General features: G+C 36.4%; 7 protein-coding genes, 1 long non-coding RNA gene and 3 pseudogenes across 8 annotated transcripts in view; all 11 read right to left on the bottom strand.

The window, feature by feature from the left end:
- Positions 1 to 5,865: 5,865 nt before the first annotated feature.
- On the bottom strand, positions 5,866 to 8,001 carry LOC126693524 (UPF0481 protein At3g47200-like). Its single transcript, XM_050389503.1, has one exon. It carries the CDS (start codon positions 7,903 to 7,905, stop codon positions 6,343 to 6,345), a length of 1,563 nt encoding a protein of 520 aa, XP_050245460.1. The 5' UTR covers positions 7,906 to 8,001; the 3' UTR covers positions 5,866 to 6,342.
- A 21,598-nt stretch (positions 8,002 to 29,599) lies between these two features.
- On the bottom strand, positions 29,600 to 31,666 carry LOC126690925 (putative UPF0481 protein At3g02645). Its single transcript, XM_050386031.1, has one exon. The coding sequence runs from the start codon at positions 31,618 to 31,620 to the stop codon at positions 29,956 to 29,958; it is 1,665 nt and encodes a 554-aa protein (XP_050241988.1). The 5' UTR covers positions 31,621 to 31,666; the 3' UTR covers positions 29,600 to 29,955.
- A 2,684-nt stretch (positions 31,667 to 34,350) lies between these two features.
- LOC126693523 (UPF0481 protein At3g47200-like) lies at positions 34,351 to 36,406 on the bottom strand. Its single transcript, XM_050389502.1, has one exon. It carries the CDS (start codon positions 36,279 to 36,281, stop codon positions 34,818 to 34,820), a length of 1,464 nt encoding a protein of 487 aa, XP_050245459.1. The 5' UTR covers positions 36,282 to 36,406; the 3' UTR covers positions 34,351 to 34,817.
- A 15,086-nt stretch (positions 36,407 to 51,492) lies between these two features.
- LOC126691443 (UPF0481 protein At3g47200-like) lies at positions 51,493 to 52,986 on the bottom strand (annotated as a pseudogene).
- Positions 52,987 to 58,564: 5,578 nt separating this feature from the next.
- On the bottom strand, positions 58,565 to 60,583 carry LOC126693521 (UPF0481 protein At3g47200-like). Its single transcript, XM_050389501.1, has one exon. It carries the CDS (start codon positions 60,437 to 60,439, stop codon positions 58,985 to 58,987), a length of 1,455 nt encoding a protein of 484 aa, XP_050245458.1. The 5' UTR covers positions 60,440 to 60,583; the 3' UTR covers positions 58,565 to 58,984.
- Positions 60,584 to 68,048: 7,465 nt separating this feature from the next.
- Positions 68,049 to 68,834, bottom strand: LOC126691442 (uncharacterized). Its single transcript, XM_050386490.1, has one exon. The coding sequence runs from the start codon at positions 68,832 to 68,834 to the stop codon at positions 68,049 to 68,051; it is 786 nt and encodes a 261-aa protein (XP_050242447.1).
- Positions 68,835 to 76,437: 7,603 nt separating this feature from the next.
- Positions 76,438 to 79,559, bottom strand: LOC126691441 (uncharacterized). The gene is made up of 5 exons (XM_050386489.1): positions 79,134 to 79,559; positions 78,523 to 79,028; positions 77,953 to 78,093; positions 77,331 to 77,896; positions 76,438 to 77,120 (listed from the first exon to the last, which is right to left on the bottom strand). Exons 1-5 carry the CDS (start codon positions 79,557 to 79,559, stop codon positions 76,438 to 76,440), a joined length of 2,322 nt encoding a protein of 773 aa, XP_050242446.1.
- A 13,106-nt stretch (positions 79,560 to 92,665) lies between these two features.
- LOC126693520 (uncharacterized) lies at positions 92,666 to 95,839 on the bottom strand. The gene is made up of 2 exons (XR_007645391.1): positions 95,665 to 95,839; positions 92,666 to 95,337 (listed from the first exon to the last, which is right to left on the bottom strand). It is a non-coding gene; the product is annotated as an uncharacterized LOC126693520 (long non-coding RNA).
- A 1,584-nt stretch (positions 95,840 to 97,423) lies between these two features.
- Positions 97,424 to 110,109, bottom strand: LOC126691440 (putative UPF0481 protein At3g02645; annotated as a pseudogene).
- A 1,846-nt stretch (positions 110,110 to 111,955) lies between these two features.
- Positions 111,956 to 115,469, bottom strand: LOC126690924 (UPF0481 protein At3g47200-like; annotated as a pseudogene).
- A 16,047-nt stretch (positions 115,470 to 131,516) lies between these two features.
- LOC126690923 (UPF0481 protein At3g47200-like) overlaps positions 131,517 to 132,696 on the bottom strand; it is a 1,649-nt gene continuing 469 nt past the window's right edge. The window contains exon 1 of the mRNA XM_050386030.1: positions 131,517 to 132,696. This exon is cut by the window's right edge and continues 469 nt beyond it. Within this exon, the coding sequence (XP_050241987.1) occupies positions 131,599 to 132,696 (1,098 nt within the window). The 3' untranslated portion in view covers positions 131,517 to 131,598.

The raw sequence follows: 132,696 nt of genomic DNA, 5'->3' as shown, positions 1-132,696 counted from the left end.
ATAAACAATATGAACTTATTAAGTTGAGGCAATCTTATGAAGTTCTCCATCAAAAGATGAATAAAATACTTAATCAAATTCCAGCCTCTCCAATTCAAAGTCATAGGAGTAGACAAGCAAAGTTTTGCAAGGAATATGATTCCAATGATTGCCATTCAACATCTTTAGATTCTATTTCAGAAACTACCATTGTGAGTCCATCCTCCATGGATTCTTTTGTTTCAAATATATTTATAGATGGTAAAGAGTTCTATAAAGAAGATACTATTGTATATTGGAATTCTCCAGCAATCTTTGACAAGTACCTTGATGAAGATTGTGAATTGTGCATGAGTAGTCAAGTTATGGAAGATGATGATGAGACTTTCTTTGTTCAAATACTAAGGACCATTGACTTTACAGAAGAATATTATTTAGAGGTAAGATTTATTCCTCTAGTCGTAGAAGAATTGGATATAAAGACATAATCTCTTAAGGAGCAAAATCCACATGTTGATTTTCTTGGGATTGACAAATATTTATTTCCTGATGGTAAACTTAATGTTGATTTTTGGTCCATCAATGGAAATTAAGACTCCTTATCCAAAAAAGATGCATGATTTTATTTGGGAAGCTTTTGTGCAATGTGAAGTAATTCAATTCGGTTCGACACTCACAAGGATAAAGCCACAACAAATTTGCGAAGATGGAAATCTTGGATCAATGGGTGAGTATGCTAATTTGTTTGTAGCATTATCTTTATCACACTTTGGCAAAACAAATTACAAATCAAAAATTTTTTCAACAATATTTATCATGAGCAAGAAAAGAATGATCAATAGCATGTTGGTTTCACTTGTATTGTTGAAGATAAAGGGATGGAAAGGAATGATTGGACATCCAAAAGATCGAGAAAGGATTTTGAAGTCGAACTCGAGGGTGAGTTCTTTTTCAAGAAAGGGAGAATGATGCAGGGGCATAGCGGCAACTTATGTGGTAGCCACATAGGCGACATGTGCCACTTTTTTTATTAGTCTAGTTGCCTTTTATTTATCTTTATTATTCAATCAAAGTTAATCATGAGTCTTATTGGTAGTTATTTCAACCTAATAAATCTGATCATAGGGTAATGTCAGTCTAGGGAGTTGTCATCTATATTGGAAGTTGTCATCTTTATTATTTCGCATGCAATGTATTCACCTATAATTATCAATAAGAAATTAGAAGAAGGAAAGAAAGTTTCTATTTAGAAAATCATTTGCAAGTGTCCTTGCTTTGGAGTTGAGTGATTCCTTCTAACAATCAAGTGTGTGATTTGGTTGCGTTGAGTGACATTACGATTAGTAGCATTGAGTGGCATCCACTACCTTTGGTTTAGTGGCATCCCTAAACTATTCATCCTATCATTAGGTTAAATATTTGATTTAGCATATCTAGCGGGTCTTGGCTTGCATCATTCTTAACTGTTGAGTTTTTTTTTTTTTTTTTGGAGTTTTTGATACGTGCGTCTGCTGTTAGGAAAAGACAAAATTATTTTGTTTAAAACTTTTTAATGGACTGGTTGTTTGTTTTGAGTAAAATTGGTTAATTGAATTAATTAATTTATTTTAGCTTTGATATTGGTGATTTTTGTTGTTGTGCTAATTTTTTTAGGTTTGTAAATGTTGTTTTAGATTTATAAATTTTAAAATGGCCTTTAAAATGAGGAAAATGTTAGAGTTATAAACTTTTTTTTACAAATTGTTGATATGGTGAGTGATTATTGATAAAAAAAAAAAAAGTAACGTAAGTGATAGGCCCAGATGCGAACCAGTAATTATTTGTACCTCAACGGTTTATAAAAATGTTGTAGATAAGTTTGTAGTTATAACATTACTCTAAAAAATAATCAATGATATTGTTAGGGGGGAAATGTAATTTTATTATGCTAAAATTAATACATATATACACTAATATTTTTCTTAAAAAAAATTTAGGGGGGCCCATTGCCCCCCATAGTCAATGTATGCCTCCGTCCATGGGGGTACCCCTAGGAATAGTTGATTCTAATTGCCACCGTCTAGATCTTGTCCCTCCTCTTCATACTATTTCTCCTTCTTGTCTTGGTTCTACCATAGACCTTGGGGGTGCTTTCCTTTTCTATTTTTTTTTACCACTTTGCAGTGGCGTAGCTAGGATTTTTAACTTGCGAGGCCGAATTATGTATTCATACTTTAGTCATAACTATTTATCAAATTTAACATATTATGATATTTCTAACTCAAATTAGTATGCAATATTTCTCCAACTTTCTATAAGTACTTACAAAAACAATTATTAGAACAACCTAATATCTCCCATCACACTTTCTTCTAGAAAGAAAAAGAGAAAAATGTAGAACTTTTAAGGGGGGGGGGGGGGAATGGCAATGGTAGAAAAATATCAATTTTGTGAAGAAAAAACAAAGATTAGGAATGAACTTGAAAAGACTAGGAATGCCACCCGAGAAAAAAAAAAAAACCATTATAGCAGTACACAATTGGACACATAAAGACACAATGCATGCACTTTTAATTGGTTTCTTAGAAAATAAAATTAAAATAAAGGGCAACTTGGCAACTTGCACTACAACAAAATGTATTTTCGACAATGAAAATTTTTTGCGCCTGACTTTTTAGCAATGAATATAATTTTCGTCGCCAAAAATTATTGGCTTTTTTTTTTAGAAATGGCGACAAAATTTATATTTTGTTACTAAATGTTAACTTTTGGTGACAAAAAATATTTCCTCACTAAATTTTGTCACCAAAAATATATTTTGTTGTAGTGTTGGGATTTATTAGCTTTTGGTAAATGTGTATTTTGTTGGGTGAAGTCCACATGTGAGAAACTAAATTAGACAAAGTTTCTCTCCAAACTAGTTTGGAGAGAGACCCTTCAAATTTTCTTATATATTTTTACTGGATGTGAATTTTGAAAATATAATTGCTGAACTTCATGTAATTTATGTTTTTAACATACATGTCAAATTTCATTTAAATTGGATGTTATTTACTATTCAATTAATAAACTTATTATTAATGCATAATTTTAGATCATAGAAACTTGAAATTTAAATATTTGATAGATGACATAGTTATTGATCTTTGATTTTCTTATAATTTTGCAATCAAGAAAAATATAATAAGATATCGGTAGAGTTTGAAGGGTTTCTCTTCAAACTTCAAATTAGTTAAGAAGAAAACTTTTTCCAATTAAATTTTAGGACCGTAAAGCAAGGGAAAAGTGAAATCCATAAAAACTAATAGTGGACAGTGGAGTGGATATTAGGGGGGCCAATTGTTACAATTATAGGGACCCAGTTTGTTTTCATATAATAGTATAAAAGAGTTTCAAGAGCTTTGGCGGGGGTGGGGGGGTTAGGGGGGCATGGCTTCCCAAGCCAATACATGCCTCCGCCCCTGCCTCTTTGGTTCTTGCTTCGTTGTCTTAGTAGGTCTACTTCTGGAAGTGTTGTGAGTGTTTCTTCTAATGGAAGATACGTCCTTCTGATGAGCCATGCATTTTGCCAAGATCAAGGAAGCGTGAGTTTGCTTGTAGAGCTAGGAAGGCGACTTTGCAAAGATCCTAGGCTATGAAAGTGACTTCATAGGTCTCAGCCCGCTTGCCCAAGAATGGTATAAGATGCCATTTCGACTAAAGAGTCTTTCCCAAAGTTACCTAATGCTTTGCCGTTTCTTCAAGGTCTCGCCTCGGTTGAATCGTCCACTTTTTCCAGCGTTGGTACTTGGTCAGCCCTTGGTCTCGAGAACTTTGTCATGGTTGGCATCCACTTTGCCTTGGTGAACTGTCCTCCAGGGGCCTGTATATGGTCTCATGGTTTTACAAAAATTCTAGTAAAAAACATATACAACTTTTACCATCCATTTGCAAACTAAGAATACTCGAGAAAAAAGTGTAAGTAACAGGCCGTTAATCACACTTTGTCACATACGTAAGATAATTGTGACAAAAATTATGATTTTTTATGTGAAAATTACTCTTTTTATGTGGTTTTAAAGTTCGTCTTTTATATAATTATTTATTAGCTTTCTCATAGGGATGAAAGCTCATTCGTAACTATTTGCCCTTTTATAGTTTCTTATCTTCACGTTTGTTTTTGCTTAAATTCCATTAGCACCTTTTTGATACGTTAGGTCTTGCTTTTATTGTTTCTCAAAAAAGAAAAAAAAGAAAAAAAAAAAAGGGCCTTGCTTTTATTCTTGGGCCTTTTACCCGTTGCTTTAGGTTTCCTTCTGCTACACCTTTTGGAGCTTTCCTTCTTTTCTCTATTGCCAAGCCCACGGTTCCCAGCCGTGGACCATTCTTGTCCTGGGCTTGTTCTGTTGACCTGCGGGTCCCATATGCTTATTCAAGCCCAAATTCACTTGTCCTGGGCCGATGTTCATGTTCTTTAAACTTTTGGGTGCCTACAACGACTAAATGTGCATGAGCAACGAACTAATTTATTTTGTTTTATTTATTTCCACCATTTACTAAGGCAAGCCTGGTATTTACAATATATACAAACAATACGATTCTAAATATATATATATATAAATTTTAAATATAAAGAGTATTTTTAAAATGATTGAATAAATGTTATTTTATATCTAACAAAATATTACATTGTGTTAATCTTCAAATAAATTAGAATGCTTGTGAATTTATAGAATTTTTTTTTTTTTTTTGTTTGTTTGAGTGGCCTACTATTCACTTTTCTGAGACCTTGCAAAAATGGAAGATTATTTACGCATTAAATACGACCTTCTATTTTTTATTAAATAAACTGGAAATTATATTTTTAGAGTATAATAATCGTTTGAGAGTATAATTAAAATGATTTAAATAATAAATGTCTTTTTACATATCTAAAGCGTAAACATATACATAACAAATATATAAAAATAATAAAAACTACAGGGGAATTGTATTCATAAAAGAGAAATACAATAGAGATATCTAATTCCTAACCAAAAAAATGCAACTGTTATTTTCTTCTAAAAAATATATAGTATTATTTCTAATTCTCCAAATCCAAAATAAAAAATGGAAATTTTCTTTGGAAAAATCTATTTTAATTTGAAAAGTGCATATTTTTAAGTGTCTTGAAAAAACAATATTTGAAACTGTTGTGCTTGGGAAAAAAAAAAAAAAAAAAATAGGCGAGGCTTAAAAAAATTGTAATTTGAAAAAGTGTAATCTTAAAGGCACATACATAATTATACATTTAGTAAATCGAAATTGTATCAAAGAAATTGAGTACAAAACAATAATTAGAAAACATAATTTAACTTTAGAACGTGTAAAAAATGCTTTTTTTAATGTGATAATTGCCCTACTTTAAAAGGGTTAGCCGTTGAGTTACAAGAAATTCGACTCTATGCAACAAAATCACCAACTGCAAACAACAATTAATTATGAACTTTTCTTTTTCCAACGAATTTCTTACAAAAATTGTATTAGGCCAACTCTTGAAATGATGGCATGAAATCACATTAAGCCCTTGGGCTTGGAATGTCAACATGGATAAGTGGTTTACTTGTTTTATGTTATTTGCTAGCCGTATCATAAGAATTCATATATACTTTATTTCTATTTGAATTTTTATTTGAAATAATTCAACATATCTTTTAAGTAATAAGTTTTTTCTATCCATTTCCTTCATTCACTTATGAAAAAAATAAAAAAGTCGTTGAGCTTATGGAGTATATTATTGGGAAACAGAAGTGAAGATAGTCCTCCCTCATTACTCAAACTGCCATGACTTTTGTGCAATGACAAGAATATGGCATAAAGTTGATTCAATTGACAATGGCCAATGCAACTGGCTTGCACTGTAGTAATATTGTTGTAGAAAAGAGGACATATTGGATCTAGTATACATTCATCTTTAAAGTTGATTACATATGATGAACACAAATCACGCACATACTTTCGCAATTATTTTCCTATCCTCACACATTACATCAAATTAGAAAGCACAATCACACTGAACCAAGGTAAAGAAAATAATGAAATGAGGTGGCCTTTGAAGAGGAATGATCCATGTGAAATAAAATTCCAATAATGTTAGTACCGCACTTTCATGCATACATTGCCACAACCATCCTATATGGCAAGTTGTGATTTTCTTTTTGTGAAAGTGTATGGTACTAACAATATTAATAAAATTTTGAAGGCCTTCGAAGCGGAAAGCATAGAAACCATGTATATGATCTAATAAAGTTGGGTAAAAACTAGTTAACACACTCTATTATAGATACTCTCACACGCTTAGACTGCATATAAATCATGACTTGAAGATATAGTTTCCAAACACCACCCAAGTTACCTTATGCATATTTAGGTTAGTGTGGAATTCTTGCAGAAGTTATCGCAGGGTCCAGGGGAAGGATTGACAGCATACTTAGTCTGAATGACGATTAGTACGAGTGCCAACAATGCGCCAACAAAAGCAATGAAAGTCCAGGGGCTGCTGAAATGGTCATGATAGAATTGAGCGATCCAGGTCATCCACTTGTTCCTGTAGTGCTTCTGAATTTTTGATCTGACATCGCTGTATATTTCATTGTTAGGCACCAAGTCAGTGCCAATCTCATTGAAGAGCTGAGTCACTTCTTCGTCGCTGCCAAGGAAGTTGTGGAGTATCCCTGCTTTCCTTAGCATCTTAACATCGTTGGGTTCATCGATCAGTGAATCGAGAAAGGATATGTAAGAGGTGACCCCAAAATCATTTTCGAAATCCATACACATTTCGTAGGCTATCAAGTTCAAGAACTTAGGCCTTGTTGAGTCATCCACAACTAATGGAGGAAGCCAAAGGTACCCCAAACCCAAAAAACGGAGTGTAGTAAAAGATATGTCACTCAAGCAACTACTTTTCTTTTTACTGCGTTCCACATGAATACCTGCTGCTCGAAGCTCCTGCACATTGCGATAGGATTGCCAAGTTTCCATTTCGCCATTCGGTTTCTTTGGCTTGATTTGTCGATGCTTATGCAAGAGACGTGTCCTCAGAAGATCGAGGAGATGGATGGGATCTTCATGTTCATCCACTGATATTGGCCACTGATCGCTTTCTTCTTTCTCAGTTTCTGAAAATTGTTGCCCCTTTCCTTTTAAGCATGCGCAGCAATTTGATGACTGGCCTCTTTGTTTTTTCTCATTTTCTGATTCTTGCGACCAATTCCATGATAACGAACTCAGCCACGCGCAGCTGAGAATTAGTGGCTGATCCTCCGGTTGTGGTACCTTAACGTGCCCATCAATATAAGTTTCAATCGATTTCTTCAACACGAATTCATTCCCACTCCAGTTCATCAACCATTTGAGCAAACAGTAGGGAAGCTGGTTCTCTAGCAAAAACAAATCCTGTTGTGTAAAGGCTACACTGTCGGTTTTTATCTTCAAATCATTGAACTTCTTGTTAGCTGCGCAGTATATGTATTGTAGTGTTGCGCAGCCGTCCACCAACAACAACCAAATGAGATCTTCATCATCATAGTCTTCGATCACTTCCTCCTCGAAGCACTTCTTCAGTTGATTGATATTCTCTTCAATTTTGTTGTAAAATTCACTTATCTTCTCTTCGCTACCGTTAACGAACTCGTATGTCAATGCAAGCTTGTACTTCTCTCCTAGCTTGTACTTCTTATTACGGTGATGGATAGGACCGAGTGATACTGCTCTTGGCTCATAGTGCTTCTGGAAATCCTTGTTATCTCGCAGCAAGAATATAACCTTTTGTATCTTTGGTGTAGGGGATGGTGTCACAATTTTTTTTGCCTCCATTACTGTTTTAATCTTTTCCTCCAGGGTAGTAGCTTCGCTTAAAAAGATGTTCGTATGGGCACCAGTGATGCGGCTGCTTGTTTCACCGGCGTCTCTTCTGGAAATTCCGGCCATGGCAAGTTTGCAGCAAAGAAGGCAATTGAATATTGTAAGTTTGCTTTCCTACCTTGTATTTACGACGGGGAAACTTTAGCTTCAGAAATTTACGACTGTTGCTCTTATTTGAATATAGAAACTTTCATAAAGCAAATATACCATAATGATGAATAACCATAACAAGCTAGGAATGAAATCTACAAGATATGTGTAAAAAATAAAAAATAAAGGACAAAATTTAATTACAAAATTGGTTGGGGCCTTAGGCTACAAGTTTATAACCTTATTTAATATCTTTTTATTGGAAGTGAGTTTTGACAAATCCACTATTAGATTATATTTTTTTCTTATATCCTTCATACTTCAAAATTTTTAGAAAATTAAAAATCAATAGTTATGTCATCAATAAATTGTTTAAATTTCAAGTTTTTGTAATTTAAAATTATGCATAAAATATAAGTTTATAGATTATATAGTAAATAATATCCAATTGATATAAAATTTGACATATATATTAAGAACGTAAAAAACATGCAATTTAATAGTTAGATTTTTAAAATATATAATAATTTTTTTTATTTTATTGAGTAAGATTATAACCTTAGACTACAACTAATTTTATAACTAAACTTTGTCAAAAAATATATTGAAACTTACTTGTCGCTTTCATTAACATAATACACTTTTCTGAATAAAAGATTAATATTACTCTCTTTATGTCTTTATCCATCGTGGAAGATTGATATTGAACATGCGTATGTGGGAAGTTATTGCTTTTGTAATTCTATATATTTACTAATATACCAATTGCAAGTTCGGGATCATCTTTTCCATGAAAAGACAATGCATATGTGTTGAATGATACAGGGAAAAGGCTTGTTCCTTCCTTCTTTATTTACCTAGCTAGTGTACCTTACAATCACTAAACATATCGAGCTTGGAATAAAATCTACAAGATATGTTAAAAAAAAAAAATTTTGAAAAGAAAAGAAAAGTGTACGATGTTAATGAATAAATCATTAATGTGTGTGTTATGTGGGATATAATGTCGGCTAGTGTAAGACATATCTGTGGTCACGGTACCAATATTCCCCATACAAGATCAGGAAGCGTCTGTTATGTCTTACTTATGTCGGAGATAATCCCACGCTATGCAAATAATTAAGGTGCACCATATCCTTTTGATTCCAATTCAGGCCACTTAAAAATTTTAACACACAGGCAGAACTAGAAAATGGTCTCTATCCTTGCTATAAAGCTCTTGGGGAAAAAGAAGGGGGGGGGGGGGGGTGGATTTGAATTTGAAGGGTTAGTTAAATGACTCTCTTAAGTGAGTGATTGGCTTAGAAATTATAGAGACAAATTATATTTTTCTTGTTCTTACAATTGCTAATTTCATTGGTTATTTGTGGTTTTTAAAAATTTCATTGGTTATACTGTAATTTTTTCCATACGTTGAGAGACAATTTCATTATTTATATTAACAATGATTTTTAAAAGAATTTTACTTTGGAAATGCATGATAATAGATGAATTTTATTCCAAGAAAGATACTATTTAGATTAACTTTGATAATTTCTTAATATTTTTGTACATATCTATGTATGGAACTAGACAACTTTTTGTATACTAGCTCATACTTTTTAAAAATAATAAGTTCTCTTATTCTTCTTTTTTTTAAATGTTAATTATATATATGTCAAAGTTGTTAATTTTGTATTTAATGTATTTATAATTATGACTTACTCTATATAACTAGGTCATCATCACCACTGCATATCCTTGGTAAGATGGTTACTTTACAAGTATAAGTGCTTGTGAGGTGTGAGGGGTAAGAGCCGGAGTTCAAGTTTTTAGGAGGGAGTTTCACACACATATACACTTAGATTAAGTTAGAGTAAAACTTTTATCTTGTATTAACAAAAAAAGAAAAAGAAAAAAATGTCATCATCCAAACAAAAATTCTTAGCTCAACTCTTGTATATATTAGGTTTTAATTGGAGAATTCCCTTGACAATATAACTGTCAAATGAAGTTGCAACGCATTCTGTTAGGTTCTAAATGTTTAGAACAATTGGCAAATCGTGAACACAAACTTGTCTAGATATAGATCTTAGAGTCTATAGGTTTTATTAGACAATGCTCAAGGTGATTCAAGTCAAGATTCAAGAACATACAAGCTACAGGAAGAAGATTTCATAATCTGTCTAGTTCGATCGATCGAAAGACAGGCTCGACCGATCGAAAGTCATATCTGCAGAATTTTAATTAAGCCCAAACAGCAGTTCAAGCCCATTTAGGATTAGGATTTCTAATCTACTTCTCCCAGTATATAAAGGAAACCCTAAGCACGTTTTTATAAGGCTTTTCAGAGAGAAAAAAGTGTGCCTCTTTTGTATTTAGGGCTTTGTTCCTAAAAAACTCTCTTATGTTTTCTACCGGTGTTATTCCTAAAAGAATCTCAAGATCTGGTATTGTAGAAGTTGCTGCCTTCTCTTGTCATCAAAGGTGCTGATGATCTAAACCTTCAAGGGTGGTCTTGGAGTCACAAACAGGAGAGTTTGTGTTGCTAAACCTTTGAGTGGGATCTCAAAGTCACGAACGGGGGTGTTTGTGTTTTGCAAAGGCCAAAGAAAGAAGGAGTCCGTGGATTCGGAGCTTGCACGTGGTCGTGTCAGTAAGTTCTACTGGTTGGTAGCAATAAGAAGTCGAGCGTGGGGGATTGTAAGTCTTATTGTATGAACTTCGATTCTTTCCAGTGGATTTGCTTTTTACCTTGAGGATAGCTAGGTCAAATCCTCCCCAGGTTTTTTACCGGTTTGGTTTTCCTGAGTTATCATATCGTTGTGTTATTTATTTTTCCGCTGCTTTGTATGATATGATTTTTTGATTGTGATAACCTAGATTTGGAATTTGGACTAAGTAACAACTTGGCTAATTACCTAGGTTAATCCAATTGTTTAAGGGGTCTAAAAACTAACAAGTGGTATCAGAGCGGGTAGCTCTTTTGTTGTTGATCTTTTGATCTTTGAGTTGATCCTTGACCCCTGTTGTCATGGATAATTTAAAGTGTCTTTCTGATCATGTTTCTGCTCATGCTTCTGTTGATTTTATTGATGCCTGTGAAACTCTTCGTAATGAATTATTGAAATCTATGAAAATTGCTAAGAAATTCAAGGAAGAGTTAAAATTGGCTAATCTTGAAAAAGAGGAATTGATTGTTAGATTAGATGAATCTAATAAAAAGAATGAATTTTTGAGAAATCAAATTTCCTCTCAAGATGAGAAGATGAAAAGCTTGGAACAAGAGTTAATTGAATCTAAAACTAAAATTGAAAATTTGACTTGTACCAAGTCTGCTGTTGATAACAGAAGTATTTCTGTTTCTCTTAAGCCTAAAACTGAGAAAGTTTATATCCCTCCTTTCAAGAGGAATAATAAAGAAAAAAGCTTATTTTGCTAGGTTAGACAAAGGTAAAAGTTCTGATGTTGACGCTGAAGTTTCTATACCTAAGTCTAAACCTACTGTTAGAGAGCATAATAAATCTGTTTTTGTGCCTACCTGTCTCCTTTGTGGTGTAGTTGGTCATATTAGACCAAATTGTTCTTTGTTGAGCCAAAAACCAAAATCTGAGACTAGACTTGTTGTTAGGAATACTGATGTTCCTAAATTTGTTCCTGTTTGTCACTTTTGTAGTGTCTCCGGTCACATTCGTCCTAATTGTCATAAATTGAAATTTAAGCATTCTGTGTTTCAATCTAGGATATGTGATGATATTTCTCCTGCCATAAGTCCATATAAATTGTTTCATATTATTTTGAAAAATTTAAGCTTGTTGGCTTGTGAAAGGAATTTGCAGGATTTTAGTCTTTCTCAGAAGATTGGTGTAATCCCTCATATACACTCTGCTTCACATGGATTTTCACCTACAAAGCCGAAGACTCGTGCTATATGGGTGAGAAAAGATTCTCCAAGGTGAGTGTTGTTAACTTGTCCCTGATTTAATTCCTTCAATTGTTTATGGACATGTTTTGTTTTTGTTTTTGGTTGTTTTGTTTTTTAGATTGGTTTTTATTAAAAAAAAAAAATCCAAAAACATTGAAAAATTTCAAAAAGACAAAAATATTTTATTTTGTGTCTTGTTTTATTTGTTTTGAGGATTACATGAATTATGATATCTCTCTTGATTTAAAACATGCTTGACATTGTGAAGAAACTTGAAAGCTATTTTTGATTTTATGTGAGTATGTACTAGTTTGTACATGTACTCAAGGGTTAATTAAGAAATTGATATTTCTTGTTTGTATACCCTCTATAGCTTAGTTAAGCACTGTCATGCATTGCATTTGCATTGTTCATTTAGCATAATGTGTGCTTTTTGTTTTTGGTCATATAGTTTTAAAACCAAAAAGATTTTTGTGTTTTGTATTTTACATCTTGGATTTATAATCAAGGATTGGCCATATTATCTTTACATAACAAGTTTATGTACCTTGTTTAGTTTTGATGAGCTTATTTATTGCACTTGACTAGTTGAAGCTTTGTAGTGCATGTTGTGTGGGAAAGATGTTTATGGTTTTGATCACTTTGTCTTGATCTTGAAGTCACATGTTTTTTGACTGTCAGACTTGAACCTTTTGAGAAAGGCATAAATAATCATCCCACCACTAATCACTAGCCAATCATGAACACCTTAGTGCATATATAAGATTTTGTGCTCGAGAAAGTGTAGCACATGCACAAAAAGAACATAAGGTGAAGCCTCGGTTTAAATTGCTTAATACTTAAAATCAAAATTGGTGTGTACTATTAGGCTTGATGCCAAAATCACATGACTTAAAATTGGTGTGTATATTATGAGGCATAAATTCAAGAAATTTACATGATTGCAAGCTTATGATCTAGGAGATGTGGGAGTTATATGATGTAATTCTTTAGGTGATAATCTCTTTTAAATTCAATGTGATGAATTTTGTAGATTTTGTGATTGATTGCTATTCACATATCACCTCACATGTCTCTCAAGCTTTTGCTAGTTGCACACATTACACAAGTTACTCTTTGCTAAACTTGGTACATTATATTGTGTGTGATCTTGTTGTGGCCATCCAAGATTAAAAGTTCCTTGATTTTAATGCAAATGTGTTTAATGTTTGCGCTTTGAGGACAAATTGATTGAAAATCTTGATTTTGGAAGATCTGGGTTGAATTGAAGTGTTTTTGAAAAACTTTTCGTCTCATACTCATGCATTTCATTCATGAAATATTTTGCTTTGAGGAGTATGAAATATTGTGCTTTGAGGAGTCTCATACTCATGCATTTCATTCATGAAATATTTTGCATTAAATTGCTCTGTTTTTCAAAAATTTGATTTTTCCATGCATCATTTATGTTTAGGATTCACATGTATTGCATTGATTTTTTGTATCCACCTTGCAGTTTTGCAGTTATATCTCTGATTGTTTTCACAAATAACATGCATACACTTTGCTAAATTGGGTACTCAACTTGATTTAAAATTTGATTGATTAATTTTTGAGTTATGTACCTTTCTAGTATATGCTATTTTTATGTGTGAATTGTAGAAAATTCTTTTCTTAAGAGATATGGTAGATAATCAATGTGCAAATATTTTCTCTACTCATGCAATTGTTTATGGGTCACATAGTGCCATGTTTGCATTTTATTGAAAGAGAGAATATTTTTCTTCATGTATATCCTCAACTTAGTTTTTTTTTAAAACTTGGTTTGTGTCTTTTTATTTATCCCCAGCCCCTTTATTTTTCCCCAAAACTATTTTTCCCAAATCTTGTTTTGTTTTTCCATAGGGGGAGAAATTTTTTTAACCTTTGTGGTTCTCAGGGGGAGTTGTTGTTCTTCATAGGGGGAGTTGTTGCTTTTCATAGGGGAGTTGTCTCTATTTTCTCTTACTCTGTTGTGTATGTTTTCTGTCTACGTTCTGATTAGGTAGACTTTGTCAATACGTGACAAAAAGGGGGAGACATAGATGAACTGTTTGTTTTGTTTAAGGGGAGAATATAAAAAACTTTTTGTTGTATCTAACTTAGGGGGAGAGTTAGTTTATTTTTTTATATTCTATTTCATATTATTGTTTATATGTCTTTCTTTACACACATGCGGTGATGTGTTTGTTGAGTGTTTCAGGAAAGACAGGTGCATTCTGATCAAGACCTTCTACCTCTTCTTGCAACTTCTAGGTTAGGAGTCTTAGATTGGGATATGTGACGTAATTGGGAATTTTATTGTATTGGGTTGTTCTTGTATTTGAGCATTTCATTTTGTATGAAAGTTTTGTCACGAATTGCCAAAGGGGGAGTTTGTTAGGTTCTAAATGTTTAGAACAATTGGCAAATCATGAACACAAACTTGTCTAGACATAGATCTTAGAGTCTATAGGTTTTATTAGACAATGCTCAAGGTGATTCAAGTCAAGATTCAAGAACATACAAGTTGCAGGAAGAAGATTTCATAATCTGTCTGGTTCGATCGATCGAAAGACAGGCTCGACCAATCGAAAGTCATATCTGCAGAATTTTAATTAAGCCCAAACAGCAATTTAAGCCCATTTAGGATTAAGGTTTCTAATCTACTTCTCCCAGTATATAAAGGAAACCCTAAGCACGTTTTTATAAGGTTTTTCAGAGAGAAAAGAGTGTGCCTCTTTTATATTTAGGGTTTTGTTCCTAAAAAGCTCTCTTATGTCTTCTACCGGTGTTATTCCTTGAAGAATCTCAAGATCCGATATTGTAGAAGTTGCTGCCTTCTTTTGTCATCAAAGGTGCTGATGATCTAAACCTTCAAGGGTGGTCTTGGAGTCACAAACAGGAGAGTTTGTGTTGCTAAACCTTTGAGTGGGATCTCAAAGTCACGAACGGGGGTGTTTGTGTTTTGCAAATGCCAAAGAAAGAAGGAGTCCGTGGATTTGGAGCTTGCACATGGACGTGTCAGTAAGTTCTACTGGTTGGTAGCAATAAGAAGTCGAGCGTGGGGGCTTGTAAGTCTTATTGTATGAACTTCGATTCTTTCTAGTGGATTTGCTTTTTACCTTGAGGATAGCTAGGTCAAATCCTTCCCAAGTTTTTTACCAGTTTGGTTTTCCTGGGTTATCATATCGTTGTGTTATTTATTTTTCCACTGCTTTGTATGATATGATTGTTTGATTGTGATAACCTAGATTTGGAATTTGGACTAAGTAACAACTTGGCTAATTACCTAGGTTAATTTAATTGTTTAAGGGGTCTAAAAACTAACACATTCATTTGTATAAGAAGCAACATAAGAGAAGCAGTGTGAGAAGATTTTGATTATCATTCCATCACCATTCCAACGATTGCTATCTCAAAGTTCAGCTGCCTTTTGATCGCAGCTCGTTTGATCGAAAATGGATGTTTAGTTGTCATTTGATCGCTGCTTCTCAATTGATGAAAATATGTGAATTCAAAAGAATTGTGATGTGTATTAATTGAAATCGGTTGCTTAAGACTGTGTCCTACTTACGTAGCATATAAAAGGCACATTTTTATAAACTTCAAGGAGGCTAGAAAGGCCACTGCCATGAACTTAAATAAGTGAACATATAAGCTTATATTTTCCACAACCCTTGGGTTCAGAGAGTAAAAAGTCCGATAAAATGATGATATATTCAAGTAGATTACAATTGAAATCATAGAGCCTAATGTGTCAGTATGGTCAGGGAAATCTGCAAAGGTTCCTGGAGTTGGTCAGAGGTTCTGGTTGTGAACATGAATGTGTCATCCATTAAGGCATTCATATATTAAAGAGTTCAGAAGTTTTGGAGCTATAGAAGATTTTTACAATAAGTTCATCTATATTCCTCCATATGTAGATGTTTTAGGACTAGTGTATCTGTTAGGGTTTTAGACCCCAGTTGCAATAGATACAATTAGATTTCTAACCAATGAATTAAAGTGATTAATTATGCAATTAGATATGAATTAAACAAACATCACACAATCCCAAACTGCATGAACACCAAGAATGATGGCCCAAGAAAACTTTTGAAACTGTGGTTTCAAAGTAAAAAACTTGAGAATGATTTAACCTAAACAATCCTCAAAGCAAAATTTCACTAGTAGAATGGAAGTTTATATAATAGACTTAGCCATAAATCTACTGCTACCTCATGTAGTACTTACTCGGATGACTACACACAATTTCGAATCCACAAACTCTTCTATTGTGAAACTGTTGCACACAAACACTCCTATTTGTGACTTTGAGACTCTACTCAAAGGTTTAGATCATCAACTACAGTTGATTTGATTGCAGCAACTTTTCTCTATAGCCAGATCTGTTGTTTGCACAAGATCTCTAGCTGTAACTTCAAAAGGGTTGGGAAAACTCCAGATCTATGTATAAAACACTAACTTTTGAACTAGTAAAAATGTACTCTAGGTTTGTATTTAAATATCCTTAAGATCCAACAAAACCCTGGATCCAATGGCTAAGAAAGAAAGTGGGAATTCGGATTTGCACGAATCTCGATTGGTCGAGATAAGTGATCCTGTTTTTACACTTATCTTTTCCTATTTTCTTGAGTCTTCAATTATGCAAAACTTCATTTGTTTGTTTCTAAATATTTCTAGACTAAGCACTAGTCAAAAACTAAGTTTTAAGAGTTACAATTTGTTCATGGTTGCCAACTTAAAAATATGGACTTTACAGTATCTTCATCCTCATGACCTAAGACTCATGATACGTAGGAAAGGAAAGATTCTAAGACTTGAAAGACTTCAATTTTTATCCTATTTTGAATTCTCCCAATCTGCATACAGCAGGACAGTTTTTTCATTGTCTCTTTTTAACTGCACTTCATCTTTCATCCTAGGAACATTTGTATGGTACTGGATGTTTTCATGAGTTGCTTTTGCATATTTTAATTTAGTATAATGGCTTTATTTTTAATTTTTGTAAAAAAACAAAACAAAACAAAAAATCAAAATCCAAAAACAGTGCGTATGGGTTATTTACTATCGATTGGTCATAAAAACTAAGACTATTCCTATATATGTATCATTTGTACCCTAACTTTAAATCTTTCTGCATTAGCTTGTTAGATTAGCCAACTTGGTAGCCTTGTGTGAGTGTTGGCGAGCAATCAATCATGTCAACTGCATGATCTTACTAAGAATCAACATGCATGTTACACTACAAAAATAACAAATAGTAAGAGGGAGTTTAGGTTATGTACCTCTTTGGAGGGTAGTGCTTGTCAATCCTTACGGATATAGGATGTGTGAGTTGTGTGTCCAGTTTCTTGTATCGCCTTAGCCACCTCAAAATTTTTGTGTAATAACTAATTCACTAAATTGTTCTACAAACGACTCGCTAGGTTTACTACTTATTGTACATTTCACGAATGTCAGTGTTTTAGTCACTCATTAGGTACATATATAGCGTGCTCAGATTTCTAATGAGCATGAATTTACTAATTCTTGTGAACTTGAAAGTATTTTCCTCAATTTTGGATATTTGGTGCGATTGACAATCCTTGTCAACTTGAAAATATTTTCAGGTTAACGGTAAAATTTTGGTTGATGAGGCATTGAATGGTTTACACTCCTCTTAAGAGGTGTAAAACAATTTACACACCAAAGCTCTCAAACATGAGACCTCCCCTTCCTTTCTTGCAAATTATAACCATCACACTCCTCCTCTTGACTATCATTCTTGTCACTAGTGGCGGCGCCACGTTCAAGCCAGGGTGTTCCCAGGAATACCCTTAAATAAAAAAATAAAAAAAATTATATATCATAATTTAAAATTTTTTTATTTATCTACCCTTAAAAAATAATTAGGAACACCCACAAAAAATTTTGATGCCAATAAAATTAAATTTTGATGGATTATTTCTTCTACTTTCAAGTAAAAAGAAGAAGCTTAAAATAAAATTTTGAACTAAAATCTTAAAAAAAAAAAAAAAAAAAAATTTGTCACAGAGCAAGTCCGCTCAGGAGGGACGGACCCAGGTGGGGGCCTAAAGGGGCCCGGGCCTCCCTGACCTTTAGAAAAAAAAAAAAAAAAATTTAGTAGGAATATATGCATCAAGTCAGATACTCACATACAACTTCGGCCCCCCTCCCCCCCCCCTCTCTCTCCAAAATCTAGTCCCCCATCATCAAAATTTCATCATATCAGCCCAAAGAGATCACAATAGTCAATAACCCATAACAAGAAAAACCTTCAAATAGAACAAAGTTTCGGTCTAAACAAAAAAAAAAAAAAAAAAAATACATAATATAATCATACCACAAATCTAAAATAACAAAACAGAAATCACAAATTCTGAATTTTACCCATTTAAATTTATCTCCCTCAATTTCACTCTCTCAACTCTTATTCTTCCTCCAACAACTGTCGTTTTTTACTTGAATCCTTTATGCTTCTTTAGTTCTTCTTGCCTAGACTGTCATACTATTATGGTTCATATTGTCTGCTATTTGAATAACAAAAATCCTCCTCTATTTTTTTCTTCTTCTTTGGCTTAGATTTCTCCACCAGTTTGCTGAAATCCTCTTCTATTATTTTCTTTCTTCTACTTCGATGTCCCCACCAGCCCACTGTCTCTTTGTTTTCTGAAGAGGTTTTTTACTTTCCCTATATCTACTTTGAAGCTTTTGGTCAAAAATGTCTGACACACATGTGGTTTTCACTATTATTTTGTCCAAGAGTCCATCTACTCTACACGTGGGATTCACTTCTCCACATCTTTCTTTTTCCTACCTTTTATCTATTTTGTTTTTCATATTAATGAGTTGTGATAGAAATCAAAATGTATCTTGTGCAATATATTATCAAGTTAGAGTTCTGTTTGAAATTCGCTTATTTTGTTGAAATTGAAAATTTTTTGTTAAAAGTACTGTAGATAAAGGTATAAGTTAGTTGAAATAGTACAATGTGACCCATGAATAATACCAAAAAGTGTAGGAGGACCTATAAATAGTAGCAAAAATAAGTTAAATAGTAAAATAAGCTGGCAAAATTAAGTCATGCCAAACACACACTACATATATGAATTTATGGCTTAAAAATAGATTATATGAATTTACATTTTTTAAAAGCTCTTAAAAAAAAAGTGGGTTTCTAATTTTAAAAAAAATTTATTTATAAAGTAATAACTCTAAAAGGTACATTAAGATTGATTGGTACTCAAATATATCATTTTTTTTCTTCTTAACTAAACTTAAATGACCCTAGTATGAAATTGACCATTTTGCTTCGAGCCCCCTGTAAGGTTGAATTTAATCAACCATTTTATTGGCTTTATTCCGTGCCAAATTTGCTTGTATTTCAGCATTTAGTAACCCTGTATTTAGGTGGGTTTGTTGTAAGGGTAGTGAGTGAGATAGAGTGTTGATTGCTCAAGAGTGTGCAAGAAAACAGAGACTCGCGGTTGATCTCGCGGGTGATTCGCGGCTGCAAGCCGCCAGATGCAGCACACGTGCCAAGCGTGCCAGAAGGTGAACAGTCATGCTAGCTGGAGCACTACAGGACAAAACAGGACAACTGGCCATACGGTTATCTCGCGACTGGAGCACGCGACTCAGCCAAGTTGCGAGGCCAAGCCGTGAGCCACCCCTATTTTGTAAAACCTAACGTTTCACATTCTCCTCTCATCTCAGTATAAATACCCCTTATACCCACAAATGAAAGAGAGCTTTGAGAGAGAATTTTGAGAGAGAAACCCTAAAGAAAAACAAGATTGATTCACCTACAATCTATACATTAGAGTCTCTTCAAATTCCTCAACTCTCTTCCTCTCCATTGTCAAATCCTTGAGAGGCATTTTACCAAAACCTTGTTCTCACCATATTCAACACTGTGAGAGGGCTGTTTGGTTTTTCTGGGAAGCAGTTAGGAAGGAACCAATCTACATTGGTTGATGCTACGGTCTAGTAGCGGAATCCGGGAAGCTAGAAAAGAAAAAGGTTCGGCGCAACCTCGTTGGAGCAAGAAGCTTGGAGGGCTTAGGTGCACTGGGTAGATTAGGCTTGGAGGGTCTATTGTTGTTCATGTATCCCAACTACATTTTCTAGTGGATTTTTTACCACTTGGAGGGTGGCGGAAAGGTTTTACGACGAGGGTTTTGGTTTCCTCTTCGATAACACATCGCGTGTTGTCTTTGTGTTTGCATCTTCCTTCCCTTTTATCTTTCCCTTTTATTATCTGTTGTGGGTTGCGATTTTAATTTGGCTTAGATTGTTTATCCTATTCTATATTACAGCTTATGTTCATTTTCCGCATACTAGTTGTTTGACATAAAGCTTGAATTGGTTAATTTGTAAATTGGGGGTCTAAACATTCAAGGGTGTTTTTACACATATTTGAACTTTCAATTGGTATCAGAGCGGGTACACTTCTAGTGGTTTCATTACCATTGTGTGATCCTTGACTCCCTTTTGAGATGGATCGGTCTCAATCCCTAAATGCACCTCCATATTTTGATGGTAGTAATTATGCTTTTTGGAAGGTTCGCATGAGAGCTTTTCTGTGTTCTATTGATGAATCTGTTTGGGATGTTGTTGAGATAGGTTGGACCAGGCTTGAGGAAGCCAAATCCACATGGGATAAGGCAGCACTTGCTGCATCCAATGCTAACAGTAAAGCACTCAATGCTATTTTCTGTGGTGTGTCTCCAGATGAATTTCACAGGATCTCTCACATTACCGTTGCTAAAGAAGCATGGGAGATATTGGAGACCACTTATGAAGGCACGAAGAAGGTAAAAGACATCAAGCTGCAGATGCTAACCACTCGGTTTGAGGAGTTAAAAATGAGTGAGGATGAGTCCTTTGACTCTTTCTATAGCAAGCTGAATGAGGTGATTGTAAGCAAGTTCAATTTGGGAGAGAAAACGGAGGACTCTAAAATTGTAAGGAAGATCTTTCGATCATTGCCGAAAAGTTTTCGTGCTAAAGTGACAGCGATTGAAGAGAGCATGGACCTTGATGACATCAAAGTCCAGGAGCTGGTTGGTTCTCTTCAGACCTATGAGATGTCGTTGCTCAATTAACGGAAGAGTAAATCTCTTGCTCTTAAGACCATTAATGAGAAGGTGGAAGATCATGACTTATCAAGAGAAGATGTGGTTGACAAAGATGTTGTATACCTTGTAAAAAATTTCAGAAAATTCTTGAAATTCAAAAATAATGGAAAATTTGGTGATAAAGGAAAATTCCAAAGTTCAGGAAGGGAGAAAAGGGAATTCAAAAAGAAAGATGGAAAAGAATCCCAACCTACACAAGGTGTCACTTGTTTCGAATGTAACGGACATGGACACTTTAAGAAAGAATGTCCGAATTATTTGAAATCGAAAGGCAAAGTGTATGCCACGACATTGAGTGACTCGGATTCATCCGACTCGAAATCTGAAGAAAGTTGTGATGGAGAGGGGAACTATTCAGCTTTTATGACTATTGCCCACGCTGACTCTTCAGACGAATTGAATCTACTTGTACGAGACCTTGGAGAACATAGTGATGAAGAATCAATGGGAATTGTTGAAGAATCAGATGCTGAAGAAGATGAAAACACAGCCAATCTTCAAGAGAATTATAACTCACTCTTGGAGAAGTCGGGTGAGTACACAAGGGTGGCCAAGGCTGCTGTGAGAAAAATAAAAAAGGCAGAGGAGGACTATAAAAGTCTCCTAATCCGATATAGGGAGGCCAAATGTGAGATAGAAACACTGAATGGTGAGCTGTTAGAAGCTTACACAAAAGTGAGATTTCTTGAACAAGAGGTTGTGCAAGCAAATGCTAAAATAGAGAGGGTCACCACCAAGAAGCTAGATGATGTTATTTCATCTCAAAAGAGCTTTTCAGACAAATTCGGATTGGGATATACCGGAGGAAGTAGCTCATCTGGAAATGTCACTAAAGAAATGAAGTTTATAAAGGCCAAAGAATCAGCTGATGTTGGTCCTACTGCTGAGAAGCCCAAGATAGAGGAGAAGAGAAATGTGGGGAACGAACGGTTGTTGAATTCACGTAATCAATCTGTGGGCAGGTCTGAATCTCGAGCCAAGTTATGTGTGTCATCATTGCGGACTTCAAGGGCACACTCGACCAAATTGTCAAAAGCTGAGAGCAAAGAATAGTGCAATTCCTCAAAGGTCACGAGGACCTAGAAATGATAGAAGAAATTGGGCTGATGAACCATCAAAAGATCAAAACGGTGATCCCGGAATGATGAACGTGATGAAGATGATTGGTGCATTCACCAATTGCTTGGAAAGCTTCACACGAAGGTTTGAAAGTCCTAACTCTCGTACCCAATCCTATAAGGATATCACCCCAAACGTAAGTGTCGTGTGGGTGAAAAAGGGTACTCATGCATAAGCATTACAACATGTCCATACATTAATACTTCCTATGCTTTATGACGATGTTTGATTGATTGCTTGTTGTTTATGTTGATGGTTGTTTGCTTGTCTATTTGTGCATACTTTTGATTTTGTTTTTGTTTTTGATCAATCTTTTTCTTCTTGTGTCAAAAATCCAAAAATCACATAAAAATTAGAAAATCAAAAAGTTTGATTGATATTGTTGAGTTTTTGTCTCAAAACTTGTTTTGCCTTGTACCTTTGTGCTAGTGGCTTTGTGCATTTTCGAGCATAGCTTGTTTCTTTGCACTCTTATCACTGTGGGAGAAATCTTGAAATCTATGTGATTGTTGTAAATAGATCTTCAAACTTGTCATGAATGATTAGTGAATGGTTATGATGATCTTGAGACATGCATAGACTTGTGTCTATATATCTTCCCACTCTTTTTTTTTTTTTTTTGCTAAAAAGAGCTCACCAAATGTAAATCTCCAAATGAAAAGAGATATTGAGCTGTAAAAACCTGTCGCACATTCTAGTATTCGACTAGGAAAAAGGGTAAGCGACCTAAAATTAAAGTAAATGTTTATTCAAAAAGTGAAATATCAAATATCACTCTCACAATGAGAGGTGATTGTCTTGAAAATGATCAAAAAGATTAAATGTTATGATTGAAAGTGGAGTCAAATGTAAAGCTCCAAGATATATTATCAAGTTTTATGGGAGGTCATATATACATATTTCTATAATTGAGATGAATCACTTAATCTAGTGCAAATTGTGTATGCCTTGGTTGAATTGATCATTGAAACTTCACATTAGACTAAGGACTATCTCATTGTTGATATCCACACACAACACACAAGTTTATGACCAATAAATGCCATATTCATTTGTGTGATTGTACTTGATGAAATGTGTTTTCACATGCTCAATCTTTGTTAATTCAAACACAAAAAGATTTTTGAGTGTTTTAGGTGTTTTTGGAAAGTATTTTGTTCTCAAAATTTGAAAATTTCAAAAATTCATTTTTGCCCTGTTTTGGTGACTCAATCACGGGTAAGTCAAGTCGCGGGCCTCAATCGCGAGTTCGCGGGTCAATTTTGGCAACTTGTTCGCGAGTGGAAGGTCCAGTCGCGAGGATTACTCAGAGATTTTCGCGTCTCAGCTTGCGACTCCCTCACGGGTAGACCTTCCAGTCACGAAAAACACTTAGAAATTTTTTTCAAAATTCTGTCTATGAGTGTTTTGGCGGCTTGACTTGGCGACTTGTTGGCGACTCATCTCAGTCGCGAAAAACGCGTATTTGGCAAAAATAGGGGCAATTTTTAAATCTTTTTCAGTTTTCCCTCGAACTTTTGTGACTATTCATCTTCTTTCTCAACTGTCTCCTTCCCAAACACTCCGTGTACCCATTTTCAAACTCCATTGTTGCTTCCTTACAACTCAAAAACTTCAAGTAACAGGTATGGGTTTTCTTTCTCGAACTCTATTTTACTTGATTTTGTGTTTTTCCCTCTTGTTCATTCGTATTTGTGTATGTTTTTGAGATTTTTTTTTTTGTTTCGGCAGTTGCTTTTTGTTCATGATTAGCTTGTGGAAGCTATTGATTTAGTTTGAGCTTAATTAAGTTGTTGGTTTTGTTCTTCATCATATGCTTAGCTAGGGTTTGTTAATTGGTTACTCATCTTATCTGATCTTATGTTGATATGTTGATTCATAATGTTCCTATTTTGGATGTGAGGTTTACTGTGCTAAATGTGCCTGTTCCTCTATTGTGTGAATCTGTCTTTTGTTCTTTGAGTCATGTCATTCTCATCATAATGTATGTCTCATTGACATATATCTGTCTTTAGGATGTTTTCAATCTCTGCTGCTTTAATACTACCCTGCATTTTACCTATTGATCTTGTGTATCCGCTTTTAGGCTTGTTCATCCGTGTGGTTGATTTAAGTTGCATAAGGTTTAAGTGTTTAAGTTCATCTGTGTGGTTGCAATTATTTTTGTTAATTACATAGTACTGATTAGTTCTACACATGTATTGTTCTATGTTGTTGTGGCCTCTTCTGATTGTTCACAGATGGCACCTTCATCCCCAAAGAAAAAAACACCTGCAAAGAAGGCAGATAAGAGAATGAAAATGGACCCTAACTTGTTCAGGTCTGTTTCCCACTTTGAGAGATACAAGGACTTCTTCTTAAAAGCAGGAATTATTCAAGAAAGGTTTGTGAATTTGGAGGATTTAAGGGACACTTTTATCCCTAGCTGCTTTGAAGGGAGAGGATGGGATAAGCTTCTGTGTGATCTCCCAGTTGTGTGTGAACCCCTAATTAGGGAGTTTTATTCTAATGTTGTGATAAGGGAGGATGATCTAAGCTGCTGGGTTAGAGGTAAAGAGTTCACTTTGGATGCACATGACATTGATGATGTGTTAGGTCTTGAAGGATTAGAAGATCAGGAGTTTGTCAATTACAAAAATAGGATTGTGTCTATTGAAACTGTTCAACAGAGGATAGGTGGACAGAGAAAAGGGAAATGTCTGAATACCACAGCTTTTCCAGTAGACATGAGGTGTCTCACTATAATCATGATGTTTAACCTATATCCCATCAGGAAGTTGACTACAATCAACTGTGCAAGAGCAATTTTTCTGATGGATCTCAAAGAAAGGATATTCATTGACATCAGTTCCCACATATATGACACTATTGTGGATGAGACTAGAACCACTTCTAGACCTAAACTGATCTTCCCTAGTCTGCTGATGAGGATCTTTAGAAAGAAGGGTGTTCCAATCCCTTGAGACATCAGTCCCATGTCCACACCCTCTGCAATTAACAAGCTAGCCTTCAAAAGGATAAGTGTTCGACTTCTAGGTGAAGAAGATGAAGGTGATGAAGGAGAAGGTGTCCCAATAGAGACTGAGGCAGAGGCAGCAGGGCATGCATCAACCTCAACACCCAGGAGGAGTGGCAAAAGGACTAGAGCATCAACTTCTTCAGATACACCTCCAGATGCATTTCAAGTCATTCTGGAACGACTTGATGGAATCAGAGGGGTCCAGACCGAGCACTCTGAGAGGATGGCAGCCATGCAGGACCAGATTGATATTCTATTTGCAAAACTTGACAGCTTCACCACCCAGTATGGACAGTGACCCTTTGGCCATTCCGGTCAAAAAGGGGGAGACATATAAGTTTGTTTTGTTGAGAAGCAGAAAAGCAGCTCTTAAGGGGGAGTGATATGTTGAGGGGGAGCAGTCCATAATCAGACATTGTTTATCTGTGCTTATGTTTTTGGGTATTTTGTGTTGTTGATACACTGTGGTTTTGGTTTATTTATGTTTCTAACTCATAACTTGAACTTGGTTTACTTTTTTATATATATTGTTAATGTTATTTTGATATTGTGTTTTTGTACCCATGTTGCTTTTGTAAGCTTTTAAGGTTATGTTTATGCATATTTGTAGGTTTTATGGTTTGTACCATGCTTAATGCAGCCTTTTATGCTTTGTTTAAATTTTTATGCTTTGTTTAAATCAGTACTTCTATCTAAATGTCTTGTATTTTGTTTTAAGTACTGTCACTCTTGTGCCCTTGTAGGATTGTTCCTAGATACATATATTTAGTGTATTATGCATTGGTTGAGTGTTATGCATACAAGTAACTTGCTTTGATCTTGTTAACTTGTATGTTCAAGTGTTCATTCCAAGTGTGAATGAGCACTGTGATCACTACCTTGTGGTGATTACTTGGTTGATCAAATCATGATTTGATACTTCACTTCATCTTTGCTTGATCACCTTAAGCCTGTTTCATATGTATTTTATGCTTTTCTGCATACAATGATCATGGTGTATTGTTGTGTTTCAGGAGTTTCATGTTCTTATGATTCAAGTTTCACAGCTTCTAGAGTTAGGTGTGAGTGAGTTTTGCTTAACTGTTCCCAACTCACATGTTAAGTCTAGAGTCTGTTTTAGGGTTTTGTCACGGAATAGCCAAAGGGGGAGATTGTAAGGTTGAATTTAATCAACCATTTTATTGGCTTTATTCCGTGCCAAATTTGCTTGTATTTCAGCATTTAGTAACCTTGTATTTAGGTGGGTTTGTTGTAAGGGTAGTGAGTGAGATAGAGTGTTGATTGCTCAAGAGTGTGCAAGAAAACAAAGACTCGCGGCTGCAAGCCGCCAGACGCAGCACACGTGCCAAGCATGCCAGAAGGTGAACAGTCATGTTAGCTGGAGCACTATAGGACAAAACAGGATAACTGGTCATACGGTTATCTCGCGACTGGAGCTCGCGACTCAGCCAAGTCACGAGGCCAAGCCGCGAGCTACCCCTGTTTTGTAAAACCTGACGTTTCACATTCTCCTCTCACCTCAGTATAAATACCCCTTATACCCACAAATGAAAGAGAGCTTCAAGAGAGAATTTTGAGAGAGAAACCCTAAAGAAAAACAAGATTGATTCACCTACAATCTATACATTAGAGTCTCTTCAAATTCCTCAACTCTCTTCCTCTCCATTGTCAAATCCTTGAGAGGCATTTTACCAAAACCTTATTCTCACCATATTCAACACTGTGAGAGGGCTGTTTGGTTTTCTAGGAAGCAGTTAGGAAGGAACCAATCTACGTTGGTTGATGCTACGGTCTAGTAGCGGAATCCAGGAAGCTAGAAAAGAAAAAGGTTCGACGCAACCTCGTTGGAGCAAGAAGCTTGAAGGGCTTAGGTGCACTGGCTAGTTTAGGCTTGGAGGGTCTATTGCTGTCCATGTATCCCAACTACATTTTCTAGTGGATTGTTTACCGCTTGGAAGGCGGCGGAGAGGTTTTACGCCGAGAGTTCGGTTTCCTCTTCGATAACACATCGCGTGTTGTCTTTGTGTTTGCATCTTCCTTCCCTTTTATCTTTGCCTTTTATTATCTGTTGTGGGTTGTGATTTTAATTTGGCTTAGATTGTTTATCCTATTCTATATTACAGCTTATGTTCATTTTCCGCACACTAGTTGTTTGACATAAAGCTTGAATTGGTTAATTTGTAAATTGGGGGTCTAAACGTTCAAGGGTGTTTTTACACATATTTGAACTTTCACCCCCCTTAAGTTCAAATCCTCGGTCTATCCCTATTAGAAACACCCGAAGAAACATTCCTAGAGACGCCACTACCTATCACCCCTAACCATCGCGGAGCCACCCCCTCCCTTACCCACCCCTGACCCCCCCATCCCAAAGTAGGACACCTCCACCCTCCCACTTTTGCAGTTCCATCACCAAGTGCACCCCTTTTCCCGATCGTTGCCACCGCCACACCCTACCACTATCAACCCAACCCACCTACCCCATTCCACAACCTAAAAAACTTCCATTATTGACCAACTAGAATACAACCTAAATAGATTAGTGAGATCGATCATATATTGTTAGCCTCAAAGTGTTGCGGTGACTCTTTGGTCTCAATCTCTCTCACATTAGAGATGGTTCATCAACCTTAGTTTGTTGAAGCATTGCAACCTCTCTCTCTAGATCTCTCTCTCCTTATATCTTTTAAAAAATTTATTTTGGATTTTTTGGGTTGTAATTTTTTATTATGTATTTGTTTGAGAGCTGAAAAAATGTGGAAAATTAATAGAAAATACGTTTTCTAGAGCATTTTCAGGAATACAACTAAAAACTCGAGAATAATTTATTTTCCAAAAAATGTTTTTAGTTGAAAGTATTGTATAGTTGATAAATATTTTCAAGTGAACCAAATGCAATTGAAAATCATAAATTTGTGACATATTGGATCTAGTATATAACATATACTATATAATAAAAGTTGAGTTTAGAAGTTGTGGTTGTGTGGAATGATTGCATCAAATTACAATTTTTTTTTGGTAAGAACAAACAACTTGTTTTTTCTTATCAACTACTTGTAGTATTTTAAGGGGGGAAAAAAAGACAGCAACGTTCATCTCAACTTCATTTTTTTTTTTTTTAATAACATTTTCAATAGGTTAATTGTTTTTATCAATAATATTTTTCTATATAATTCTATCCTATTTTTTTTTTGTTGAGAAAGAAGCTAACTTATTTTATTAACTTGAAACAATTACATCCAAATCTAAAATCGAAACAATATGCGATGGGACATCTTCCATCCATACTTGAAAATCTGGCATGCGTAATGCATTTTTCGCTAGACTATAAGCACCCCTATTGCCGTTTCTCTTAACATGAGAATACAACAATTGTTCAAAACTATTAGCAACCCTTTTCACATCGTCTACCAGCAGACCTGTTGGAGATAGGCTACACTCTGATAACTTCAAAGTTTTAATCTGATCGAGAGAATCTCCTTCAAGAGTAGCTCTTCGAAAACCTAATTCACGTGCAAATGTCATTGCCTTTAGAGCAGCCAACGCCTCAACCTCATCAGGCTTGTAAGCTTGATGAATTTTTTCTGAACAAGAAGCCAGCACAGCTCCATTAATTCTATCCTATTTGATTTTACGTTTTGTTGATATGTTACTAACAACTTTTTTTTTTTTTTTAATATAAGGCTCTTTTGTTCTTATCCCACCTACGTTTTGGGTTTTGAAATGAACGCAGGCACATTAACATTAACTCAAAATCAATTTTACCTCTAAACAACAAAACCACACTGAAGTGCTAAAATATCTTTAATGATTCCCACTTAGAGCATCTACATCGATATAACTAAAACTTTTAATATTTAACACTTCAAAAAGTTATTTTATCTATTTTAGCACATAATTTCACAATACACTCTGCATTAATGGTCTTATTTTTACCATCATCCAAACACGATTTATTTTTTTTATGTTAATTTCTTTCTTACTTCCTCTCTCTTTCTCTGTACCACCAAACCCGTGATAAAGTAATAATTTTTATTATTATTATAGCAAGAAAGCAAAATATTTTGCCTTTGGCTCCACTAATGTTAGCACTTAAATTGTAGTTCAACCGAGATCTAGACCTTAATCCAATATGGTAAAAATTGAAAAACTGGTGGTTCAACTAGTAAAACCACTCTCAACCCAAACTTGTCTTTCCTCATTCTTAAGTAAGTGCATGCACTGAATGGACTGAAGTGGACTAAATTGAATCAAATGGACTGAATTGAATTGAAATGGACCGAAATAGACCAAAGTGGACTGAATGGACTGAATTAGACTAAAATGAATTGAATGGACCAAATTCGACTGAATGGACTAAAATGACCGAAGTGAATTGAATGAACCAAAATTGATTGAATTGAATTGAAGTGGACCAAAATGAGCCAAATAGATTATATAGACTAGATTGTACCAAAGCCATGCAATGCACTGAACTACTACTAATTCATCTTTAAATTTGATTACATAAACAAAAGAAAAGAAAATAGAAAACCAAACAAACACAAATCACGCACAAACTCTGATTCCTCACACATTTCATCAACTTAGATCGTACAATTACTCCGACTTATTTTGGACTTCCAAGAAATCTTCAACACGAAGGTAAACAAATTAATAAGATGATGAGGCCTTGGGATGACCCATGCGAAATCATGAATAGTAGAATTCCTAAGGCCTTTTTATTTGGAAACAACAGTCTGAAAGGGCATAAAAACCATGTAATTCTCAGCTAGCTAGACACACTTGGAAAGAGAACAGCAAATAAAATTTTACCTTTTGCAAATAAGAACCATAAAAATTTAGTTTCGAGTTAAATTCTTGCAGAAGTTATCACAGGGTCCTGGAGGAGAGTCGACAGCATACCAAGTCTGAATGACAGTTAGAGCAAGTGCCAATAATGCGCCAAAGAAAGCCATGAACGTCCAGGGGCTGCTGAAATAGTCGTGATAGACTTGAGCAAACCAGGTCATCAATTGGCTCTTGTAGTGCTTCTGAATTTGAACTCTGACATCCCTATATATTTCGCTGTTAGGCACCAAATCGGTACCTATCTCATTGAAGACTCTAGCCACTTCTTCATCACTGCCAAGACAATTATAGAGTATTCCTGCTTTCCTTAGCATCTTTACATCGTTGGGCTCATCGATTAGTGAATCGAGGAAGGATATGTAAGAGGTGATCGCAAAGTCATTTTGGAAATCTAGACACATCTCGTAGGCTATCAAGTTCAAGAACTTTGGCCTTGTTGAGTCATCCACAGTTATTGGAGGAAGCCAAAGGAATCCCAAACAACCGAGTGTAGTAAAAGATATGTCTCTCAAGCAACTATTTTCCTTTTTACTACGTTCCACATGAATACCTGCTGCTCGGAGCTCCTGAACATTGCGATAGGATGGCCAAGTTATTTGGCCATTCCCATTTCGTTTCTTATGCTTGACTTGTTGATTCTTATCCAAGAGACGTGTCCTCAGAAGATCGAGAAGATGGATGGCATCTACATCTCCATGCTTCTCCTTTGAGGGACGGCTTTCCTGATCTTTCTCACTTCCTACTTGTTGCGGCTTTGGTCTTTGCGAGTGACACCATGATAACAAACTTAGGAGTGGGCTGCAGAAAATTGATGAGTGATTCTGATTCACCTGTCCCTTTTCCTCCGAGTCAAGACTTTGTTCTTTCTTGTTTTTTGCTTGTTGCGGCTTTGGTTTTTGCGAGAGACACCATGATAACGAACTTAGCCACGCACATCGGACAACTGATGAATGATCCATTGGTAGTGATACTGTAGCATGCCAACTGATGTAAGTGTGAATCGATTTCTGCAACGCAGCTTCTTTCTGACTCCAGCTCATCAACCATTTGAGCAGACGATAAGGAAGCTGATTCTCAAGCAAAAACAAATCTTGTTGTGTAAAGGCTACGCTGTCGGTTTTTATATTCAAATCCTCGAATCTGTCGTTAGCTGCGCAGTATATGTATTGTAGTGTTGCACAGCCGTCCACCAACAACAACCAAATGAGGTCCTCATCATCATAGCTTTTGATCACTTCCTCCTCGAAGCACTCCTTCAGCTCCTTGATCTTCTCTTCAATCTTCTTGAACAAATCGTTTATCTTCTTTTCGCTACCTTCGACGAATTCATATGTCAACACAAGCTTGTACTTCTCTCCTAGCTTGTACTTCTCATTACCATGATGGATAGGACCAAGTGATACTGCTCTTGGCTCATAGTGAATATTGAAATCCTTGTTATCTCGCAGCAAGAATATAACCTTTTGTATCTTTGGTGCAGGGGATAGTGTCACATTTTTTCTTGCCTCCATTACTGTTTTAATCTTTGCCTCCAGGGTAGTGGTTTCGCTTGAAATGCTGTTTGACTCAGTGTCCTCGGTGACGCTGCTGCTTGTTTCACCGGCTTCTCTACTGAAAAGTGCCTCCATGGAAACAACATGCTCCTGTCCGGCCATAGCAATTTGCACCAAAGAAAGCAATTGAATTTGTTAAGTTTGCTGTCCTAACAAGTGCTTACTGTATGTTATACTTGATAGTACGTGGAAACTTTAGCTTGAGAAATTTAGGACTGTTGCTCTTATTTGAATATAGAAACTTTCCTAATTAAAGTAACCATATCTTATGATGAATAAACTTAGCAAGCTTGGAATATAATCTACAAGATGTCTAAAAACTACAAAATAAATTGATACATGGCACACTTTTCTGAATAAACCTTAATATTACTCACTTTATGTCTTTATATAATATGAAAGATTGAAAGTGAAACCTGCGTAATTTCAGGGAAGTCTAGCTTTACTTTTGTAATTCTTTTTTATTTATAATCCTTTACTTTTCTTTTGTAATTCTAGGTTATGCAATTATTGCTATTTACTACTCCCTCCTTCCTAGTTTATTTGTCATCTATTTCATTTTGAGATGTCCCAAAATATTCTCTCGTTTTTAAAATTAGAAGTCACTAATTTACTAATGTTCCTATTATGCCCATACTTTATTTCCAAAACCATTAGAAAAGAAAACCGACAAATATTTAAAAAATCAATATTGATTAAAAAGATAATTAACTAGAATTTGTATTTGAAGTAATCCAAAATTGCTTGAAGCCAATACCCAATAGTTTTTGTATTGTGGTAGTTGTAGATTTTTCAAATTTGATTAAGAGGATAAGTTACAACTTGTGTTGTGTAATTTCAAAAATGCTAATACTAGTAAGGAGCAGATTTTTGTGCCTGTAATTTCAGATTTAATATTCCTATTTTTTGATAAATTTATTTAAGGATAGTTTTGAAAATTTATACATTTTTTAAAGGTGGACATGATAATAAATGATGTTTCCTTAAAAAGTTTAATTTTTGGAATAGGACAAACAAATTGGGACAGAGGAAGTAATATACCAAAGTCATGGATCATCTTTTCCAAGAAAAGAAAAGAAAAATATATAAGTAAATATATATACACACACCTTTGCATAAGAATAATATATCATAATAAACTACTTAGGTAAATAAAATAGGTAGAACTAGAAAATGTTCTTTGGGGCCGAGGTTTTTATTTTATTTTATTAATTCAATAGTTATATACAACATTGAAGGGAGGAAATCCTAACTCTAACTCTCTTATAACTAATAAAGGACAGTAGATTATGCCACTGAGCTACAAAGCTATTGGGTGGGGGCATTTGAAAAGTTTGGTTTATAAAAAAAAGAAGCCCCCTCCCTCCAAAAAAAAAAAAAAAAAAAAAGAAGAAGAAGAAGGTAGTTTAATAGGCCTTTTAATCAAAGAAGAGAGTGATTGGCACAAAGTTATATAGACATTTTTTTCTTGATTTTGTTTCTTCTTGTAAATTTTGTTTTTACATTTGCCAAAGCTTTTAACCATTTGTGGTTTTAAAGATTTCATTGGATCCATCGTAATGTTTTTATGTACTCTTGGAGACAATTTCATCATGGAAAATATTAACGGATGCCCTTAACGCAACAATTATAATTCATTTAAAGAAATTTTTTATGAGAAAAGGAAAAAAAATAAATAAATATTTTGACAACTTTTTTCATTTTTCATAAAAATTATGTCAAAGCATTTTTAAAATGAATTGTTAACCATATTACTCTAAGGGCACCTATTAGCATGACCCTAGACTAACAAATTAAGTTAATTTCACGATTTATTTGTACATGTCTATGAAACTATACAAATTTTGACTAATGTATAAGTGCTATAACTCGGTCTCCCAAACAAAAATATTTGGATTGCCCTTGTATGTATAATTTTCGATTTTAGTTGGTAAATTATGTAACTCTCAAATGAGTCTGTACGTAATGCATTCTTTATGTTTGAGATCATTTTGTACAAGAAGAAGCTTAAGAGAGGTATTGACTTAAGGTTTCTTTTATCGCCTTAGCCACCTCAAATATTTTATGTAACTTACTAACTTGTTGCACCCACGCAAGATTTACTAATTGTTAGGTATGTCATCTACGTCCTTCTTTTACTAATTTTCATGCATTAATTGATTACATTACATCATGCTTCTTCCTCTTTTCTTTCTTTTTTTCAACAGTTGCAGATTTATGACCTCTCATATTCACGCATGTATTATGAACAAAATCTTGAATGGCGGCTTTGGTGCTTTCATACTGGTTCATATTGGCAGTGTGTTCTGCCCTTAAGTAGTTTATATTGTGTGTGTGTGTGTGTGTGAAGTTTGGGGAAACTAGACATTACCTACAGCTCTTGAAATTGTCTTTTTTCACTATTGTGCACACAATCTGTTTGTTAGAATGCCACACACAAGTTCATATTGCATAAATCATTGTGCGCGCTTTGTGTACTCTAGCTTAGGGCATGCACTATGATCATACAAGGTAATTAATGAGCATATTGCATAGCCTTATATGAAAGTGAAGATGTAGCCATCATGGACTTCTTCTATGGACACAGGTTGTCACTTTGAAACACATAACCCTTGTGTCCACTCCTTCTCTTTCCTATTGCTTCTTCTCTACAATCTCAGCAATTTTCTATTTCATTCATAATAGTTTACACTCCCTCAATACTCAAACTGCCCTCCTTGATAGATGGGATGTGATCCCAGGCCTCTTGCACAGTGACAAGAGAATGTAGCAACTAGTTGATACACAGTTTACAAATGCTACTGCAACTGTCCCTTGCATGTAGAAAAGAGAGGACAGAGAAATTTGAGTCTATTTCCACCTTTTCCTTTACAAGATTAAATCATAATATAGGTGACATACTGAATCAAGTATTCATCTCAAACTTAATTACATATACATTTAACGCAATTTGAACACAAAATCCTAGGCATAATTATTTCCATTTCACACACATTACATCAATTGGAACTCACACTCTGACTTATTTCATACATTCACGAATACATCAAGACCAAATTAAACAAATTTATACGATATGTGGCCTTTCGATGATGACCCATGTGAAGACATAACTAATATTGAATTCTTTGAAAACATAACTAGCGTTGAATTCTTATTAAAGTGTTTTTATTTGGCAACCACCGACTGAAAGGCATAGAAACCATGTACTTTAGCTAGCTAGGCACTTGGAAAGAGAAAGCAAATCAATAAAACTTTACCTTTTGCAAGGTTTGTGTTAAATTCTTGCATAAGTCATCTCATGGTCCTGAGTCTCCTGACCGGGAAGACTTGACAGCATACCAAGTCTGAGCGGCAGTTAGACCAAGTCCTAGTAATACACCACAGAAAGCAAGAAACGTCCAAGGACTGCTGAAATGGTCGTGGATGAATTGAGCCATCCATGTTGTACATTTGCAGTCATAGAATCCCTGAATCTGCAACTTAACATTCAGATATAGAAAGGGGTTAGGCACCAAGTCGGTGCCTATCTCATTGAAGAGCTGAGCCACTTCTTCATCACTGCCAAGGAAGTTGTGGAGTATCCGTGCTTTCCTTAGCATCTTAACATCGCTAGCTTCATCGATCAGTGAATCAAGAAAAGATATGTAAGAGGTGATCCCGAAATCATTTTCAAAATCCAGACACATTTCGTAGGCTATCAAGTTCAAGAACTTCGGCCTCGTTGAGTCATCCACAATAATTGGTGGAAGATAAAGGTGCCCAAAACGAAGGATTTGTTTACTAAAATGTATGTTACGCAAGCAACTATTGTCACTACGTTTCAAACGGATACCTGCTGCTTTAAGCTCCTGAATGTTGCGATAGGATTGCCAATCTTGGACTGCTTTTCCCTTCGGAATCATAGAAGATTCCAGTGGTGCTTTACCCAAGAGTTTTGTCCTCAGATGATCGAGAAGATGGACGGGCTCTTCATCAATTGATATGATTTGTTCTTCTAGCTTCTCCTCTGAACAAAATGCATCGCCTCTCTTGCCTTTTGTTTGTTGCTGCTTCAATTGCTGGTCATCTGGTACCATACTGTGGTGTGCAACATAAGTTTCAATTGATTCCCTCAACTCCTTTTCCATCTTACTCAAGCCCATCAACCATTTGAGAAGACGATAAGGAAGTTGGTTCTCCAGCAAGAACAAATCCTGTTGTCCAAATGTAACACTGTCAGTTTTTATGTTCAACTGTTTGAACTGGTCTTTAGTAGCGCAGTATATGTATTGTAGTATTGCACAGCCATCCACGAACAACAGCCAAGCAAGGGCCTCATCATCATATGCCTTGGTCACCTCCTCCTCGAAGCATTCCCTCAGTTCCTTGATGTTATCCTCAATCTTCTTGTATAAATCTTTTATTTCCTTGCCGCTACCATTGACGAATTCACATGTCAACACAAGCTTGTACCCCTCTCCTAGCTGGTACTTTTCTTTACCATGATGGATGGGACCAAGTGATACCACTCTTGGCTCATAGTACTTTTGGAAATTTTTTTCATCTCGCAGCAAGAATATAACCTTCTGTATCTTTGGTGTTGGAGAGTGATTATTTGCTTTTTCTCCTGCCTTCTTTACAGTTTCAAACCTTGCCTCCAGGGTACTAGTTTGTATTGAAATGCTGTGCACTTGGACCTCCTCAGTGGCACCTCTACTTGTTTCACAAGCTTCTCTTGTGACAGCGTTACTCAAACAGGACTCCATGGAAACAGAATGCATAACAAGTTTGCTGCAAAGAAGGCTACTGAATTTCGGAACTTAGCTGTGCTTGTATATTTACAGTCATTTATAGTACGGGGAAACTTAAGCTTGAAAAATTTAGGACTTATGCTCTTAGTCGATTATTTAATTACTTGGGGACTAAATGTACAGAGTGTTATGAAGCAGCTACATTTTATGACTTGATAGGCATCGCAAGTATGGAATATATTCATCTACAAGATATGTGGAAAATATAGAAGAAAGTGAAAGTAGCTGATGGATTTTATTACATGGCACACTTTTTGAATAAAATATGAATTATGACTGGCTTTTTGTTCTTATCCATCAAACAGGAATTAGTTTCAGGGAATTCTTTGTTTTTATACTAGCTTTATGCTATCTGCTAATTGTCGGATCATCTTTGCCCAGAATTTTTTTTTTTTTTAAAAATGATTATTGTCACACAAGAAAAAGTGGGTTCGTTCAGACTTTATTTACATAACAAGTTTGATATGATCCCCTTCGTGATTAATCTAGCATTTCCTTCCGACTTTGTTTACATAACTAAGTTTGATACGATTTCCTTTTTGTGTTTGTGTATATATATAAAGAATACAATTCTTCTATACCATATTTTGTATTCCACTTCATGTTCCATTAATCACAATTTGTTATAATTTTTTTTTTTCCCATTTTAAACTTAGACAATTTTATAAGGAAAATTAAATTAATATATGGTAAGCTGTGATTGGTGGAACACAAAAAATGGTACAAAGGATCTGTATTCCTATATAAACACACACATATATGCAATTTAGATACCTTGCTTGATGTAAAGATGAAACATAAACACTAGGTTATCAAAAAAAAAAAAAAAAAAAAGATTTCAAAGAAAGTTTATCATATCTATTGTAGAGCGTTAAAGTTTATGATTAATAATATCATTGATTAGCATATTAGTGTTCAGAATTTGGTCTTTACGCTATTTAGGAATTTTTAGAATTAGGATCTGGACTCTTGAGCATGTCTTTACGTTATGCTACTCCAGTCCCGAGTTAGTCTATTAAACAACCATACTTTTGTGAAAGAACTACATTTTGACTTTATCCCAACATCAAGCTTGGAATATTTAGATAGAGAGTCATTGAGTACGGGGTGTATATGTATAGCATATAATTTCGGATAGATGCTACTGCTTGTATATCCATAGATGAATGTAAAACCATCCAGTTATAACAAATGAACATGATATTTTAAACTAGAATCATCACACGTGCGTACGACAAAGCTTTTCTTTATTTTTTATTTTGAGTTTAGTAAAATAATATTTAAAAGTGAGATAGAAATAATATCCTAATTTTTATTTGCCTAAAAGTTAGGAACTTTTTTAAAAATAAAAAATTACTTTTTTAACCCATTTGTGTTTTTAAATTTAAAATTACTCAACTAAAAGATAAAGATATTTTAGAGAATTTACGAATTTGTATGAGGATATTTTAGTAGGTAAAATGGTGAATCTCAAATAGGAATCATGTTATTAATAATATAAATTAAATGAGAAAGTTGACATAAATTTTTTTAGCTTAAATTTTATCACAACTAGTGGCTCCTATATATCCTGTCTTCTCCTTATTTTACGCATTCTTTTCTTCTTCTTCTTCTTCTTTTTTTTTTTTTTTTTTTTTTTTGGCAATTATCCAGTTGTTTTATGACTTCCTCCAACTCTTTTCCCTTTTTCAACTTGACTTCTATAGCTTCTTTTTTTATTGTTATTTTTTCTTATATAAGAACTTGACTTCTATAGCTAATGCTCGCTTCCTCATTAATTTGACAAAATAATATGTACATTTTATATTAAATAAATAATTTATTTGGACATTATTTATTCGCAACAGACCCAATTTATGTCAAAATATTTTACGGGAAAATTTGAGAAAATTAATATAAGATTTATATTTGACAGTTTGCGATAGTTTGTAATCAGAGTTTCTTTTTTTCATAGGAAATTAAATTACATCGAACCAAAGATAAGGAAAATATTTCTTTTTAGTCATGTCTTTTTTTTTTTTTTGAGGGGGAACTTTTTAGTCATGTCCACAATGTGTTTCTAATTTTTTTTTTTTTTTTTTTTTTTTTTTAACGTTCCACAAACTGAAATCTCAAAGTTCTCTCTCTCTCAAAAAAATAATAATAATAATAATAAATAACAGAGAATTTTTTTTTTTCAAAAGTCTCAGTTTGGTATGTTGGAATTGTAGCTGCAGGTTTGTCTGTACTCTGTAATATGTTTTTACATTTTTAAATCTAGTGGGTAACACGTAGTTCATGTTTTACTGAACATGGAAGCTAGGAAAATAGACCAGGAATATTCATCATATTATAATTGTACTTGTAGGATTAATTAGCATTTAGCAAGTGAGAAGAGGATAGAGGGTTACCTTTATCGTCTAGCTTAATCATTGGACTAACGGGATTAACAATGTTAATAAATAGACGTGGTTTTTGTTCAGTGCATCAGTGCATTAGACACGATACAATGTAGACTCATGTCTATTTTAAATAAGTGTCCGTATTGTATCTTGTCTAGTCCACTAATGCACCATCTTATGAATGATTTTGGCCTACTTTCTCACATATGTTGGGAAAATATTCAATCATACAATATAAATTAGTCACATTTTAAGTCAAATTAACACCCTATAAATCTAATGCAAAAGTATAGGTTTATTAGGTGATTAGAGTATTTCATATCTTCAACAACAAGCTTCTGATCAGCATGGTCCTGATAACGTTGATCCTCAACAGGGTACAGAGCAACCTCAGCAACATCCACACCAGGCAGCTCCTAATCAACCAGCCCAACCTCACCAATAAACACAATCCTCTGTTCAACCCCGACAACCTCCCAATCCTCATCCTATGGACCCAAACACTCAAGGCTTATCCTATGTTGAGGGGGAACATGCAGCTCTATACTCGGCTATTTATTCCCTATCTCTTGGCCACAATGCTATTCCACCAACATCTACTATTTCTCCTATCTCTTCCAATCCTAACACACCTAGCCCTGACTCTAGCCCAAACACAGTGCTTCATCACTTGAATGCAACACCGGCCCAAACATCACCTTTGCCTTACCAACTTGATTCCAATCAAGGCAACATAACAAACTCTGATATGGGTAGAGGAGAGGAACCTTTTTTGAGTCTCCTACACGAGAGCCCCAATTCCAGTGATACCACAGAGAGTGAATCACTAACTGCTACTATGTTTAACCTGGAAAGTTTGAATGAAGGTCGCCCTGACTGGACACATGGGCATGCAGTTTTAATGGATAGCCAATCTCATCACTCCTCTGATTCTTACATTAACTTCTTGGTCCGGAACACTGATAGAGCAGGATTTAATTTTGAAGATGGTAGCCCAAGTGAAGGACCACAAATTAGAAGGGCTCAATCAGAGGATAATACTGTGCATAAGGCCCATTACAATTATGGGTCACGGCTCATGAGAGCCCAAAGTCTGGATACAGGATTGGAAAATACAGGTCAACATGGACCTCAAAGGCAAAACCCAATTTCAACATCTCCTGTGACCTATAATTCTGATCCAGGACTGACCTCTAACCTTCTGGGCGACGAAAGTACAGGTAATAGCAGAGGATTATCAAGGAAAAGGCTTGGCATGGAGATAGGAAGTGTGGGGAGGAACATTCGTCAAAAATTACCCTGCTGTTGCCTCGACAATGAAGGTAACCCTGCTCTCCTTAAGGGTTATACATGTTGTTTTGTTTGCTTATCCTGTTGATGACCATATTCCTTTTAATCCAAATAGGTGTTGGGAAGCTGGCCCTTCACAGCTTCCCCAGCAGCCATGAGGATTCTAAGTTGGAATTGTAGAGGTTTGGGCAAACCCTCTGCAATTCTGCAAGTTCAAAAAATTGCCCATGATTTTAATCCTGATGTCTTGTTCTTAATGGAAACTCGTCTAGCTAGTAATAAGGGTAAGGATATTTGGAATAGATGTGGTTTTTTTGATGGCTGTGAGGTTCCTAGATTGGGTTTGGGTGGTGGTCTTATTCTTGCTTGGATGCAAAGGAGTTTTCTCAGGGTGGTTTATGAATCCCCTCACCTTATTCATATTGACGTTACAGATAACAAGGGCAAACCTTTATCTATTACTTTTGTTTATGGCCATCATGAACTAGCCAAGAGGAATGAGGTTTGGCAACAATTAAAAACTCTAAAAAATATAGCTCAACCTAGTTGGCTTTGTATTGGAGACTTCAACCAAGTGCTCTCAAGAGAGGAAAAGTTCTCTTTTAACCAAAACCCCATTGCTGGTGCTGAGTTATTTCAGCAAGTGTTGAGTGGTCTTCAGCTTTGTGACTTAATGGCCTTTGGGCAACAATTCACTTGGATGAATAAAAGGGAGGAGGAATATTTTGTTATGGAGAGATTAGATAGAGCTTTTGCCAGTACTGAGTGGATCAATCAATATCATTTATATTATCTAAGGAATCTCCCCATTATCAGGTCTGATCATGGACCTATAATCCTGGATTTTGAACATCAAACACCCTTTAGAAATCAACCTTTTAGATTTGAGTAAATGTGGATCACCCAACCCAGTTGTAGAGATATGGTCAGTAAGGCCTGGGATTGGCAGTCTAGTGGGTCTAGAGCTGCAAAATTGCGGAATAAACTTAACAACATCAAAACTGTAGCCAGAAAATGGAATAGAGAAGTGTTTGGTAGAGTGGAGATTGATATTAAATCAAAGATGGAACAACTTCAGCAATTGCAAGACTCTATTACTTCTCTTGAGGACATTAAAAAGAAGAGGCAGCTGAGGGAAGAGATAGAGGACTTACTTGATAAGGAGGAACTTAAGTGGACTCAAAAAGTTAGGACTAATTGGACCCTCTATGGTGATAGAAACACAAAGTATTTTCAAACTATAGTAAAACAAAGAAGAGCAAAAAACAGAATTCTTCAATTAAAAGATGGGGATGGCAATTTTACTGACAATCTTAATGAGATTGAAAATATTTTTCTCTCTCATTTTAAGTCAAATTATGAAGATTGTAGTTCCAGAAGTGTGGATAACATCCTAGCGGAGCTCCAACCTCTCAACATCCCTACTTTAACAGATGAGCAACACTTTTCACTTAACAAACCAATATCAGACTTTGAAATTGAATGTGCTATGTTTCAATTAGGAGCCCATGAAGCACCAGGTCCCGATGGCATCCCTGCTTTCTTTTTCCATACCTTTTGGGACATTTTGAAAGAGGATGTTACAAGAGCTGTCCAAGCTTTCTTTCACTCAGGTTCCTTATTCAAGCCTCTAAACCACTCTTACATTGTTCTTATCCCCAAAAAACCCTTCCCTGATGAAGTTTCTCACTTCAGGCCTATTAGCCTATGTAATGTGATCTATAAGGTGATATCCAAAGTGATGGTTAATAGGATGAAACCTGTAATGGATAGTTTGATAACTCCATACCAGAATGCTTTTATACAAGGGAGAAACATTTCAGATAATATTCTTTTGGCTCATGAGATAATGGACACCCTAAAGAAAAAGAAAGGAAGGAAATCCTCTTTTGGTGCTCTAAAAATAGACATGTCAAAAACTTATGACAGAATCAACTGGAATTTCTTGAAAGCTGTTCTAATAGCCATGAAGTTTGATCCCAAATGGATTAGATGGATTATGGAATGTGTGTCTTTTGTGTCGTTCACTCTTCTAGTCAATGGGAGTTTAATTTCAACATTTCATCCTACACAGGGCCTTAGGCAAGGAGATCCTTTATCTCCTTATCTCTTTCTTTTGTGTGCTAACATTCTCTCTATTTCTTTGTTACAGGCTGAATACTCTAATAAGATCAAAGGAGTGAAAGTTGGCAGGAGTGGTTTTTCTTTCACTCATCTCTTTTTTGCAGATGACTCTTCTTTTCTTCAAGAATGACAGGAACTCTCTTGGTAATATCCAATCCATCCTAAATTGGTACTGCTCTATCTCAGGCCAAAAAATAAATTTATCCAAATCTGACCTTTTTTTCTCCCCAAACATGGCCAAGGAATGTCAAGTATCCATAGCTAGAAGTTTGAATGTGAACCTTGTCCAACACCTCAGCAAATACCTTGGTATCAATTTTAAGTTGAGAGGAAATCGTATTGCTGATTTTCATTTTCTAATTGACAAGCTTCATTCTAAGCTGCAAGGTTGGAAATCTAGGCTTCTTTCACAAGCTGGCAGAACCACCCTCATCTCTTCTATACTCCAATCTCTTCCTTTATACACATTCTCTTGTTTTAAGGTTCCTGAATCTATTTGCAACAAGATGGATTCTATTGTGAGGTCTTTTTGGTGGGGTCATAAAACTAGAGAGAAAAAACTTCATTTGCTCAATTAGAATAAAATCTGCAAGCCTAAAAGATGGGGGGGGGGTCTCTTGGCATTAAGAAGTTTAGCCCTATGAATCAGGCTTTGTTGGCAAAATAGTATTGGAGGCTTATTAATTGTCCCCAATCCCTCTTAGCTAGAACTTTTAAGGCTAAGTACCATCCTAATGAATCATTGGAAGGCCACACACCTAAAGCACACCATTCTTGGATTTGGAAAAACATTGTTCAGCAAGGTGATCCTATCCTTCAAGAAGGCAGGTGGTTGGTTGGAGATGGTTTTGATATACACCTTACTCATCCTGATTGGTCACCAAACTTAAGAGATAGTTCTTCGTTTCCTTTTTTGCAAACCGGCACAGTAGGAGATCTTATTGATCATAATTCTAGAAGTTGGAAAGTGGATTTAATTAGGAGCTTATACCATCACCCTAAAGCGGTCAACATTTTGCAAATGCCCATTTCCAAAATCAATGATTCTAAGGATAGGCTTATGTGGAAATACTCAAGGGATGGGAATTATAGTACCAAGAGAGCTTATGAGTTGTTAACTGAAGACTCTTTAGAGTCACAACAATTCCAGCAAGAAAGGAAGATATGGACTGCAATTTGGAAAGCCCATGTTCCCTTAAGAATTATCAATTTTGTGTGGAAACTTCTCCATGACAGCCTACCTACTTTGACCACTCTACACAGCAGAGGCATCAATAATGATGTCACTTGTCCCTTATGTAATGCTGAAGAAGAGACTCCTACACATCTATTTCTCCTTTGTAGCTTTTCTAGAGCTTGTTGGTTTGGTTCAGATCTTGGTCTGCATACTTCTGACATCACCAATGTGTCTGTTCAGTCTTGGTTAAAAAACTATATCAGCTCTTACTTAAATAATGAAGATCAAAGCTCGGTCATCCTTCAATCAATGATTACAGTTTTGTGGTTAATTTGGAATCACAGAAACAAAGTGCTTCACCAAGGCTTGACCCCGAATCCCCTAGAAGTTATTCTAACAGCTAAAATTTTATCTTGCAGGTACAGGAAGGCTTATGCAGGCCCATACCAGCCTACTAGAGAGCTTAGAACAGCCAAGTCAGGACATCTCACAGCTGCAGGGCAATATCAGCTCATCATCAAAGTAGCTGAAGCAAGAAGAACAAAGCCACAAAGGAGAGCATACACTTTTGTAGCTATAAATATGCAAGGAGCGAAAGTGTTTTCAGGGGTTAATTGCAGTCTTGCCAACACAACAATAGGAGCTCTACTTGAAGCAATGGTGGAAGCTGGTATCATAGCTAAAAACTATGGATTTCAGCATGTTTTGTTCTTAACTGACAGGGTCAATCTCCATCAAGTTTTCAAATTGAGGAAAAGCACAGATTGGTTGGATAGTAATAGGATAGCTGATCTGAACTTTCTCTCTCAAAATGGTTTATTTTGTAATACTTTGGTTGTCCCTCATGTAGTTGTTAAGGCTGTGTGGTGTTTTGCTAAACAAGCTGTGAACACACCCTTGTATTACAGGTGGTATAATCTTGCTCTATGTAACTTTGTATGAACTCTTCCTTTGTTTGGTATCAAAAAAATATATAATAAAAATTACTTTCTCTACGTTGATTGCATTAATATTAAATAAATGCCCTATCTTTATCTCCCGTGCAATACGTACACCTAACAAAAGAATTATATTGGCACATTAAAAAATAATAGGCCAAAATGTAAAATTTACCCTCTAAGTTTCACTACTTTTTATTTAAGTCGAGTAAGTTTGCATTCTGTCAAATCAGTCCTCTAAGTTTTAATCCTCCTCAATTTAGTCTTCATTTAACATTCCATCAATGTCTACCGTTAACCATATTTAATTTTTATTTAATTATTTATGAAATCAAACAAATTAGACTACTAGCTTTTCTCTTTTTTTTTTTTTTTTTTCCTTTTTTTGGCACTTTTTACTTTAGGATTAAAAGGCTCCACTACTCCCAAATCAACAATGCATCCTTTAACCTTATCCATCAGGTAGTCATTACCCTTCAAAATCTCTAGAATGGAACCATAGCTACAAAAAAAACCAAGGCAAACAACAATTAATAAACGCCAACACTAGATCCTTTAAAACCAATGAAAGCTTAATTTTAAGTTTTAAGAGAGCAATCAACCTACACAAACCAACCGGTATTGCTGAATGTGTGGAAAACTAAGTAGTGTTCTCAACCATCCTCTTCCTTATCTGAAACCTAGGAATCCTAGACCAGGATACTAGCTCGTTTGCCAATGCCACAATTTGTTGCTCAATTCTTTAGCCTAAATCAAACCACAGCAGCTTGCCGACATCAATGACGAAAGAGAAGGCATAAAAGCCCCTAGAATTGTACCAATCCACGTATTCCTTGAGGTGCTTGGTCTTGGAACCAAGCCAAGCCAACAACACCACCGTCACTACTGGCTCTTTGTCGTTCAAGTATGTTCTGAGAATTGAAAAAAGTGGGGATCTTCAGGTGTGGGGATGGAGTGATGGACAACATGGGTGGGGATTAATTTTTGGGTTTAAAAAAAAAAAATTAATTAACATTTTTTTCTTTAATTTAAGAAATAAAAATTAAATATGGTTAACGGTAGACATGGATGGAATGTTAATGGAAACTGAGTTGACGAGAATTGAAAATTAAAAAGGATTGACATGACAAAATGCAAACTTATAGGACTGAAATGACAAAATGCAAATTTATAGGACTGAAATAAAAAGTGATGAAATTTAAAAGGTGAGTTTTGCATTTTGGCCAAAATAATTGTTAGGTTTTAAAAGTTTAGAACAATTGGCAAATCGTGAGTACAAACTTGTCTAGATATAAATCTTAGAGTCTATAGCTATTATTAGACAATGCTCAAGGTGATTTAAATCAAGATTTAAGAACAAGTAAGCTACAGATAGAAGGTTTCAGAATTTGCCTGGTTCGATCGATTGAAAGACAGGCTCGATCGATTGAAATATGTATCTGCAGAATTTTAAGTTTTGCCCAATAGCAATTCAAGCCCAAAAAAGATTAGGGTTTCAGATCTACTTCTTCTAGTACATAAAGGAAACTCTAAGCACGTTTTTGAAAGGTTTTTAAGAGAGAGAAGAGTGTGCCTCCTTTGTATCTAGGGCTTTGAACCCAAAAAGCTTTCTCATATCTTCTACTAGTGTTATTCCTTGAAGAATCTCAAGATCCAGTGTTGTAGAAGTTGCTACCTTCTTTAGTCATCAAAGGTGCTGATGATTTAAACCTTCAAGGGCGGTCTTGGAGTCACAAATAGGAGAGTTTGTGTTTTTTTATCACAGTGTGGGTGCTTGTGTTGCAAAGGTTAAGGAAAGAAGTAGTCCGTGAACTCGAAGCTATCATGGGGTCGTGGTAGTAAGTTCTACGTGTAGTAGCAATAGGATGTTAATAGTCTAAGTCTTATTGTAAATTTCAATTCTTTCTAGTGGATTTGCTTTTTACCTTGAGGATGGCTGGGTTAAATCCTCCTCAGGTTTTTTACCGGTTTTGTTTTCCCGAGTCATCATATCGTTGTGTTATTTATTTTCTGCTATTTTACATGATATGACTTTATTGTTTTAACCTAGATCTGAATAATAAACCTAAGTATTCACTTGGTTAATTAATTAGGTTAAACAATCTAGTTTATAAGGATCTAAAACCTAACAAGTGGATCAAAGCGAGTTAGCTTTTGATTTAAGTTATTATACCTAGCGTTGATCCTTAATCCCTGTTATTATGGATAATTTTAAGTGTTTTACTATTTTTGATTGTGATGTTTTGAATAAAAAGGACACTATTGTTTCAGTTGATCTTTTTGAGGCTTATGAAAGGAATTTGCAGGATTTCAATTTTTCTCAAAAGATTGGTATAATCCCTCAAATACACTTTGCTTCACATGGATTTTCACCTACAAAGCCGATGATTCGTGTTATATGGGTGAGGAAAGACTTGCTGAGGTGAGTGTTGTTTACTTGTCCCTGATTTAATTCTTTCAATTATTTGTGGACATGTTTACTTTAGTTTTTGGTTGTTTTATTCTTAGGTTGTTTTGATTATTCAAAATTCCAAAAACATTGAAAATTTTCAAAAAGACAAAAATATTTTATTTTGTGTCTTGTTTTATTTGTTTTGAGGATTACATGAATTATAATATCTCTCTCTTGATTTTGAACATGCTTGACATTGTGGAGAAACTTGAATAGTATGTGTTATATAAGTGCTAAGCTATTTCTGATTTTGTGTGAGTATGTACTAGTTTGTACATGTACTCAAAGGTTAATTAAAAAATTGATATTTCTTGTTTGTGTACCCTCTATAGCTTAGTTTAGCACTATCATGCATTGTTTTTGCATTTTAATTATTTAGCATAATGTGTGCTTTTAGCTTTGGTCATAAAAATTTTTTGAAACCAAAATGATTTTTATTTCTTTTGTATTACACATCATGGACATGTAATTGAGGTTGGCCTATTATTTTTGCATAACATGCCTAGGTACCTTATTTAGCTTAGATGAGCTTATTTTTTTGCACTTTGCTAGTTTTAGTTATGTAGTGCATGTTTGAGTGAGTTGTTTATAGTTTTTGATTACATGATTTTGATTTTGAAGTCATATACTCTTGGTTGTAAGAACTAAAAAATTCTAAGAGAAAGACATAAATAACCATCTCACCACTATTTACTAGCCAATCGTGAACACCTTAGTACATATTATAAGATTTTGTGTTCGAGAAAGTGTAGCATATGCACAAAAAGAAAATAAGGATAGCCTTAAAAAAAAAAAAAAAAAAAAAAAAAAAAAAAAAAAAAAAAAAAAAAAAAAAAAAAAACGATTGCAAGCTTGTTTTCTAGGAGATGTGGGAGTTATATGATGTAACTCTTTAGGTGATAGTTACTTTCAAATTTATGTGATGAATAATGTAGAAAATATGATTGATTACTATCTACATATCACCCCACATGTATCTCATGCTGTTACTAATTGCACACACTTCACAAGTTATTTTTTGATAAACTTAGTACATGAAATTGTGTGTGAATTTGGTTTGGCCATCCAAGATTATGTTTTCTATAGTGTTTGATGCAAAATATGGTTAAGGGTTGGCAAAAATTGTATTTTTGATGATTAAAAACCTTGTTTTGAAGTTCTGGGTTGAAAACTCATGTTTTTGAAAAATATTTGGAATCATTCTCATGCATTACATGTCATGAAAAATCTTTTGAAAATTGATTCTACAGAAAAATTTATGGTTTTTCAAAAAATTATGTTTTTCTGAGTCTCGATCAATCGTATTTGTTTTTTGATCAATTGAAAATGTTCAGGTTTTATAGCAAAACTCTTTGCTTGATTCGATTGGTACTCAATCGATACTTGACTTATCGAAACTGAAATTTTTTTTGTTTTTAAGTTTTTGACCAATCTGTCTTTCATGCATCATTTGTGTTTAGGATTCACATGCATTGCATTGTTTTCTGTATCTATCTTGCAGTTTTGCAGTCATATCTCTCATTGTTTTCACACACAACATGCACACACTTTGCTAAATTGGATACTCAACTTTATTTAAAAATTGATTAATTAATTTTTGAGTTATGTACTTTTTAGTATATGCTATTTTTATGTATGAATTGCAGAAAATATTTTTCTAAAGAGATATAATGGATAATCAATGTGCAAATATTCTCTTAAACACATTGCATGCATATATTTATAGGTCACATAGTGTCAAGTTTGCATTTATTGAAAGAGAAAATAATTTTTTAAGTGTATCCTCAACTTACGTTTCTTTTAGTTTTTCTCCAAAATTGTTTTTCCCAAAACATGTTTTGTTTTTCCTATTTTTATAGGGGGAGAAAAGTTTTTTTTTTTTAACCTTTGTTGTTCTTAGAGGGAGTTGTTGCTCTTTTTAAGGGTAGTTGCCTCTATTCTCTATTAAACTGGATTCATTTGTTTCCTTGATTATCTATTTTCTCTTATCCTCTGTTGCGTATGTTTTTTGTTTATCTTATGATTGGGTTGTCTTTGTCAATACATGACAAAAAGGGAGAGAAATACATGAAATGTGGGAATCCTATTTGTTTCGTTTAGGGGGAGTTGAAAATGTTTTTGAAAGAGGGAGAAAATAAATTTTTTTAATGTATCTAACTTAGGGGGAGAGTTAATTTACTTTTGTTTTTATATTGTTTTTCATATTGTTTATATGTCTTTCTTTCCACACATGCGATGATGTGTTTTTTGGAGTGTTTTCAGGAAAGACAGGTACATTCCGATCAAGACCTTCTACCTCTTATTGTAAATTCTAGGTTAGGAGTTTTAGATTGAGATTTGTGATGTAATTGGGCATTTTATTGTATTGGGTTGTTCTTGTATTTGAGCATTTCATATTTTATGTGAGTTTTGCCATGAATTGCCAAAGGGGAAGGTTGTTAGGTTCTAAAAGTTTAGAACAATTGGCAAATCGTGAGCACAAACTTATCTAGATATAGATCCCAAAATTTATAGGTATTATTAGACAATGCAACAAGTAAGCTGTAGAAAGAAGATTTCAGAATTTGTTTGGTTCGATTGATCGAAAGACAGGCTCAACAGATCGAAATACATATCTGCAGAATTTTAAGTTCGGCCTAATAGCAATTCAAGCTAAAAAAGGATTAGGGTTTCAGATCTACTTCTTCTACTATATAAAGGAAACTCTAAACATGTTTTTAAAAGGCTTTTAAGAGAAAGAAGAGTGCACCTTCTTTGCATCTAGGGTTTTGTACCCAAAAATCTCTCTCATATCTTCTACCAGTGTTATTCCTTGAAGAATCTCAAGATCCGGTGTTGTAGAAGTTGTTGCCTTCTCTAGTCATCAAATGTACTGATGATCTAAACCTTCAAAGGTGGTCTTGGAGTCACAAACAGGAGAGTTGGTGTTTTTTTATTACAAGTGTGGGTGCTTATGTTGCAAAGGCCAAGGAAAGAAGTAGTCCATGGACTCGGAGCTATCATAGGGTCGTGGTAGTAAGTTCTACGTGTAGTAGCAATAAGATGTTAGTGGTCTAAGTCTTATTGTAAACTTCAAGATCTTTCTAGTGGATTTACTTTTTATCTTAAGGATAATTAAATTAAATCCTCTCCAGGTTTTTTACCGGTTTGGTTTTCCTAAGTCATCATATTGTTGTGTTATTTATTTTCCACTGCTTTACATGATATAACTTTATTGTTTTAATCTCGATCTGAATAATAAACCTAAGTATTCACTTGGTTAATTAATTAGGTTAAACAGTCTAGTTTACAGGAATCTAAAACCTAACAATAATAATAATAAAATCACCACCACAACCATAAGTACATTAAAGAATATATATATATATATATATATATTGGAGGGAAACTCATGGAAATAATTTTATTTTAGGTGAAATTTTATTACCGAGAGTCTGTAAAGTTTAAAATACTCTTTTAATTGAGATTCTATTACTAACCGTGATTGCTTTATTAAAAGTGATCACTTAAGGGTCATGACATTCAACAGGTTAGTATCTCTTGGTGTATTCATAACATTCAATATTCAAATTAATCCCCTCTTCTCATTATAACTATTGAATTACCAAAAAAGTATTAACTCAAATCATAAATAAATTTGTCCTGATTCCGTTGTAACCTTCAACTCCAGGGTTCTATCCCCCGCAATTACCCAACAACAAAAAATATATATATATATATATCATAAATAAATTTTATTTAAAATCTATGTTAATTTCTCTAACACAAGCTTATGCCTATTATGTGACTTATTATTTTAAATCTAAATATCTTCTAAAGCTAAAATCTTTTAAGGGAGTAATGATACCACCAATTTCAGTATGAAAGACTAACAAACTAACATGATAATAAAAGCACATTTCAACAACAAAATAAATAAGTACTTTTTTTAGGCAGAAATAAGTACTTAAATTAGCTTTTATAATTAGTGATATATCATCTATTTTTTAATAGATATGATAAAGTTTGAACTTATAGTGTCCGTACAAGCTAAAATACAAATGATTTTTTTATATAGGCCAGATTTGAACCATTTGAACACAGTTTTCTTATTTGTTGCAAAAGATTTTAAAAGTTAAGCTAATTGAAACCCACTAATTTATGAAATTCATGTAATGAAATTTATAGTAGTTATAGTATTACTCAAACTTTTTAAAACAAATATAAAAGAAAATCTTAGGTTGTCCATTTATGGATTTCAAACTTGATGGTATATATCTCAAATGAAAATTCAAACATTTGCAATATAATTTTTTGTGCCTAGAGAGAAGAGTATCTATTGTGATTTACTTTAATTTCAAAGCTAAATCATAGAATATGGGAATAATTGGGATAAAATTATATATTAAATTTTATTACACATTAATTAATCATTTTTATACCAAAAACAAGAAATCAGGTATATTTACCCCGTACTTATTTTATACTTCCATGCAAACAAAAAATTAAAATAACCAAACTAAGAGCCCGTTTGGATTGAGGGGGGAAAGAGAGGGAGTGAAGGGGAGTAGAGTAGAATAGAGTTAGCTAAAAAATGCTAATTTTGAGCCATTTTTACTCTACTCTATTCTCCCCCCTCTCCCCCTCAATCTAAACAGACCATAAATGAGATAACCAACATTACTATGCATGAAATAAAATCTTAATGGCTAAACGGAATTTCTTCATTTCAAGTAAAACGAGGATCTTGTTTAGAACTTTGGTGCAAAACTCGTGATGTACTTCCATGTGTCTTTTATTAGGAAACAGAGGAAGCATAATAGAATTTAATGTATTTAAGCTAAGGAACAGTGTACCAAGTTTGTACAAAACTGAGAGCAAGTGCCAATAAAGCGCCAAGAAAAGCCAGGATTGTCCAGGGGTTGCTGAAATGGTCGTGAATGGCTTGAGATATCCAGCTCTTCACCTTGTTCTTGTAATACTTCTGAATTCTAGATCTAACATCGCTATATATTTTGTTGTTATGTACCAAATCGGTGCCTATCTCATTGAAGAGTTGAGTCACTTCTTGGTCACTGCCAAGGAGGTTGTAGAGTATCCCAGCTTTCCTTAGCTCCTTAACATCGTTGGCTTCATCAATGAGAGAATCGAGGAATGATATGTATGAGGGGACACCATAATCATTTTTGAAATCTGGACACATCTCGTAGGCTATCAAATTGAAGAACTTGGGCCCAGTTGAGTCATCTACTATAATTGGAGGAAGCCAAAGAAATCCAAAACAAAGCAATGTACTAAAAAAATGTCTCTCACACTCAAGCTACTATATGTACTACGTTTCAAATAGATACCTACTGCTTGAAGCTCCTGAATGTCGCGATATAATTGCCATTTAAGGTCGTTTTGAGTCTCTAGGTCGATTAAATAATCCATTTATCCATCATGATTAGCCAAGAGACGTGTCCTTAGTTTGTCGAGAAGATGGATGTGCATGTGCTCGGGCTCTCTAATATCCAGTGATATTGATTGATCTTGTGAATTCTTCTCTAAGTTACGGGCCTTACGGCTGTCTCGTTGTTGCTGTTCCGATGCTCTGCTGCCAGAGTTTCGTTGATAACCAATTTAGCCAACAAGTTGAATGCTGATCCTTTGGTACCATGACGAACCTTTCAATGAATTTATCAATCGAATCCTCCAGCTGCTTTTTCATCTTGCTCAAGCTCATCAACCATTCCAGGAGAGAATATGGAAGCTGATTCTCCAGCAAAATCAAATCGTGATGTCCAAAGGCTACACTGTCATCTTTTATACTCAAATCTTTGAACTTGTCCATGGTACTAGCGCAGTGTATGAATTGTAGTATTGCACAGCTGTCCACGAACAGAAACCAAGCCAGCGCCTCATCATTGTAGTCCAACGTCACCTCCTCCTCGTAGCAATCCCTCAGTTTCTTGATGTTATCCTGAATCTTCTTGTGTACTTCTTCCATACTCTTCCCACTGTTTTGGATGAACTCAGATGTCAATACAACCTTGTGCTTCTCTCCTAGTTGGTATTTTGGCTTACCATGATGATGGATTGGACCGAGTGATATCACTCGTTCAAAATCCTTGTCATTTTGCAGCAAGAATATAACCTTCTCTATCTTTGGCATTGGAGATTTATTCTTCACATTTTTCCCTGCCTCCGTTACCATTTCAAACCTTTCCGACAAGGTAGTCTGGGTTGAAATGATCTGTATTGGGACCTCCCCAGTGATGCGTCTGCTTGAGTCACCAACTTCTCTTCCGACAGCCTTCCTTGAATGGAGCTCCGTGGAAAAGACATGCTCCATTAAAGCCAGTGCAAGTTTGCACCCAAGAAGGCAATTGAAATTTGTAAGTTTGTTGTCCTAGTATTTGCAGTAATTTATACTGGATAGTACTAGGAAACTCTAACTGGCAAACTTAGGATTGTTACTCTTATTCAAATGGTATGTAAGTTGGGGGACATAATATAGAAACTTTTCGAAAGCAACTATATGACTTTGACAAACATAACAAGCTTGGAATATACAAGACACGTCCAACAGGAAAAATGTATATTTTTTGTGTGACTTTATTTTTAGATTGGATAGGATTTGGAGTAGAACATTAATTAGTTTTTTTTTTTTTTTAATTTATTTTTATTTTTTAATGTATATACTTAATTAACTTTTCACTTCTTTGAATCTGACTTTTTATTTGCTCGTGATCTCAAGATTTAATCCAACATGACATTTGATTATGGTTGAATTTTCAATTATTTATGATGCTATTTAGTTAGTTAGTTATTTTTTTTTAGATGTACTAGCAAAGGAAGTTTTGAATTTTTATTAGTTTTGCTTGTTACTTTATTGATATTTATGTATGGTAATTATTAGAGACCATTATGTACTATGAGACTAGTCTTCATATTGAACAAAGAGGGTATCTAACACCTTTACATCTCATTATTTAACCTCAAAACTTAAATTGATCGAGTAATGTAGATTAATGATTGTTTGAAAAACACTTAAGAGGCAAAGTGATCTATTTGGATTCCCTATATTGAAACTAGGAAATTAGGTCTTTTAATATTTATTTTATAGATTGGAATAATGTTTCTTGTAACATATTTTTTATTTATGTTTTCTCGATTTTTTCCATATTAAGTAAATCAAGTGAGGACTCCATATAAATCTAGAGAGAGAGAGAGATGTTTGAAATGGTTTGGCCATATGCAAAGGAGAAATGTCCATGCAGTAGCGAGGAGGTGTACGACTTGATTGTAGTTGATAGAACAAACAAAAGATAAAGTAATACCTAAAATAATATTAGTAAAAATAGTGAAGGACATGTCAATTCAAGAGGTAATAAAGAGTATTATTTTTGAAAGATAGAATGACATAAAATAATATATGTGGCCAGCCTTGTTTAGTATATTGAAAATGATAAAATTTGGTTCCAAACATACTTGAAGCTATTTTTTCCAACCTATTATATGGCTATTATAAGACTAGTCATACGTATAATTTAAATAAGTCACATGACTCATTAAAAAAGTCATATAATTAAAACTACACATAAATGATCGTTTAATAGACACATAATAGATTGAAATAAGATAGCTCTAAACATGCCTAATTTCAAGGAAGCCTTTACTTTTTTTTTTTTTTTTTTTTTTTTTTTTTGAGAAAACAAGAAGCCTTTACTTTTGTAATTTTTTTATTTATTCTTTTATATTATAATCCTATACTTTTCTTTTGTAATTCTAGGTTATACAATGATTGCTATTATTAATATACCAAGTCGTGGATCATCTTTTCCATGAAAAGACAATATATATATATATATATATATATATATATAAAGAGAGTGGTGGGAGCATTTGAATGGTTTGGTTTACAAAAAAAAAAAAAGAAGCCCCCGTTCATCCCAAAAAAAAAAAAAAAAAGAATAGTTTAATAAACCTTTAAATCAAATAAGAGAGTGATTGCCTTAGAGATTATATAGACTTTTTTTTTCCCTTAATTTTGTTTCTTATTGTAAATTTTGTTTTTACATTTGCTAAAGTTTTTAACCATTTGTGGTTTTAAAGATTTCATTGGAACCACCGTAATGTTTTTTTGCACTCTGGGAGACAATTTGATCATTTATAATAAGTAATAACAATGACAATTTTAAGAATTACACTTTGGAGATGGGTGATGACAGATAAATTTTATTCTAAGAAAGATTATTATTTAGAATAACGAAGATAAATAATTTCACCATAATTTTGTACATGTCTATGAAACTATACAATGTTTGTACTCATATTTAAAAGAAAGATTTTTATTTTTTTATTTTTTAATCTTAAGAAATTGTAATTATATATATGACTTACTATATATATATATATATATATATATGAGTTTTGTTTTGACTGATGTATAAATGCTATAACTGGTTCCCAAATAAAAATTCTTGGATTTGCCCTTGTATGTATAATGTTCGATTTTAGTTGGTAAATTCTAGGACAATGCAACTCTCAAATGAGGTTGTAATGCATTCTGATGTAGAACATAATTTATTATTTAATTATTGTAATTTATTAGTTTTGGTATTTAATTTGTAGTTTTCATTATTTTAGGTTTAGGGCATTTATTTCCTTGTTTTTAGGTGATTTTAATGTTTTTTAGGTCAAATTTGGGTCCTGTTATGATTAGTTATTAATTAGGAGTTATTTTATAATATATTTTCTTGTCTGTCAAGTTTTATGGAGCCTTTAAATAGGCCTCCAAGTCTGCGAACGTATTTTAGATTATTGATATTAATAAAAATTCAAACTTTTGTCTATTATTTCTCTAGTGGATTCCAAAACCCTTTCTCCTTGTGGATTCAAGGATCCTTATGAATTTAAGGAATCCCTCATGGATTCGAGGTTATTTTCCGAAGCAAACGTGTTTTGTTTCTTATTTTCTAAAAGTAGATGTGTTCTGCTTCTTGACATGTTCGCATTCCACATCAGTTGGTATTAAAGCCTTGACTTATCCTGGTTTGATGGCTAACGTATGAGACAGTGGCAATTCCGGTGATAGAAAACTTAGCAAGTATTACATGACATACAGCTAGCACTCACAATATCTTTGCTTGGATGCCGTCGTTGGAGTGTGGAAACAATAAGGATAACTGTCACGGAGACTTAACTCTCAAGCAACCTATTGGTAAACAAATTTCATATAGGCCTTATAAAAGAATTGTAAGTTTTAATGATTATTTTTATAAAGAAGATTTTCTTGATTGGTTACTTGATCTAGATGATTTATTTGACTATGAGAATATTTGTGATGAGAGAAAATTTGAACTTGCTCTATATAAACTTAGAGAGTATACCTTATGTTGGTGGGAATGAATGCAGTTTGATAGACTCATACGAGGTAAAAACAAAATTTGTTCATGGCCAAGGATGAAAAAGATGCTTGCTATTAGGTTTTATCCTTTGGATTGTGATGAACTTTTGTCATATAAGAAACAAGATTATTATTGGCCAAGAAGTTCACACTTAAATTATTTTAAAGAGACATGTATTCCACCATTAAGAGAAGAATTACATGTTGGAGAAAATACTTTTCTTGAAGAATATGTAGAATTCAAAGAAGAAAATATAGAGATTTTTTAGGAAATTAATGAAGGCCTTGTTATAGAAGAGAAACCTAAAATCAAGATTGTGGAGGAGATTAATGAAAACCCTATTATAGAGAAAGATCTTGAGGTCAAGATAGTAGAGACCATTAAAGAAGAAATTATAAAGGACATTGTCAACGATCTTGATGAAATCAAGTTATATGATTGCAATGTTCAAGCCCCTATTATTTTGGTGGGAGACACCGAAACAAAGTTTATTGATTTTATTGGGGTTGATAGATTTTATTCAATTATCAGTTTTAATTTGGTAAATTTCAACAATTGTATGAAGACTAAGGAAAAGAAACTCAAGTTGATTTGTTTATTCCATTGATGAGTTGTAAGTATGGAAAGAACATCAAGGGGCTTAAGCATTCGAAGTATTTGTTTATTTGGAGCGGAAGATTTTAGATTTCAAAGATGAACTTGAAGACGAGTTTGTTTCAAGTGGAGGGGTCTGATGTAGGACACAATTTACTATTTAATTACTGTAATTTATTAATTTTGGTATTTAATTTGTAATTTTTGTTATTTTAGGTTTAAGGCATTTATTTCCTTGTTTTTAGGTGATTTTAATGTTTTTTAGATCAAATTTGAGTCCTGTTACGGTTAAGTATTATTTAGGGGTTATTTTAGAATATATTTTCTTGTCTGTCAAGAAACCTCTCGTGGATTCGATATTATTTTCAGAAACAAACGTATTTTGTTTTTTGTGTTCTGCTTCCTAATGCTTTTACATCCCACATTTGAGATCATTTGTATAAGAAGTAGCTTAAGAGAAGTAGTGTTTTAAGGTTTCTTTTATCGCCCTTAATCACCTCAAATATTTTATGTAACTAGCTCACCGACTTGTTCCACCCACGCACGATTTACTACATATTGTACATTGCAAGAATGTCCTGTTATTGGTCACTAATTTTGTGCATATGTGTTCAGATTCTAATGAGCTTGAATTTACTAACTCTTGTGAACTTGAATTAAGTGATTAAATTTTTTTTTTTCCCAATAAAAAAGAAGTGAGTAATTTTTGTTTAGAGAAGAGGTGTACATGTCTAGTTGCAAGAGTATATGTTGTTGATCATATTATAGTTTGTTGCATCTAGATCACTTAAGAGGGTTTTGAACTCCAGTAGCATCATTTCTGTAATTTTCATTCGCTCTTCAATAGCTTTTCGATTGATCGAACTTGTTTGCCAAAATTTCTAATTTTCCGATCGATTTTTTAATCAATCGAACTTTTCTTCGATTGTGTCTCGAACTCTCGATCGATCGAACTTTTTCATAGGAGTTTTTTTTGGACTTTCAGCTTTCTCGACCGACCCTTAATTGAACTTCAACAGATCGAAATCAATTTCGATTGATGTCCAACTGACCTTCAATCGATCAAAAGTTGGGATTTTAAATATTTTTATTAGTTTTCCCGATCATTTGTGTTCTTTTTCTCAAACAGTTTCTAGACTCGCTCTCGATTCTCTCATACTAAAATTCCAAAATCACTCAATTCATCAAGCCTCCTTATTTTATTGACCTCTCATACTCACGCATGTATTATGAACAAAATCTTGAATGGCGGCCTTGTTGCTTTCATACTGGTTCATATTGGCAGTGTGTTCTGCCCTTCGAGTAGTTTTCACTATTGCACACAAATTGTTTGTTAGAATGCCACACACAAGTTCATATTGCATAAATCATTGTGTGCGCTTCGTGTACTCTAGCTTAGGGCATGCACTATGATCATACAAGGTTATTAATGAGCATATTGCATAGCCTTATATGACATGTACTCATTCCTTTGTTTTGCCTTCGTCATTTTCTTTTAGATTATTCATTATGGCACCTAGAGGATCTCTACCTTTTGATTCTCATCTATTTTGTGATCATTCTAATGCTAGTGAAAGTGAAGATGTAGCCATCAAGGACTTCTTCCATGGTTGTAGGCTGTCACTTCGAAACACATAACCCTTGTGTCCTCTCCTTCTCTTTCCTATTGCTTCTTCTCTACAATCTCTGCAATTTTCTATTTCATTCACAATAGTTAACACTCACCCAATACCCAAACTGCCCTCCTTGATAGATGGGATGAGATCCCAGGCCTCTTGCGCAATGACAAGAGAATGTAGCAACAAGTTGATACAGAGTTCACAAAAGCTACTGCAACTGCCCCATGCATGTAGAAAAGAGAGGACAGAGATATTTGAGTCTATTTCCACCTTTTGCTTTACAAGATTAAATCATAATATAGGCGACGTATTGGATCAAGTATTCATCTCAAACTTAATTACAACATTTAACACAATTTGCCCACAAAATCTTAGGCATAATTATTTCCATTTCACACACAGTACATCGATTTGGAACGCACACTCTGACTTATTTCATACATTCACGAATACATCAAGACCAAATTTAAAAATTTAAAAAAAAAAAAAAATTACACAGTATGTGGCCTTCGGATGATGACCCATGTGAAAACAAAACATAACCAATGTTGAATTCTTTGAAAACATAACTAGCGTTGAATTCTTATTGAAGTGTTTATTTGGCAACCACCGACTGAAAGGCATGGAAACCATGTACTTTAGCTAGCTAGACACTTGGAAAGAGAAAGCAAATCAATAAAACTTTACCTTTTGAAAGGTTTGTGTTAAATTCTTGCGTTAAGTCATCTCATGGTCCTGACCAGGAAGACTTGACAGCATACCAAGTCTGAGCGGCAGTTAGACCAAGTCCTAGTAATACACCACAGAAAGCAAGAAATGTCCAAGGACTGCTGAAATGGTCGTGGATGAATTGAGCCATCCATGTTGTACATTTGCAGTCATAGAATTCCTGAATCTGCAACTTGACATTCAGATATATATAGGGGTTAGGCACCAAGTCGGTGCCTATCTTATTGAAGAGCTGAGCCACTTCTTCATCACTGCCAAGGAGGTTGTGGAGTATCCGTGCTTTCCTTAGCATCTTAACATCGCTGGCTTCATCGATCAGTGAATCAAGAAAAGATATGTAAGACGTGATCCCGAAATCATTTTCAAAATCCAGACACATTTCGTAGGCTATCAAGTTCAAGAACTTCGGCCTCGTTGAGTCATCCACAATAATTGGTGGAAGATAAAGGTGCCCAAAGTGAAGGATTTGTTTACTAAAACGTATGTTACGCAAGCAACTATTGTCACTACGTTTCAAACGGATACCTGCTGCTTTAAGCTCCTGAATGTTGCGATAGGATTGCCAATCTTGGACTGCTTTTCCCTTCAGAATCATAGAAGATTTCAGTGGTGCTTTACCCAAGAGTTTTGTCCTCAGATGATCGAGAAGATGGACGGGCTCTTCATCCATTGATATTATTTGTTCTTTTAGCTTCTCCTCTGAACAAAATGTATTGCCTCTCTTGCCTTTTGTTTGTCGCTGCTTCAATTGCTGGTCATCTGGTACCATACAGTGGTGTGCAACATATGTTTCAATTGATACCCTCAACTCCTTTTCCATCTTACTCAAGCCCATCAACCATTTGAGAAGACGATAAGGAAGTTGGTTCTCCAGCAAGAACAAATCCTGTTGTCCGAATGTAACACTGTCAGTTTTTATGTTCAACCGTTTGAACTGGTCATTAGTAGCGCAGTATATGTATTGTAGTATTGCACAACCATCTACGAACAACAGCCAAGCGAGGGCCTCATCATCATATTTTTTGGTCACCTCCTCCTCGAAGCATTCCCTCAGTTCCTTGATGTTCTCCTCAATCTTGTTGTATAAATCTTTTACCTCCTTGCCGCTACCATTGACGAATTCATATGTCAGCAAAAGCTTGTACTTTTCTCCTAGCTTGTACTTTTCTTTACCATGATGGATGGGACCAAGTGATACCACCCTTGGCTCATAGTACTTCTTAAAATCCTCTTGATCTCGCAGCAAGAATATAACCTTTTGCATCTTTGGAGATGGAGAGTGATTCTTTGCATTTTCTCCTGCCTTCTTTACAGTTTCAAACCTTGCCTCCAGGGTACTAGTTTCTATTGAAATGCTGTGCACTTGGGCCTCGTCAGTGGCACCTTTACTTGTTTCGCAAGCTTTTCTTGTGACAGCGTTACTCAAACAGGACTCCATGGAAACAGAATGCATAACGAGTTTGCTGCAAAGAAGGCAATTGAATTTTGGAACTTAGCTGTGCTTGTATATTTACAGTCATTTATAGTACGGGGAAACTTAAGCTTGAGAAATTTAGGACTTATGCTCTTAGTCGATTATTTAATTACTTGGGGACTAAATGTGCCGAGTGTTATGAAGCAGCTACATTTTATGACTTGATAGGCATCGCAAGTATGGAATATATTCATCTACAAGATATGTGGAAAAAATATAGAAGAAAGTGAAAGTAGCTGATGGATTTTATTACATGGCACACTTTTTGAATAAACTATGAATTATGACTAGCTTTCTGTTCTTATCCATCGAACAGGAATTAGTTTCATGGAATTCTTTGTTTTTTATACTAGCTTTATGCTATCTGCTAATTATCGGATCATCTTTGCCCAAATTTAAAAAAAAAAAAAAAGAAAAAAAAAATGTTAATTGTCACACAAGAAAAAGTGGGCTCCTTCAGACTTTATTACATAACAAGTTTGATATGATCCCCTTCGTGATTAACCTAGCATTTCCTTCCAACTTTATTTACATAACAAGTTTGATACGATTTCCTTCTTGTGTGTGTATATATATAAAGAATACAAATCTTCTGTACCACATTTTGTGTTTCACTTTATGTTTCATTAATCACAACTTGTTATAATTTTATTTTTTTCTCATTTTAAACTTTGCCTATTTTATAAAGAAAATTAAACAAATACATGATAAGTTGTGATTAGTAGAATATAAAAAATGGTACAAAGGATTTGTATTCATATATAAACACACACATGTATGCAATTTAGATACCTTGCTTGATATAAAGATGAAACGAAAACGCTAGGTTATCAAAAAAAAAAAAAAAAAAAAAAAGATTTCAAAGGAAGTTTATCATATCTATTGTATAGCGTTAAGGTTTATGATTAATAATATCATTGATTAGCATTTTAGAGTTAAGAATTTGGTATTTACGCTATTCGGAAATTTTTAGCAATAGGATCTTGACTCTTGAGCATGTCTTTACGTTATGCTTCTCCAGTCCCGAGTTAGTCTATTAAACAACCATACTTTTGTGAAAGAACTATATTTTGACTTTATCCCAACATCAAGCTTGGAATATTTAGATATAGAATCACGGAGTACGGGGTGTATATGTATAGCATATAATTTTGGATAGATGCTATTCCTTGTATATCCATTGATGAATGTAAAACAATCCAGTTATAATAAATGAACATGATATTTTAATTTAGACTTATCACACGGGTTTTATTCCGCTTTGAATGTTCCTCGCATTTGAGGTCAAAGTTCTTGAAGTTCCTGGAAGCTTCAGGGCTTGATTCCAGCAAAGTTTCTGTACTTCTAAGTGCTTCTAAATTTTCTTTGATGCTGCTTGTGCTCTGGATATCTTGGTGTATAGATATGCCTTAGGAAAGTTTCTATTTATAAGAGTTTGAGGATAGGTAAGCGACACAAAGCAAAGTTTGATTGGTGACACGTGTCACAGTCTAATTGGAGGGGCTTTAAGACTTTTTCTCCAAGACACGTGGCATCTTTTGATTGGCTGAAATGTTTTGATTTTCAAGATGACACGTGTCAGCACCCGATTGGACTGCCTGTATCATTGCTTACACATGTTGGGCTGCTTACGTCATTGCTTACATGCGCCGATGTGTGATTGGTTTTTGCATGCATTTTATGTCCCTATTTCAATGACACTTGGCAAATTTTTGTTGGTTTCTAAATAGTGATAGCAAAACCTAGTAGTAGTACGTGGCGCTTTGTAAATATTGGCCGTACATTGTGGACTTTATAGTATGATGCGTCAGCTTGTGATAGGTAGGGAATTTTCCTTCATTATAGTATCTTGTAACATATTTTTTATTTATTTATTTATTTATTTTGTCCATAATAAGTAAATCAGGCGAGGACTCCATATAAATCTAATGATCTTGAGAGAGAGAGAGAGAGAGACCACTCTTGCTAACTAGGGCTCTCTTTCTCTCTCTTTCTTGTTTGCTCTCTATTCTGTCTAGGATTTCAATCAACCATGCGGTGCCTAGCATATATGTGAAACTCATTGGGAGCCCAATATATGCGGTGTCTAGCATCCAATGAACATTAGATGAGGGCATGTTGACTTTGATCTACGTTATTTCACAGCATCAAGGTCAACACACATGGGTTTGCAAAAACCGCTTGAGCTTACACACAAGCTCTATCTTTATGGACTGTGGATGTTATACACAAAATTCTTTAATTATTGAACTACATTTTTTTTTTCCAATTTAGAGTGAGAACTATAATTAAAAAAAAAAAAAAAAAAAGGTATATAGAGTTCTTCTTTTAGCTATAAATGGACAACTTTTCCAAGAAAAAAGGGTATGAGAATTAGTTTATATACTAGTCACTAACCTGTGCTATGCACAGGAACCTACCTATTTGTGAGGTAGACTAAAATAATTTTATAAAAAATTTAAGAAAATACATCATTGCATGATTTGCTCTTATATGACTTCAATTAGTGTTACAATTTGATAAAGAAATCATTGCTTGAACGTGCAATGACTTAGAAATTATTGAAACAAAACAAAATATATATGACTAAACAATAGAGAAATATAAAAGAAAGATGGATTACATTCAAAAAAATAATTTCAATTATTGCAAGCTTTTTTATCTTGTAAAAAAAGGCTAAAAGGAGTTTAGTGGTTCATGTACAAAAATTACTTTTTAAAAAATACATGAAAAACCATAAAATAATTTTTTTTTAATATAATAGAGGAGAAGAAAATAACATAAGAAAAGCTCATACCTCTATTCGGCTTTAAAAAAAAAAAAATATATTGGGGTTTGCTTTGCTTTTAGAGTTCATAATTAACCTCGCAAATTTGGAGATAAATTATCAATGTTTGAATTTGAGTTTAAGTTGAACTTGTTAGAGAGATAAAGTTTCACTCATTGGTAAGTTTGAATTAAACAAAAATAATTATGTTTAAAAAAAACAGATAATAATGAGTTTGAGTTTGAGTTAGACTTGTTAGAGAGATAGAATTTCACTCATTGTTAAGTTTGGACTAAACAAAAATAATTTTATTTAAATTAAATGATAATTTTATTTAAACATTGTGCTGACGTAGAAAATTGTGAGAGTTTCAAAGACTTTGGTTATATATATATATATATATCAATATGATCGTATAAATATGACATTCATGGGACCATCTCTTCCACTTGGGGGCATTATACGATTTCCTTAGTACTCAAATGGAAGAGCCTGTTCATATATCAAGGAATCAATTTTACATACTTTTGTGTAGTTGAAACTTGTTTTATTATTCCGGTTTGATGAAGCAACGCATAAGCACAAACCAAACCATTTTTTTTTTCACCTTTTACTAAAGCAAGCATGGCATGGGATACACAAATTTCAAATTGAACGCACTTTCCCTATATATTAATGTGGGTTATACCTTCATGTTTAAGCAGCAAGATTGGTATCTAGTGTAGCTCACTTTAGTGAAGTTTTGCTATGATAAGAACCTAGAACGTAGTTCGCATCAACATTTTCTATGATAAATTGTCCTTCAAACAAAATATGAACGTATGTGATACACGTGAAAGAGTCTTTATCTGCTCAGTAAGTTTGGTATAAACTGTTGAGATAAAATTGTTTATATTTTTGCATCAAGCCTAGTATCAAACATTACTCTATGCTATGGTTTCATTGTACTAATGTACTTAATTAGTCACGGTTATCTTTTACCAAAAAGATTTAGAAGAATGGTATGTCAATCATGTTACAAGGTGTTCAGTTCGTATAATGTTATATTCTTGGGATCTTAGATTCATGGAATTTCCAATGGATAACACTAGGAATTTTGGCCATGACCATTTATAGCAAAGAGAGAGAAAGAGGAGGGTTCTAGCATGTAAGGCTGGTTGTTTGAGAGGAAATAGGAATTTGATCAGTCTTCTACAATGACTCTATTGATTGCCAGGGGCGGCGCTATGTATGGTTCAGGGTGAACTTGAGAATTTTTATTTTATTTTATTTTATTTTATTTATACCTTAAAAAAATGAATTCTAAATTAAAATGGGTTGTTGACCACCCTAGAAAAAAAAAATTGCCCACCATTAAAAAAAAAAAAAAAAAATTGAACACCTTAAACAAACATTTGAGCCCATTAAAAATAAAATTTGACTTTCTCCAAAATTTTGGTCTATTAAAGATTGAACTAAAAAATTGCGAAAAATGCTATATTCACAATATTTTTACAACAAATCCTGAGTAGTAGGTTGTTACCGGTGAACAAAAAAACAATTCCAGTGATATGTAAACTAAAACCAATAACAATTGCGAACTAAAATTTGTTGTGAAAATTTTGTGGAAATAAAATATCTCAAATATTTTCCAAACAAATAAATTAGCCTTAAAGATCAAATCAAATGTTTGATTGTGATATTTTAAATTATTTTTCAAAAGACGTATTTTTGAATTGCGATTTTTATATATATAAAAATAAATATTTTTCAATAGCTTGTTGGTTAGTGCTTGCTTTAGTCTTTTGCTAAATTTATTGGATTTGTGTGATACATCTTGTACATACGCATATGCACTAATATAATGTTCCAATACTTTACTAAACATGATTAATGTAACAATTTAATGCCCAAGTTGAATATTTTGAATGAACTTATAGTTTACCAATTTTGTAACTATTTAATGCCTAATGTATCTTCTTTCACTTGAATAATCTTCTTTCAAATCTTAAGCTATAAGAAAATGTCTCATATTTTCATCCTAATGATAAGGAGAAAGTAAATAGAGCATATTTATAAAGATGTTCTTGTCAATCTCTTAACCATGATTTCCCTAAAAAAGAAATTAGTGGAGCATTGCATTGATTTAATCTTTATTAGTTTAAAGAATGCAAAATATTGGTTGGAACGTATCATAAAAAATGATGATGCATTTTGTTTATACTGTTACTTATTTAGGCACAATTTTGGTAATTGAATGGGCGATCAGTGGTTTAATAATTACTTGGTTATGTGTATTGAAAAAGATGTAACCGATAGCATTAATATTAAAGCTATCATACAACAATTTTAAATATGAAAAACACGTAGAAGGAAATTGTAGAAGGAAATTTTAAAAATTTATGTATTTGAGATTCTTTTATGTTAATATATTCAAGTTTTATTTTTATTAAATTTTGTTTAATTTAAGTTTCTTAATGACCACCTTGAAAAAAATTCCTAGAACCGCCACTATTGATTGCTACCAAGGATTTAGATTTGGAGCCATGGCTTGAGAGGGAAAGACTAAGGTTTGTAATTAAAAATTTATGAGTAAAGTTAATTTTCTCAATTGAAAAAAATAATCACATTTTCATAAATAGATAATATAAGATTACCACAACTTAATAAGGTGATGACATTACTATAATGTGAAATATTTAGTAATCTTAAATTATCGAAATACTATGTACAAAGTAACAAACTAAATTATGTAATCTGAAATTATGATAGTCTGAACTTAATATGATGAACATTATGATAAACTAAACACCCTCTAAGAGTTACATGTGATACATGAAAGATTAATTGCTACCATGGCAAATGAGATTTTTTCCCTACAAAAGTAAGGTATGTAAACTAATATGAAAAAAAAAAATCTTTCAACAGGTAACTAAGATGGAAACCAGATGGAAACCAAGGGTTATGGCGTATTGGCAAACTCTAGAACGAGCAGTAAAACTCTAATGTCTTGGGTTCGAACAGGCATACGTGCATTCACTTCCTTGGGGCCATTGGACTGGGGGAACTTAATTGCCTCTTGAATTACCCAAGTTGCACTTGCGAAAAACTCCTCATCAAGGGCCTGTGCACCCCTAGGATTAGTCAAGACACAATCTTGGACACCTGGTGCCAATAAAATAAAAATAAAAATTCGAAACATAGGAAGTCAAATTATGTCCAAAGTTATCAATGAATTAAGGACTTCAATGTTTAATTTAAAATTTTTCTAAAGGTAATAAAATTTTTAAGAAAATTCTGATGATACTACAAATGTTAGTACAAAAGGCTTTTAAATAGATATGACGATAGATATGTTTGATACAAGGAATACTACATTCAACTCCATGAGAAAATCATTGTCTCCAAAGGAATGTCATAAAAGTGTAATTCAACCATTTGTTTATTATATTGGTGTAGTAGTAACAACTTTGTGTCAGAACTCGCTACATAGCTAATTGTGATTGGCAAATGTGTGTCCTCACATGGCCCACTAACACACTTTACCAATCACAACTCATCATGTGGCGAATTGTAACACAAAATTATGCCCAATTATGTAGTACTAGCATAATTCCTCATTTACACTCTTTTTTAAGAAAAATATAAAAGTCAAGCAGAGTCTAAACTTGTCAATTTATGGATTTTAAACTTGCTGACACCACAGAAGAAATTTCAAACATTTGCAATATATATAATACGTTGCACGCAAAGGGAAGTGTGTGTCTATAATGATTTTCTTTAATTGCAAAATTAAATCATAAAATAAGCTTATTTTGGGAAAAAAAAATGTTGTTTATTTTTTTTCTTTCATCAAGCCTAGGTATCAAACATAAGTACAATAACTACAATTCTTCTAGAAAACCTAGCTATGTTCTACATGAACAGTAGGTTAGCATGCATGAAGAAAAAAATAATAATAATAACAATAACAGTAACAAAGTCTTACCTACTAGAGAAATGAAAAGAACATAACTAGCTGGGAAAAGACAAATAAATTAAATAAGATCCTGATTGAACTAGGAAAAGGATTCTAACTCCACTAAAAAAGAGAAATAAAATCTTAATTCAACTAAGAAAGGATAAACAACATAAAATATCAAAAAACATTTTAATTCCCCTCAATCAATTTGCTTAAGTATCAATGTGCTATATTTTCCCGAAAAAGTTAGAGCAATGTTGCTTCATTCATGCCTCAAACAGTTCAAGTTAAATGTCATACCTAAGAGATTAATTGCTACCCATTGAAGGAAAGTTTTTTTCTCCCTACAATAGTGAATTATTTGAACTAATTTTTAACAAATGTTTTTCACAAGTAACTACTGTTTGAACTTTTATACTCCCAACTCTTTTTTCATTATTTCAGTTAAAAATAAGTGAGTCTGTACGTGTGTGTAAAGTGGGTGTTGGTGTGTTGCTCCTTAGCTAAATGAAAGGCGTTCATTATACAAGCAAAACACGGGGCATCCACTAGTTAAGAACAAAAGGACAGTGCAAGGGTATTACGACAATGTAAACGTGCCCAATAAATTTAGACACAGTAAATCCAGCGACCATTAAACACAATTAAGGGAAATACAGAATAACTTTAATAGCCAACGAATAATTGAAAAAACAATCATGTTTTTTTACTTTCTAATAACCATTTACTGCATAAATCAGCAGGTTGTAAGAAAATGTTGAAAATTTGTTTGTAAGTATAACATTTTTTCATGTTTTTATTAATGACAACAATCATATATTAGGTGCAGAATTCATATTCCAATCTTGAGCTAGCAGTGTCTGGTATTCATTTTGGATTGGCTACTTGGGAGGGTAGACAGTGAAGTAAGTCTGCACAAAACTTAACACAATGACAGAGGTTGCAATGATTAAACCGATAGCAGCCCATGGATTGGTAAAATATTTGTGAATGATTTCAGCCATCCAGGTCTTCATCTTATTGCTTACGTAGTGCTTTTCAATGCCATCTCTAACCACTTGGTAAATCTCTGTATTCTCTGTCGAGTATGTGGCAATCTCCTTAAACATTTTAAGCACCTCCTCATCACTGCCTAGATCGTCAATGAGAATACGCTTTGACCTCAGCTCTTTCATATCTTCAGCATTGTCAATGAGTGAATTCAGGAAGCTGATGTAAGTTGTAACTGCTAAATCATTATAAGGAGCAGAAAACAATTCAAAGGCTATCAAGTTTGTATAGAATATTTGTGATTGATAATAAAGGTATGTAGGAGGAAGTGTAAGCATTCCATATACGTAGCGTGATTTGAAATCAACATCTCGAAGAGAAACGTATTTGCTTGGCTTGAAGTGGATCACCCTAGCTTTAAGTTCAGTAACTGAACGGAATGATTCCTTGAGTTTATTAGCTAAACGGAATGATTCAAGATAATCAGTCAAATCTTGATGGTACCTTCTCCAGTTGCTTTTCCATATATTAGAAAAACGAGAACATTGATCATTTTGAAAACCACATCTGGATATTTCTCTTTGTAGAAGATCAAGGAGATGAACCGGTGGCTGCTCATTCTCATCTCCAGCTTCCTCTTTGTCATACCCAATCCACAATTTTCCGGAAAACCCCATTTTAAGGAATTTCTTTATTATTCTTAACCCTTCATTTTCTTGGTATTTAAAGCTCAGCAAAACTTGCAGAAGAGTGAAAGGAAGTTAGTTCTCCAGCAAAAACATGTCCGGAAATATAAATCCTGATGTCAAGAAGCCTAGATGACCACATATCATTCTCAAGTTCTCCTCCCTCATATGTACCAAGGTTTCAATCATATATAGACAGAATCCTGAAGCATCATCATTGCAAATTTCTCATCATCATATTGGTCCGTTGAACCAATAACATAACAGCTTCTAGCATAGGCATTCGCTTCAAGTACCTTACTGAAAAAAGTCCTCAATAGATTTGCCTGCTTCTAAAATATAAGTCCTCATGCCACAATTTTTGAGCTTCTCTGCTGCCTGGAGTTCAGGTTTGCCATGGTGGTAAGGGCCGAAAGAAATAGTCATGGGATTATAATAATGCATGCTTCTTTTCTTCAGTCTCATCACTTGTGGGACTTCCGCAATAAGTACTTTCTGCCTCTGGTACCTGTTTTTTGATTATTGGCATGCCCTCCTCATCCCGAATGGATCTTCTCCATAGGTGTGTTACTGCCTATGCTTATCCAACCAGCTCTGTGTTCATTCCTTTCCCTTTCGTTGGTGATCTGCAGATCAACGACAGACTTTGTTACCATACCGTAAAATACTAATTAAATTATTAAATTCATTATTTTTTAATAATTTAAACTATTGGGAGAATTGAAAATAGGACATGCCATCGGAGCCACACTTTTCTATGGCATTCACTAGATTTCAAGCTGCCCACCACCAACCATGGCTTCGCTATAAGTCGTTGACTGCCTTTGACCACTGCTGGCACCCATTGTCTAGCCACTTTCGATCAATATGTTTCTTCGGATAGGGCACTACTTTACCACTATGTATGGTTCAGCCATTGACTGCAGTTGGGATACATTTTACTATTTGAGGCTCCTTAGTCACACAATTTAGCAATATATTCTTTTTTGGTTCAATCTATGCGAAATTCGTCAACTCAGAGCTTCATCACAGCGCAGATCAAGGTTGTTGTGCTTTCTCTTTGTCCAAAAAGCTAAGTAGTTGACGAAGTCTCATTTTTTTACTACTAAAAGGCAACAAGCCTTGTTTGTTGCCAGTCGTCTTTTGCCAAAATTCCCCAGGCCACCACAGTAGAAATCCTTTGGCCATAATAGTAACTCTTTGGTCACTAGTGCAGCCATTCTTCGGCCCTTGCAGCTAAAGGAACATTTGTTTAATCATTTAATATTTACAATAAGAAACACTTAAGTGTTCTTGATTTTAGTCCAACCGAGAGATTAACCTAAGTCAAATTTGGTTCCTATATATACTGATGAAGTGCAAATTCGTCAGTAATTGCAAACACGTCCAGACGGAGCCCAATACTCGTTTACGTCGCAGTAAAAGTAGCAATCCCTTAAGATGATCACGGGTGTGGTGCCTACCACAACACCTCCGACGCCAAAGTCAGTATAAGAAGCTTTTAGGAAAATAACAAAATGTCAAAATAACTAGGAGTGCTTTTAAGTGAGTCTCTGTACCTTATGTTGGTGCTCGGAGGGTGTTATATATACATTCTCGTAGCCCCTAGCCGTTGTGGCTGTTATGGTGGTTTTAATGCCTCTTTTGTTAATGCCTTATGGTCAATGATGTGAGCTTTGACAGGCTTCCAATGGTTTGTACAGCTATCCCTGTAACCGTCCAAGGCATTTATTTGACTGCAATGAATGGCTTCTTTACCTTCGTTAGTAATGTGGCTTATATCGTCGAAGGCACCTAATTAATTCGTCGATCAATACTGCCTCGTTGGTTTGGATGAGGTCATCCAGGGAAGTTGAGTTCATCAATCCCATCATATACCTTACTTAGGAGTCATTGTAAAACAATAATTTTTTTTTTTTTTTTTTTTTAGAAACATAAAAAAATAATCTTAAATATTAAAGATATAACCACTAAGAACTTTCTATTATGGACATAGGTTGTCACGTAATTCTTCTTACTTCCATTGTCTCCTTATTTATATATAAGCAAGAAATTTATTTAAGGGAGCCCAAGCTAAATATATCAATATACATCATTTTGTAAATAAATCAAACATTATGCACTAGAATGTAACAATAGTTTTTAGAAAACATAAAATGTATACAAATCAATTCATTATTGATAAATCAAATAATTTTATAAAAAAAATAAATCAAATAATAAATGTCACTTTTTTAGAATAATGAATGCTACTCTTATATGTATCAAGATATAAATGTAAAATAAGAGAAATATAATAATGACGGAAACTAGATGAAAACAGTTTTTTTTTTTTTTTTTTTTAATATGGATGACAAAGTAAAAATGTTCAAAAAAATTAATCATAAAAATCCTAGCACCTTTTATTCTAATTATAAAAGAAAAAAGAAAAAAAAAATCATGCATTATCCATTCTTATATTATTACTAAATCTCTAAATGTAAAATGAAAAACAGTTTTATTTTTAGAAAAGAAAAAAAGTATTTATTATAGAAATTCACTTCTTTATTTTTATGAATATATGTTTTATATTCTCTTAAACTTAATGAGTGAAATATGACAAAAAAGTGAATCTTATAAGAAAAAAAAGGCATTGATATTTTGTATAAGTGTTTTGATTTTGATTTTGATTTTTAATTAAGGTGTACCACTAAATGAAATATGATCATAATGGTTTTTTTATATATATAATGAGAGGGTGGGGGGGGGGGGGGGGGGGATTTTATAACTTAGAACATGAGTCTCGTTCGTCTAAACTCTAGAAACATTAGAAGATGACAACCAGTTGAACTACAAGTCTCTAGACAATAGCAAGATGTACTATTTATTAGTTAATTAATCAAACTTGATTGCCAATAAATTAAATCTTCTTTCCAATTAAAAAAAAAAAAAAACCCTTTAATGTTTTGTCTACGGCAAACATGTGGAGTAGCCTAGCAACAAATTAGGTTGTCAAACTTTATTAAATATTTAATAGATATAAGAACACATTTTACAATAAAAAATAGAATTGAGAAAAATAAAGTTATATCTCTATAACCATTAAACCAATTATTTTTTTTAAGAGTATCATTGGACTAATCTAATATTTGCGGAGTTAACTCTTATTTTTTAAACTAAATTTTGAAAAAATTAAAATAATTATATATATATATTAAAAAAAATCAAAATTTTGGGGGGCCATGGCCCATCTTTGCACATAGCTACGGCCCTATATATGATATATTTTTTACCAACAGAAGATATATTTAACAAATCTAACTACACGTGTCAATTATAAATTAATTTATAATATCAACAATAAAAATGGTATTACTAAAAATCATGATTCGGTTATATAGTTGCTGTACATGTCGCATATCATACAATGTAACAACCATGCATAACAAACGTGTAAGTTAGAGTCTATATATATATATATATATATATATATATTTTTTTTTTTTTTTTTTTTGAGGAAAAGGTAAATGAAACTTTATTATTGGAAAAAACAAACTAAACAACATCCTCCAAATCCCGTGGAAGTTCTTCTATCCACACATCGGTATCATCAGATAAAACTGTTCATCTAGCAAGGGCATGAGCTAACTTATTGCCCTTTCGATTGACATACAAAAAATTGCAAACAAAAGAAGAAGATAACAGTCTAATCTCATCAATAATATGTCCATACAAAGTCTACACTAGACTAGTATCAATAATGGCTTGAATAACTTTCAAAGAGTCCCCTTCAATCACCACATTATGAAGGCTAAGTTCCTGTGCAAAGCAAATGGCCCTACAAGCTACCAAAGCCTCCACCACATCAGCCGAACCTGGGAGCCTTACTCTCTGACTTAACGCAGCCATAACAAGCCCAATCGAGTCCCTAACAACTACCCTTAAGCCGGCACACCTCTGATCCAGAAATAAAGCGCCATCAAAGTTTACTTTGTAAACACCGGAATCAAGTGGCTTCCAACGCAAATCCATACTCCGAACAGCCATCCGCGGGTTCACCGATTGCACATCCCGATACTCCTGCAAAAGCTCTGAAGCTCGGTGCATCACCATCTCAGAACCCCAAGTTTTCTGCCCCTCCCTTACCCTGTTTCGCCTCTCCCAGATACCCCAAGCAGCCATAACGAACAAGGCAATCAGATTAGAGGATCCATGCAAGCATAAAAACTGAAATAGATCACCAAAGTTTGAAAAAGGATGAGTGTAGGGGTCTTTTTTGTGTATGTGTGTTGGGCTGCCTCCTACGGTAATGGGCCCGAATGTTTCTGAGTAAGGGAGTTGGGGCGGTCCAATTGTAACTCAACTTGGACCGATTTGTACACAAACTTATGCCTCGTTTGCCAGGAGTAAGCTTACGGCAAGCAGAATTGTTTCAGAGTTACGGCAGACAGATATAATAATAATAACCAAAACAGAATATTCTGACAATTTAAATAAATGGCTATGTAATCCCTACTTATAAAGCACGATTACAGTTATAATAATGTCATTCACAGAGAAAGTAAAGGAGAAAGAAAATAATATGAACTAATCAAGAATGGGCATAAATCAAGTTTTTAATTTAGTTTGCTGAAGCAAGGCCAAAGAGGGGAGAACGCCTCTTCTCAATGCAAATAATCTCCCAGGAAAAGATCCTGCCATGGGATTAATGGCTTTGAGGGAGTCGGACCTGAATGGTTATTGCCCACAAAGAATCCTTGTTACGTTTTGGAAGAGAGCAAGATTTAAAGGGGGAGAGAGGGAAACCGATCTACTGGTGCATGCCCATTGAACTATCTCTCTTTTTTCCTTAGTTTCCTCTATTTTCTTCTCTGTTTTCTTTCTTATCTTTTTTCTTTTCTTTTTTACTCTACTTTTCTTTCTTACTCCGTGAATACTCTGGTTTTCGATCCCTTCCTCAGGGCACGGCAAGGGCCCTTTTATAGTGCCTGCCGTGACCAATGTTTTACCATTTTGCCCCTTAACCGCCTTTGTCTGGTCTGGGCGTACTTGCCGACTACCAAGTCTGTGCGAAATTCACCCTTGCCAGACAGAGGCAGGTTTGTTTCGTTCCTCAGTCTACCGTAGCACTTCTTTCCTACCACGGTATAAATGCTTTCTCTCTCTACTCTCAAGGCATGCACCCAACGGTTCCCCCTCAAATTTGCCTCTTTTGGGTGGTCTGTCATCCCAGCAGGACGTACCTCCAAAAGGGCTTGGGCAGGAGCCGTAAGATAGATCTTTTCCCCTCTCCCCACCACCAAACCATGCCCCCTTTACCTATTACCTCTGGCCTATAGCCCCACCACGTCCTATATTGGCTGGGTACAAGCTAGTGGTGCCTGGGCCTTGCGCGTGCTTCCCTTTCAGATATGTTCAAGAGTCTGCCTGTTGCTCATGTGTTTTCCGTGATCTGGAGACTCTCCGTTTGTGTTTTCTGACCTTTCATGTGGGCTTTTCTTTGGTTTCCCGCTCCATTCAAGGGCTGGGCTTTGTCTAATGATGGGCCTTACATTTCTTTGGTCCACTCTTGATTTTCTTTATTTCCTGCAACGTTGAACTGTTATTCCTGTCGTAATAACTTAATCCTGCTGGACCTCTTTCGGGCCAGCCATTTATTCTTTTTCTTTAGTGGCTTGTCATGGGTACTGTTTTGCTTTTACTCATGGGCTCCTATGTCCCTTTAGGCTTTCTTTTGGGCATCCACGGCCCGATTGCTTTCTTTGGGCTTCCTCGGCCCGTTTGCTAATTCCACACTCCCATGGGCTTTTTACTAACTTCATTGGGCTTCCCCAACCCAATAACCTTATTCTTATCCTTGGAGTTCATGGGCCTGCCATAAACCCCTTACTCTCTTAGTTTGCATTGCCTTCGGCCTGCGGTGGCCCTTTCTCGCTTTTCTACCTCATGCACTGCCCATGGGATGCTATTTCTTTCTTTCCTGGCTTCTTTGAGCTCGCTTGCCTCTTCAAGACCCATTTGTTTATTCGTTGGGCCTGTGATCCATTATTCCTGCCGCTTGGGCCTAATGGGTTTTTGCTATCTATTTTGTCAATTCTTTGTTGCCCTCATTATTGGGCTTTCTTTTCTGCCTGCCTGGGCTTCCACAAATGGCCCTCAACAATGAGCACGAAGAAAAGAAAACTAAGCATCTGACATCCAAATGGGCTTCACCGCATCATAGAACCACAAAGCGTGAATCCCGTCTTCACCACAAGCATCACAATTCTAGAACTCAATACCTGACGCCTGTGCAAATTACATTTAGTGGGCAGTGACTCATGGACAGCACGCCACAGAAAATGTCTCACTTTGTTAGGGACCTTCAGCTTCCAAATACCATTCCATAACCCCTTTCCAGCCTCCACATTTGACGAGCTAGGCTGATCTTGATGCTGTGTTGCTGCCAATAAGCGATACGCGCTCCAGACTGAATACACACCATCAGCCGTGTGAGGCCATATCAAAGCATCAGCTACCTTATGATTGCTAACATGGATGTTTTTGATGGCTTCAGCTTCCCACGGATAGAAGTTCAAATCAAGAAGCTTCTCATTCCAGAGATTAGTACCAAGCAGTAACAAATCATGGACCATATTCAAAGAAAGGTCCCTCTGTGAAGATAAAATCCTTCCCCCACCATCAAAAGGCAGCCAGCGATCACTCCAGATCTTAATATCTCGCCCAACCCCCACCCTCCATCGAGCACCCCTCAAAACACCTTCCCTAGCTTGTAAAATGCTTCGCCAAGCAAAAGAGCAACCCCGAGAGACTACCGCATCAAAAATATTACCAGAAGGAAAATACTTAGCCTAGAACACCTTATAAGCTAGCAAGGTCCTATCATGAAATAAATGCCATACTTGCTTCCCCAACATAGCATCATTAAACACACGTAAGTCGTGAAAGCCCATACCTCCAATTGACTTTGAAGAACAAAGAGTCTCCCATTTAACCCAGTGGATCTTTCTAGAATTCTCAGAGCACCCCCACCAAAACTTACGAATCATAGCTTCTATATCTTTAAGGAGACCAATAGGAAGCCGAAAGACATTCATAGAGTACGTTGGGATTGATTGAACCACCGCTTTAATCATTATTTCCTTGTCGGCCTGAGACAACAATTTCTCCTTCCACCCTTGCATTTTAGCCCAAATCCGCTCCTTGATGTGATTGAAACACGCTCTCTTCTCTCAACCCACAAAGGAAGGGAGTCCCAAATACTTCTCATAGTTTTTAATGACCGGCACCCCTAGTAAAACTTTTAATTCTTCTTGAACCTCCACAGAAGTGTTTTGACTAAAGAAAGCTATTGTCTTATCCGAATTCACTTGCTACTAAAAGCAGCCCCATACCAAGCAAGGATAGACTGGATTTTAGCACATTCTTCAGAAGTTGCTCTACAAAATAACAAACAATCATCGGCAAAGAAAAAATGAGTAATTTTTGGACCCCCTCTACAAATAGAGTATCCTCTGATCTCCCCAGAACTTGCAGCTTGATAGAGAAGGGCATTCAACCCTTCTGCACAAAATAGAAATAGGATTGGTGACAAAGGATCACCCTATCTCAGACCTCACGAAGGATAAATAAGACCTGTAGGTTCACCATTCACCAGAATCGAATAAGATACCGTTGTGATGCATTGCATGATCATGGCCACCCAAGAATCCTGAAAACTCATCTTCAATAAAATTTTCTCTAGAAAGACCCACTCCACTCTATCATAAGCTTTGCTCATATCAAGCTTTAAAGCCATAAAACCTGTCCTCCCAGAACACTGAGTTTTCATATGATGCAAAGACTCAAAAGCAATAAGAATGTTATCTGTAATAAGCCTATTAGCAACAAAGGCACTCTGAGTCTCAGAAATAATGGACTTCAGAATAGGTTTTAACCTATTGACAATGACTTTACTCAGGATTTTATAGATAACATTACAAAGACTGATAGGCCTAAATTGAGCAACAGTTTCGGGATTGTTAACCTTTGGAATCAAAGTAATAAATGTATTATTTATAGACTTCAGAAGATTACTTGAATTGAGACAAGAGAGGACAGCATCTGAGACTTCCATACCAATATTTGGCCAAAAGGTTTGATAAAATAAAGGGGGCATCCCATCAGGGCCCGAGGCTTTTAAAGGAGCCATTTGTTTTATAGCCACCTCCACCTCCTCCCTACTATATGGACAAGTCAAAGCTTCATTCATAGAGGTGCTGACCACGGGCTGCACTCCAGCCAATACACGTTCCGAATCTGAAGGATTTGAAGATGAAAACAATCTAGTGTAAAAATCAACAAAAACCGCCCCTACTTCCCTCTCATCCGAAACCCAAACACCATGAGAGTCCCGAATACCTTTAATAAAATTCCTCCTTTTTCTCTAAGTGGCTACCCCATGAAATAATTTTGTGTTCTGGTCTCCACAAGCCAACCATTGAGCTCTAGATCGCTGAGCCCACATACGATTCTCCTTATCTAATAAGACATTCAGCTTTCGTCGCAATTGAACCACCACCCCATGGTTACCTCCCTTGGCCGAATCCTCCTCAGCTTTCCAAAGCAATTCTTTTTTCAATCTAAGCTGATTTTTAATGCTTCCAAAATGATCCTTGCTCCACGATTTCAGCATTTTTTTACACTTCTTAATCTTAGTCACTACTCGGTACATCTGATTCCCAATCGGCTGAATCTCCCAAGCCCTTTTAACTATTGCTCCACATTCTTTCTCAGCCAACCACATTTCTTCAAAACGGAAAGGTTTGCGCTTCCACCTAGTTGCTTCCCCATTCAGATTAAACACCAACAGAATCGGTCTATAATCTGAAGCTACACAGTGAAGATGTCTAATGGTAGCTGCTGGGAATCTAGCCATCCAATCATAGTTTGCAACCCCTCTATCCAGCCTCTCCCATATAACTTGCCCATGTCTATTACCTTGCCAACTAAATTCAGGAACTGTAAAGCCTAAGTCCACAAAACCACAAGCCAAAACATCCCGAAAAGCTTGCATCTGTCCATGTGGCCGAATCCTACCACCACGTTTTTCTTCAGAAAGTAGAATTTCATTAAAGTCTCCCATACACACCAAGGTAGATGAGGCTTTGAATTTAACATGCGCAGTATATTCCATGCCTCTTCCCTATCATTAGTATCCGATTCTCCATAAAATCCCGTAAATCTCCAAGTCTCACACGAACCACCTTGAATTACAGCATCAATATGAAATCTGGAAAAACTATTAACCCATACTTGAATTCCATGTTACCAAAGGAGTGTCAAACCACCCCCTTTATCTTGACTATGAACTACAAATAAACCAGCAAACTTAACCTTATACTTCAACCTTTCTAACTGCTCTTTATCAGCCCATGTTTCTGAAAAAAAAAAAAAAAAAAAAAAAAAAAAAAAAAAAAAAAAAAAAAAACACAATTAAGGGTGCTTGTGCCTGAATCAACTCTTCAAGCTTTGTCTTTGCACGTGGGTTCCCAAGCCCACGACAATTCCAAGCTAAGCAACTCATTGGGCTCGGTGGGGTTGAGCACATCGTCTCTTAGTAGGCACCAAGTCTATTGCCCCCTCCAAACACTCAACAACACTTCTTTTCTCGCCACTTGTACTACCAGACTGCACCACCACATCTCTCTCTCTAGCTAACCTTTTCCACCCTCTAAGTGACTCACCCAATGGAGTACAATTCTCCAAATCAACAGAGGCCCTATAATCTACCTGCTCCTGTTCAACATTACCATCTATCCCTGTCCCCGTACCCATAATTGTCTCACCTGAAGGAGTAGCAACTGAATCTATAGCATCACCATCAAAAGCAGCCAAATCTGAATCTATCTCCCTAAGTTTATCATCAAAATTCCCTTGGCCACTTCTGTTCGTCCTAACAAAGTTCCCCATCAACCTAACTCCCTCATCAACACCATGCTCCTCCACGGCCTCACTTGGATGAAAAACTCCATTCCTTTCCAAAACAACAACAGTATTCTCCCTGGTATCCATCTCATCATTATCATGCCTAGAAGAAGACTGCTGCCTATCCCTGTCCATGTCCTCCTCACATCCTTCCACCTTCACCATAGAACACTTTTTTGGAGCGATCATAGGACCTCTCATCCACCCTCCAAACTGTTGATCCTTCTCTGTAAGGCTGCCCTGACTTCACACCCACAAATCACAATCTTTGTCGCAATGCGTCAACAAACCACACCAATAGCATAGGTTAGGCAATCATTCATATCGGAATCGAACCCAGCCAACCTTACCGTCCTCCATACAAAGTTTACGCCCCCTACACAGCGGTTTTGAAGTATCAACCAGCACCCTGATCCTCATAAAACTACTACCATCATAAGTATCCCACTCCTTCATACCGGACTGGACTTCTCCGATAACCCTCCCAATTTTACATGCCGACTTCGAATTCATATCACCAATAGAAAGGTCGTGGAGTTGGACCCAAAACCTCGTCATATTAAATCTCAACTCCTTAACCGAAACACTCTTATCCAAGCGCTGGAGCGAGACTAGGAACTTATCATAACTCCACGACTCACCCATGATAATCCGCTCGGCATCCACACTGTCCTCAAAGACGAACAACACCACACGATTACCCACGTCCTTCACCTCGAATCCTCTCTTTGTACGCCACACAGATTTAAAAGTCCTAGCAATCGCCTCCATATTCAAGACTCTACGAGTGTAAAACTTCACCGCAACCACATGACCACCCCCCCCTGTTCAAAAGTTTCAGACTTATACGTACTCCCTTCTTCCTCCGTCAAAGACAAATGCTCCCACTGAACCGATAAACTCTCCATGCTAAACCAGTAACCTCTCACTCCTTATTGAAATAGCGACGAGAACTAGAAAACCTGCACTAGGCAGTACAACGTTCTACTACATTGGCTAGGGTTTGAGAGCCGCCCCCTAGGTCAGAGAGAGAAACTCTTTTTTAGTTAGAGTATATATATATATATATATATATCACAAGATTAATACAAATTATTATATAATTTTAAAATTATAACCAAAATGAGAAGATAGTCCTAAACATTCTTAAAATGAAAAAAAAAAAAAAAAAAAAAAAAAGCTTTTGGTACCCAATTTTTTTTTTTTTAATTTCTAGTAAAAATTTATTTTATAGCCAATCAGATTGATAGGTCAAACATGTATCAACATTATTCATGGTTTGGGTTTTGGGTTGACCTATTTTTCCACGAGTCATAAATATTTTTACCCAGACTTTTCTTTTCTTTTGGTTTCAAGCAAATCTAAATTTTAAGTCTAATTTTGTCAAGTCTATATATACTTGTATACTAGTAATTAATTAATTAAGAGCGCTAATGCCCTTCAATCATTAACTTTTATTCAAGAAAATTCTAAAAGCATATCCTTTTTCTTCAAGGAAATTATCAACTTCAAGACAACGGTCAAAGGGTAATTGTTGGTGCACACTACTTTTTGAAACACACCGTACACACAATTTTGTTATTGAACTTAAATTGTGTCTTCAAGACACATTTTCAGTTAAAAACTAAATTGTGTATTTTGGGTGTAATAGGGTAATTATATTAGACACTACCCATGGTGAAATGGATAATTTGATTATAAAATGCTGTCAAACTTTTGACTGTTTTTAATAACCCTGTTCACTTTCCCACCTATAGTATCTGTAGGGACACGATTTGCGTTGGACCACGGTAGGGTTGGGTTCGCACGTAAATGGACCCGTGCAATATCATTTGTAGAGAGTGGGGTCGAAAGGCTAAGTCATGTTTACTCGGCTGTGGTTTTGCTAAGCTTTTCCTGCATGATTTAGAGGTGTTCACCCCTTTTGTCCTCCCCTTTTCGGGAGGCCCCCCATCTTTAGGTTGCAAATTTTCCTTTTATATTAGCATGCATTCAATTTCCTTCGTCCACGTGTAGGGTTGAACTTTCCTAGCCTGACACTTGTCCCATCAATTTAAGACATGAGTTGCTGGGAGTGGTTGAGTAGGCTAAAGAGACACGACTCTGTGAGAGGCAAGGCTCCGTCTAGGGCAGGTAGTTTGGGCGGCCCTTCCTAGATATTTTAGATTTCTTACAAGATTATCCCTATGCCGCTTTTACCCCTTTCCTTAGTGTAGTTCTGGGCTAGCCGAGGGCTGTACCCTCCTCGGCAGTTTCTATGGCCCATTGGTGCTTGGCGTTTAGTGGGCTGGGACTACTATCCTCTTCGGCCTGGGCCTTAAGCATTCCTGTGAATAGGTGGATCTGGCCCATCTGTCGTCGGGCCCCACAATAGCCCCTCAAAACCCTGCTATCCAACTCCTCGGTTGGAAAGGTGGGTTTTGATAATACCGAGACTTTATTGCGGCTCATTAAGTTCGTCCCTTGATCAACGTCGGCGACTTCTCACCTCCCCAAGGAATGCGCCGGTCTACGAGGTATTTCCCTTGACTTACGCGTGATGCGTTTATTCCGTTTGGTTAGCCGTAGTGCGCTTTTAATGTCTTCCTTTTACGAGGCCTCTTAACTCTAGCGGTTACGGATTGCTTGGAGAAACGAAACGGTTTTGCATTTACTAGCAGATTTGTTAGAGGATCGGAGCGTGTCACGTACCCTCGTCTTTTTCCCCTATATAAAGAGAGAAGACAAGAAGGTGATTCTCTCATATGCGAATCCCTTAGACTCTTCTCAGAATCCACTTCTTCCCTCTGGTTATTCCTCATTCGATAACACGCCCCCCATAGTGATCAGCCATGAATGAATCCCTCCTTTCCCAGAAACACCATACCTTAACGAAACTCGAGATGGCTCGGTCAGGGCAAGGGTGGCGGAGACTCAAGGTTTGTCTCCCCATTCTTTTAGCCAAAATCCGAAGCAGGGACTCGTCATACCCCATTTCTGGTGTGACTGAGTCGAAAACCTCCCTTGTCATCTCCATCCGCTCTCTCATGAGCATACCTAATATGGCTCCCCTTCTCCCTCTTTTGCTCCTTTTATTTTCTTTTCATTACTTCCCTCTTCTTCTCCTCCTTCTCGCTCATGTCTTCCATCTTCTTTTTCCCTTGCATTCTTCAGTGACAAGAGCTTGCTGAAGTGCTTCCATATCTTCCAATTCGTCTTCCTTCTCCTTCATTATTTTTGTATAAGGATCTTCTCCTGATATGAGCAGTACTGAGGCATAGAGTTCAGAAAGACTTTGAAGGCGAACTCAGAAGACACCTGATGGTTTTCTTATTTATGTTACGGATGCTGTTACTGTTCTAGCAGTTCATTTTTTGTATAGGCTTGTTTAAGCCCTTCCTTGTATGTTGTAACAATTTTTCATATTAATAAAAGTGATTGTTATTCTATTTCGTATGTCTTGTTTATGTACTTTTAACAAATGTGAATGCGCTGCTCGGCATAATAGTATAACATTTCAATTAATAATAAATAAGGACAAAGTAATCGTTGGTAAAAAGATGCCGCAATGACTTTAACAAAATAATTATTCAACGTAGCAATCCGACCAGTGTGGAATGAGACTTATCTTAAAATTAGCCGTGATGGGTATTAAATGCTCCGATTAGATGTAAGAAGTAGCTATCCGAGGACGTGTTACCCACCGGATGAATGGCCTCTTTAAGTTGACGATCATTAGGTTGTTCTGCCATCTCGATGATACACGAGCCTTAACCTTTTCCAATATTTAAGCCGAGAAGTTTCTTCATTTGGGCAGTTGATTTCCCGGGCAGCCTGAGTCCGAGGACTTTGCAAAACCTGGGTTTTGTTCAGAACTTATGCGTTTTATCTTATGTACTTGATTTTTCCTTTTAGTTTGAGCTTGAGGACCATGCAAGCCTTAGGTTTTGTCCGAGACCAATGTCCGCATTAGTACTTGGTTTTCCCTTTTAGCTTGAGTCCGAGGACCATGCAAGCCTTAGGTTCTGTCCGAGACCAATGTCCGCATTAGTACTTGGTTTTCCCTTTTAGCTTGAGTCCGAGGACCATGCAAGCCTTAGGTTCTGTCCGAGACCTTGAGTTCAAATTTTCCCTTCCTTTGAGCATTTCCCGAGGTGCTTAACAGTGGTTGTTCTCGGCCATGGTCATTGCTCGGCGTCGGCCAAAGTACCTGGGCCCTTACACAAAGCGGACCCAGGGCCACGAATCCACCTAGCCTCTGATTTAAGAGATATTTCTGCAACTTCTGGCCACGTGGTACTCTCTGATGTCACGGGGACCGAGGTGCACCTTTACGAGGCTCTTTAATCTTGTGGTTGCAGTTGATGTTGGAAGTTGAGCCAAGACTGTTTTGTCTGTAGCGTTTCTTGGGAAGCCACATGAGTTGACTGCCATCACCTTGTCTTTTCCAATAAATGGGAAGGAGAGAAAGTTGCTTTATATACGCATAAATCCTTCAGATTTTCTCCCACATCACAGCTTCCATCTTCGGAGTTCTCCCTTTTTGGCATTACATGTTGAAAGTGAGGGTTGGGAAGAAAGAAATGTCTCCGCCACAGAAGCGCCGTGTCTTCATGAGGCTTTTAACAGTAAGGTATGGGCACAGGAAGCATAAGTTCAGGAGAGTATTCCATCTCCACCGAGGGAGAATGGCGTCTCTCCCTCTTTTAGCCAAAATCCGAAGCAGGCCCTGTTCATGCCAGCACTTTGGTATGGCAGAAGAAGGGTTTTCCTCCATTAGCGCCTCTGCTTTGCGGCAGGTGTATATTTAGAGAAAGCCCCATCACCTTCAACTCCCTGCACCTTTTCTTCAACGGTGTCAGGTTCAAGTTGGGTCTTTTTGGCTGCCTGAGTTATGGGCAGGTAAGGGTGCGGGGGAAGAATAAGGTCTCGGAGCTGTAGCCAACCTTTCCTCCGACATACCTCCTCGGCCTTCTACAGCTTTCTTGTATTTTTCTTTTTCTTGCTTATGTAGTACTCATGTAGTAAGCTTTGACGTAGGCTGATTCCAGCTTTTCATTGCACGATGTACTATTTCTTCATCGTAATAAAAATAGCAGTTTATATACTTGTTTTTGGGTATGGTTCTTTTGGCACACCACCTCGTGAATGAGTGCACTCCCCGTATGTGCTTTCTCTCAGCGCTACTTAGGGCAAGAGCCCCTTGAAACACGATTCAACTCGTTCTAATTTGTTTTAACTTACCTATACTACCAGGCATAATAATAATTGACAATAAGTTAAATTCAGGAAACTAACCTAGATATCGGTTGAATGTCCCGTGATATGTGCAGGAATGTTGTCCGAGAAACGATGAACTCCAAATAATTCATTGCAGGGGGTGACTGAGCATCGAGTGACTTTGATTATGTTTTTAGAAACATGTTACTCCATTTCATATCAGCCCTTTTGGTGTTGAGGGTCCGAGACTTGTATGCTTCTTCTTAAGTAGTTGGTTTCCCCAGAGGCTTGGGTCCGGGGATCATGCAAGGCCTTGGTTCTGTCCAAAACTTGTATGATTCTTTTTAAGTAGTTGGTTTCCCCAGAGGCTTGAGTCCGAGGACCATGCAAGGCCTTGGTTCTGTCCAAAACTTGTATGATTCTTTTTAAGTAGTTGGTTTCCCCAGAGGCTTGAGTCCGAGGACCATGCAAGGCCTTGGTTCTGTCCAAAACTTGTATGATTCTTTTTAAGTTGTTGGTTTCCCCAGAGGCTTGAGTCCGAGGACCATGCAAGGCCTTGGTTCTGTCCAAAACTTGTATGATTCTTTTTAAGTAGTTGGTTTCCCCAGAGGCTTGAGTCCGAGGACCATGCAAGGCCTTGGTTCTGTCCAAAACTTGTATGATTCTTTTTAAGTAGTTGGTTTCCCCAGAGGCTTGAGTCCGAGGACCATGCAAGGCCTTGGTTCTGTCCAAAACTTGTATGATTCTTTTTAAGTAGTTGGTTTCCCCAGAGGCTTGGGTCCGAGGACCATGCAAGGCCTTGGTTCTGTCCAAAACTTGTATTCTTCTTTTTAAGTAGTTGGTTTCCCCAGAGGCTTGAGTCCGAGGACCATGCAAGGCCTTGGTTCTGTCCAAAACTTGTATTCTTCTTTTTAAGTAGTTGGTTTCCCCAGAGGCTTGGGTCCGAGGACCATGCAAGGCCTTGGTTCTGTCCAAAACTTGTATTCTTCTTTTTAAGTAGTTGGTTTCCCCAGAGGCTTGGGTCCGAGGACCATGCAAGGCCTTGGTTCTGTCCAAAACTTGTATTCTTCTTTTTAAGTAGTTGGTTTCCCCAGAGGCTTGAGTCCGAGGACCATGCAAGGCCTTGGTTCTGTCCAAAACTTGTATGATTCTTTTTAAGTAGTTGGTTTCCCCAGAGGCTTGAGTCCGAGGACCATGCAAGGCCTTGGTTCTGTCCAAAACTTGTATGATTCTTTTTAAGTAGTTGGTTTCCCCAGAGGCTTGAGTCCGAGGACCATGCAAGGCCTTGGTTCTGTCCAAAACTTGTATGATTCTTTTTAAGTAGTTTGTTTTCTGAAGGTTTAGCTCCTCAAATAAGGTGTGGGGAGCTGGCTTGGTGTTTGAAGCCCCTAGGCTTGTCCATGTCGTTGACAACGTGGAACGTAGCCCCTAGCAAGAGCTTATGTTGGAGTATCAGCAATATGTCGCCGGTAATATAGGCACCTTCATAGCCCCTTGTTCGAGAGAAACTCAACTTCGCCACCGCTCGAGCTAACATGCAAGCCTTCCCACAGACGGCGCCAATTGTAGGGACACGATTTGCGTTGGACCACGGTAGGGTTGGGTTCGCATGTAAATGGACCCGTGCAATATCATTTGTAGAGAGTGGGGTCGAAAGGCTAAGTCATGTTTACTCGGCTGTGGTTTTGCTAAGCTTTTCCTGCATGATTTAGAGGTGTTCACCCCTTTTGTCCTCCCCTTTTCGGGAGGCCCCCCATCTTTAGGTTGCAAATTTTCCTTTTATATTAGCATGCATTCAATTTCCTTCGTCCACGTGTAGGGTTGAACTTTCCTAGCCTGACACTTGTCCCATCAATTTAAGACATGAGTTGCTGGGAGTGGTTGAGTAGGCTAAAGAGACACGACTCTGTGAGAGGCAAGGCTCCGTCTAGGGCAGGTAGTTTGGGCGGCCCTTCCTAGATATTTTAGATTTCTTACAAGATTATTCCTATGCCGCTTTTACCCCTTTCGTTAGTGTAGTTCTGGGCTAGCCGAGGGCTGTACCCTCCTCGGCAGTTTCTATGGCCCATTGGTGCTTGGCGTTTAGTGGGCTGGGACTACTATCCTCTTCGGCCTGGGCCTTAAGCATTCCTGTGAATAGGTGGATCTGGCCCATCTGTCGTCGGGCCCCACAGTATCCATTAAAAAAAAAAAACTAAAAACTAAAAAATAATATAGAGATTATTTGACCATAAATGAAGAGAAGCTATTCAATGGCATTAAACCGATTATTAGCGGCGCACCTTTGCTCCTTCTGAATGATATAGCAGTGGTGCTTTTTCCTTTGATCTTGCCTTATTGTCATCGTCGATTACTATCTCAAGCTTCTCAGTGGCAATGGCATGTTGCTCACAACAATTCGCCATGGGTAACACAGTCCTAGCTTATTGATATAATTATATGAGTATAATGGGATTGTTGTGTCTGGCGTTATCCTTTTTGTTGTTTAATAGATATATAAGGGAAAATAAATCGTGTATAGGAAGAATGAGACTTTATCTTGATGAACTTCATCAAGGTAGCAAGTTGGGGAAAAGATAGACGCTTCTGAATTGGGACCTGTACGTTTTACGACTTTAGCCTCTGGCAAATTTGGTTTGTCGTCTCTCTTTTCCCCAAAACTGGCAAGTTTGGTATCAATATACAAACTTTTGATATCCTCAAACGTAGTATTACTTGTGTTTTCAGGATTTAATAAGGTAATTGGTGTAGGGAATATACGCGAACTCTGAGATCTATGAGATGCAAACATAGAGAAAAAATGTGAATCAAAGAAAGAAAAAGGAAATAAAACTGAAACTGGGACACTCAGGGACAGCCCTTTCAATTTGGAATAAGCCGTTCACATGGAGACCAAATAACTGATAAGGCAAGGGACTAAAAACTGAAAAAGAAAAAAGAAAAAATAAAAGAAAGGAGAATAAGAATAAATATGATTTTGGTTACTTGGTAGAGTTGTCAATATCACCCATTCCTTCTTATTTAAAACTTTTTGATGTGTAGCCAATTTGGACTATCATTGAGGTGGTGCACGTGACAAGAGCATTAAGATTTGACAACAATGTGTAGTGATTATTGGAAGATTTGAAACCTGTAAACTTTTCTGTCGGTTGTAGTTTTCTAGGATATGTCTTTAACTATTGATTTATTGGCTATTAGATAATGATAAACTATCAAGTTTTGTTTTTTGAATTTTAGTGAGCCTTACATACTTGTATGATGAAGAAATATAGGTGTGTGGCCGTTGTGACATTGGGATTGAGACAATGATAATAAAATTTTATCAAAGTTCTTATTTGGATCGGTAAGAATTGTCAATAACTTTAATTATAAGAGGGGTAGTCATTCCATGTTTTGAAATTTTCCTCTGTTTAAAAGTTTGAGTTCCTGTTCATTTTTATGGACTTGGAAATTGATTAATATTTAAGGCATTAAGGTTTTGATATTACAAATTTGATTATATTTTATTTTAGTTTTTTGATGTTAATGGATTGAATCTTTCAACAAGAGATGAATTGTAATAATGTTATTAGATTGTGCATAATGCAATTAATGGTTCGTTATATTTTTAATTAAACTTATTAGATTTAGAGAAGAGAAAGATTGAATAATGCCTCATAATGTTTATTGATTAACCAAATGATGGTCTTATATACGCGAATACAGAAATGGAAAATAACCAACTTAGCAAACTAAACTAACTCCACTAATAACAGAATAACAAACTTTGATTTACTAATTAATCAGTCACATGACCATCACGTGAGGAACAAAGCCACTTATTATAGAATAGAAGGCTACGTGTAATTTAGATAGATATTCTGCTTGATAGCATAGGCTACTTGCAGTTTAGTTGCAGTTTTCACAATACTCCCCCTCAAAATGGAGCATAAATGTTGTTTACACCCATCTTGTAGAGAAGATTGTTGAATTGCTAATGTCCAAGGGGTTTTGTTTATATTTCTTAATAGACCACTAACTGAATAACCCATTGTGATAGAAATTAATTAATTAATTAGTCAAGTTGTTAATTAATCAATTTATCATGCAAACTCATGGTAGCACAAACAAATCACCAATAAACTAAGTATGCAGTGGAAAATAAATAACACGGTGATTTGTTTACGAATGGGGAAAACCTAACGGCAAAAACCCCACCGGATGATTTTCAGGTCACCACTCTCGAAACTTCACTATTATCACAACAAGCGGTTACAAGTAAAGGAATCTCAAATACCTTACCAACCTACAATTGAACCCTTACCCCAATACCTAATTAGACTTGTTTTGTAGTGACAGTTCTCCTTTTCGATGCACGACTCCCAAGTATGTGATTAACCAATTGCGCGGATCCCAATACGCGACTTCAACCACCAACTAAGAAGGTTGTTGGTTGCAAAGTTCTTCAGTTCATCCACACAATGAAGATCAAGAAGATACTTGGTCACAAAATCCTATAGTGCATATACACAGCAACTCCTTCAAGAGAAAGTGATGAACTAGGGCAAGAACTTCTTCTCCAGTCACAATTTGCTTGAACAGTGTTTGCTTAATACTTATGCAACTTGTGAATTGTTTGACGACCCTTAAAACAATCCTTTTATATGTCTAGGGTTAGGAGAAAAGATGGCCGAAAGACATATTCACGGATCCCAAGAAAATCATATTTGAATTCTAAAATTCTTAATCCTCGACAGATAGGAGGTGTCGAGCAGCTGTTGAGCACACTAGTCTTTGAACAGCTTTCTTAAGCTCGATAGATGCAGCTGTCGAGCCAGCTGTCAAGCTTTAATGAATTTACACTATCAACTTGTTTTTTTTGGACAGACTTGAAGGCTTCAACACTTGATCTTAAAATTAACATGGTTTCTTGAAGTATTTCAACACATCCTAAATCTACTCAAATACAAGTAAAGTACGTTTTGTCAAAGGATAAGTCATTTACATAAAATAGTGACATATGTTCCTAACAAGTGAAACACATATGTCCTAACAATTCTGCTAGTTTATACTTTGTAGAAACATGAAAGGTCTTCACAACTTTGTCTTGGATCTTTTCTCTCACAAAGTGACAATCCAGCTCTATGTGCTTTGTCCTTTCATGGTAAACTAGATTTGCTGCCATGTGAATTACAGCCTGACTGTCACAATAGTAGAGCAAAGCTAGCTGGCTATGTTCTATTCCCAGGTCTTTAAGCAAGCCAATCATCCACACAAATTCACTCTCTAGTGTTGCCATAGATCTGTATTCTGACTTTGCAGAAGATCTTGAGACTGTATGTTGTTTCTTGGACTTCCAAGATATGAGAGACTCATCTTAGATCTATAATACATGAAATCTTCCACAAACTGAAATCTCAAAGTTCTCTCTCAACAAAATAATAATAATAATAATAAAATAAATAAAATATTAAAAAAAGGAAAATATTTTCAAAAGTCCTCAGTTTGGTATGTTGAAAATGTAGCTGCAGTTTTGTCTGTAATATGTTTTTACTTTTTCTTAATCTAGTGGGTAACAAATAGTCCACACAAATTCACTCTCTAGTGTTGCCATAGATCTGTATTCTGACTTTGCAAAAGATCTTGAGACTGTATGTTGTTTCTTGGACTTCCAAGATATGAGAGACTCATCTTAGATCTATAATACATGAAATCTTCCACAAACTGAAATCTCAAAGTTCTCTCTCAACAAAATAATAATAATAATAATAATAAAATAAATAAAATATTAAAAAAAGGAAAATATTTTCAAAAGTCCTCAGTTTGGTATGTTGAAAATGTAGCTGCAGTTTTGTCTGTAATATGTTTTTACTTTTTTTTAATCTAGTGGGTAACAAATAGTTCATGTTTTACTGAACATGGAAGCTAGGAAAATAGACCAGGAATATTCATCATATTATAATTGTACTTGTAGGATTAATTAGCATTTAGCAAGTGAGAAGAGGATAGAGTGTTACCTTTGTCGTCTAGCTTAATCATTGGACTAAAGGGATTAAAAACATTAATAAATGGACATGAATTCTGTTCAGTACATCAGTGCATTAGACATGATATAATGCAAACTCGTGTCTATTTTAGATAGGTATTCGCATTATATCTTGTCTAGTGCACTAATGCAACATCTTGTGAATGAATTTGGTCTACTTTCTCACATATGTTGGGAAAATATTCAATCATACAATATAAATTAGTCACATTTTAAGTCAAATTGAGAGCCTATAAATCTAATGCAAAAGTATAGGCTTATTAGGTGATTAGATTAATTATTTCATATCTTATATTATATATAATAAAAATTACTTTCTCTACGTTGATTGCATTAATATTAAATAAATGCCCTATCTTTATCTCCCGTGCAATACACCTAACAAAAGAATCATATTGGCACATTAAATAATAATAATAATAATAATAATAATAATAATAATAATAATAATCACCACCACAACCATAAGTACATTATTAAACCAAAGAAATAAGTTTAAATTACTCTTTCAGTTGAGATTCTATTACTAACCATGATTGCTTTATTAAAAGTGATCACCTAAGGGTCATGACATTCAACTGGTTGGAATCTCTTGATGTATCTTTGACATTCAATATTCAAATCCTCTCTATAACTATTGAATTATAAAAAAGTATTAACTCAAATCATAAATAAATATAGAGATGTTTATCCCACATCGGTTGTGTGTGTTAAAGTTTTAACCCTTATAACCTCAGGTTACTACTACAAAGGCTAGATCCTTTTGTAGTGATACTCTGGTTATGTAATGTATTATAAGTCTATTTAAAAAACTCTATATATTATTTTAGTGTTTGTGTGTTCTAATAAATATTATTATTTCTTAAAAAAAAATCACAAATAAATTTTATTTAAAATCTATGTTTATTTCTCTAACACAAGCCTATGCCTGTTATGTGACTTATTATTTTAAATTTAAATTTCTTCTAAAGCTAAAATCTTTTAGGGAAGTAATGCTACTACCAATTTTAGTAAGAAAGACTAACAAGCTAACATGATAATAAGCACGCATTTCAACAACAAAATAAATAAGTACTTAAATTAGCTTTTATAATTAGTGACATATCATCTATTTTTTAATAGATATGATAAAGTTTGAACTTATGGCATCTGTACAGGCTAAAATACCAAATAATTTTTGGTATAGGCTAGATTTGAACCATTTGAACGCAATTTTCATATTTGATGACAAGATATTTAAAAGTTAAGCTAATTGAAGCCCACTAATAGATGAAATTCATGTAATAAAATTTATAGTAGTTATAGTATTACCTAAACTTTTTAAAACAAATATAAAAGAAAAAGAAAAGCTTAGCTTGTCCATTTATGGATTTTAAACTTGATGGTATCTGTAATGAAAATTCAAACTGTAAGGTTGAATTTATTCAATCATGTGTTGCCTTTATTCCGTGCCAAATTTGCTTGTAATTCAACAATTAGATACCTTGTATTTAGGTGGGAATTATGTAAGGGTTGTGTGTGAGAGAGTGTGAAGAAATTCAAGTGTGTGAGCATTCAAGAGGTTTCTCACGACTAGATCTCGCGACTGACTTGCGATTGACAACTTGCCAAAATGCCACACGTGTGAAGCATGCCGGAAGCTGAAAGGTCATGACAGTTGGAACATTACAGGACAAAAAGTACAATCTGGCCTGACAATTATCTCGCGACTCATCTCACTCGCAAGACTGAGTCACCAAAATGCCCTGTTTTGCAAAAAAAATGACTTTTCACATTCCTCACATACCCTATTATAAATACCCTTATACCCACGAAATGTAGAAAGCTTCTAGAGAGAATTTTGAGAGAAAAACCCTAAAGAAAACCAAGATTGACTCATCCACAATCTTAGACTTTTGATTCTCCAAATTCCTCTACTCTAACCCTCTCCATTGACATACCCTTAAGAAGTTCATTAGCTAAATCTTTATCTCACCATACCCAAATCAGTGAGGAGGTATTTTGGTGCTTGGGAAGCAGTTCAAAGGTAACCAATTTACTTGGTTGATGCAATGGGCTTATTGCGGGATCCAGAAAGTTAAAGAAGACACGGTTAGGCTTAACCTTGTTGGAGCAAGAAGTATGAAAAGCTTAGGTGCATTATATAGATTAGGCTTGGAGGGTCTATTGCTATTTGTGTATCCGAACTTTATTCTTTAGTGGATCATTTCCCGCTTGGAGGGCGGAGGAGAGGTTTTTTGCTAAGTTCTTCGATTTCCTCTTCGATAACACATGCCGGTGTTATCTTTGTGTTTGCATCTCTTTAACCCTTACTCTTGCCTTTTAATTGCTACTGTGTTGTGATTAATTATGGTGTAGAGTTGTTTATTTGTTTGGGTTTTTTCTTGTACTTATTATTCTGCATATTTATTGTTTGAGTATAAGCTTGTGTTGGTTATATTTGAAATTGGGGGTTTAAACATTAATTAGTACCAGCATTTAACCCGCGCAATGCGCAGGGTACATTTTACACATTTAAAATACCATTAATTTGACATAACTATACAATAAATACAATAGTCAAAATGTTTATTAAAGGCTTTGTTTTAATAATGCCAATCAATTCAAAAAACAAAAATGACAATTGTGGGATATAGAGTTAGGTTTAATAACATTGTCAAAAGTCCAAAATTCCCCATTGCAGAAAATAAAGTCTAAGAACTCATTAACCCAAAAATCATTTAGTGAGCTAAGCCATATTCTAGCCCTAATGAACTGTAAGTGCCAGCTCTGTTTCACTTGGATGAATTGGGCCATCATCATTCACCTGTAAAAACTATAGCACAAAAGCACTTGGAAAAAAAAATGATGACAAATACATATCTTCTCACATGCATTATTTTTTTATTTTGTCCATCTTGAACATGCCAACTACAAAGGTATACACAATAAGAACAAAATGGATTTTTTTGGTGTGCTAAATGGATGATTGTTGTCCATGTTTAAATGTAACCTCTAAAATGATAGAAGCTAATACAACCTTTTGAGCTCCACATTTCAAAAATTGTTTTCTTTAGTAGAAGTGCACTTCTATTCATAATCCACTCAAACTATTTTTGCTAATCTATAACAATCACGAAAACTAAGGGGAACGTATTCAATAATAATATAAGGTAAAATTCCAATGTATAAAAACAAAGAAAAAATATTTTAATATCTATTGGAAGAAACACTCTAAATTAAATCTATGAAAAGTTGAAAACCACAAAAGAACCTAAAACAAAATTGGAAAAGAAAAACAAATTCATATTTTTTCTCTGCCAAGTTACACTTTGCTCAATCTTTTGTAGTCTAAATTCTAAGAATGCATCTTATAATCCAAGCCACCAAATTTCCTCCATGGAAGTTTCAAGTGTGTAATGGTCATAAGCACTATAGTGTCAAGAAAATTTTTACTAAACTAATGTCCAAAGTTGAAGCACATACATGCTGGAGGAATTGCATCTAAAATCTCATCTTTAACAAATTTAAACACATCAAGTAGTTTGGATATTTTCTGTTTCTTAACTTTTTACATCAGAGAACAAAGGTAAAATTCCTTCATTTCATCAAGTATAGACATTTCCTTCACTTCAGATAGACTATTATTTCTGGTTTAATTTCTTGGTTCTTTTTTTTTTAGGCAGGGAAAAAAACTTCTTAGCATATGAACGATTCAACATAGTTCTCCAAATTTACCTAAGACACCATACACACACCATGTGCTCTATTCTTCAGTTTATTTCTTTCTTTTTGACCCTTTCCCACAAAAAATAAAAAATTTAGAATGCATAGTAGAAAGAAGAACACATATCCATTTCTGAACAAACAACATTAAAAAGAAATTTCTCAGGTGGTACAAACTACTTTCTATTCTTCCCAAATAGCACTTAAATTAACATATCAAGAAATTGGGTTTTATTAAATACTCTAGAATATGTAAATTAAAAAAAAAATCAAAACTCATTCAATAATTAATTATTTTTATTCATATACCAAAGCAACAATACCTGAATCATCTTCTAAAATATATGCCTTTTCTTGTTCTTCATGAGCAAAATTCCAGCAACGTAAAATAACTACCAGAAATAATAATCTCATATCGTAACATCAATAGAAAGAGGGTAAACCCATAACTATGCAATCTAAACTTTTAGATCTTAAACCATCCAAGTTGAAATTTGGCATATTCATTAATTATTAAGTTTCATACTTGACAGGGAAAACTCAGCAAATCTGAATTTCAACAAAAAGTGAAAGGGTAAGAAGGTTTTTTAAAATGGCAGGAAATAATCATACAACCATATTAAATAAATAATCCCTTGATATGAAGTAACACAATTTTTTAACAAAATCTTTGCTATTTCTTTATTTGTTCCTACTTCCAATTTCACTTTGAAAAAAAATTGTCAATAAGTCTACACTCACCTTTGCTGAACCTTGAGAAACAAACATTTATCACCATCAAGACTTCTACCAACTTAAGCAAATATGAAGCACACAACTTTTCCCATATATTTTTATTTTAACAGAAAAACACAAAAACTAACAAAGCATATTTGAAAGCAATCTAGTATGTATTCAATCTCTCAACAATCATCTCCTTCTGGCCAAAACAAAATTTTTTTTCCTAAACTCTGAACAAATAGAAGTCATGAAAAATAAACATTACCACTATGCATGATAAAGCGATGCGTATATTTACCATTGCAAATAAACATTACCACTATTTGGATTGCATTTGATTCTACCTAGGTTTTACAATTTTTTTGCAAATAATTTTTAGGGATTTGGGAATGTCTTTTCTATTAATGTACTCCTATTTAGTAAGTGCATTTCTTATATTAATTTCTCAAAAAATAGTTTTGTTAACTCTCACAGTTAGTCTCAAATGAGACTCAAAATGCATGGCACCTAGTCACACAATACTAAACCACATCCATTATAGCAAAGTAGGCACATAAGATATATAGAGTCAACCCTCTTGAGAGTATGGATAATACACAGTTGTGGTGCATGATTAGAATACAATCTGATCGCAACATATCATGAAGAGAATACACACCCTGCTCACATAATCATGATGCCACATTTGAAGAGGCATTTTTTATTTTTATTTTTTCATTTTTGTATAATACCTAAGATTGTACCATGTGTAATAAATTGGGAAAAAAAATGAATTCAACAAACTATTAAAAAGGTCATACCCATTGTTTGAAGTTAATACCTGATTCTTCAAAAGAATGATAGATTGAACAAATTGAAAAGCATACCCCAAAGAGATCCATGTTACTTCTTCTAAAAGACCTAGAAAAGGAAAAAAACCCAATTATCTATAGCTCTGTTTTGATCTTTAAAGTATCCAAAAGAGACTGGAACTCACTTAAGGACTTTCATTCCATTCATCTGAGTTTTAACCGAACACCATAAATAGATACCCACACATCAATTTAACCAAACACCCAAAACAAAACAAAATAATAATAATAATAATAATAATAATAATAATAATAATAACTCAGACACCTTAATCAGAAATATAACCCAAAAAGTCAAATTAAAAACAATCCAGCCAAATTATTAAAACCTGATCTAATTTAATGTATAAACTGAAAAGCAAAGAGAAAAACTAACCGGTAGCAGTTCCGGAAGGACGTAGACTTTGGGAGGAAGTAGGCCTTTATGTGAATTCTAATCTTGAGAGAAATTGAGACAGACCGAATCTCTCTCTCTCTATTGTTCTCTTTCTCGGTTCTCCTTGTATTTCTGCAACGTATCTCTCTCTCTCTCTCAACCGCATTTTGGCAGAAAAACCTAAAATAAGTATCAATGCAACATTCAATTCTATACTTATTTAATCCCAAATATTTCGTTAAGATTAGAAATAGAAGTACCCAAACTAAAATCAATTTTTTTAGTGATTTCTGTAATCTTAAAAAAAAACAAAAAAAAAAAAAAACAAAAGCAAATATCTAAAATTGAGAAAATAAACATTTTGATAGAGAATCCAAAAACCCATAACAAAAACGAATCAAATCTAAACCTACCGAACAAAAAAAAAATTCAATTAAAAGTAACGTTTTATACCCAAACCTACAAAATTGAGAAAAAAAAATGTACCGTTGTCGATGTCGGTTCCGGAGATCTGATGGTCTGAATCTAGAAAGGGAACGGATGGTGGTGGGGAAACTGATGGTGATGGCCAGCCTTAGATATTTCTCTCTTTGCCGGTAAGAAGTTTCAGAAAAATTCAATGCGTACCTTCCGAATATGGAGTGAAGAAGTGATAGAGTTAGACGCGCTACTCTGTTATAAATATGTGCTCTGGAATGGTTTTTTTGTTTTTTTAACGGAGGTTTTTTCTTTTATCAAATTGAACGGAGGCTTCATCGCTGCATCGCCTCTCTCTCTATTTCTATCTCTGTGTGCATAGTATTTTAACCGGTTAATTTTTATTATTTATAGAGAGGCTTTCAAACGGTGCTACAGTATTGCTAAACATCGTATTTTATCGCTTTTAACTTATACGTGTCTGAATTTTAAGGGGCCATTTTTCCTAACGTGGCAACACCTCCTTAAAGGCTTCTACTATTATATATAGTATTAGATTTTACACACTAAGTGTACTTTCACAAACATTTGCAATATAATTTTTTGCACCAAGAGAGAAGAGTATCCATTATGATTTACTTTAATTTCAAAGCTAAATCATAGAATATTGTGATTTACTTTATTACACATACACTCAACAACACTCCTCACACCCAAAAAAAGAAAAAAGAAAAAAGAAATAAATCAGGCAGTTATATATTTTATCTTGTACACTTTATTTAAACATTATTATACCAAAACAAGGAGAAATTATACAGTCTTCTAGTGAATCACGTCACTTGTCCACCAGTTTACTAAAAGACTCTCACTTGTTTAAAATTGCTAAGTCAGTAATCAATTTCTATTTAAAAAAAAATTATAAGTCAGCAATTTTAAACAAGTGTGAGTCTTTTAGTGGAATAATGGATAACGTCACTTGTCCATCATGTGAACTTTATAATTTCTCCAAAACAAGAGATTAGGTATATTTACGTACCCATACTTACTTTTATACTTCCATGCAAACGAAAAATAAAAATAAACAAATGAGAGCCTGTTTGGATTGAAAGGAGAAGCAAGGAGAGTGGAGGGAAGTAAAATAGAGTTGACTGAAAATAAACTAATTTAGAGCCATTTCTACTCTACTCTAATCCTCCATTAAATAAGATGACCAACATTGATTTTTTTCATTTCAAGTAAAACAAGGATCCTGTTTAGAACTTTGGTGCAGAACTCATGATGTACTTCTATGTGTATTTTATTAGGAAACAGAGGAAGCATAATAGAATTTCATGTATTTAAGCTAAGGAATAGTGTACCAAGTCTGTACAAAACTGAGAGCAAGTGCCAATAAAGCGCTAAGAAAAGCCAGGATTGTCCAAGGGCTGCTGAAATGGTCGTGAATGGCTTAAGATATCCAGGTCTTCACCTTGTTCTTGTAATACTTCTGAATTCTGGATCTAACATCGCTATATATACTTCTTGGTCACTGCCAATGAGGTTTTAGAGTATCCCAGCTTTCCTTAGCTCCTAAACATCGTTGGCTTCATCAATGAGAGAGCCGAGGAATGATATGTATGAGGTGACACCATAATCATTGTTGAAATCCGGACACATCTCGTAGGCTATCAAATTGAAGAACTTGGGCCAAGTTGAGTCATCAACTATAATTGGAGGAAGCCAAAGAAATCCGAAACAAAGCAATGTACTAAAAAAATGTCTCTCAGAATCAAGCTACTATATTTACTACGTTTCAAATAGATACCTGTTGCTTGAAGCTCTTGAATGTTGTGATATGATTGCCAATTAAGGTCTTTTTGAGTCTCTAGGTCGATTGAATGAACCATTTGTCCACCATGATTAGCCAAGAGACGTGTCCTTATTCTATCGAGAAGATGGATGTGCATGCGCTCGGGCTCTCTAATATCTAGTGATATTGATTGATCTTGTGACTTCTTCTCTAAGTTACAGGCCTTACGACTGTCTCATTGTTGCTGCTCCAATGCTCTCTGCTGCCAGAGTTTCGTTGATAACCAATTTAGCCAGAAAGTTGAATGTTGATCCTTTGGTACCATGACGAACCTTTCAATGAATGTATCAATCGAATCCTCCAGCTACTTTTTCAATAGTGTTGTGGGCTTTAGGCCCAATTAGATTACTTGTATAACACACATTCTTGTACTACACTCTTACTTGTATTGCACACATATGCCTTCTATATAAAGGCACTCATGTATATTCTATTATTTTGAGAAATACAATACACTTATTCAGTATTTCTAACATGGTATCAAAGCCACTGCTCTAATTTTTTTGTGTCTTGCAGTCTTGTCTTTGTCGGTATTTTCCGCTGCCTCAACTTCTGCGATCAGTAAGCCCTTTTAGTGCCCTCTCTCAACTGCTCCGCTACTGTTAAAGGTCCTTAGGGTTGAATCTTCGTCGCCAGAAGCTCCTTCTTCGCCACCAAGACCATTACCATTGTTGGATCTGTCACCTCTAACCTCCGATTACAACACAAGATATAGCATCGTGTAGATCATCAACCGATCTACTCAACTCCGCTAGAAACTTCCACATCTAAGCCTCCACGCGCTCTCACGCACCACTCAAAGTTTCAGCGAGACGAACCACGTGCTGTCACTCTTCTTCACGCACTGCCACGCACCTCCACGCACTTGATCTGGACCTGCTGATGTCATTGATTACGTCATCTACGCCACGACAGCCTTAGGTGACGTCATCACTGCCATGTCATCGCTTACGTCATCCACAAGTCAACTACTTATGTCATCTTTGACCTACTGCCGTTGACCTTGACCAACATTGACTTTGACTTGCATTGACCATTGACTTTTTCCAGAGTAGACTTTTTGCAGTTCAGGTGCTCATTACCCAGTTTTTCATGTAAATTTCATTTTTGCAATCCATTTTTGCATATTTTGCTTCTAAATGAAGAATAAGGACTGGTCTTCTTCTTGTTGCAATAATTATTGCCGACAATCCAACAAACGTTTTTGCAATTTTTGCAAATGTTTTGGCCACAATATTAAGACTTGCTATCATCGCAACAAATCAGCTGTTTCAATTTCTATTGCTACTGTTGCTAACACTAAGAGTGTCCAACCAATGGCTCTCGTCTCTACATAGTCTAAGTCTTCAAATGACCTTAAAAACATCATCGCTAATGTCATTCATATGGTTGGTAATGCATCTTATTCCTCTTCTCTCTCAGCTCTATTTGGTATGTCACCTTCCTCTTGGCTTATGGATTCTACTTGTTGCAATCACATGACACTTCACTTGTCCTTATTTTCTGAACTTAAACCTATACCACACCCTCTTAATCGCATAGCATATGGTTCCACAATGTCTGGTCATAATATAGGTTCTGTTTCGACCTCCAACCTCTCAGTTCCTGGGGTCTTTAATGTTCCTGACCTTTCTTACAATGTATTTTCTTTGGGAAAATTAGCTGAATTGGATTATCGTATTATCTTTGATTATTCTGGATGTATTGTGTAGGATCCGAGGACGGGACAGGAGCTTGGGACCGGTCCCAGAGTTGGGCATATGTTTCCCGTGGGCAACCTTCGTCTTCCACTTGTTGCTCCTATTTCTGTTGTTGTAGCTGTTACAGTTTCTTCAATTCCTTCCTTTGCACTTTGGTATGCTCGACTTGGTCACGCATCTTCCTCTCAGGTACAACAATTGGCTTCTAGAGGTTTGTTAGATTCAGTGTTTACAACAAATTTTGATTGTGTTTCATGTCAGTTAGGAAAACAACCAGTTTTGTCTTTCTTTACTAGTGAATCAATATCCACTGATATCTTTGACCTTATTCATTCTGATGTTTGAGGGCCTTCCTCTGTCTCTAGTATTGGTAGGTCTCGATATTTTGTTGTCTTTGTTGATGATTACTCTCGGTATAGCTGGATTTTTAATATGAAACATCGTTTTGAATTATTGCAAGTATATTCTAATTTTGCAAAAATTGTTGAAACTCAGTTTTCCAAACGCATCAAAATTTTTCAATCTAATAATGCCCTTGAATACACTCATTATACTTTCTAAGTTGTTTTGCATTCCTATGGTATTGTTCATCAACTAACTTGTCCAGGTACCTCTTAGCAAAATGGTAGAGCCGAACGAAAACTTCGTCATATTTTTGACACTGTTCGTGCTCTCCTTTGGCAATTTGTGCTCTCCTTCTCTTTGCCAAAGTTCCTGCTCCTTTTTGGGGTGAAGCTACTCTTCATGTTGTTCATGCTATTAATCGTATTCCAAGTCCTGTTATCCAAAATCAAACTCCATATGAGCGCTTTTTTGGGACACCTCCAGACTATCACCATCTCTCTCCTTCGATTCTGCTTGTTTCATTTTTCTCTATCCACATGAGCATAACAAACTTGAGCCTCGGTCAAGGCTTTGTTGTTTTCTTGCCTATGATGAAACTCAAAAGGGGTATCGGTGTTATGATCTTGTCTCTCATCGTCTTCATATCTCTCGCAATGTTGTCTTTTAGGAACATCACTCCTTTGTCGAGCTCTCTCACTTCTGTGCCTCCATATCTTCCTCCTCTGTCTTAGATCTTTTTCCAAATGAGGCACATAATCCTTCTATAGCTGCTTCTAATCCTCATGTAGCTGCTCCTGATTTTCCTCTAAATTTCTCTGTCCAACCACCAGATATCCTTGATCCCTTTCCTAGTTCACTCTTTAATGAGCAAGTCGAAGATGAACAGGTCGAAGACGAGCTACCCAACCCTAAGCTTGGGTCCCCTGCTCCTGCTCCGCCTGAAGATCTTGCACAAGACATTCCACCTCATCACTCAACTTGGAAAGATCCATTCCTGCACATTTACTTGACTATCATTGTTACACTGCTCTTGCTACACTGCACGAGCCTCACTCCTATCGTGAGACTTCCACTGACCCTTTATGGCAAATTGCAATGAAAGAGGAATTTGATGCTTTATCTAAAAACCATACTTGGGATTTGGTGACTTTCCCCCCCTGAGAAATCTATGGTTGGTTATAAGTGGATTTACAAGATTAAGACTCGCTCTGATGGGTTCATTGAGCGCTACAAAACTTGTCTTGTTGCAAAAGGTTTTACACAGGAGTATGGGATTGATTATGAAGAGACCTTTACTCCGGTTGCTCGTATCTCATCTGTTCGTGCCCTCTTAGTTGTTGCTGCTACTATTAAATGAGACATTTTTCAAATGGATGTAAAAAATGCATTCCTTAATGGGGATTTAAGTGAAGAAGTTTATATGTTACCTTCTCCTAGTCTCTCTATTGAATCAAACAAGGTTTGTCACCTTTGATGTGCACTTTACAGTTTTAAACAAACTCCACGAGCTTGGTTTGCCAAATTCAACTCTACCATCTCTCGCTTGGGTTACATGGCTAGTCATTATGATTCTGCCTTATTTCTTCGTCGTACTGACAAATGCACTATTTTACTTCTCCTGTATGTGGATAATATGATCATAACTGGTGATGATCTCAATGGTATTCAAGAACTCAAGGATTTTCTTAGTCAGCAGTTTGAGATGAAAAATCTTGGACATCTCATCTACTTCTTGGGTCTTGAAATCACTCATTCTACAGATGGACTTTATATTATTCAAGACAAGTATGCCTCTGAACTTTTGTCTCGAGTTGGATTTACTGATAGCAAGATTGTTGACACTTCAGATGAGTTTAATGCGCATTTGACTCTCTCAGGAGGGAAACCATTGTCTAATCCCTCTTTTTACAAACACTTGGTTGGTAGTCTAGTTTATCTCACTGTCACTCGTCCAGACATTTCCTATGCTGTTCACCAAGTAAGCCAATATCTGTCTACTCCACGATCGACTCACTATGCTGCTGTTCTGCGCATTTTTCGATACCTAAAGGGCACTCTTTTCCATGATCTTTTCTACTCTACTTAGTCTCCTCTTGTTCTCCATACATTTTCTAATGCTGATTAGGTAAGAGATCTCACTGCTCGTAGGTCCACCCCTAGTTATTGCTTTCTTCTTGATTCTTCTCTCATTTCTTAGCGAAGTAAGAAACAAACTTATGTGGCCTGCTCCAGTACTGAAGCAAAATATTGTACCTTTGTTGATATCAGATCTGAGCTCTTTTGACTACGATGACTTCTCAAAGATTTAGGTGTGTTCACATCTTCTGCTACTCATCTTTATGTGACAACCAGAGTGCCATTCATATTGCTCACAATTATGTATTCCATGAACAAACTAAACATATCGAGATCGATTGTCATTTTATCCATTATCATCTGGTCCATGGTGCTCTCAAACTGATCTCAGTCTCCTCTAAAGATCAACTTGTAGATATCTTCACCAAGTCACATCATAAGGGACGCCTTTGTGATTTGGTTGACAACCTCAAGCTGGTCTCACATCCACCTTGAGTTTGAGGAGGGCTGTTAACGTGTATAGTGTTGTAGGCTTTAGGCCCAACTAGATTACTTGTATAACACACATTTTTGTACTACACTCTTACTTGTACTGCACACATATGCCTCCTATATAAAAGCACTCATATACATTCTATTATTTTGAGAAATACAATACACTTATTTAGTATTTCTAACATGCTCAAGCTCATCAACCATTCGAGGAGAGAATATGGAAGCTGAATCTCCAGCAAAATAAAATCCTAATGTCCAAAGGCTACACTGCCATCTTTTATACTCAAATCTTTGAACTTGTCCATAGTATGAGCGTAGTATATGAATTGTAGTATTGCACAGCTGTCCAGGAATAGCAACCAAGCCAGCGCCTCATCATTATAGTCCATCGTCACCTCCTTCTCGAAGCAGTCTCTTAATTCCTTGATGTTATCCTGAATCTTCTTGTGTACTTCTTCCATACTCTTCCCACTGCTTTCGATGAACTCAGATGTCAATACAAGCTTGTACTTTTCTCCTAGTTGGTACTTTGGCTTACCATGATGGATTGGACCGAGTGAAATCACTCGTGGCTCATAGTACTTCTCAAAATCCCTATCATTTCATAGCAAGAATATAACCTTCTGTATCTTTGGTTTTGGAGATTTATTCTTCACATTTTTCCCTGCCTACCTTACCATTTCAAACCTTATTGACAACGTATTCTGGGTTGAAATGATCTGGGTGATGCGGCTGATTGATTCATCGGCCTCTCTTCTGATAGCCTTCCTTGAATGGAACTCAGTGGAAATGACATGCTCCATTAAAGCCAAAGCAAGTTTGCACCCAAGAAGACAATTGCAATTTGTAAGTTTGTTGTCCTAGTATTTGCAGTAATTTATACTGGATAGTACTAGGAATCTTTAACTGACAAACTTAATTAGGATCGTTACTCTTATTCGAATGGTATGTAAGTTGGGGGACAAAATATTGATACTTTTCGAAAGCAACTAAATGACAAACATAACAAGCTTGGAATATACAAGATATGACCAACAGGAAAAAGGTATTTTTTTAGTGTGACTTTATTTTTAGATTGGATAGGCTTTGGAGTAGAATACTAAATAGGTTTTTTTTTTTAATTTATTTTTTTAGTGTGTATATTTAATTAATTTTTCACTTCTTTGAATCTGACATTTTATTTGCTCATGATCTCAAGATTTAATCCAACATGACATTTGATTATGGTTGAATTTTCAATTATTTATGATTCTCTTTAGTTAGTTAGTTAGGGCCCGTTTGGTTTAGAGGTGTCTCAGTTTTCATAACTCAAATTCAAAACCCATAACTCTTAACTCAAACTCCACTATCACTCAAAAAATCCAACACTTTTGTTTGGTCACAAAACTCAGTCATATATCTCAGTTTTTAACTTCACTTTTTGCCAAAATGATGGACCCACCCACTAACACTACACAGAAGAATACGGTTGCTACTTGCATCCATTTTCTTTTCTACTCTTCAAACCCAGCTTCACCGAAACCCAGCTCCACCACCACCAACGACAAACCCTTCATCCACCACCATCAACCTAGCTCCACCACCACCACCAACAGTAAACCCAAAAATCCACAACCACGACCACCACTGCCAATAGCCCTCAACACAACCACAACCTCCACCAAAAAATCCGAATGAATCAAAATTCCAAACCCACCACAGCCCTTAACCAAAACCACAACCTCCACCAAAAAATCCAAGCCTCAAACCACCACAACCACAACCACAACAAAAAAAAAAAAAAAAAAAAAAAAAAACCCAAACCCAAATCCTTAGATCGGAGACCCAAACTCAACCATCTCTACCATCACCGCTTGAAGAAGAAAAAAAAAAAAAAAAAAAAAAAGAAAAAAAAAAAAAAAAAAAAAAAAAAAAAGCTAAGAGAAGAAACCAGAGTGAAGAACAAAGATAGAAAGAAAAGAAAAATGAAAAGAGAGAAGAAACTAAGAGCAAAAACCCACCTTGAAGAAGAAAAGAAACAAAAGAGAAAAAAGGAAAGAAAAAGAAAGAATTAAAAGATCCGACCTGAGCTCAGTCTGATCTCGAGGTCTGCGTGTCTCGAGGCCGACGAAGTTTCCGATCTTGAGGTCCCCGTGTCTCACGATCCAGCTTGGGCTCAGTCCTCGTTTCTCGAATCCCCTATCGTCGGCGAAGCTTCTGATCTCTAGTCTTGCTCTCTCTCTCTGATGCCACACAAAAAAGAGAAGGAGAGCTCTGGGTCAGTGAGAAGAGAGAGCTTTGCGTAAAAGAAAAAAAAATGAAGAAGGAGAAGTGACAGAGAAGAACGGGTTGAAAAAAAAAATGAAGAAAGAGTAGTGATGGAACAATACAGAAGCTATAGGCTCCACGAGGTCTTCCATTTTACGGAATCGCCACTGAGTTTGAGTTTGAGAAACAAAAAACAGCATTTTCTTGTTTCCAGTTTTCATCACTCTCACTCAACCCAAACTAAGTTTGAGTGATGAAAACAGGGAGAGGAAATCAAGCCAAACACTCAGTTCTTAGTGGGTCCCACACAATTCTCAGTTTGAGTGATGAGAACTGAGTCATATGACTCAAAACATGGCTAATCCAAACAGGGCCTTATTTTTTTTTTTAGATGTACTAGCAAAGGAAGTTTTGAATTTTTATTAGTTTTGCTTGTAACTTTACTGATATTTGTGTATATATAGAAATTATTAGAAGTCATTACGTACTATGAGATTAGTCTTCATATTGAACAAGAAGGGTACCTAACACCTTCACATCTCATCACCTAACCTTAAAACTTAAATTGATCGAGTAATGTAGATTAATGATTGTCTGAAAAATACTTAAGAGGCAAAGCGATCTATTTGTATTCCCTAGATTGAAACTAGGAAATAAGGTCTTTTAATATTTATTTTATAAATTGGAATAATGTTTCTTGCAACGTATTTTTTAATTATGTTTTTTTTATTTTGTCCATAATAAGTAAATCAGGTGAGGACGAGAGAGAGAGAGAGAGTACACTATTTCTAACTAGTGCTCTCTTTCTCTCTCTTCCTTGTTTGCTCTCTATTTATTCTAAGGTTTCCATCAACCATGTACCCTAGCATTTGGTATGTGAAACTCATTGGGAGCCCAATATATGTGGTTCTTGCATCCAATGAACATTAGTGGATGTGGGCTGGGCTTTTTGAATCCAACATGTAAGAGGTGAAAAGAGGGCATGTTCACTTTCATCTACGTTCTTTCGCCGCATCAAGGTCAACACACATGGGTTTGCAAAAACAGCTTGATCTTACACACAAACTCTATCTTTATGCACTTTGGATATTTATACACAAACTCTCTTTAATTATTGAATATTTTTTTTTTTTTTTTAAGTTAGAGTGAGAACACAAATAAAAAAAGGTATATAGATTTCTTCATCTTTTAGCTATAAATGGACTACTTTTCCAAGAAAAATGGGTATGAGAATTAATTTATATATTATATCAATATGGTCGTATAAATATAACATTTATATCAATGCATGGGCACAAACCAAACCATTTTTTCAACTTTTACTAAAGCAAGCATGGCATGGGATGCAAAAATTTCAAATTGAACGCACTTTCCCTATATATTAATGTGGATTATACCTTCATGTTTATGCATCAAGATTGGTATCTAATGTAGCTCACTTTAGTGAAGTTTTGCTATGAAAAGAACCTAGAACGTAGTTCGCATCAACATTTTCTATGATAAATTGTGCTTCAAAAAAAATAAGAACATATGTGATTCACGTGAAAGAGTCGTTATCTACTCAGCAAGTTTGGTATAAACTGTTGAGATAAAATTGTTGTTTCTATTTTTACATCAAGCCTAGTATTAAACATTACTCTGTGCTATGGTTTCATTGTACTAATGTACTTAATTAGTCGGGGTTATCTTTTACCAAAAGGATTTAGGAGAATGATATGTCAATCATGTTACAAGGTGTTTAGTTCGTGTAATGTTACATTCTTGGGATCTTAGATTCATGGAATTTCCAATGAATAACACTAGGAATTTCAATGATGAGCGTTTATCGCAAAGAGAGACAAAGAGGTGGGTTCTAAAGTAAGGCCTTTTGTTTGAGAGGAAATAGGAATTTGATTGGTCTCCTACAATGACTCTATTGATTGCTGAAAATTTATGCATAAGGATAATTTTGTCAATTGAAAAAATAATCACATTTCCATAAATAGGTAATATATGTGCAAATTAACAAACCGAATACTATAATATGACATTACAGTAATGTGACCTTAATTAATGTGATGAATATTATGGCAAACCAAATACCCTCTAAGAGTTACATGTAATACATGAGAGATTAATCTTTGCCCTTGACAAATGAGATTTTTTCCCTACAAAAGTAAGATATGTAAACTAATATGGAAAAATATCTTTCAATGGGTAACTAAGATGGCAACCATATGATATTGCCAATGGAAATTTGTAACATCTCAACTGTAGTTTATAAAATAAATAAATCTCAATCGGCAATAGCCAGTTGTTAACTCACTTAGCGGTTAGCACAACCCTCAAATAGCTATGCATGTGTGTGCATTGTGAAAGTTGAATGGTGTGTGGAGTACAAGGTAATGAGAAATAGAGTTACCATCAATTATACCGATTTTAAGGTGTAATTGGTTACCTAAAACTCGAAACACTGGAAGTTTTCCTTTGTAATTATACAAATTACGTCTAAAGTTATCAATGAATTAAGTACTTCAATGTTTAATTTAAAATTTTTCTAAAGGTAATAAAATTTTTAAGAAAATTCTGATGATACTACAGAAACTATCGTTTTATGTTGGATGGTAAAATTTCAAAGAAGTGGATTCATTTTATGAGTTGAATTACAATATCATTGTGCTGAAAAAAATATGGTACCTAAAGAGTAGAAATGATCTAAATTATAGTATTCAATTGCATAGTATGATCTATGTGTCATTAGGGAACTCTACAAGAGGGACACTTTGGTAGTTCTTAGTTTGGGAGAAAATGGGCAAATGCTCCTTTCAAAAAAAAAATCTAGCATTTTGGCCCCTTTCCCAAACTAATTAGGGAAATGCCCTTCTTTTGAAACTCAATTTTCTCAAAATCGAGTTATAAAAAAAAATATATTCTGAAGTCCTATAATGGCGTTTTAAGGAGCTTATAGTGACATTTTTTAACTTGATCTCCATAAAGTCGAGTTATATGCAATTTTTTTTCTTTTTTTTACCTATAACTCGACTTCATGGAGATCAAGTTACAAAACGTCACTATAGGTCCTTAAAACGTCACTATAGGTCTTTAAAACGTCACTATAGGTTCCTTAAAAACGCCACTATAGACCTTAACTCGATTTTGAGAAAATCGAGTTTCAAAAGAGGGGCATTTCCCTAATTAGTTTGGGAGAGAGGGCAAAATGCTGGATTGTTTTTTTAAAAAGGGCAAAGGCCAATTTTTTCTCTTAGTTTGTTATCTGATACCTCTTTCAAATTAAGAACTAATTTTTAGAAAGAAAAAATTCTTAACTCATAAAAGAATATAAGTAGCACAACACTCTCGGCCAATAAGTTGGGGAGATTGTGATAGCTGGTATCCAAAAAATAAAATGATTTTATTTATAAAATTTATATAAAAAATATACTAATGTATATTAAATGTAAATAAATAAATATTATAATAAAATTATTTAATAAATAGTTCGTTTTTAATTTCATTTTGAAATAGAAGAAATTTTTTTAAAAGGCAACTTGGTAAATTTGATATTGAGGGTTAATAATATATAAACTGATCAAGGCTAGAAATTCTAGCCTCACTTAGACTCATTAATTTTTTTCAGACCCGAATAAAGCCCAGACAAAAGACTACCTAAAAATTCCAAAGAGAGTAGGGGTGAAGATTCCTGAAATTATTGAGTTAAGCATCCTAGAAATCTATTTTACTACTGCTGCAGTGATTTAAAATAATTATTTTTTTTAGGGGGAATATAATTCATTTTATTAAAAAAACCAACAATGTCAGCTTGGACAACATAAAGAAAAGGTGATAGAACATCCTCCATCCACATAACAAAATTCAAAATATATAAAGCATGTTGAACTAAATAATGAACAACCTTATTACCTTTGAAAGTTCAAATAGTGTATAAAACACCCTTGAACGTTTAGACCCCCAATTACAAATTAACCAATTCAAGCTCTATGACAAACACCTAGTGTGCGGAAAATGAACAAAAGCTATAAACAGAATTGGTAAACAATCTAAGCCAATTAAAATCACAATCACAGCAGATAATAAAATGCAAAGATAAAAGGGAAGAAAGATGCAAACACAGGGACAACACTCGATGTGTTATCGAAGAGGAAACTGAAGCCCTCGGTGTAAAACCTCTCCGCCGCCCTCCAAGTGGTAAGTAATCCACTAAAAAATGTAGTTGGGATACATGAACAGCAATAGACCCTCCAAACCTAATTTACCCAGTGTACCTAAGCCCTCCAAGCTTCTTACTCCAATGAGGTTGCGCCGAACCTATTTCTTTCTAGCTTCTCGGATTCCGCTACTTGACCACAGCATCAACCAATGCAGATTAGTTCCTTCCTAACTGCTTTCCAGAACACCAAACAGCCCTCTCACAGTAATGGGTATGGTGAGAACAGATTTTGGTAGAAGACCTCTCAAGGGTTTAACAATGGAGAGGAAGAGAATTGAGGAATTTGAAGAGACTCTTATGTAAAGATTGTAGATGAATCAATCTTGTTTTACTCTAGGGTTTCTCTCTCAAAATTCTCTCTGAAAGCTCTCTTTCTTATGTGGGTATAAGGGGTATTTATACTAGGGTGAGAATGGAATGTGAAGAGTCAGGTTTTTCAAAACAGGGGTGGCTCGCGGCTTGACTGAGTCACAAGATCCAGCCGCGCAATAACAGAACGGCCAGTTATCCTATTTTGTCCTGTAGTGCTCCAACTAGCATGACGCTTCAACTTCTGGCATGCTTGGCACATGTGCTGCTTCTGACGGCTTGAAGTCGCGAGTCTCTGTTTTCTTGCACACTCTTGAGCATTTCAACACTCTATCTCACTCACTACCCTTACAACAATCCCACCTAAATACAAGGTTACTAAATACTGAAATACAAGCAAATTTGGCACGGAATAAAGCCAACATGATGGTTGATTAAATTCAACCTTACAACCTTCTTTCTTTATATGAGATTAACGTAATTGAGTAAAAAATCTAGCTCCAAGATGTACATCATTAATAAGCAAACCATCAGAGGTAAAAAAACGTACAGTCATTGACCAGTGCTGTCATAAGAACCTAAGAGTCACTCTCTAAGACCACTTGATTGAAACCCAAATCCGCAGCAAATTGAAGAGCTAATGACACCGCCTTCACTTCAATCTCCAATGGACTGTAAACTTGTGACAGTTGCCGAGATAGAGAGGCTAGCACTGAACCATGGGCATCACACAGCACCACTCCAATCCTGGACTTGTGCTCCTTGTTGAAGATGGCTCCGTCAAAGTTTATCTTTATCATGTCCAAAGGTGGAGGTCGCCATTGGTCTCATGTCCTAGGAGGGTGAGACCGAGGGGCTGGCTAAACTGAAACGAATTCTGCAAGTCAATCTTTTGCCAAAGAGGCAATAATTAGACCTTCGGATAATTGGTTTTTTGTTTTTTGACAACTTTTTTTTTTTTTTTTAGAGAATCTAACACCTTCTTAGTTATTGGTTATAATAGATTTTAGTTTATTTTGGAGTATATTTGAGGGATTACAAAAGTTTTTGAGTAGAGATTAATTAAGGCAAGTAACAATTTTTTTGACTAGTTATATTTTGCTTAAAATATAATTGCAAAACAAGGACGCAAAACCCACACAATGTGCTACTAGGGTTTTGTACCAATTTTTGCACTTTTTTGTTAAAAACATATCACATAGGGCTTTTTAGACACTAGATACATATGCAAGGCCTAACGTTGTTTACGTAGCCTAAAGGATGTGTATGCATGAGTCCGGTGTACGCAAAACTAGGGTTTTATAAGAAATTTTGAAGATTTCACCTCGGATTGACGATTATTGTTTTCAATGTTGTCATTGAGGATTGAAGGCTTAAATTGTAAGGAGAACAAAATGTGATGTCTATATTTATATTAATTGTCATTTTATTTGTCACCACCTAGACGGGTTCTCTTCATTCACAATTAGTTTCTTCTAAATTTTGTTAGAAAATAATAATATCATTTCAAAAAGGGTTTGAGACTAATACTTATATGTCTCATCTACTAATTTTATTTTTCGTTTAACAAAAAAACAAATCGTCAAATTTTTCAGCACTTCGCATAGGTTTACCACTAGTATATAATTTATAATCAACCCCAAACACCTGGCATGGGACTTGATTCTTTAACATGAATTGCTTAGTAATAAATTTTTAAAGATACATGTAAAAATTCTAACCGGAAGAGTTTTAAGCATATTTGGATTGTTGTGTTATGATTTTAAAACTAGCTGACAATAAAAATTCAACCATTTGAAAAGAAATAATATTGCGGAGGTGCTTATTGTAACCAGCTGAAATTAAAAAACAAATAAAATAAAATAGGCGGTATATTTGATAATATTTAAGCTCCAATTTTATTACAGATACAATCAACAATCTTATCACACATAAAACTATTGTACATATATACTCTCATGTTTTTCTCAAATAAATTATATAAAATTAAGAAATCATGTACACTCACCCTGACCTTAGTGTTTAGAGTTCTCACACACCACATAATCACAAAGAGTAATCCTTAGAGGTAGGGGTGACCCTAAGATGCAGACTAGGGATTTTGAACTTAAGGCTTCACGGATCTCAGATTCTCATGAGGTGGGAACCATCCCGAATTATCTGGACTTGCATAAAAACAGAAAATGGAGAGTAAATAAACGGACCAGCATGGCCCTGGGATTTACCAAAAATCCTATATATGTGAAATCCTGATCACAAATGAAGAACCCATTTTGTAAGTAGACAGACATTAATCTTAGTATAAGATAGATGCAGATGGAAAGAGAGAAGCAAACAAATTATTTGTACCTTTTGAGGACGTTTGGATTCCCCGTTTTCCTACGTCCACGTTTTGGTTTTGCGTTTTCTTTGTTTTTTTTTTTTTTTTTTTTTTTCTTTTGCCCGCATATGTTGACTTTGGTAGACAAAAATTACTGTTTTGCACTGTAGCAGTACTGTTTATGTACAGTAACAACACTGTTCCCGCATTAAAAAATATTAAAAATGAGTTCCACGGTACTTTTCACACGTTTAAAAATTATTTTGCTACAGTATTTTCAGTTTTCAGTTTCAGCAACAATAAACTCAATCCAAACGGACCCTTTGTCTCATCATGGATGGTCCTTGCAAAAGTTATCGCAAAGGCCAGGTGGAGAGTCGACTGTGTACCAAGTCTGTACGGCACTTAGTGCTAGTGCCAATAAAGCGCCAAGGAAAGCCAAGAAAGTCCAGGGGGTGCTGAAATGGGTGTGACAGAACAGCGATAATCAAGTCATCAACTTGTCGTCGTAGTATTCCTGAATTTGGGTTCTGATAGTTCTGTATGTTCTGAGATTGGGCACCAAGTCTGTGCCTATCTCATTGAAGAGCAGAGCCACTTCTTGGTCGCTGCCAAGAAGGTTGCCGAGTATGCGCGCTTTCCTTAGCTCAATAACGTCATTGGCTTCATCAATGAGTGAGTCAAGGAAGGATATGTAAGAGGTGACCCCGTTGCCATTTTCGAAATCTGGACACATCTCGTAGGCTATCAAGTTCAAGAACTTGGGCCCGGTTGAGTCATCCACCGTTATCGGAGGCAGTGAAAGGATTCCAGGATAGAAACCCCATTTTCTCTTAAAAGATATGTCATTTAAACCGCTACTTTTGCTGGGCTGCAATTGAATTCCCGCTGCTTTAAGCTCCAAAACATTGCGAAATGATTGCCAATCTTTCGTGGAGACTTCCGGGGCACCATATTTGGGAGTAGGATCAGCACTGCCTAGGAGACTTGCTCGTAGAAGATCGAGAAGATGGATAGGCCCTTTTTTATCTTCGTCCTTAAATACCGCCCTTTCTGGTATCATACTATGCTTACTGATGAAACTTGTGATATGGCCCTCCAATTCTTTTTCCTTTGCACTTAGTTTCATCAAATCCTTGAGGAGTTGATAAGGAAGCTGGTTCTCCAATAAAAACAAATCCTGTTGTGCAAACGCGGATTGATCGTTTTTTATTGTCAACTCATTGGACCTATTTTCATCAGCGAAGCATATGAATTGCAATATTGCACACCCATCCACGAACAACATCCAAGCGAGGCTCTCGTTATCATACTCCTTTATCAGCTCCTCATCGAAGTACTCCCTTAATTGTGCAATGTTCTTTTCAATGTGGTCATATATATATATTCATCTGTTTTGCCACTATCACTAACAAAGGCTTTCGCGAATCTAAGCTTGTATTTTTCTGCTGGCCGGTACTTTGGTTTACCATGATGGATAGGACCTAGTGATACCACCCTTGGCTCATAGTATTTCTGGAAATTTTTCTGATCACGTAGGAAGAATACAACCTTCTGTATCTTTGGCCTTGTTTCAGCTTGATTTGCTCCCGCATCCCTTAATTCCTTAAACCTCTGGTCCCGAGGAATGGTACACGCTTTCTCATGGGCTGTACTGGTCAGCTTCTGGGTGGCCTCAGTGGCAATGACAGGATGATTGGGACATCCGCTAGTATCACCAGCTTCTGTTCTTTGAACCTTTTCGGAAAGCAATTGCTCTATGGAAATAACATGCTCCACTCCGGCCATGGCAGAGTGTTCACTCAATCAAGGTAACTACCGCACACCCGAACCAAATTCTGTTGTCACCTTTTACTAAAGCACGCTTAGTAATTGACGGCAAGTTTCAAACTCTAAACACTATTGCAATTGAATGTGTTATATCTTCATCTTTATGCAACAAGATTGGACTTCAAGATAGAATTTAATGCTATGATTCCAACCGAAAAATTTACTTAGTTCGCATATCGTCCTTTCCTAAACAAAGGAGAAAACATGTTACACGATGAATCGTGCTGCATATACTCTTGCAATAAAATAAGAACGACATATGTATATAACGTGGAAGAGTATTCATTTTCACATCAAGTTGGCATAAACTCTTGCAATAAAATTTGAAAAGTTGTCCTAAACCCCTTCGTTAATTTTGTAGATTAATTAACAGTTAAAAAACTTAAGTCAATTAGGTGATTATAGTTTACATTATAGCCACAATAAAACCAAATCTGAAACATAAAGCAATCAACACAAGAACATGCAAATTTCTTAACAAAGTCGAAATTTAATGGAAGATCAACGCCAAAGGAAAAAAACACTTTGAGGGTACTTCTCCAATAAGGAAATTCACTTTTGTTTTACAATCTAGTTCAAACCCTTGACTTTAAACATTACTCGTTAATTTTACTTAAAGTACATATGCAACACCTCACTAACTCCAAAACATCTGAACTCTTCGAATGTGAATTCCTTTCCTTGACCCTAACTTATATTGTTGACACATAAAAAGTGGAAAATGTTGTACATATTGATTTACAAAAATCAGTAAATATTGCTTGTTGCCACTTTTTATGTGTTTACAATGTAAGTTTACATTATAAGTATAATATAAACATAAAATTTTCCTTGTTCTAATATGTTTTCTTGATTTTGTCCATAAGTAAACCAAGTGACAACTCAATGTCAATTGCATGATCTAGGGGGGATGGATATCTGTAGTTAATTAAGCCTTCATTAAGAATTTCCTTATTAGGATTACTAAATACTTATTCTTGATTCTCTCTACAACAAAGATATTTAATTTTCCTATTCTCTTGTGTGTGTGTGTGAGAGCGAGAGAGAGAGAGAGAGAGAGATGCTTGAAATGGTTTGGCAATGTGCAAAGGAGAAATGTTAGTGCAGTAGTGAGGAGGAGTGAATTGATTGTAGTTGATAGAACAAAAAAAAGATAAATGATGAAGACCTAAAATAATATTAGTAAAAATGGTAAAGGACATGCCAATTCAAGAGGTAATAAAGAGTGTTATTTTTGAAAGATAGAATGACATAAAATATATGTGGCCAACCTTGTTTAGTATATTGAAAATGATAACGCTTTGTTCCAAATATATTTGGAGTTATTTTTTCCAACTTATTATGTGGCTATTATAAGATTACTCATATATATAATTTAAACAAATTACATAACTCATTAAAAAAGTCATATAAATAAAACTACACATGAATGATCTTTTAATGGGTACATAATAGATTGAAGCAAGATAACTCCAAACATGTTTCAAGACAAACTTTTTCCTATTGAAAATCCATAACAAATTCCAATGTTAGGAACTCAAGAAGGGTTGTTATTGGAAAGATTCATTTGTTTATAAGTTTATATGTATTTTAGTTTACAATTATTAAATGGGTAACTACAATTTATTCTTTTAAAATGGGTTATAAATAAGTAAATTGATAATTATGGAATGATCCTCGTGCCAAAGATGGTAATAACTATATTTTAGCTAGATAGTATACATATAGCATACTTTGTGATTATAATTAAATTCTAATTATATTAATGTACACTATTTCAATTTTCAAATAAATTTTATTTAACCCATACATTATACATTATACATTATACAATCTGGTAGATGGTCAAAAAAAAAAAAAAAAACCCTTAAATTACGTCATGAATTGGTACTCACAGTCACAGCTGCATCAATTCCTCGATAATGGCCTGTACGTGCTTGTTTGACCAACTTCTGTGCTTTCTATGGAAATAGCATGCTCTGTGACTTTACCAGCCATAGCAGTGTTCACCCAAAACACAGTAAATATCGTTATGATCAAATTATTATTCAACTACTAATATTTATACCAAGCACATAGTGAAGCGTGAGCTTGAAGAGTTTAGAATCTAACCGTTCCACTTTTTTAATATATCAAGGCTGGAATAAAACTTTCAAACTTTTGTGAAGCTGAACATATTGTATGTCGTAAGTTTGATGAAGTTTTTTGATAATCAAGTTTGATAAAGTTGTGCATGGGCATAAACCAAACTTTTAACGTGCTTTATTATGACTGAAGATACATTATCACTTTCACTTGGGTTCCACTGACAATGCTTTCCTTATGTATCAGTAAATACATATACTGATCCTCCTGTAGTTGCTCCTGATTCTCTTGTAGACTTCTTTGTCCAACCACCAGATATCACTGATCTCTTTCCTGGTTCACCCTTTAATGAACAGGTGGAAGATGAACAGGTTGAAGACGAGCTACCCAACCCCAACCCTGAGCTTGGGTCCCCTGCTCCTGCTCCGCCTGAAGATCTTGCACAAGACATTCCACCTCGTCACTCAACTCGAGTAAGATCCATTCCTACACATTTACTTGACTATCATTGTTACACTACTCTTGCTACATTACATGAGCCTCACACCTATCGTGAGGCTTCCACTGACCCTTTATGGCAGATTGCAATGAAAGAGGAACTTGATGCATTATCTAAAAACCATACTTGGGATTTGGTGACACTCCCTCCCGAGAAATCTGTGGTTGGTTGTAAGTGGATCTACAAGATTAAGACTCGCTCTGATGGGTCCATTGAGCACTACAAAGCTCGTCTTGTTGCAAAAGGTTTTACACAGGAGTATGGGATTGATTATGAAGAGACCTTTACTCCAGTTGCTCGTATCTCATCTGTCCGTGCCCTCTTAGCTGTTGCTGCTGCCCGTAAATGGGATCTTTTTCAGATGGATGTCAAAAATGCATTCCTTAATGGGGATTTACATGAAGAAGTTTATATGCAACCTCCTCCTGGTCTCTCTGTTGACTCAAATAAGGTTTGTTACCTTCGACGTGCACTTTATGGCCTTAAACAAGCTCCACGAGCTTGGTTTGCCAAATTCAGCTCTACCATCTCTCATTTGGGTTACATGGCCAGTCATTATGATTCTGCCTTATTTCTTCGTCGCACTGACAAAGGCACTATTTTACTTCTCCTGTATGTGGATGATATGATCATACTGAGCACTAGCATAAAACTTGGATTCCACTGACAATGCTTTCCTTATGTATCAGTAAATACATATACTGAGCACTACCATAAGGCGTGCTATGCAAAATGTCATTTTACCATACTAAAACTTACTTTATCAATTTTAGCATATCATTTTACAATACGCTATACATCAGATCTTCTATTTTAACATTACACTACACGCATTAAAATAATAATTAAAAAAAAAACCCAACTATTTTATTGTAGCAATAAAAAATTGTACCTTAGCAATTTTACAGTACAATCCTACTAGTACAAATTTTTATTTAATTTGAAACACCTCATACTACTGTACAATTGTTATTTAATAGAGAATAAAAAAAAATTGTTTAATTATACAACATGCTACAGACAATTCTATCAATACAATTGTACTGTAGCAATTCTATTAAAAATGCTAAAACTTTTAGCATTTGAAACACTTCATGATCCTTGTTTTTTGGGTGTTTGGTGTGTCAAATGCTAAAAATTTAACATTTGACACACCTGATACTAGTGCTCTTAGTAAGTAGTTGTGAAAAAATATTAACACTACTTTTATTATGAATAAGTAAAAACATATCATATTAGTAAGTAGTTATGAAAAAGGAAGATGTATATAATGTTGCATCCATAGATGTATTAATTTTTTTAAGGGTCATATTAACGAGGGCCCTTAGACATTTGCTAATAAGTAATGCAATAGATTCACAAATTATTTTACAACATTTTTATAAATTATTGATGTAGCAAATTTTTACTTGTTCTCATATGGATCCACCACTAATTAACATCATTTTTTCACTTATCAATAATCACTCACCACATTAATAGTTTGTAAAATAGCTTGTGACATTAGTATTTTCCTTTGTTAATAGACGATTTTAGGAAAGTTTTATATAATATCACCTTTATGGGAATATAAAAAACCAATTACTTTTTTTTTCTTCTCTCATAAAATATTTTTAAAAATACTTCATAAACTAATGTTTTTAAGACATCCATTAACGGATACTTTAAGAGCATTGATTTTTTATATTTTTCACAAAAATAAGTCAAAAATTTTCTAAAATAATTTATTAACAATTGTGAAGGCCATGGCCTTCTTTGTGGGATGTTAATTTCAAACGTATTAAGGGTTAATAACAATGATTTAGCTCGTGTAATTGCTGTGGAGGCACAAAAAAAAAAAAATTCATGAGTTAGCACTGAAAATTATTCTATGATTTAACATTGCGTACTTTTATGAAAAGAGACAACATATTACACACGAATCAATCATTTTCTAAAGAAAGGAGAAAACATGTTTCCCTAATTGATGTGTCGTGCTTCAAACAATAAGAACTAAATATGCCGACACAGGTTGAAGAATCTTTGTATGTGCAGCAAGTTGCGTATCAATAATAAAGCAATAGGACTGCAGCAAGTTTGTTATAAATTCTAAAGTAATAGGATTGATGTCTACATCGGGTTAATTGATTTTTTTTTTTTTTTTTTTAACTTCCATAATGAAAACATTAGGAGAAATTTGAAACCATGTTTTTGTTGTTGGGTTAAAATATTGACCATAATTAATTAATCAATTACTCAAGTTGATTAATTAATCTAATTAAGTGAAAATCCAATTAAGACATAATTAAATCACTAAACTAAAATTAAATGCAATGGAGAAAAAGATTAGCACGAAGATTTAACCACGATAAGGAAAACTGTAGTGTCGCAAGCAAAACTCCACTAAGTGAATTTCAGATCACCACTCTCAAATAATCTATTAACAAGAAGAGAGATTACAAATACAATGAATTTTACCTTATATATCCAAAAGTATAAACCTACAATAGAAATCATTGATTTATAAAGAAGCTCAACTCCAATCCCTTATTGGAGTACTTCTTTTGAATGAATCTTCAATCTATGACTAACACTACATGCAGCAACCATTTGATTAATGTAGCTTATGCAAAAACACAATTGATGAACTGTTACAAGCTTGATACAAAACCCTAAGCACACAGAACATCTCAACAACTCCTCAATAAATTTCAAGATGGGCCAGATTATCATTGGCTGAAACGTAAATTGCTTTTTAGTTTTTTCGTAGTTCAATAGATCGAGAGCAGTCGGGCCATGTATCAAGATTCATTTATTCTAAATAGATTGACATATATTGAGAAGTATCAAAAATCTAAATTCTAAGACTCAAATACACATATAAAGTGCGTTTTGACTCAAATACATCAATACATAAAAATATGACTATAATACTTCACAAAAAGGAAAATAGACAATGTTATATACTAAGTGTTGGTTTGCATAGCACTTAAACGTGCTGCGTCTGCGTTTTAACGCCTTTTTTTTTTTTTTTTTTTCAGCCGCAACTGTTGACCCAGTCTTTTGTGAACAGTGCACTTGTGCACTGTTTACAAGTCCCACAAACTCCACTTTTTATCAACTTTTTCATTAACAATGGGTCCCACGGTACTATTCACACATTTAAAAATTATTTTGCTACAGTATTTTCAGTTTTCAGTTTTCAGTTTCAGTAAAATAAGTTCTATCCAAACAGACCCTAAGTTGCAAAGCTCTTAGGGAATAAATTGGATTTTTTATTTCTAAAATTTAGGATGAGTTTGATTTTTCATTTTTCATTTTTTTTTTAAAATTATCTCTAAAAATATTTTTTTGAAAAAATTAAATCATCCATGAAATTTTTAGTAAGTTTGATTTTGGATCCTTAAAAATGTGGTTGTTTCAATTATTTAATCACTAAAATATGAGGTGTCTTAGCATCTCAGCATCCCATTAGTCACGTAATTAAATATTAAATGAAGGCTCATTCATAAAAAATAATGGAGGGGCCAAATTATTTTTTGTTTGAAATCTCAAAGACCAAAATCATACGTTTTAGAATTGATAGACCAAAATTGAATATGACCCATCTTTGGGGGACCCAAGGTCCCAAAGTGCAATTTACCTTTCAAACTTTTATCATTGCATCAAGCTTGGTATCTAGCATAAGTAAAAGCTGGTTATTGTATTGCCGAACGCATGCAGTCGAACAATATTATATAGCATTCTTGCTTTAGAAAATTTATGCCTTCTTGGCTTTGCCACAACAGGCAATAAGAGTTGAATGTGATACTTTTCTTTTCTTCTCAAAAAAAGAAAAAAAATTAATAATAATGTGTTAAAAAAGCGTTAAGCAAAATTTGCATTTTTAATAGAAGTCAATTAATTTATGAGTTAGGCATGTGTCAATGAGCTTAACTAAAAGAGGAAGTGTTTATCAAACCCTAAAGATCAAACCTAGAGCACTCTTGTTTCTCAAAAAAGAAAAAAAAAACAACAACAACAAAAAAAAACCTAGAGCACTCTTTTCGCATCCCAAAACCAAAAGTATGAGTTGGGCACGTGTCAACGGACACACGCCCTTAAAGAAATCATTTTACAAATGTACAAGGCTTCACTAAAGGTCCACAATTAATCTCTAAAACACACTCAATAAAAAATAAACATTTCACACTCAATAACAAATAGACATACTGTTTCTCAAAAAAATAAAAATAAACATACTACGTACACACGTGATACACATAAAAGAGGCTTTATTTACACAGCAAGTTTCGTGTATACTCTGTGCAACGTGTTATGTTTTCATGTGTTTTGGGTTTGAGTTTGGATTTTATTTAGTAAGAAGAGCCAAAAAGTAAATAAAAAATTTTTATAATATATTTTTAAATATATATTAATTATTTTTTAAAATTTAAATATATATTAAATATATTTGGATCAAGTTGGGTTAGACGAATTTGTGAATCTTATGTCCCAAATTTAGATAAATACTTAAATTGCTTTCTGTCCTTAATTGATAATGTAAGAACCAAGTACAAGACTTCTGGGCCTTAGGTCACTTGGGCTCACAATTTATTTGTAGTGGGTTTAAGGATTTCCTACAATGGGTCGTTTTCGGCAGAGAGACTCAAAGTAACACTCAATTGATACCCTCTCCTTGACTGTTTTCTCTCAATTTTTCTGAACCCCTTCTTCTCCCAACTTTCTTCTATTTATAGCCAAGGTTAGTGGGGAGATTATGATTACAGTCACCGTTAGTGCTACTGAAAGTCCAGTATTATCTGGTTAAAGTGGGTGTTTAGGTGAAGGGGCGGTGCAGCATTTATGATCTTGGAACTTGGTTCCATTTTGACCGATTATGTTCGGCAACTCACGTTCCCGTGCATATCATATTTTCCCGGATATGACTCATACGCTCTACCGGGAAAGCTTAACCGGTCAACTCTGGGAACTCAATACCCAAAACTTATTTTTACTCTAAGGCAGTTTCAAGAAGGGCATAAGGTAACTGGACCTTTCTGCTGGGCCTGCGCCCAAGGCCGGCATGGGCTTGGGCCCGGGGCCTAGATGGGTCTGGGCCCAAGGCCAGTATGGGCTTTGGAATCTCGGTGCCGTACAATAGCCCCCCCTTGATTCATACTCGGTCGCCGAGAAGAATCAAGGAGCTGCCTGGGCCTTTTGACCTCGGGAATCTTCTAGCCTGGGACTTCTGACTGTCACTTCTTATTAATATTCATCTTAAAAGACGCGTCGTTTCGCGGCGCCAGGCGCAGTCGTCATTATTGCCTGACGGTTCGTGAACCGAAGCGGCGCGCGAATCGGTTACGCTTGGCATTCGCTGGGTCGCTCGTAGACTGTGCCCATTTATTGCTTGATTAAGCGTTTCTTCTTCCCCCATTTCTTTTTGGCTCTATAAATAGTCCCTCTCTGAACACCATTCCATTTTTCCTTCGCCTCTGATCTTTAGTGCTTTCTCTCTGCCGACCACATTTCTGTGCGCTTGCTTGCTCAGCGTTCTTTTCCTCCTTAGAACCCAAAGTAAGTCTTTCTTCCCCTTCCTGTTCCTTCAGCTTTGTTTCTTTGAGTTCACTCTTGTAATTTTAGGCTTTATAGATGGGTTATTCTTACCTTCTAGAATCCCTGGCTGCTTTGGCCACCTTTAGGAGTAAATTTAGTATTCCCAATGATGTGGACGTGGCTTACTGCCATGAGAGTGATATGGAACTCCACCGAGGGCAGGGTACAGCCTTCTTTCCTTTGATGTCCATTTTAGAGGGTGGGGTTAGGTTCCCCGTAGATTCCCTCTTGATAAGCACACTCACTTACTATGGGCTGTGCCCCGACCAGCTTCTCCCCAATTTTTACCGGGTAGTTAGTTGTGTCAGCAAGTTGAACCATACCTTTAACTTACAGTTAGACCACCATGATATTAACCAAATGTACAGCCTCTGTGGGAGCAAATCCACCAATTATTACTTAAAAACAAGGGATGCTAGGGTACGGCTGATATCGTGCCTACCCGACTCGAACAGGAACTCCGCCGGGGAGTTCATCAGGGTGCGCGGCAATTGGTTTGCCGGGGAGATCCCTTGCCCCCTTACACGGCGTGAAGTGGGTTCGTACCATCCCCTTCATATAATTGTTTTCCATCGCCTCTTCCTTTCTTCTTATTGGAGTAAAAAAAAAAATTTTATTGTTAAAGGCTAATGCGTCTCCTGTTCTTTTGCAGACAGCAAAGTGTTTGTTCAGGACCTCAGAGCCGTTCACACCAGGGATTTAAACTTCGTCCTCCGTTCCGGGATCTACATGCATTGGGACGGGCAACTCCGGGCCTCACACCTGATCCTCGGAGTGGAGCCGGTTTATTCTACTTGGCAGCCTTTCACGCAGGCGCTGATAGTTGACAGCCCTCTGCTATCGTACATAGACGTTCGGTACGTGAATTTTTTGCCGCCGAAGCTTACAACCGGGGAAGCGAGGGAATTTGGTCGGCGGTTAACTGCCGCGGACGAACTAGTTCCCCTGCGAGACGATTCCGCGGAACGGGTATCTCAGCGCCTCAGAGAGAGAGCTCACGAAGCCATACAGCAAGGGGACCAAGCCCAAGAGCAGCCACATCCCGAGGATCCACCCGCCGAGCCTCAACAGCAAGTGATAGAAGCGGCTAACTTGCTAGCTGAAGCGATCCAACCCGGTGCAAGAATGGTGGCAAGGAGAGTCATGACCCTTGACCGGTTCGTGCCTGGTGCCCGGCCGCCCAACCAGCCCCCGCCTACTCAGGGTCGGGGTCCAGTGTCTCAGCCTCCTCCCCCTCCGCAGTCCGGACGGACCCGTAAGAAGCAGAAAGTAGCCGAGCAACCTTCCACGGGCCCGGGGGATGCCGCAGTCCAGACTCCTCCCCGACCAACAGGTGGAATCATTATCCGCGAGCCGCCAACCGAAGCTGGCACGGGGGGCGCGTCCTCCTCCCAAGTAGCTCCAGCGTGGGAGCCAAAGTTCCTTCTGGACGGCAAGCCATTGCCCTCAACCGCCTCTGTTCGGATGTGGGATAAGGGCGAGGGCGGCCGTATTGCCCAAACTTTGGCTGAAGCTCTCCAACTTCCCGAGGACGTGCACGCTTTCGATGATGGGTCCGAGGAGTCTGTGGGGCGCCGGTTAGAGTGGCACGCCATTGCGGTAATTCTTTTGTCTATTTACTCCATATAGATTTCCTTTTGTTTCTTTGCTAACCTCCGTGCTTGCTAGGCCGCTCAACTGGCTCACATTGTGGCTGCCCGGGCACGGGAGCTTGATGAGGAAAACGAGCGCGAGAAGGGGGCGCGGGAGTCAGCAGTAAAAACGGCTAAGGAAAAGCTGAAGATTGCTGAGGCTGCTGAGAAGAAGGCTGCTGCTGCGGAGAAGTTCCGGGCATTGGCTGAAAAAAGGAATGCAGAGCTCCTGACCAAGCAAAATGAGATGGAACTCAAACTGGCCGAAGCCCTCAGCCTTAACACTTCCAATGCCGAGGAGATAGCCGACCTCAGGGCAGGCTTGGCGGTCGCGGAACAAAAGTGGTATGACGTAGGTTTTGCCGACGCCGAGAATTCCGCAGAGCCGGTGGTGGCTCGGGCTCGGCATATGGGTTTCGAGGCCGGGTGGTTTGCCGCTCTTCAGGCAATGGGAGTTCCTGAAGATTCGCCGCTGAGGGACCCCGGCCAGATTCCATTTCCGAACCCTGTACCTGCCGTCCAGGACGCCTCGGCTGCTTTTGACGAGGAGGAGACGGCCAGTATGAGGGAGTTGGTTGAGCAAATCGATTCTCACGCCGAGCCCGAGGAAATGGTGGCCACGAGCATACCTACTGTGCAGGAGCTTCTTGGTGAAGGTCAGCCTTTTCCCCTGTCCGTCCAGCAGGAAGTGTCACTGCCGACCCAACCTCCCAACTGATTTTACTTTTACTTATTAGCTTATTTTTATTTTATTTTTATTTGCCTATGTCACCGGGATGTGGTGATTGAACAATTGTTTTTACTTATTGGTTTTATTTGCCCACGTCACCGGGATGTGGTGATCGAACAATTGTTTTAACTTATCGGTTTTATTTGCCCATGTCACCGGGATGTGGTGATTGAACAATTGCTCTTACTTGTTTAATTAGTAGTCCGTTTTCTTTTTGCGTTTCAATTGGTTGAATGAATCTATATCTGTTTGTGTTTTGCTTGAATTATACAAGTGCTATGGCCGCTTAATAGAATGGTACCCCCGAAAACCTGTTGTGCGGCGCTGTGGGTAATTTGAGAGCGCTATTGGACTTAGTATTTGTAAAAGGGTTAGGTTTTTATCAGGTTTTGGTTTAACCGAGAATTGTGTTTTCGTCCTTCGAGTATTTGTTTGCAAAGTTTCCACTTGTCCGAATATTTGATTTTAACCGAGAATCAAGTTTCTGTCCTTATAGATTTACTTGTAAGGTTCTCACCTGCTCGGCGATATGAGCCGAGGGTCAGGTTTCTGCCCTTAAGACTTATTTGTAAGGTTTTCACCTGCTCGGCGATATTGATCGAGCCGAGGGTCAGGTTTCTGTCCTTAAGATTTATTTGTAAGGTTTTCACCTGCTCGGCGATATTGATCGAGCCGAGGGTCAGGTTTCTGTCCTTAAGATTTATTTGTAAGGTTTTCACCTGCTCGGCGATATTGATCGAGCCGAGAGTCAGGTTTCTGTCCTTAAGATTTACTTGTAAGGTTTTCACCTGCTCGGCGATATTGATCGAGCCGAGGGTCAAGTTTCTGTCCTTAGGATTTATTGGCGATTCTCTTGGTGTGCGGTTACAGGGTCAAAAACAGCATAAACAAAAAAGTTCATCATGCTCATAATCTTAATAGAATACAAGTTTTGGCTTACATCGACGATTACGCGTAGAATTTCTTCAAGTTGTTGGCGTTCCATGGTCGGGGGAGCGGTCTCTCGTCCAGGTCTTCCAAGTAGTAGGCCCCTACACCCGCGATGGCTGTGACTCGGTATGGTCCCTCCCAACTCTGAGCAAGCTTCCCTGCAGCCATGTCCCGCATGTTCCCCACTACCCTTCTTAACACTAATTCCCCGGCACTGAATTCCCTGGCCTTTACATTTCGGTTGTACCTTTGGGCCAGCTTCTGCTGATACTCGGCAAGACGTACGGTCGCGGCCTCCCTGCATTCTTCTAGCCAATCCAAATGCTCCATCATCAGGTCGGTGTTCTGTACGGGGTCAAACCCGGCGACCCGTGCACTGCATAAGCTCACCTCAGTTGGTATCACTGCTTCTGCTCCGTATGCCAGAGAAAACGGGGTTTCCCCCGTGGATCTCCTGGGGGTCGTGCGGTAGGCCCATAAAACACTGGGTAGTTCTTCTGCCCATCTTCCTTTCGCTCCATCCAACCTTCTCTTGAGCCCGTTCAAAATAGTCTTATTTACTGCTTCAGCTTGGCCGTTGCTCTGGGGGTATGCCGGGGTTGAATACTTGTTCTTGATGCCGAGCTCGCTGCAAAAGGTCCGAAAAGCGTTGCTGTCGAGCTGTAGCCCATTGTCTGTTACTAGCGAATTCGGCACCCCAAACCTTGTAATTATGTTTTTCCACACAAATTTTTTCACGTCAGTATCCCGGATATTGGCCAAGGTTTCAGCTTCAGCCCACTTTGTGAAGTAATCTACTGCCACCAGTAAAAATCGGCGGTTCCCCGTTGCTCGGGGGAATGGCCCGAGGATGTCAAGCCCCCATTGTGCAAATGGCCACGGGCTGCTGACAGGATTTAGACGTCCTGCCGGCTGATGGATCATTGGGGCGTGCTTTTGACATTGTTCGCAGCTCCGAACGTATTCAGCGGCGTCCTTCTGCATCTGTGGCCACCAAAACCCCTGCGTCATTGCTCTGTGTGCTAAAGATCGTCCCCTAGCATGCCCGCCGCACACTCCTTCATGCAGCTCGGTTAGAAGCTCCTTGACTCTTTCAGGATGCAGGCACAAGAGGTAAGGGCCCGCGAAGGACCTTCTGTACAACTTTCGGTCCGAAGACAACCAGTACCTGGGAGCCATTCGTCGAATCTTGTTGGCCTCGGCCTCATCCTCTGGAACTTTATCTTCGGAAAGAAAGTCTATGATCGGGTTCATCCAGCATGGTCCGGCTACCGCCACCTGCGCAACCTCTACTCCGGCCTGGTCGAGAGCAGTCTTCACACAGATGCTTGGTTCCCTTATAAGTTCTATCGTGATAAGTCTCGGCGTGTCCTCGGTAGCCGATGAGGCTAACGTGGCAAGAGAGTCAGCATGCTTGTTTTGTGACCGGGCTACCTGGGATATCTTTACAGTTCCAAACTGACCGATAATTTGCTTTGCCGTACTTAGATAAACTTTCATTCGGGGGTCCCGAGCTTCGAAGTCCCCAGTGATCTGATAAACAACCAGCCGAGAATCCGAGTAGATCTTTACGTCCTTTGCACCTAGATGCAATACTGCCCTCAACCCGGCCAGTAGGGCTTCATATTCGGCTTCGTTGTTCGAGGCTTTGAACCCCAATCTGAAGGAGTGTTCCAGTCGCATACCTTCAGGGGTGATTATGACAATACCAGCCCCGGCCCCCATAGCATTTGATGCGCCGTCCACAAATAACCTCCACGGGCGAATCTCCGCACTACAGATTACCTTGCCTTCATTCTTGGGTGTAAATTCCGCGATGAAATCAGCGAGAACCTGTCCCTTCACCGAGCTTCTAGGTCGGTATCTTATGTCAAACGATCCCAACCGAGTCCCCCATTTAGCAATCCGTCCTGTGAAGTCGGATCTTTTCAACAGTGATTGCAATGGATACTCGGTGAGGACGAACACTGTGTGTGCCTGGAAGTAGTGTGGTAACTTCCTCGTGGCGTGCACTAGGGCCAAAACCAACTTTTCAAGAGGCAGGTACCTTGTCTCGGCATCGACTAAGGTTTTGCTCACGTAATACACCGGCATTTGCACTCCCCGGTCCCTTAGTAACACAGCACTTACGGCATGATCGGTGACTGCAAGGTACATAAACAGATCCTCCCCGGGCTCCGGGGCTGTCAACCTTGGCGCCTTTGCCAAATATTTCTTTAGTTCTCGAAAAGCTTCATCGCAGCTCTCGTCCCATTGAAACCCCTTCCACTTCTTCAGAAGTTGATAGAATGGCCGGCAGCGATCGGCAAACTTGGAGATGAATCGGTTCAGGGCGGCCAACATCCCAGTGAGCACTTGCACCTCCTTAGGATTGCTCGGTGGTTTGAGGCGATTGACGGCCTCTATTTGGTCGAGGTTAGCCTCTATTCCCCGAGTGGAGATCAGATAACCCAGGAACTTGCCAGCCCTCACTCCGAAAGTGCACTTTTCGGCATTCAGGCGCAGCTGGTGTCGTCGTAGTATCTCGAATACTCCCCGAAGGTCTTCAGTATGCAGCGACTCTTTTTTGCTTTTTACCACCATGTCGTCGATATAAACTTCAACCGTGCATCCAATTTTTTCTCGGAACATCCTTGTCATCATACGCTGGTAAGTGGCCCCGGCATTCTTCAATCCAAACGGCATGACCTCGTAGTGATAGTTTGCGTTCGGGGATATAAATGCTGTCTTTTCTCGGTCCTCGGGCGCCAAGGCAATCTGGTGGTAGCCTTGGAAGGCGTCCAGGAAGCTCATTCTCGGGTGCCCGTACGTGGCATCCACTAGCTGATCAATCTTGGGCATCGGGAATGGGTCCTTGGGACACGCTCTGTTCAAATCGGTGAAGTCCACACAAACTCTCCATTTACCGCTCTTCTTCTTCACTACGACAGTGTTTGCTAGCCATCTCGGGAAGAATATTTCTTTCATGACCCCGGCTTCCTTCAGTCGCTCGACCTCCAGGTTTACTGCATCGACGTGTTCCTTTGATGCTCTTCTCGACTTTTGCTTCTTCGGGGGAAATGATGGGTCCACGTTGAGTTTGTGAACAATGAACTCGGGGTCTACGCCGGGCACTTCATACGGGTTCCATGCGAAGACATCTATGTTCTGCAACAGGAACAACAACATCTCTATCCTTTCCCGGTCATTCATGCTTGTACCTATCTGGAAATATTTGTCACTATCTGGGAGAATTCTTACCTTCAGCACCTCCTCGGCAACGTCCGCCCCAGTTTCCCGGGGTTTCTGTAATTGCTATGCAGTCTCCTTCTCGGCGTGCTCAGCTTGACCGAGCTGTTCCTTTTCCCACCGGACCGCGGCTACGAGGCATTGCTTCGCCACCTGTTGATTCCCCCTTACCTCTACAACTCCATACTCAGTAGGAAATTTTACTTTCACGTGAAGGGTGGACGGAACAACCCTCATGGCGTGAATCCACGGCCTCCCCAGGATTGCGGTGTAAGGTGCGAATGATCGGACTACTATGAATGTAACTATAACTTCCTTGCCCTCCATGTCCACTGGGAGAGATTTGCCCCTCGGGAATCACAACTCTCCCGTCAAACGAGACCAATGGCGTGTCATACTTTGCCAAATCCTGGGTTTTTAACCCGAGCCCTTCGAAGAGGTCCGGGTACATGACGTCAGCCCCGCTACCTTGATCAATCATCACCCTCTTCACCAAGAATCCGCCTATCCGGGCTGTCACCACCAAAGCGTCGTCGTGAGGTTGGATCGTTCCTTCCAAATCATCTTCTCCGAACGAGATGTCCAGCCGTCCAACTTTTTTTTGCTTCTTGGATGATTCTCCCTCCGCGCAAGCCACTGTCATTACCCTTTTTGCCGCTGCTGCTCTTCTCGGTGCGGCATGAATGACGTTGATTACCCCCAGGGGTGGTGGAAGGGGGTTCCTTTTCTGTTGGGCGCCCTGCCCGGGCTCCCGGTCGGTGGAATCTGCTACAAACTCTTTCAGGTGCCCTGCCTTCACTAACTGTCCGAGATGATCTTTCAATACCCTACACTGCTCGGTGGTGTGCCCCTTGTCTCTGTGATAGGTGCAGTATAGGTTTTGGTTCCTCCGAGATGGGTCGCCCCCCATTTTGTTCGGCCATCTGAAGAATGGCTCGTTCCAATATTTTGTGCACGGGCTCTTTAAACAACACATTAACCCCTTCGATCTGCACCTCTGGTTCCTGCATTCTGAAGTCCCTTTTTGGCTTTGGCGGCAAGATGCTTTGCCGAGATCTCCCCGTAAAAGGAGCTTTCCCCCTGCTTTGCAACCGGTCATCCTCCAGGCGTTTGTACTCCTCTATGCGTCTCATCAGTTGCCTCATATACTCCGGGGGTCTTCTTGTCAGCGACTCCCGCAATTCAGAATCTTCGGGGAGCCCCATCCTGAAGGTGCTAGCCGCAATTTTCTCGTTTCCTCCACCAATCTCGTTGTAGAGTTCCCAGTATCGACTGGCATAACTCCGAAGGGTTTCCCCGACCCTCATTTTCATGGAAAGCAATGCATCGACCGGTTGTTGCACTCGGCTGCATGTTACGAACCTGCTGCCGAATTCCTGAATCAGCTCGGCGAAGCTGTGTATAGAACCTTTCTGCAACCCATTGAACCATCTCAGTGTGGTAGAGCCGAGACTAGAGGGGAATACTTTACACATCAATGCATCGTTGTGCGCATGCAAAGACATCATATGGATGTAATGACTGACATGCTCCACGGGGTCTGTCCTCCCCTCATAGGAATTGAATGGTGGACGCTTAAATCTGCTCGGCATAGGTGCCCGTTCAATCTCATCAGAGAATGGAGACCGGGCTGCCATCCGCAAGGCTCTGCTCATGGCGTCCATCGCGGCGTTGTGGTGCCGCCGCTCCTCTGGCGACTCTGACCCTTGGTTATCATATCCATGCGACCGGGAACGGTCCCGTCTACGACGCGTCTCCCGGGAGCGTCGATGTGACTCTTGAGAGCGTGATCGGTCTCGGTATTGTTGCGTAACAGATCGGCTGGAACCTTCCTCGCCACGGTTTCTCCTGGGTTGGGGGTTGTGGTTCCTTTCGTGGCGCCGACCCCTTGCTTCCAGCTCCAAGTCCATTACCAATCTACGTAACCGCTCCAGCTCCCGGTCTCTATCATCATATTGCCGATGTGCTGAGACGCTTGAAATTGTCCGGTATGTCTGGGCCGATCCTTCTCCCAATCCGGACCTTTCCTTTCCTCTTGGATGCTCCCTATCCTCCAGCCGTTTCTGCCTTCTCTCCCTCCACGTCGATCCCCGAGAAGATCCTGCGGAATTGCTCGGAACGTGCCCCCCTGAACACTCCTCAGACATCTCCCTTGCTTGAGTCTCACTCAAACCACAGCTTCGTAGGAGAGCCCCACGGTGGGCGCCAATTGTAAGAACCAAGTACAAGACTTCTGGGCCTTAGGTCACTTGGGCTCACAATTTATTTGTAGTGGGCTTAAGGATTTCCTACAATGGGTCGTTCTTGGCAGAGAGACTCAAAGTAACACTCAGTTGATACCCTCTCCTTGACTGTTTTCTCTCAATTTTTCTGAACCCCTTCTTCTCCCAACTTTCTTCTATTTATAGCCAAGGTTAGTGGAGAGATTATGATTACAGTCACCATTAGTGCTACTGAAGGTCCAGTATTATCTGGTTAAAGTGGGTGTTTAGGTGAAGGGGCGGTGCAGCATTTATGATCTTGGAACTTGGTTCCATTTTGACCGATTATGTTCGGCAACTCACGTTCCCGTGCATATCATATTTTCCCGGATATGACTCGTACACTCTACCGGGAAAGCTTAACCGGTCAACTCTGGGAACTCAATACCCAAAACTTGTTTTTACTCTAAGGCAGTTTCAAGAAGGGCATAAGGTAACTGGACCTTTCTGCTGGGCCTGCGCCCAAGGCCGGCATGGACTTGGGCCCGGGGCCTAGATGGGTCTGGGCCCAAGGCCAGTATGGGCTTTGGAATCTCGGTGCCGTACAGATAATATATTAGTTTGTAAAACATATTTAGTAAAATTTATAATATATCTTACTAACTCAAATTTTTTACTACAAATATAAAAGTAAAGCAAAATCTAAGCTTGTCAATCTATGGATTATAAACTTCCTGAAACCAAAAATGAAAATTCAAACATTTGCAATATAATACGTTGCACGCAGAGGGAAGTGTGTGTCTATTGTGATATTATTTAATTGCAAAACTAAATCATAAAATAAACTTCTTGTGGACAAAATATTTATTAATTTTCATTACAGTATCTCTCAAACACTCCTCACACGAAAATAAAAATCAGGCAGCTGTAACATATTTGTAACTTTAACATTTTCATAGTGATTGGGTACATTCACCCAACTTATTTAATTTAGACTTACATACAAATGACAAAACGAAAGTAAACGGACAGAATGAGATGGGGTGCAGAACCATAAGGTACTTTTATTTGGAAACGGCAAACTGAACAGGCTAAATATAATTTCACTTATTTATTTGTTATGGATAAAATTTATTACACATATACTGTTATATGCAAGTTTACAAACACGTGAAAAAATAACTGAAAATATAAAATCAAGTCATACTTGTTCGTATATATTTATGTGTAATAGAGTGTATAATAAATATCACCCTTTTTATAACAGTTCATTAAGCCAGGGGACCGTGTACCAAGTTTGTAAAGTACTGAGAATAAGTGCAAAAAGCGCGGCAATGAAAGCTATGATCGTCCAGGGGCTACTGAAATGGTCGTGAATGACTTGAGATGTCCAGGTCAAGAACTTGTTCTTGTAGTACTTCTGTATACTGGATCTGACCTCCAAATATATTTTGGTGTTGGGCACCAAGTCGGTGCCTATCTCGTTGAAGAGTTGAGCCACTTCTTGGTCGCTGCCGAGAAGGTTATGAAGCACCCCTGCTTTCCTTAGCTCCTTAACGTCGTTGGCTTCATCAATGAGGGAATCGAGGAAGGATATGTAAGAGGTGACCCCATAATCATTGTCGAAATCCGGGCACATCTCGTAGGCAATCAAATTGAAAAACATGGGCCCGGTTGAGTCATCTACTTTAATTGGAGGAAGCCAAAGAAATCCGAAACAAGGGAATAATGTACTAAAATATATGTCACTCAGACTCAAGCTATCATTTTTACTGCGTTTCAAGTAGATACCTGCTGCTTGAAGCTCCTGAACATTGCGATAGGATTGCCAATCGTCGTTTTGACTCGTTGGGTCGATTTTAGGAACCCGTTGTCTGCCTTGCTTAGCCAAGAGACTTGTCCTTAGTTTGTCGAGAAGATGGATGGGCTTGGGCTCTCTAATATCCACTGATATTGCTTGATCTTGTGACTTCTGTGAGTAACAGCTGTCTCCTTGTTGCTGCTTCAATACTCTCTGCCAGAGTTTCTCTGATAACCATTTTAGGCAGCAATTTGAATACTGATCGTTTGGTACCGTAACGAACTTTTCAATGAAATTATCAATCGAGTTTTTCAACTCGTCTTTCATCTTACTCAAGCTCATCAACCATTCGAGGAGACTATAGGGAAGCTGATTCTCAAGCAAAAACAAATCCTGATGTCCAAAGGCTACACAATCATTTTTTATACTCAGCTCCTTGAACTTGTTGTTAAGACTAGTAGCACAGTATATGTACTGTAGTATTGCACAGCCATCCACGAACAACAGCCAAGCGAGTGCCTCATCATCATATTTCTCGGTCACCTCTTCCTCAAA

This window comes from Quercus robur, chromosome 7 (genome assembly GCF_932294415.1).
Source record: "Quercus robur chromosome 7, dhQueRobu3.1, whole genome shotgun sequence".
NCBI classification, from domain to species: Eukaryota; Viridiplantae; Streptophyta; class Magnoliopsida; order Fagales; family Fagaceae; genus Quercus; species Quercus robur.
The sequence above is the reverse complement of the archived record's forward strand: the minus strand, read 5'-3'. Positions and strand labels throughout refer to the sequence as shown.

Excerpts from the sequence above, each read along its gene's own strand:
- LOC126691442 (XM_050386490.1), bottom strand. The coding sequence starts at position 68,834 with ATGGGGTTTTCCGGAAAATTGTGGATTGGGTATGACAAAGAGGAAGCT.
- LOC126690925 (XM_050386031.1), bottom strand. The coding sequence starts at position 31,620 with ATGGCCGGACAGGAGCATGTTGTTTCCATGGAGGCACTTTTCAGTAGA.
- LOC126693523 (XM_050389502.1), bottom strand. The coding sequence starts at position 36,281 with ATGCATTCTGTTTCCATGGAGTCCTGTTTGAGTAACGCTGTCACAAGA.
- LOC126693521 (XM_050389501.1), bottom strand. The coding sequence starts at position 60,439 with ATGCATTCTGTTTCCATGGAGTCCTGTTTGAGTAACGCTGTCACAAGA.
- LOC126691441 (XM_050386489.1), bottom strand. The coding sequence starts at position 79,559 with ATGGAGGCGATTGCTAGGACTTTTAAATCTGTGTGGCGTACAAAGAGA. Across the intron at positions 79,029-79,133 it reads TTTGTATGGAGGACGGTAAG|GGCAGCCTTACAGAGAAGGA; the intron begins GTTGGCTGGGTT and ends GTGTGAAGTCAG. Across the intron at positions 77,897-77,952 it reads TCAAAGCCTCATCTACCTTG|GATTCGGCCACATGGACAGA; the intron begins GTGTGTATGGGA and ends ACGTGGTGGTAG.
- LOC126693524 (XM_050389503.1), bottom strand. The coding sequence starts at position 7,905 with ATGGCCGGAATTTCCAGAAGAGACGCCGGTGAAACAAGCAGCCGCATC.